The sequence below is a fragment of the Drosophila obscura genome, unplaced genomic scaffold (assembly GCF_018151105.1).
Source record: "Drosophila obscura isolate BZ-5 IFL unplaced genomic scaffold, ASM1815110v1 contig_200, whole genome shotgun sequence".
Taxonomy (NCBI): domain Eukaryota; kingdom Metazoa; phylum Arthropoda; class Insecta; order Diptera; family Drosophilidae; genus Drosophila; species Drosophila obscura.
Genome location: NW_024542791.1, coordinates 4,554,177 through 4,696,719, shown reverse-complemented (window position 1 = coordinate 4,696,719; position 142,543 = coordinate 4,554,177). Strand labels below are relative to the sequence as shown.

Below are 142,543 nucleotides of genomic sequence, written 5' to 3'. Positions count from 1 at the left end.
GACATAGATCAGAGAACGATAGTTGAGTGCGTGGAAGATGAACAGAGAACACGCCTAGGATTGTCATTTATTACTTTATATACACATTACCCAACACTTTAAAGGATAATCCACCTATACACCTATACTTATACCTAATTATATGATCCAGCTAGTCCACAAATCCATTCCATTAACCTGATTATCCTACATCATGATTAGCCGATTTCCATTTCCGCTCACGCACCCATCTCTATGACAAATGTATACACAGTCGATGCTTTCCATTTCCCCACACCAATATTGACACACGCTAGCAAAACACCAAGAGGAACAACAACTAAGCCGCATTGAATTATGTGCCTCAGGCAGAGGGACTAAAGGCAGACATAGTAAGCGTAGGCAGAGGGAAGTGGGAAGCCCCACCGGGAGATAGGGACCGAGACCGAGAGTATCCCAACACTTTCACGCGCATTTTCGTTAATCATTTGGGATTAGTCCAAAACAAACTTCCGCCTCGGCAACAGCATTGTTATTGGATTCGAATTGACTTTTGTGTTGGGCATTTCAATTAAATCAGCCGAAGCGAGGGTCTTTACTGAGGGTCTGCCGTAAGGGTCTGGTCTGGTCTAGCAGACTGTGTCTAGCTGTCAGACACCGTCTGGTTAATCTTTTATAATTAAACTGATTTAGCTGCATTAGATACTCCGTATTGTACGGGTACATGGCCCAGGGGGGCCGGGGCCCTTTGACTTGTTAGCATAATTACGCATTAATATCGTACATTCTCATTCACGCACTAATGGAAACAGATTGCCCACGTGGACACTTGCCACAATTTACTGTGCTCACATTTAAACCTTAATTGAAATTTAGTTGCCCTTTTGCCCGAGGAGCTCATTTCCTTGGATTTAAATGAACCCGCAAATGCAGATGCAAATGGAAATGCACTTGCCATGTCATTGAATATACAATCAGGCTCATTGCGGACAAGTTTCGGGTCAATCAAAATAGGTATTCGATTGATTAGTTACATTGCGTGTGAGTGTGAGCCATCATGATCCTTTTGAGGCAGATCTTTATAGAATCCTCACACTATAAATGGTTATCTTTGTCCCACAATAAAATACAAATAAAATCTATATTTATTCTTTTTGGGTCCTTTCATCAAGCTCCTGCTGCAAATTAAAAGCAAATATTAATAAATGAAATGACATCCAACATCAATTTCACCTCACTTACAATCTGACAGAAAATCTCTGTTGATGCGTTGGCCAGTTTGCAAATTAAATTTATTAAAAGCTTACCCAAAAATGTCTCTTCAAATTGCCATAATTTTTGTGTCTCGCACAAAACAATTCTTCTTTCGAAAACCACAATGCAAATTTCAATTACTTTTCTGGGGAACGGGACCGAAAACAAAAGAGCGGAGATATATGTGCAAATAAAAGACCAGTAGACGATGAATTTTATGTGCTTTAAATTTATGGAACATTTAGTTGCCAAATGCAAAACAATCTCCAAGTTCAATGACATGCAAAAGCCAAGTCAACAATACAAGTGACAGAGACAAATGCAATAACTCCTGTAAAGTGCAAGTCTACATACATACATATGTATATATGTATATATAGTTGAGTATTTTCATGGGAAAAAGCTCTCGAATTGGCATCAAAATTACCCAGACTAATTCTAGGGTCTTACCCAGACAAGAGAACGACCACGAGGAAATGATAAAATTGCCAAAATGTAAGCAAAATACATACATACATACGTACATCTACATATATGTATATTCTATATGTAAAATTTAATCTACTTGGGAACCCAAAATGTTCGAATGCAGAAAGGGAATGGCACGCTTCGACTGAGCTTTCACTTGAGCATCGACAGCATTTTCAGTTTGCTGGGAAATTTATTATCATATCGATATGCGTAATAACTTGGCAATAAAAATAAATCTCGGCCCAATGCCATAAATATAAAAACATCAGCACAAATGCCTTATAAATAATATCGTTTACGAGTACTTGCATGATAGAAATGTTTGGATTTCAAATTCATTTTCCCGAATCGAAGCAAAAGTTAAAATAAACAAAAAAAAAAGAAACGAATCACAAATGAATGATGGGAAGGGAGGGGAGACAGTGACTTTGAATGGAAGCCCAGGAATGGTCATAGGAATGGGAATTGGGGTAGCAATCATCATGGACCAATGCCCTGGCATGTTTATTGAGAGAGAATCTCACAATTGAAGGCACAGAAAATTTGCCGCTAATATGAATATTGTCGTGAAACGGAAATGAACAAATGTTTTGACTGCTCTTCCTTCACTGAGCATTCTAAGGCCCCACTCGATGGAGCCACTTTTTGGCACCACCCATCGCCATCGCCATAGCCATTCCCACCCCCAACCCCGAACCCCACCAAAACCATCAGCAATGAACCATGCGAGATTTCATAAGGAAAAAAATGGAAAAGAAAAGACGCACAACGATGAGGAAAATCGCGCAGCGAGCGCCAGGGTAAATGTATTTCTTGTTGATTGCCTTGGCCCTCGCCCCGTCACGATATTGATAGCATTGAAAGGCGGGGAATGCGGAAAATGCGGGGATCTGGCAGGACTCAGGGCAGCGGAACTTCAATTTCATTTGATGCAGAAAAATTTCTAGCAATACGTAAGTGCTCAATGGTAAATGAAATAAATAAACGCTCAGATACGTATTTTTTTTTTGGATTCCATGCTTTAACAGAGGATATTTCGCAGCTTCTACCATATTCCCCAATTTAATTTTGTCTTAATTTTGATCTAAAAAAATTATTGATGAATTGATTTTACTTTGGCATAAGCAAATTATTATTAAGTGCCAATGAGCAGAAAGTTTAGCTTCGTATTACCCAAGGATATATGTATAAAGTTCACAAAAGTTCAAGTTTACTTACTCTATCCTTTACAAATTAGATAACCAAACACATTTATTTCCATGGTTAACTAACCGAAAGTAAACCATTTTAATGGCAACATTCTCACATCAACAGCCTTCTGGGCCTCCGGTTGAATTATCATGTGAGTTATTAATATGCGAATGCAGAATTTTTGGCTATAACTAAGCTGTCAGTGAAGCTACAGCCCCAGACACAAAACACATGTCATCGCACGCACAGATTGAACAGATTTAACAAGCGACGACATAATGCATGACTCTCACTCCCAGAACACAAAATATACAAAATATACATATGTATGTATATGCATAGATTGTACGAGTAAATATGTGTACAAGCCAAATATTGTTTGCTTAGATAGTGTTTGGAAAAGGGAATCCTGTCCTAGACATACGCGTGCACATATGTTGTCGGAGTACCAGTGTTTGTGTTCTCGTCACATGTGCACTTGAGCTCTTGAGAAATTAATTTCAAGTGGAAACATTATAAGCCAAAGGGAGACCGAGGACGCTATGGAAAGGCAAACAAATATTCAAAATACGGGCACAGCAGCCTTAAGACCTGCCACGACAGCTGTAGAGTTTGATAAGCCCCCTTCCAACTGAAGTATGATGTGACGACTGGCGCTAGCTCGATATAACCTAAATGCAAACACTCGGAGGTAACTGAGAGTAGCCCCAAATGAGGAGCTATATTCCTAATAATGGGTAGCAACCAAAATGACATTTAATTGAAATATATTTGTACCTGGCTTTGTTTTACTACAGAATACATAGGAATATACTTAAAGACAGATGATAGATGGATTGGAATTTACAGCACATTGGCACAAACAATATGAAGGCCAGAGAACTAGAATTAATTGGATTATATTCGCATAACTTTTATTTCATTATATTTCAAGAGCAGTCCCTTTTGGAATCCCATTAATTATGCCTCTTGTTTAAGTGCAAAAAACATCTTCAACTTAATAGTTAGGGAACTCCTAAACACAAATAATATATCACTGGAATATACAACCCCTACGGGTGTGGGGACACACCACAACATTTTGAATCATCCTTGATATGCCCCCAAAGGTGTTTATTATTGGCAGCACGGGAATTATGTGCGTATAAGTAATATCGAGCATCACTTCCCCGCGCATTACTCATATGCGGCGTGGGCTGCCAAACACTTTGAGCCTCTTAAGAGGCCACTAAAAGGCAAAAGTCATAAAGCCAGCCCCAGTAGCGGCAACAGCAGAAAATCAAGGAAAGAAAATGCGAGTCAAAGAAAAGTGAAAATGAAAACGCTGAGGCCGAGTGCTACCAGACGAAATGAAATGAACTACAGGCAAAAAGCTGAAAAGGTGCAGCCGGAAAACACGAAAACAGGGGAAACCAAGTGGCGCAGGCAGCAGTTCCTGCTCCTGGTCTTGTGGGTGGGCTAAGTAAAGCAACAATTATGCCTAAGAGGAAGACAGTCGTCGTCAGTCGTCAGTCTTTGGCCTTACGTATAATAACACTCAGCCAGAGGACGTCGAGCATCCAGCCTGAAGAGGCACTGAAGCCGGTGTCGAATTGCTGCTTATTTATATGTACGTATTTTTTCATTGCCACTGTATATGGCTCCGCCTTTGTGTGGCAGCCACATTTTTAATACTTTGTCACACTTTTTGAGGCGTGAAAAATCGCACAAAGCCTGCAAAGGAAAATTAACTAAAACCACAGAGAGATTGCATTTAAAAATAAAATAATTGTGGAGAGTTCGTAATGGGTAAAGTTCAACTAAAGTAAATTTTAACATAGATTTGGGGTACAATTATTTTCTATTCAATTATTGCAGCACAGATATTGAATATAATCAATTTTAATTCATAAAGACATTATTACTCAATTTGGAATAGTTCCCTTTAGTTCCCATTAAATCATGTTGTCACAAAATGTCAGTTCTCACAATTGAAAGGAACATGAAATTAACTCTGCATTGAGACAGAACAAATATTTAAATTGCTAAATTATAGTTGCTTCAGTAATATGATTTATATAGTTTTGTGCTTTAGAGAATATCGTTGTCGAGTAAATAAAACATATATAAAAAATCCTTCGATTAAGTATTATAGTGCAGCAAGGGAGCAAAGACTATTAAAAACTATTGCCCGGAACTTTATCTTTTTCACCTTCGCCGTCTTCTTGGTACTGCGGTCCTGCATGTGGGTCTGGTTGGTGGTGACTTTCAGCTTAAAATCTTCGATATCTTTTGTAGTAGATGGATTACTAGATCCAACAGAGTATCTTCCATATCAAGCTCGGCATGGAACCAAAAGACGACTCTGCCGAATAAGCGAAAGACCTTCTATCTATGAGGACGACTTGTAATCCTTGGTTTTTGCGCGCTAATTAGCACCCCATCGGATGCCAGATTCCAGATTGCATACGTGCAACAGAAACGCAGAGCGAAGAAAACCATAATAAAAACTCCATGATGATCAGATTTTAATTTAAACCCATGCTTCTTTAGGTATTTTTAAGCCAGCGTCTAAAGAGTTCAACTACTTCAATACCTTTGCTGATATTTCGCAATTTTTGCGATTGACTATACCCTTATAAAACATTCTACTTATACTACTTATTTGTCCAACTAAATAAAAAGGAAAGAAATTATGTTTATCCATTTCAATATCCTACGTTCTCCCCAATATAAACACGCCCCATTAGATCCCCCATATACATATGTACATATGTATATGTATATACGAAAACCTCGCTAATCCTGTCTGCTCAAATGAGTTGGTGGTGTTTGCTCTGCCCGAGGGCCGGGTGCCTCCCATTTCTGTTGGTTGTTATTCTTCCAACGCGCCTTGGGGAAATTAGTTTTGTGTGGTTTGCTTTGCCCGGCCACGCCTCATTTCTATTAGGGATTTTACTACTTCCTGGCAGGTCCCACAGCATAGACATAAACTTCGTTTCCGCTTCCTGCGTGAGTGTGTGTGTGTGCGCGCTTTTTTACGTTTACTTTTATTTTATGGAAATTTCTCACCATTTATTAGCGGCAAGTGCGAAGCGGAAACGTTTCACTTTTCCATCTTTTTTTTTTTGTTATTTTTTGTGTAAGAGAGAGGGTTTTATTTTAATTTTTGCGCACTATTGTGTGGTTTTTTGTGCAGCATATATTTTCATAAGAGAGTAGATTCTACAAGAGCTAGTTGGCTTTCAGTTAAGAGTGACACTACTTAATGTGAGTGAAAATGGGTATGAGAATCATACTATCAAGGAGAGGCATTGGTTCTGGGCACAGGAGCTTAGAAAAAACAAGTGAAGACAATAAATCCTATTTTTTAGTTATTTCTAATGATTTTGTTTTTATGAAACCCCTATACATATATTTATCACTCTATGCAATATCTAGTCCACACTTATTTCTAAAACTCTTCCCACATTGATTTAAATTCCCATATATTCCCAAATATTGATAGAGAGAAAACGGAAGTAAACAGAAAATATATTTTATTGCAAGATTATTTTTAAAGTTTTATCCAACGACAGTTTATTATTAGGCAAACAGGCCACCCACACATGAAACATAAAATATTTGCAGACACCATAGAATGCTCATTTATTTTCCACACACAAACAGAAGTTTTTTTTTCGTAGAAGTTTAAGGAGTTTTCTATGAAATATTTTTCCGCATTTGTTGCTGCAGTTTGGCCACCAACTGTCGCCTGGCTTGGCCAAACAAAAAAAAACAACAGCATAGACGACGACGACGACGACAGCAAATAGGATAAAACTGAGGAAAATATTTGAAAACACGTAGCAAACATCAAACAAATTGCGGCGGAATCCTTTTAGCCAAGCTCTTTTCACGCGACGACGACAGGAGCTTTTGCTGTTGCTATTGCTACTGCTGCTGCTGCTTCCGGTTTGCCTTTGCGTTATGGCAGGACTTCCGTTTCTGCTTTTGCTGTTTGGTCTGCTTCTCTTCAGAAATTAATTCAAGAAGCAAAAAGAGAGCGTTGATAACTTTTGAGCGAACTGCTCGCACGGCCACTTGCCAGTTGCGGGAGCAAATAGCTTTTTATTTACTCAATTTTCAGAATGCCACATGCAGTGCAGCTCTTTTCGAGGCCATCAGCCCGCATCCAGCCCTCCATTCAGTAGCCAAGCAGTCTCCCAAAAAATTTGTATCCCTCATGTGCACTGAATAGGTCACACGCTGTGAGAGACGGGGTCGGGGACGGGGTCTGTGTCTGTCTGGACCTTAGACACACTCATGTGACTGTGTGACTGTTGAAGGACCAAGGTCTGGTGGCAGATTCTAGCAAAGTTCAATGTCTTACAAGTTTGGGGTGATTATGACATGCTCGTATGAGAATAGTTTTTTATGGATACATCATTAAAAAAACATTACTTTTTTATGGTTCTTAATCTAAATACAAATATTAGAGGGACAAAATTTGGGTAACATTTTAAGCACGTAGTTTAACATTCATTATTCATCAGCATGATAACTAGGAGTAGTAAAAAGTTATTTGTGGCTATAAAGAGTTAGTATATGTGTACTTATGTAGTTACCCTAGACTTTAAATATACAAAACTGGAACAACTATCTCTACGATATTACTGACTGAGCGTTCCAGTGGTTTTAAGACCGCGCTTGTCATTTTCCGATACCTGCAAAAATTTTAGCATTCCACATATGTATTTATATTAATCCTCATAGCCATCTGCATGCATAAAAGTTCACGCCACTTATAAAATTTTTTAGCATAGCTATAGAATACACAAAAATGCATAATTTTACAGAAATTTCCAACAGCACCGCAAATTATCCCACAGAGATTTAATTAATGAAGCGATTCAGCAGAGGCCAGAAAAAAGTTTTCCCCGTAATGAAAACATAACCACACACGAATAGAACCATTTCGGTGTGCCACAGAAAAAAGAGAGGGAGCCCGAGAGATAGCTATAAAGAAGAAAACTTTTCCGCCTGGTCAATATGTGTGGGGGTGTGGGAGTGTATTATCCTGGGAGATGTCCGAATGCCAAGCACTTTTGTATGCTTGCCAATAACTCAAAGTGCCAGGAAAAGAACAGCAGCGGAAGCACACACAAAAAAATTAAAATGTTTTATCTGCCGTTGAGCGTCATTTACATAAAACCGATTTCTGGCAAGGTTCTTCGTACCCACAAAAAAAAAAAGTGAAACTCAAACTAAACCAAATGGAAAACTTCCAAGAGAACCCAGAGAGAGAAAGAGGGGAAAAATGAGGAAAATTTTAAATTAACTTTATGATGGCTGAGGCACTCAACTGAACAAGCACATATGACAAGCAGCTTAAGCGCTTACTCCTTCTCTATGTTTCCCCACAATATCCCCAAGACCTCGATTCTTTTTCCTCCCTTCAGTGCTCTCCATGTTCCCACTTAATTAAGGCCATTGCTCCCTTGGCCCCGAGGCATGCAAATGAAGAGTGTGACCAAGCGGAGAGTGGAAAAAAAATCATTTTCTATTAGCAGGCAAACAATTTTAACGCCACAGTGTAATAAAATTGCCTCCATCCAAGGCATAGAACGGTGCCGGGTATAGCGACAGTCGCCGTACTTATCAAGACTGATAAAAAGCAATAACGGAAAAATACTTTTCCCACCCACAGGAGCGGCAGGAATAAAGAGTAAGTAAAATCAGGCAAAAATGGGCAAAGCAAAGTGAATTTTTCGTAGCATCCCCATACACATCCACATCCTCGACCCACTCACACACACAAAACGTTTAGTATGGAAATTAAATTTGCATAAATAAACGTCGACATGGGGGAAGGCGAGAACGACAGTACCAGAAGCTGGCTAGAAGCTTCCCCCCAGTTCTGGAAGCCGCCAGGACAATGACAGGACAAGAGCCAGGATAGTGTCTGAGAATGGGGCAACTCTCCGAACCAAAGAAATCTCAAATATGTGTTCGAGTTCTGCATAAACAAAATTAAATATATAAAAAAAGACCAAGAGCCAACAGACTCCTGCAACCGCACACAAAATAAATATCAACAAAATAAAATAAAATAAAATTGTGTTTTATAACCGAAGTAAAACAAAAGGGAAAATAAAATGAAGCAAGCTACAAAAATGGTTGTTTGAGGGAAAAACAAAGTGCATTTACAATTTGAGTGCAAGACGAGTGTGAATGGGAGATCAGGCAGGGATTTCGACCATGGAAATATTTTAGAATGCTTTTCAATAGGTTTTTATTCTCTCTGCTTATTCTCTATAAACTCTAGCATCAGAATGTGTGGCTTTGCCTGAACTATTTACTACTAAAAGCGAATTGCCAAAAAAATATGAAGCAAAAGGAATCAACAATTTTATTTTATTTGGGGTAACCTTTGTGGCTGGGCTATAAAATAGCTTATAACATTCATTAATAGCTGCTAAACTATCTAAGCATTACAAGCATTATTAAATAAAGAGGTGGAAAACTACAGCATGGTGACTGAATATTATTTACGAATACTCGTATCATCATCAATTAGGATCTAGCAAGAAATACGAGTATACACATACAAAACAACAATTAAAATATATTTCAATATAATTTTCGCTCATTAAAATCCATCGCTGAAACGTGATCGTTCAGCTAGAAAATATATTCAAAATCCAACGGCCTCAACTTCCTAGAACTTTTCTCCTTTTAATTTCAAATAATTTCTAAGAATCAACAAGCTAAGACTCATAAATTTTAATGAAAGGCCCGCATAATATTCCATTACAATCAACCACCGAAAGACTGAAAATTTTCCCAATTACGCAAAACAAATCGAAATGCATAATTTTCCGCAATTAATATGCCATAAACAAAAAACCATTTTGTTTTATGTACGAGTATATCCCCTTTGACAAGTCCTGCACATGTGTGTTGGAAACATGTTCATTATGTAATGAAAGAAGTGAATTGTGGTAGGGGGCGGGAGTGAGTACTTATGCGGGTCCGGTGTCTGTGGCAGGCATTAAGCCGCAGCATTAAGTTCATTATGACATACAAACAACGGCATGAGAAACAGTGCGAGTATAGCCTCAATATAGCGCTAATTTCCCAGAGCTTAAAGTCTTCATTATTTACAATGTCGCCAAAAAATTGAGCCGACGCCTGCCACAAGGCCACAGCAAACATTACTCAAGCTTAATAATGGCCTGGTGTGGCAGGAAGGGGGCTCCCTGTGGCACACCTTGACATATTTTTGCCTCCTTATGGGGTGGGTGTTTAGAGGAAGAGTGGGTACAATAAATAAACTAAGCAAGCGCCAAAGAAGCCACACAATCTACACAAAAATCTGCAAACAAATGACAAACAAGAGCAGCCAGAGACAACTAAACAACCAGCCAAACAAAACCACTGGGCGACAACCGAAAGGACCAACACTGTGTCCTGTGTCCGGGGACCTATGCCCTTTCTCCTGCTCCTCGCGGGAAAACTCTGCTCAGAGAGTGTGTGGATGAGAGAGAGAGAAAAAGAGAGAGTAAGTGAGAGAATGAGACAATTTTTGGCAATTTCCACAGGCCAAAAACATAGCATGAGCACAACGTAGCCAACTTTTCCAGTAATAAAGGATGTTCTGGTACTCAATTTCTACTGAATCGAAATAACATCGAACTTGCATGAGTAGCAAAAGGAATCCAGGAAATAGTACTTCAAGTAAGCGCCATGAAGTCACTTTACAGCATTGAGCAAGCTCGAAATCAGTCAAAACTTTCGCTGAATACGATTTGTGGAATGCTAATAAAATGTTTCTGTTTTAGTTCCGCCCAAATGATATTCATGTAAATGACTTTCGGTTGGGGAGCGACTCACGCCCATCCCAGCGGCAATACAACCTCCAGCACCATCTCTCTGACCATCTGTAATTGCCTCATGTTGCGGCGTTCATTTCCCCATGCATTCGTGTGTATACGTACTCGTGCTCGTGGGTTTGTAGTAAGCGTTTAGCAAATATAACAAACAGCCTGGGCATATAGATACTACCTATACCTATATGTGCTCGTATGGCTGCGTGCAGGTGTGTGTCCATATGTGAGGCATGCAAATAGTAGAGAAACACAATTGCTTAGATTAGTGTCCACAGCCATGAAGTTGTTGCTGCTGCTACTTGACTTGGCAATAATGCGCTGCCAGTGTGTTGCCTCCGGGATTAGCCAAAGCCCGGGACAGGTGTAATTTGAAGTAGCCTTGATTCGTATCGATTCATGCGAGCCCAGGCACTTACGTTTCGAATCCAATTTTGCAACCGAAAGACTCGAACCGTCCTCAATGCCCAGGACTCATACATTATTCAGCAGATAAAACGCTTTGAAAGTCCCTCTCCCAAAACATATCAAAATTTCATGTGTATACAACACTTTGGCGATCCCCTCCGATCCACTGCCACCTCATCCGAACACTTGATTCCATCGATTAAATATTACCAATACCAGAATTTCTGATGAGTGGCAAATTTGCAGAGTCATTTATGTGTTCAATTAATAATCGACATCGTCTGCTATTTGCATAGTTTTTTCAGTATTATATTTTCAATTGTTTCCCTGCCAATTAGTGATAAAAATGTTGAGCATTATGTTCGCTACGAGGGTGAATTATTTTCCCACATGCAAGATTAATTGCAAATAATTACTACATTCCTTGCTTAATACGTTTAATGAGGTGTGAACTGCCACGGCTAACTTTTGTTTTATTTGCGTTGATAGGGAAACAATTGGGGAAATACTCATAAAATAATACTTGGAATTGTTTATTGGTAGGGTGTTTTTTTGGGTGCATGAAATTGTCCGCCCTACTTAATGCTTACAAAATCTTCCACTTTCCTGAACTTTAAGACGTTTCAAAGAAATCAAATTTAGCACTTGATTAAAAAGAATACCCAATCCTTCTAAGAATACAATTCTTATTTTATTGATTGCACTTATTGGAATTCATGAAAAATAAGTGTTTTCCTAGCAACTATCGCAAGCAAGCTTGAGATGTCAATTTCGGTAAAAAAAATTTATTGGGATTATATTTAGGAATATTTAATATATGTATGTCTGATGTGTAAATATAAATTTAAAAAGCATATTAAAAGTTCCTAGAGTTAATGAACGGACTGAAAAACTAAGCAGATGTCCATCAAAAATGCTGATGGGCCACATGTTGCCTCTGTAGAGCCACAACCCAAGATTAACATAGTGATTGAGATAACATTTCCGCATCACTTCAGTGGGGAAAACTCTGTTTAACAACAGAAGGGGCATTGAACGAATCTTTACAGTACTCGAATTTCGTGCTAAAGCAATCCACATACCATGCAGTCTATTTCCACACAACATCTACAGCTCTGTGGTGTTGGGGCATGCACGAATACCATCCACACTTCTGTAAGAACTCGTCAGGACAAACCAACGTTAAACATCCATTCGCTTACCACTAATGTCTCTCGGCGGTGACATGTTAATTTCAAAAGAAATTCCAGTGAGTCGCTGGCACTAGGGTATGGGGTGGGGAGATGGTTGTGGGGAAAACCATCTAGTTCTGCTCTGATTTTTGGAGAGAAATTCTCGTTAATTTTGAGCAAAAGGCTAATTTTCCTGAAATTGGATTTTTCAGCCAACAGAGACCCTCAGACAATTTTATTAGTACGGAAATGATTCAGAAAAATTAAAGAGAAGCAAACCAGACCCTTTTAAAGCATTGAGGGAAAATGCAGACTAGAATTCAGAGGAAAAGAACAATAAATTTCAAATTATCAGAGAAAGAGAAGGACCCAACCAGGACGGCACCGTCTGAATCTTGGTCACAAGGTGCACAAAATCATTTTTACCATAAAATTTATTGCTTTTGGGTCTGGGTTACTTTTTCCTCAAATATTGCCACACACACACCCGGGCTCTCAAGTCCCAGAAGTGAGGAAAAAAAAGTGTTTTATAAACCTTCAATTGCTGTCAATTTATTGACAACATGTCGCCGCAGCTTCCTCTCCACTCAAAACCCTGGGGCGACAAACAAAAAAATGAAGAAAAGCAGCTGACTTCAAGCTCATGTGAGGGGGAAGACAAAAGGGCTATGACCGAAATTTGTTTGCCAGCCTTGGGGCGAAAAATATGAAGAAGACGATTCTGGGATCCTTTTATTCTTTATTTTTGCGTTATATTCTGTTTGAGCTTGTGTGAGAAATGTGAACAATTTACAATAGAAATTGCTGTGTGTGTATTTGGATGACTCGTCGTATACGCAATCAGCGCGCGATTGCTAAAAGCATCGACAACAGCAGCAAAAGCAGAGAAATCTTCTGCTACCAGGTGATACAAAGCAACAACAGGAAAGGAACAAAATGTGACCAAAAATTGATAGAAGTTTGAATTCTCTGCCTATACTCACAGCGATGGATAGATGTCGAAAAATTGGTCGAAGGTTGCTGGACTTTTGAATGCGCTTTTTGGAGAGGACACACTATATGCGACAAGGTAAAAGTTTAAGCTATCTATCCAATCCAAATACAATCCTTTCTAAGCTTGGAGCCACATATTTTTATATTTTTTTATGAGTAGGCTATTTATTCCCGGAGGTGTGATTCTTGCATGACGTACTGCCATGAAATTCCCCAAAAAGTATTAACGAGGCTTTTTATTTTTCAATCATAGCCTAAGGCTTTATTGAATATTTATAGATATTTGATATATTATCCTGTGATATCCAGAAATTAATTACATGATTGTTTTTATTCAATTTAAATTGTCTCGAAATTAATAAATTGTAAGTGATACCTAAACATATTCGCAGATCAAACCCAAATACCCTCTCTTGTAGTGCACAAGAAAAAAGCAAAAACAAATGTTATATTTTACATTTCAATTGTTTTTTATGATTGCGAGCAAAGTGCACACGTACGCCGGTTGACAATTCTCGATGGTTGTCGTTGTTGTCGATGTTCCTCTGGTTATCGTTTGGTTGTTGCTTTCGCCGCTGCTCTTCCTCTGGCTGTCAATTTGGGTGCCGTGCGTGTAAATTGCCGAGCAGCTGCTCGATTGACAATCTCTACTCATGTGTTCGGGCTTGCCTGTCTGTGTGCTATCAGCATTTTTGCTTGATTTTATGGGGCATTGCGTTGAAATTGAAAGTGAAAAATGCCTTTCAGGTGCTTAAGTGATGAAGTGCCAATTGGTGATACTTTCTCTCCCTCTCTCACTCCATTTTTGGCCCTCGTCTTTGCCATTTGCTTTGGCTTTTCCCTTTTTCGCTTTGGGTTTCCCCTTGATTGCTCTGATTTCAGTATTTTCCTTTTGTTTCAATATTGATTTCCTGTAAATTATTATTTTTATATGTTTTTTCGTCGGCTCCTGTTTGTTTCGATGGTGAAATTTGCGTGCACGCTCCGAAAAGTAGGCAACAACGTTTTATGTCCTCGCGGATATGTGGGTTAAACATGACATGCATGTGAATGGGAACCAAGGATATAACCAAGGGTTGGTGGTGGGGGTCAGATTGGAATGAGAGTTGCCGGGAACACTTAAAGATTCTCTAATTATGCTAGAAACGCCGCTGGATAGGATAGATTCATGGAATGTCCTAGCGAAAAGGGAAGAATAAAGTAATAATACACCCCATAATAAGAACGACTAAATAAAGGAGCAGTACTGCAGCTAAGGTCCTTCAAGTATCCCTCGAACTTCCAAAGCAATTTGTCAGCCACTTCCATTGCGAACATAACTCCCTTATGCTACTTCAAATCAACAGCATAAAAATGCAAATTAAACTCCAAAGGTTGAGAAGAGCAGCAACAAAAAGCTGAAGTGAAATACAGACATTATCCACCCAGCAATAATAAGGGACTGCAGTGGGCCAACTCCCAAAAGTACAGTTACGTCTTCTGAGCCAACTACTAAATTAAGGATCCTGGCCATAAAGAAGCGCCAGAAGACTGAAGATGAAGATGGTACCACATAGAACCAGTGGCTGGAGAAGGCAGCCGGAAAACAAACAATTTTACAACTTTAGGCTCGCGCTAACATAAAAATAAATTTCTTATTTACATAAAGAAACTTTTAGGTTGCCATCGAGCAAACAAGAAAATAAAATAAAATACAAATTGTGTATGAAAATTGTAACAAACAAAAAAACTGAAATCAAAATAAAAACCGCAAAACGAAAATTCTGCAAGCTACAAGGCATTGAAGTGGCAGCTAACATTAAGAGCAACAACTAGATTTGCATATGCCGTATATTCGGCTTTTTGACTTAATTTGTTTGCTCGGAAAACACACACACCTACGCACATTTTACTCCATACGAGTATAAGGAGCCTCAAAGAGAAAAGCGACTCGTAAGTGCGAGTATTCAGCAGCAACAAAGGACTTTATTTGCTTAACAGCTTAGCAGACACAGATCTAACAAAGTATAGCTTCACTGGAGATCAAATGTTTGCTTAAATATAAAAATGTAATAAATAAGAACAATTGGGTACATCTTTTGGCAATGGTACCTATAATTTATACTGCTCTGCAGAAAAAATCCTCCTTGTAGATCAAATATGTGGTTTAATTCTACTATAAATTCTGCTATAAATTATATCCTTTACATTTTTAAGCAAAAATTGATTCATTATCTACCAACCTTTCAGCAAAATAATATATTTATCCCCAGATATGTAAATAAATATCAAACCAAATATTGTACACAAAGAAGGAAGGAAGATCCAGAGATGGACATTGACGTTAATTTCTCTCCAGCACGAAAATCACGAAAACAGAAGTATATTTGTAAAACAGTTGATTGAAAAACAAAACCTTAGTGGAACACTATTAATTGCAAATCGTGTCTGATATTAAGTTGCATATTTCCGTAATTATTTGTTGCATATTTGATAATCAGGTTGACTCAGCTTTAAGTTTGAATCAGCTATACCTTGCCTATTTATAATTTTTCCGAATGAAACAAATTTAATGGCCACTCTGCCCCTTTATAGGCTTTGCGCTGTTAAATTATCCTCGTGGATGGTTCTTGCTTGTTTAAACATGCCCATTTTGTAGCCCTGAAGGTCCATGCTGCCAAAGCCTGGTACCGCGTCCATCTCTATTCTGGCCCCAACAGTTGTTGCCAGTAACCAGGCATTAGCGCTAACGATGCGTGTGCATGTGTGAGTGGCTTCTGTAGGGGTGTACGAGCAGCTGTGTGTGAGTGCTTGCTGTATCTGCCAGTCTGTTTGTATCTGTGTGTTTGCGTTGATGCCTATTCCCAGTGCTGCATTTGGCTGGTCCGTTGATTTGCTTACTGTGCCAGACGCAGACAAAAGTATATTTAGAAAGTCAGAGCGGGGGCGAATGTTGCTTTTTTTCACAGTCATTTGGGCACATAACAATCTTTCTCGTTTTTTTTCCCTACCGCTTTGTTTTTTGTTTGGGGCTCGTAGTGCCCATAAATATTCTGGCATTGTTTTGCTTTATTATTTTTATTGTTATTGTTTTCCTTCCTCCTCAGATCCACAGCAATCCCCCCCGCCATCAGGCGATGTCCTCTTCAGAATTTATGTTGATTATTTTTATGGCGCGGTCGCTTGGCGGCCAGTCGTCGTATCAAAAACAGGAAACTAAAGCCCGGCAATATGTCAATATACCCATACGGGTATACACGGCTCTTGTTCTCTGGCTGTGTTTAACGTTTAACATGACAAATGGCCACGCCCTCCGGCTTAGCGCTGGTGTTGTTCCAATGAATAGCAATTTATTCGCATACATATTTAAAATGGCCAACAAAAGCGGCCACCATAAAAGTGGCCAAAAAGTTTTCCAAAATGTTTAGCAAAATACGGGCAGAAGTTGCGTAAATGTTGCATAAAAGAAGAGTTGGAAGCGGGATGCAATAAAACTTTGAGTTTTAGTAGAAATAATCAAAAGAGATACATATGATTTTTAGCATAGAGTATTATTGGATATCTATTGGATGTATTGTATACCCATTTTATTTGTATGTTCATTGAACATCCATCATCAGTACATCATACATCATAAATGCATCACACTTTAGAGAGGCTGATGCATACTGATTTTTTATTAGTATAATATATTATCCTAGAAATTAAGTTCTCTTTGGAAAAACAGCATTCAATTCAAGTTCACATAATCTCAGATAACCTTGGCTGAGTTGTAAATCATTTAGTACCTCAAAATACTTCCAACATAACCTTTAGTTCAAATTTGATCCACTTTGACCCAAAACCACCACCCAATACTCTCTATTAAACTTAGACATTTCACTCGGTTCCCGACAAACGTTCTGGTTAACTCCCGGTGACGCATAAATTGCGTGAATAGAACCTACATACATACTCGTATTCGTACTCGTATAGCGCATAGACACGCAGCCATGAAGATGACACATTAACAGGCATCCGCACACAATTTTGAGGTTAAGCTCCACACACAGATACTCATACTCATACTCCCACCCCACACACACACACACAAACACTCATATATTGAGAAAGTATGGGTTTGTGGGGTGGATGGCATCATGGTTGGGTGCATACCAAGTTCTGTCTAAGCCAGGACCCCAGCCAGTGGCTTACCCAGCTCTCCTGCTCTTATTCCTGTTCCTCCTTGTGCTCCTTAGCGGTCCTTCCTTCAAGGCAGTGAAAAATCCTTCGTTTGTGGCCCTCTCCCGACCCCGATGCTGAATGCTGATTCTTTGTGCTTGGATCTTTGCGTTTGCTATTTTAGTAGCTGGCTATTAATATTTTACTTTTCCTTTTTTTCGTTTTGTTAACTTGGCTTGTTTGTTTGTTTGCCTCACTTGCCCTGACGCCCTTTTATTGTTGTTTTCCTTTGGAGCCCGAAGATCAACATCCAGAGATGTGGCACATAGTCATTCGTGTCCTTGTCCCAGTCCTTCTTGTCCTATTCGTTGTTGTCGTCATCGCTCCCATTAATACGCTTAACATGGGTAACATGATAAGGCAACAAGTGTGTTTGTCTAGGTTTTGACTTGATTTTCATGTGGTTTGCCATCTCTCTGTCTCTGAAGCCAACCCAGGGCTTAGCCTTGACTTGGTTTCTCAGAAAGATTACCTTCAATCCTATCGTTTTCCGTTTACCCTTTCATTTTTTTGTGTTGAATTCGTTTTGGTGGCATGTTAATGTTGCCAGATTTTCAATCACTGAGCTGAAACTAATTGCAGTTCATTAAAAGCATTACAAACCCCTTCGACCGCACATGGAAAATCAATTAAAAGCGGCGTCAGATAACAAAACATTTGCACAGCCACCGCAAATCGTGGCCGCAAAAATATAGCACAAAAACATTTCCAAATTCTATTGCCATTTGCCATTCCTCAAACCCTCCAAAATAGCAGCCACACAATAACCAAATGGGAAAACTCAGTGCTGATCGTGCCAATATTAGCACTGTTTTGTGGGTGTAATGGTAAACTCGACTAGTGGATACTTAGCTTCTAAATTGAATCAATTGTGCAAGGGAAATTAAGTTTAATAAGATAAAAACTTTTATTTTAAGCGTGGACGGTTCTAAGAAGTTAGTTAGCTGGGAGCTCAAAAAATCATTTTGGGTTTATCCATATGTTGTAAGCACTTAAGCCATATACGGGGTATACCCATAATACTTTCTACAACGAACCAAGGGCAGTAATAAAATATAAATTTACAAGCTGCATTTATGTCCCCAGCAGATAGTGGAGCAAACCATTTGCACTTGTTTGGCTTTGGGGTAATATACATATTAAAAATATATATACAAGTGCTAGTATATAAATATATGTATAATCTGTACGTATACACAGGTACAGCGGTTCCATGGAGGGATATATGTATGTAGAGATTATCCCCAGACCCAGACAGACACATGGTAAACAAACGACAGAGCCAACACAGCATCCGTGCAACAAAAAACTACGAACAAAGAATGGGACAAATTTGCATTTGATGCGCGTTTTCCTCAGCACACAGACACTGCACACTCGTCCACACAGACAGAAGGGAAAATACAGACCTTTGCAGGGCTTTGCAGGAAGACAAAACAATCAAAAAAAAACACCAGCAATATACATAAAATATCGAGTTCAGCATGCAGAATTTTCTGAACTCTTTGTGGAGTACACGTTCACGTGCATCTGAAGTGCATAAAAATTGCATTCGACTAAGTTAAACAACATATATGAAATGGGAACACGTGTTAAATCTTTAAAAAGTCAGCGGGAGATTAAAATAAAATATATCCCAAAACTGGGAATTTACGGCGTCTGAAATAAGTGAAAACATTTTACATTAATAACTTCTAACAACCGGAAAAGCACTGCCTCGACTTTAACTAAACAGGAATAACTTTGGAAAAATATGGAAGGGAACGCGAATGATTTCCGTATCTCTCCCCTGCCAAGCAGACGACTGTGACCGGCATTCATCAGCAGATGCAAGGACACCTGAGTTTGACACACTTTCATTTTAAGCCAGTTGTAAAAGCGAGAAATTCACAGGATTAAGAGCCGTAATCCGACGCCCCCTCCCCCTATCCATGCACCACCGCCCATAACCACCATTCCGGGTGGAGCGAACACAGTCCACTTGTGCATCGGAGCGTTTTGCCAGCGACTTAACAACATTTTGCATTCTGCCCCACTGTCATCAGCCGTTGTTGCAGAGGATGCCTTTTCCTCTGCTTCCGATGCATCTGCAACGGCTGTCGTTGTTTCCGTTCCCATCGCTGGGGAGGACCATTCTGCGTAATCTTGTTAGATAATTACCGTGTAGGGGCTCTGTGGTTTCTCTATCTGTGTGGTGCTCTCTGTCTGTATGTGTTTGGCGGTTCAGGTCGGTAGGCCATTTCAATTGCCTTGCCATCCACCCAGCCAGTCATCCAGTCATCCAAACAGCTGCCAATCTGCTTCAGAATCTGTGGCATCGCCCCAGTATTTGGGGCCAACTCGACTGGCTCTGGCAGTTGAGTGATTAAGAGAGCTAGTAGCTCACTTTAATGCTAAGTGAAAAATGAGAGAAAAAAAACTTTTCAGTTCAGAAATTTCTCGAAATAAATAATACCAATAATTTAAAAAATACTAACCAAGTCTGGCACTCGTAAAATTAAAGCTGAAATTAAAAACTCGCAAAAAATAAAAATAATTTTATTATCTAAAATAACGGAAATGATTTTCCATCCGGATATCCATTCCGTAATCAATTTTTAAGCTCACATATACTACGTATACGTGAAACGTAAATACGTATGTACAAATGTTTGTATACGTATACGTAATGAAGCGTCATGAATAACACTGAAATTTTTGTTACTCTTCAATCTAAATTCAAATGGTTTGCAATCAAACATACAAAAACCAATTATGAGCCAATGTCAGATGTTCAAAACAGACAGACAATAATCACCATTTTAATGCATGAATTTAGCTAAAAACTAATTTATTTATTGACCGATTGAGTTGCAATTTCCTTTTAAAAAACCATTTCCATTATGAAGTGCACATGGGTGTTTATTTTCATTTGAAGACCAAGTCCAGCTGGAGCTTTTCAAATGGCCATCAACAGTTGCCGTTTTGTATAAATTTATTTATGCGAAATGAGCAAAAGAAACATCAGAGCTAGTGACTGCTGATGATTGGGTGGGAAAGAGGAAATTGCACGACTTTCTGATTGAATGGCATACATTGCGTTTCTGCTCCATCGGTTGGAAAACAATTATCACAATTATGAGTGGAAAAAAACTGTAGAAATACGAAATATTCTGTGAGGGTCACGTGCTTAATTTGTTTATTGTTTATATTTTTTCTCTGGGAAACAGTTTTTGCTCCCTCTAGGCTCATTTACCATTTACTTTTACTTTTCGTGCTGCTGCCAATTTACATAATATAAATTGCAATTATCTTTAATGCGCTTAACTGCGGACTATGGCTCTCTACAATAACGAGTGTGTTCTAATTAAAAATTTCTATACGATTTTTTGCATACAATTTAACCGAGTGTCTCATAGTCACATTTTAATTATTATTTATCGTCTCCATTTTCTTGGTCCTATTTTCTATATCCTCTATTCATTCTCTTCTCAATCGTTTTCTTACAGGTTTTTTACAGCTTTTTTGGCACACATATGCCAGATATATGAAATGGAAGATATTCTGGTGGATCTAATTAGCCATCTTTTTCAAAGGCAGTCAATGGCTACTCCCACCACGGAAACCCATGTATTATATGTGACAATCCGACAGTCCGATATCGAAGGTTTTTCTGCTGAAAACATACCAATACCATACTCATACTTACATCCCAATATACATACTTACATCCCAATTCTTGACCTACTTGATCTGCCAGATATGTCACATATGAAATATATAAAATCAAAACACAAAACATTTAATTTCCCAGAAACCCAAAAATGTTAGTGTCAATTTAATAAACTATTCAACACGCATATAAAATAGACTTATGAAGTCGACTCTGTGCCTTCCACATCGACGGAATTTCCATAGTTTAAGCGATGTACATACTAGTTCTTATATCACGTTCTTTTACTCCTTATAGATAAAGTCTGACGACCAAACACCGATGAAGGCCTTCTCATTTTAATCCGTTTGCTCATTGTTTTCCTGTCTTTCATAAGTAACCCTCCTGCATTGGAAAGAGCAGGTAAATAAAATTTTGTAATACATAGAAGCTATTATTTTATATACCATCAGATCGATGACATTAACTGCTTCGACTTCGTCACTCCAGTTAAACATTTCGATCATATAAACGTAACATGAAAGGCATAAATAGCAATATATGATAAACCCCAAAATTATCATATTTTAGACTTTAAATTTTGATGAACTGTACGGATCTGTAAACTAGATAGATGTAACGTATGAGCAATAAGAATTTTGAATAGAAATGAAAATTATTATGAAAGGAACACACACAAATCGGTCTAGTTTCGCGGCAGATATGGGCTGTTCCAAATGCCTATGTAATATGGTTGGTTCCAAGGGTTTTCGGTTTTAATAAAAAAATTGCATGTTATTTTGGTGTATTCTTTTAAATTTCACTAGTTTTGCGACATTGAATAAATAGGGGCAACCAAATAGGGCAACCTTTTTAAAAACAATTATTTCTCTACAAATTTAATTTCAATTCAAGCATTTCATTCATTTACAATTACATACATTTCTCAAATTAATAAATAAATACATTTTAAAGTGCTGCCCAGTTGAAGTCCCCAGTGTTTATTTCATTTGCAATTTCAAAAAGTCGGCTAAAACTTTTGATTTGCTTACATTTACAATTTTAATAGTTTTTCAATTTTTCATTGAATTTGTATGACTTTCCCGCAGCCACCCTCACACCCGTAAAACTTTTGACGAGCAGCAGGAAGCGATGGCAGGGAGATATGTATATGCCAGCCGTTGTTGGTTGTTGCCAGAGCCTGGCCGCATAAATATTTTAGATATTGCACGCCAGACTTTGCTGTCACAATGGCAAACCCTTTTATAAACAGTGGCTGAAGGGAACCGAATCCCCGCCATACCCACTACCGGGAGGATGGGCACTGGGACAATAGTAGCAGCTGCATATTTCGAAAGCCTAAGCGGCCAGCTGTTCATCCGGCTGGTGCTTGATTGTTAGCAGCTTCATGGCGTCCGTGTCGCCTTATGCCTAGTTGGCCAAGTTGGCAGCCTGAAACTGCAATGTTGACGCTGCTGTTGCATGGCAGAATAAAGGAGGAGAGGTCTTGAAAAAAATTATATCTTTGATGCGGGCTGTGGAGTGCAGCTTGGCTGCTACTCCTGTATCCTCAACATTGTTTTATAAATTGTTGCTGGTGCTGCTGGCCTCCTGTTTGCCTCTCTGGCGTCCCATAAACGTACTACGTATATGCCGCATGCTGCAAGCTACAGCATGATTGGGGCCTTTGGTATTAATTTGTTGCCTGCACCAAAAGTGCTTAATAAATATTTTAATTAAGAAGAAGCACAGAGAGCCATTGGGTCAAAGCAGGAGCTGCAGCAAGCTTCGATGCGGTTGGATCAAATTTGAGTGTCATGCAGGTCTTGAGGCTGAGGCTGAGCATGAGATGGTGATGGAGTGGCAATATACATATGCAATATGTGGGCTGACTAATGACACAGACGCACCCAAGGGTTACGAGTGGGTCATAAATGCCTTTGATGGATATATGAAATTAAAAATAGAAAAATGAAACTGAAGCAGGACGTTAGTAGTTGAACAATTTAAAGGAATTTTCAAAGTAGAAAATTTGTATATAGTCAAAATTTCAATTTATTCTTCAAAGCTGGAAACTATCGTCTTGTAAATGGCTTTAATGTTTTTATTTTAATTATTATTTATAAAAGAAAAATAATTAAAGAATATTTGATGAGTGTCTGAAGTTGATCTAAATCGAATACATCTTTAACATAATCCAACTTTCATCTTCAAAGACTGTCTTCCGAAATTGATTGAATAACTTTTCAGAGATTATTAATTTTGATTTAATGAATCAAAATTTGAATTTTAGTTTTGCCAAACGCTTAAGTCCGAAGCGAAAGTTTCCGCATGAAGTTGGACACAAATTTTCCAAAGTTCAAGTTTAGTCGAAAATTGCATAAACTCATTTGTATAATGCACACGCTTCCCTCTTTCATCCAATGTCTGGTCTAGACTCAGACGCATAACCAGAACCTGCCCCATAACCATACCCAGATCCAGCTCCAGCGACAACTCCTTCATCCCTCTCATTTTGAGGTCTCCCGCTCATCTGCATATGCAGCGGATGGCAGCGCTGAAAACTACGAGTCGAAAATGTGACCTGCCCCACCTCCAGGTCGGTGCTGGATGCGTAGGGGTACGGTTCGGCTGGAATGGGTTACTGGGAGATGCTGAAAGCAGTGGCATGGCCTGGCCTTGGGCGACATTTAGCACTCGCCACGTAGTGCGGCCACGCCTTTTCTCTCCGGGTCGGGGCACGAACATGGCGGAGCTTAACTGTGACACATTTTACACATAATTTTCAACACCTAAATCCGCAAGTTAGTGCCAACCATCAGATTTTGCACACGTTAACGCAAGCATAAAGCGTTGGATTTTGTATTTCGGGATTGCGGCTGTAGCCAGCTCAGGAGTGTGGCGGGAACAGGACCATAAAGGAGTAGCAGCTGGACGACGAATACCCAGTTCTGTGCATTTTAAAGTAACCAAGAAGCAATGCAAGCCGGGATGAGCTAGCCAGCCACGGGATAGAACCGAAATGCAAAATTTCCTGTGCATTTGACAACAAAGACTGGCAAAAGATTCAAGGGAAAATGGTACTTACTGGAAAATTACGTGTCCTGTCTGGTGCGGTTACTTTACATCCAAAGTATGACGAGACAATACAGGTAGTAAAGACAGGGAGTTGAAGCGCATAAATGCTCAAAATATTATTGTATTTTAGATTCTATAGAAACTGAAGAAGATAGCAGTTCCAGAGTATATCTATAAAGAGAAAATTTCAAGCGATTGCCTGTCATGCCATGGAAGGAAAGACAAGGTAGTACGTTACCGCTAAGGAGGAGTTGCTGTTCCGAACATATGTCTGAAAGATTAAAGAATAAAGGGCGCGTTCACCAGGAAAACTTGATCAGCGCTCAGTGATGGATTTCATTCATCATGTTTTGAGATCTGGTAAACGCGTATGAAGCATTAGAGGTGTCAAACCAACTATCGATGGTTTTGCGACTATCGTGATAGTATGGAGCTACCAATTGTCGCGTGCCCATCTCTACATTGTTCTTGATTTGATTGATAAAGCCTAGTACTCAGACGCGCTAAATTTTCAGTCGACCGAAAGTGCTATATATTCCGCTCGGTGCCCAATGGACAATGCTTGTCGCCTGGATATCAGAGACTATAAGAGCTAGGGCAACCAAATTTGGTTTTCAGACTCATGTGATATCACACTGCTACAAGTGTATTTCAAAATTTTGCCCACACACTTCCGCCCCCACAAAAGACCAAAATCTGTGGCAGGCACAATTTTAAAGATATGATAAAACGCAGCCTCGTAGAGAATGTCCATATCCACTAGATTACCGAATCTGATACAGATCGCATCATAATTATAGCCAGAAAGAAAAAAGTCCTCCAGCGCTGCTGACGCTACTCATTCTCTTTCTCGCTCGCACACACTTCCCTGTGCAGTGCGTGACCTTTGCGGAGAAGATATAGAATCTACATTTGGTATGTATAATTTACTTTTTATACGTGGAATCGACTGACTGAGTACGGGTATAAAAGACGAGTCGCGTCCAAAGAAACGACTCACACGTTCCTTCTCGTTTTTCTTTTGTTTGGCTCAAAACATCTTAGTTTGTGGCTTAAAGTTGCTGGAGCCGACAATGCAGCCAAATGCAGCATGCTAAACTAAGTTTGGCTGGTCAATTTTAAAATGCAAGTTTAACGGTCTTTTCTTGTGTGTGGACAGCAAAGCAAAGCGTTCGTGTGCGTAAAAACAAAATTTTCTTAAGAGAAACAAAAAGAATTTCTTTAGAAAAAAAAAGATTTGTTGAAGAAAACAAAAAAAAGTAATCCAGCCGAGAGGGACCCCGGATAGGAAGACTTGACTTATCCCACCAGACCACATTGCGATCTGATTACTGTAAGCATAATTTAGCCTTTTTTCTCTTGCTTCGTGCCTTTGAGTCTTGCCTTTACCCTCTACCCTCTTCTTCTTCGTTAGCGAAAATCATTGGCCGAAAAGGAACAATCTAAAAAAAAATCAGGTCGCTGGAGCCAACAGTATAGGCTGTGTGTTGTTGATTCCAAGAACAGCCCTACGCAAATTATTTATATAGATTAAAACATAATTTTCGTATATCCTAATACATTTATTAAACTTATTTCTAATCACACCTCAAATTCTAGCTCAGGCACATATATCAAAACAACAACAAATTTTCAGTAAGCTTTTGCAAAAAAAAATTGGGAAGGAATCACTATCGATATCAAAAAGTTACGAAAACCGGAGCACACAAATTTTAATTCGTACGAATTATTCCAAAATCGTAATCGCAAAAATGTTCGAAAACCGGAGCATGGCTGTATGTTTTTCAGTTTCTCAAATCATTAAATAATTTGCTTAAAAACTAATCGTGTTACTTTTCTGATACGTGGAAGTTGTTCCAAATAAATTTTGAATTTGTTTTGCCATATTTCCTTGCATTTGCCCGCTTCCTTCCCCCGTTGCATATGATGATTTATCAGGATGTGAGGGCTCCACCCCGAAAATGTTGAACACATCTGGCTATATGATTTACATATCAAGCCGACCGACCGTCAACTGAGTTGTTGTTTCTACTGGAGTTTCTGGACCGTCCATCACGTGACGTTCCCTGTTTGTTTTAAGCAAAAGTTTTCATGGGCCAGAGAAGATGGGGAGGGATGGGACCCAGAGCGGAGATGGAACCCCAGCAACTTGAAGCGGAAATTAATAAAAACAAAAAATGTTGCCTGCACCAGGGAAGGGAAAAGAAAAACAGAAAAGCATACAAAATCATAAAAAACAAAGGGGGAAAATTAATATGCAACATTCTGATGCATGTACGTGTGGCATATGCTGCATGTATGTATATGTAAATGTCACAGGGGGCCTGCAAAAAGAGAATCCGTAATGTTGTTTTATTTAAATTTGCGGCATATCCTTGGGCTCGTCTTTTGTTCCCCAAACACAACTTTATATAAATAAGGTTTTAATAATCAAATGAATCCGTGATTTGGCATAAGTTGGCATTTATTATTCGCTGAAGAAAAGTTCACTCCTTCGAGACCACGACCCCTGGCACAATATTTTGCCAATCAATGGCGACCCGGAAGGGAATCGTCCATACAACGATGAGTGGCAATAAGAGCACTTTTCCACCAACTACAAAACTGCTTACATATAACAAGTGTTTGTACACAATCCTGAACAGACTGCCAGATCGAAGCGAATAGTGAACAGCCTTCCACTTCGAAGCCCATCCACAACAGGCACCCATTTCGCAGCCAGCCTCAGCAGAACGCCTTCTCAGAGCCAGTCCAGAACAGCCACCCACGACGAAGCCATTGCTGAACAGTCTGCCACGTCGAACCGAATCCAGTTCAACCCAACCCCTGACCTTAGTCGGTCTGGATCTGGTTGGGTCTGTTCTGGCATAAAGATAGCATGGCCCCAAGGACTCGGGGCAGGCAACAGTTTGTACAAGTTTTCAATAAGCTTCGGTGTATCGGAGGAGCAGTTTGTGGATGCGCAACGGAAATGCATAAACATTCATAAGAATTTCCTTTGAAAACATGTTAAGCATAATTTTATGCCCAGGGACGGAAACGGAAGGCAGCGACAGAGTAACAAGAGAAGTCAATTGAAGTTATTTGTAAATGAATTTCAAGTAAATGAAGAAATCTTTGGGGAAAAGTTGCGCATGCACATTTACAAGATCTTGGATTCAATAGACCATAAAGATATAGATATGTATGTACGCATGTACATACATATGTATGTATAATGAACTTTGTCTTAAGGATGACATATTAAAAGCTATAAAGCTACCACTGAAAATTATTTTCAACCATTTAAAGTTAATTTGTTTTATTCAACCGCTGAGAATGTCCTTTTCTCTACACACATAGTCACCAAATGAATGCTTATCCCCGATGGATTTCCCCTGCCTAATGTCACCATAACTCAATGGGAACCTATTGAATCAGAGCAAATTAACATGCATATATCTGTGCGAGGGCAATGGCGATGGCGTTGGCGTTGGCGATGCTCGTGTTGGGCCCACAAGGACACATGTCGCCGGTTGGCGTTGTTTTAGCCCCCAAGAACCCAGACCTCCTACGGCAGGACAGACAGACAGACAGACAGACAGTAGTCCGTTTGTGCCGTTTGGCATACAAAATAAGCAGAAACAAATTCGATAACAAATGGTTTGGAATCGAAGCAACAACAACGCCCACGATATACATATACATAATATATTTATATAGAAAGCAGGAGAGCCGGAGAGGAGAGAAAAAAAATTGAAGGACTCTGGTGAATTTAGGAACAAATGACATATTGTCATGGGCAGCGCAAAAGAGAGCAAAAGATACACATAAAGAAAAGCAGGAATACTATTTTAGCATACTTTAACTGTTTTCCGTTTGAAAAACAAATTTCCAACTTGAAGAACTAATTTTAAAAATATCCATTTTATTTTATTGAAAATTTTGAGTTATTGAAACTATTTTTTCTCGGTGTAAAGTCAACATATGGATCGGAGTCTGATGTGACTTTTTGTTTGCATTTCTATTTGTTTAACGTACATATATAAAATTTATTATCTAGCGATGCGCATAAATTAGCCAAACAAGGAATCAGAACCAGAAGCAAATTGAGACCAGAAAACCACGTCCCTCCCCGATCAAGTTGATGATGATAACAAATGAAATCAAATGAGTGGAATGCTGGATATATGGCAGGCAAAACACGAATAAGTGATGTGGGTGGAGCAGGCAAATCTCTGGACAAGAATCATCAATTGTGGATAGTTCAATTTGTGACTTTTCAACTAGATTAATGAACGCACAAGGATATGAGGGTCTAATTATGTTCTGAAAATTCATTTTAGAATGACAGAGAAAACTAAATGAATCCACATATGTATAGCTAACTGTGCAAAGAAATATTTTACTTGCAGTGTTAATTAAATGAATAAAGGAATAGGAAATAATTGAGGAGCATGGGGTACATGTTTTCTTATTCGGATAACATTTTGTAGCCAAAATATTTGACAGGAACTACAGGAACTAAATATGTGGAATAAAATATATATCTCAATTATGGAATAACTCTTGAAGTTTATTTAGACAGAACAGAACCCCTTCAGCTTGAAACCCCTTAAGTTTTGCATCAATCATCGCTTTAGATAAATATTAAATTTCGAAGCACTCATCGAAATCAAAACGGGCCCTCGGGTGCTATTATTACATTGTGTTCACACTTAACCGAGAGCGGGCTAATTAGTTGTCTTGTGTTTGACAGAGACAAGTGTTGATTTTCCCAAACTCACACACACACACATAGACACCCGGACACGCGGTTAATTAACACATTTTCAGCGTATTCCTCGACCCTAAGTAGACCTGGCTTTACTCTTAGTGAGTATTTTCCTTCCTGTTTCATTTTTTGTGCCTAGCCACACCGCAAATAAGGGGCAAACAGCATGCAACCTGCAGGCAACATGGCTTTCGCCGTGTTTTCGCCATAACTTTTCTGAGCCAAGGCTAAGGACTAGTGTATGCAAAGCCCCGGAAGCACCAAAAAAATAAAAAGAAACTTGCAAAAAAAAAAACGTGGTAAATTCTGCCACAAAATCCATGGCAACATGACCAGTAGGCAAAAGGCAGGCAAGAGTAACGAAAAGTTTGGCCAAACCGCCCGAAACTTTCAAGATTGCCAACTGCAACACTTCAAATGTGTGTTGAAAGACACACACACACACACACACACGTTTATATATACATATGCATCCAAGTACCATCTAAGCCATTGTGCACATCCTGCATATCCTGCCTGTTTACCAAATGAGTTTTGTCCCAGTTTGTTTAATGCCTTGGGCCGCAAAATTTATGATGACAGAAGTACGAGAACGGGGAGAGATGTGCATCTATCCGGAGACTTTCATGGTGTAATGGACAGATAACTGCTGCCTAATTGTTGTGACATTTAAATGAAACGATTGGAGCGGTTAGAAGGGGGCAGGGCAGGGGCCACTTCATCAGGCGGCAGCAGAAGTTGATCTGAGGGCGACCATGAAAGTTACTTGAGCATTTAATCTGTTCTCGATTCATGGAGTTTTATTTTAGTTTGTGGCTTGTGCATAAATTTCGATGGCCGAACGGATTTCCAAAGTTTAATTGCCAGTTGACCTCTTAATTGTGAAATTGTGTGGAAAGTTGGAGCAGAAAATAGCGATTGATGGGGAAGGGTAGAGCATACAAATTAAGCATATTAAATTAGGCACCCTTAAAGATATTTGTTGCAACAGTATTACAATTAAGTGAATTCTGTTAGCATTAATAATATTATAATATAATTGCATATGTACTTTGATTTATAATTACAACCGACTGCAAAGGAATAAGACCATTATAAGAGTTCAGAAAGCTTTTCAAATGGTGATTGCAGAGGCTTTTGTATTCTATCTGCCCAGCTTTAAGTAAAATTCAATTGGAAATAATTCAATTTGAGCGTAAAATGAAATGGTTAATAGCCAAACATATTGCGGTCATTGTATGATGCTCGTATTAAACATTTGAAGTGACAATTTCCGTGTGAGTGGCACTGCCGGTGCACCTGTTGCCCAGGACGACAAGGATATATTTTGTGCACATGCGGTGCATAAATTTCATTTCATTTAGCTGTTAATTTAATTTTGTTTCACACATTATACGAGTGCCAGCCGTGTGCCGTGGACCGTCCTCCCCTTTCTGCAAATATATTGAATGGCGCACGTAAATTAACCCAGAAACGTTTTCGTGCATAAAATGCCAAAAATTTAACTAAAATTATGCACCTTTTGTGGGAGTCACCCGTCCCGGGGAGCAAATAAGTGCAGGACTCGGAAAAAAAGAGGCACACTGAACCCGAAATGAGGAGGGAAAGTGCTCTATCTGCTCTGCCTTTCTGGTGCGCAGGAATGCATAAAGCGCTGATTGCAGCATGTCCTCCCCATCCTGCCTCTGCGAACGTGCCCGGGTTTACACGCAAATAAATACACGAACAGCAACAACAAAATCCAGGCACTATGGGGCTAAGCAGCTGATAAAAAAGAAAAAATAAAAAGTTGAAAAACTAAAAGAAAGAAGATGCTGGCAAAAAAAAAAAATATGAAACGCGGCTGCCAAAACGAAAATGCAATTTATTTGCAAACCCAACCAAAAAAAAATTAGAATAAAAAAAAAACACCATAGGAAAGTATTATACAAAAAGGCTTTTTATACATAACACATAACTTTATCACGTGACTGAAGAGCGACAACAGCGGCCGCCAGGTGGCGTTAGGCAGAGCGGCAAAACGGAAACAGGAAACGCGGCTGACAGCAAACTCTGCCTGACAGCGAAAGGCATGGGGCGTGTGGTGGGTGTTGGGTGTTGGTTGGTGCGGGGCCAGGCACAGCTGCCATCGCATTATCTGCGTTTTGTGGATTCTACCAGCTCATCCGCATTATGCATGAGATATTCCACAAGTTCTCATTGTTGCTTTCCTTGAACTGGAGGCAAAAAGGTGCGATAAGTCAGGCTTTCCTTTTAGAGAAAAGCTGTACCCTGGTATACCCTTGCAGATACCATAACATAAAAATTATATGAAACTACAGTCTGTTCGTTATCGACTCATCTAATCTACATTGCCACAGACAGACGAACAGATAGACGCAACTGTATCGATCCGATACGAAGATTAGATAGAGTGAAGAAATGTGGTAAAGCTGATTCCAAGCCAGAAATCAAAATATGATGAGATTAATGTACTTAGAAACAAATTGAAAGGGATTAAAATGCAATTAATAATCCCATCAACTATACCGACAACTCACTCTGCCTGGATGAATGTGGATCGGACGATTCAAGGCTCTTTATATTTTAATGGCGTTCGTGCAATATCCAGGGGATATCCAAATGCTTTCCTGTACTATCCGGTGACTGAGAGAAGGAATTTGGGGAACCAAGGGCAAAAGTAGATCATGGAATGGAGAATGAATATTACTAGAAGAAGAGCTCTTTAAATGTACATCCTAGGAGATGAAAAAGGTGTTTTTTGAGAATGAATTTAATAAATATATAAAATCAATGAAAACAAAGTTCAATTGGCCAAGAATTGAATGTGGAAATGTGTAAATAAAATGTGTAAATGTTTGTTTGTAATTAGTAGCAGAAGTAAAGGTTTAACCACTAACCATACAGTACGAATATTGGTTTAATTTAAAAGAATCCACAAGTGCCACAGAAAGAATAAATGCAAGCCATTGAAAATCATTGGGGCGAATGTCATAACCCTTTTGCTGCCAATCGAGTGGAATGGAATCTAAGGACATTGAATTGCTGTGAAGTCAAAGGCAACGACAAAGGCCAAAGCCCGGCCACTAAGTCAGAAGTCATGCATTAGCTAAAGCTGATTAATCACATTTGAAGGGCCTACAATTATGGCAAATTTGTGGAGGGAGAGCCTCTGCGCAGAGTCCTGGAAGTGTGGGTTGGGTCCGGTCCTGAAAATACACATGCAAATGTCAGCCTTATACTTTAATTAATTTCTAATCCTTGCTCATTGAAGGCGACTGCAATTAGATGCTCGATGCCCCGATGTCAGGATGCCTGATGGCCGACAGGGATTACAAGGATAACCATTTGCCCCATACATCTGCCAAGCATTGAAACACACACACACATATACATACATACGAGTATATTGTATGTATGAAGATATGTTCGTGTGAATAAGGGAATTATCCGACCATCAACTACAAATTAGACATTTGAAATTTAATCGTCAATTGGAGTTTAAGGGTCGGACTGAGGGCGGTCCCAAAGTCCTGCGTTTGTTAATTAAGCCCGAAAGGAGTGAGGGATATACCCATGGGTATTCCATTTAGCCATTTTCCCAGCCACAAGCATTTAAAATTAAATGTGGAATATTTGGCCACGCTGGTAATCAAACTTTGCGGTGGGGAAAATCGTTCGTGGAATTGATGGAATCGCTCATTAATGTGCCATGGCTTGGCAAGAACTACTTTGAAGTATGTCGGCGGAAGAAGTACTTAAAGATTATATTTACAGGCAGATTTCATGAGAAAAATAATTAATGATATGAATGTTATTCTGCCGATCAGATTGTCATGCTCATGTAAAGTTAATGGAATCAAATCGGAGTGAGAAATGGGAGTAAATTCTAGTCCAATTTTTGGCCATTTTCTGCTGCCTTTTTCAGAAAACAATCTATTATATTATATATTATATTTTTTCAAAGAAAACTTTCTGTAAAGTCAAAGGATCCTCAAACACTAGAGAGTATTTTCTACATATGAATTCAAATCCCATTTGGATCAATTAGCCAAAAGCCAAAAGGGACAACATTTTCCTCAAATTCTGCTCAAACTGTACCTCTATCCCTTTTGACTATCCATCCAAACGCACCCACCTTATTCACCCACCCTGTACCTACCCGCACTACCCTGTAATTTCTGGCAAAACTCAATTGCCATTTGAGACATAATAAATTATGTATTGCCAACAGCTAAATGCCACAATCTTGGGAAACAGAAAGAGATATCTGTTTGAAAATGTGGAAATATGCTAAATGTATTAACAAACTGCCACGCCCACCTCTATTAGAGCAGCCCGCCCTGATTTGTGTGTCTGTGTGGTGGAAATTTATCTGCCTCAGAAGTAGACATTGCCCCCGCCCCCATTCGGCAGGGCGCTCCCCTCAGCGGGAGCAGGCACTTTACACACAAATTGTGTTAATTTGCATATTGGAAACTTTTGCCTAATTGAACATAATGCCACTTAATTAAAGTTAAGACAAGTTTTTGACGGTAAGATGTTCTGGAGGTGTGGGGCTTGGGGTCTTGCGCTGGTTTCTTGGCAACTAAAAGTATGGCCAACATTTATGGCAGTTTGTTGTTGAAATTTACGGCAATTAGTTTAATATGAGCAGATTATGAGGGACGGACGCAAGCGCAATCCTTTAGGCAAAAGCAAATTAATTTTTTGGGCATCCCCGAAACAGCCACCCACCCCAACCCACACAAACACACAGACAGACACTTATGTGGACTTGAATATTTAATGGCTCTGCTGCCGTTCGCCTTTTGGATGGCTAATTGTTTGTGTTTGAAATATTTATTAACAATTAGGCGGAACAACTAATTGAAAGGAATAGTTATACGGGTATGCTTCACCGCACTTAGGCACTTTTCAAAGATTTACAAACAAAAAACTAACTTGGATCATATTTAGGATCCTTTGGCCTGTTTCCAGCACTGCGGAAAATTCCTGACAGGAATTTGCTAGTTATTCCGTGAGTGTGTGGAACATAACTAAAATAGGGGTGATGAAACAGCTTTGTTTTGTAATCAGTAAACAACTGTAAAATTCAACTAAAATTAAAATAAGAAAAAAAATGCACTCTGACAAAGAAGTGATTGTGTTAGTATCGGCATAATATAATATAAAAAAATAATTTTCATCTTTCTTTTTGGTTTTGCGCACAGTTTTTGCCTCCATCTTGCACCATTCACTTCAGGAATAATTGTTGAACATATATTCCTGCAGGTTCTTTGTTATAACCCTGCATTCTGCATGCCTTGAAAAATCTTTATTGAAGTTTATTAATCGTATTCCGGCTCTTCCTTTTTATACTCATCGCTGACCCGCAAACGACTGCAAAGTGGAGTTGGTACTGTCTATTCCCTAACACCCCAAAAGCTCTACTAGAAATATGTAGGATTTCCAGAGTTTTTTTCAGCGGCTGCCTTTCATTTTTGATTTCTGGTTTTAATTTCCTATTAGCAATTAGCATCCAAAACTTATTGAAGAAAATTATTTTATTTTCCGAGGGATCTAGAAAGGTTTAATGACAGAACCAGCAGTCCCTCTATTATTTTCGGCTCATCATCTCTTAAATCTAATAATCATCGACGATTAGGGCGGTGCCTGCGAGCAGAATCTGTTCAGGTGTTCCATCCACATTGTCCACATGGAGGTGGCAGATTAGTTTGTCGCGACTTCCACGCGAATACAAGGGTAATTTCGGAGCCGATTCATTGATTTTCGAGGGATACAGGGTATTCCTGCTGCCACTGCCATATCTTGAGGGCTGTGCCGCTGACTGGCCAGTCTCCTCCTTCACTTTGTAGGTGATAAAGAAGGGATTTGATTTCTCCATTGAGCCCTTGGCGCCATCAATCTGGAACAGGTCAAGAAAATTTAAGGAAAATTTAAAAATATTTTAAATGTCAAATCAAATTTCAGTTATTGCGTGGCTCCCCTAGCGTAATTATAGAAAAGTTTACCCCACACAGCTGCAAGCGCCATCTGGCGTATTTTTGTTGCAAAGCAGAAACCTGCTTGACAGGCAACAATGACGTCACACTTAGTCAACATTTACGTTTTATGCGTTGGCCGTTTTTGTTTGAACCTTAATATGTAAACAATCCAATGAAAAAGAGTTCTAAAAACTAGCAAATTCTGAACAAAATTTATGTATCTATCGGATAAAATTATTTGTTTGGGGCTGAGAGGGCCAACTATCTAGTAATATTAAACTGAATATGAAAATTGACGAATTTCATATCACAAAATATCATGGTATGGCAGCCCGCAGCAATTACGAATTGCACGAGTCTGGCAACGCCACAAAACGACTTCACATTCGTTTTATGTTGTTTTTGTTTAAACCTTAATATGTAAATAATCCAATAAAAATGACTTCTGAAAACTTGCCAATCTTGTAGAAAATTTATGTATCTATCGGATATAATTATTTGTTTAGGGCTGCGAGTCCCAGCTAGCTAGTAATATTAAACGGAATATCAAGATCGAGGAATATCAACGTTGAATGTTTTGAAAAAACAATCGATACTATCGTGATATTATCGGGCTCAAATAATTATTAAAAAACCATTGAAACCTTTTAGGAACTTGTCCATTGTAAAAATTATATGCCATCTGTCGATTTGTTTACAAATGTGTCTTCGTATTTTAAAGCAGCCAATCCAAACATAGCAGAAGCGCAACGACTGTAGCTCGATACTATCATGATAGTCGCAAAACCATCGATAGTAGCGGCTAGCAACAAAACATCGATACTATCGATAGTGCCCTCGATGGTTTGACACCTCTACTGGTCACACTGTGCCGGAATGTCAATCAAATGAAAACAAAAAAAGAAGCGGCGTGAAAAAAACCCAAAAACTGCAACAAAATCAATTTTGCAGACAATTTAAATGCTGTGAAAAGGCGCAGCAGCAGCACCATAGCAAACCAAGTGTCGCCAAAAGCGGAAACGGCAAGCTGGAGACGCACTTTATGGCCAAAATGGGGAAGGTAAGAGAAACAAACACATGAGAAAAGGGAAGGAGGAGAAAAGACGAAGAGCTGCGGCAGCAAGGCAATGGTTGGAAGCGGGGTGGCGTCGCCAAGGCGCCACAGAAATATTGGGTGGTAAAAAGTGCCTACCTTGAGCGGCAACAGCTGCAGGACGATGGTGGAATCCTCACCAGACCTTCGGACGTTCTCCAGCGCCAGTCGCTCCACGGAGACGCCCAAGGTGCGGGCCTGCAGCAGCTTCAGGCACGCCAGCAGATTCTCGCAGTTGTAGACATGCAGCAGGTCGATCTGCTCGGCAAACGGCAGATGCAGCTGCTCCTGGTAGCGCTTCTCCGCCGCCTGGGCGCGCACCATCAGGGCGCGGAGGTAGTCCACGGCGCTGTTGCTGCTGGGCCCGGGCCACAGCTTCAGCCAAGCGGAGGGAATCTATCAAGGAAGGGAATCCATTATTTGTCGGAGGGAAAACCCTTTCGAGGGGAGTGCACCTGCTCACCTGCTGTTCTGCCAGAGAGCGAAGGCTACTGTGATCCACTTCATGGGCATCCTTCAGCCAGGCGTGCATCTGCGACAGCGTCTGGTGCACCGTGCGATACAGCTGCGCGCCCAGCTGCAGTTCCGCCAGCACGAACAGCGACCAGGGCGAGTCCTCTGCCGCCGCTTTGGCCGTCTTTGATGTCTGGGCAATGGTGCAGGCGCCTGCCAGCTTGCGCCAGAGACTCAGCAGGGGTTTGATTTGATGCTCCAACTTCTGACGCTCACTCGAGTGCCCCTCCCCGGGAGCAGAGGCTTCTCCTGCCCCGCCGTAGTGCAAGCCCCTCAGCTCCTTGATCACCCTGCGGGCCTGTTCGATTTCCCGTTGCTGTTGCGCCTGATTCGCCAGGCCGTACATGCTCGGCTCATCCACATCCGGCAGTTTGTCCAGCGCTGTGTAGTAGTCCTGCAGCTGTCCACTGGTGGGCAGCGACATGGCCAGGCCCAGCGGTGACCAGCGATTGCTCAGCACATCCGCACAGCAGAATTGGGTGAGGTAACTGCGGAGTATCTCCAGGTCCCTGAGGTTGTTCACGCGCCCGCCATAGGCCAGGGCCTCGCTCAGGCGCTGCAGCAGTGTCCAGTCGCATCTGCCGGAGTTTAGCTGAGTGTCCAGCCAGCCGAGCACACCCATGGCGGCCTTTAGATCCGCCTCGCCGAACTCGTAGTACTTCGACCAGCCCTGGGGGATGTACTGGCGACGCTGCTGGAGGGCGGCCGTCAGGATGAAGAACACCAGTCGCATCTTCAGGCTCTTGGGCTGCTGCTGCTGCTGCTGCTTGGCGGATGTCCCCTGCGGATGCTCCGCTGCATAGTTCTGGAGCATGCGGAGCACGATCTGCTTGAGTCCGCGCGGCTGTTCGTAGCGCACTTTAAGGCACTTGTAGACGGCCGACTCGCTGAATCCCTGGGTGGACTCGCAGAGCAGCCACAGCCGGAACTCCTTCGCCTTGGGCATCTCGCTGAGCTCGCGCTCCATCTGGCCGAGCCAGTCGGGCACCAGGTGCACATTCTTCACGCACAGCCACTGACCCTGGGCCGCTGCCTCGCGCATTGCGGCGAGCACCCTCCTCTCACTGCCCCTCCCAATGGCCATCTCCTGGTACTTTTGGCTGCCCCACTTCTTGAGCTCTGTCGTGGGATCGCTCTCCGCCTGGCTGATCATCAGGATGGGGCGATCGCAGCTGCTCTGCTGCAGCAGCTGCTCCACCGAGGGCTGGGTGGCCGCCTCGGGCGAGATCCCTAGCAGCTCGCTGCTGACCTTACGCAGCTGCTGGAGCATCAGGTCGGGCCTGAAGATCTGGGCGATGAGCACGCGATGGAAACTGGACCCAATGGCAGCTGTAAGTTTGAGAAACATTCAAGAGAAATTCACCGACTAATCCCTGGTTTTACTCACGCAGCACATCGTCCGTTTGTCGCTCGATGAAGCCCCGCCAGATGTAGTCCTTGTCCAGCTGCAGTCTCTGCCGCAGATCGGGCAGCAGCTGCACGAGCAGGGCCAGCTTCAGCTGCGCCTCTCGGGCCATGCAGTCGGGCAGCCGGCCCAGATTCCCCAGCAGCACACTCCCGTCCGCGCTGCCCATGAAGTTGTTCACGAACAGATCCCACTCCTTGGCGCCGAGTCGCTCGGGATAGGCCCGATGGCAGACCCACAGCGAGAGGGACAGCTGGCTGTCGCGCGGCGTGGCTCGCGCCAGATTCAGATAGACACTCCTCACGAGCAAGCCGTACGACTGCGACTCGTCGCGCTGGTCCCTCGACAGGGCGCCCAGAAAGAGCTCTATGTAGACCATGGCAGACAGCTCGTATCCCTGGATCAGGCCCGCATAGAACGTGGCAGCTCGGGCGCACAGCTCCTTCAGGGCACCAAACTGGGCCAGCAGTGTGGCCTTCACCACGCCACTCTGCTGCAGTGCCTCGTCGATCTGGGCGCTGCTCTGCTTCACCTCGTTGAGGCTGGCCAGCAGCTGCTCATTGCGCAGAATGTCGCCCTCCGATTTGGAGAGCTGCTCCAACAGCTTGTCCTGCATCTCCATGCGCTGCTTGAGCAGATCCCCCTCGCGCTGCAACAGCTCGATCCTCTGCTGCTCCAGCTGCGCATTCTTCAGCACAATGGCCTTGGACATCAGTTGATCGGCGAGGCCGGCTGCCGTCACGGTGAAGCGCAGCAGACTCAGTTGGCTCCGCTGCTCCTGCGGCAGCTCCAATCGATGCGACTTGCTTATCAGCACCAGCTGAAAGTTCTCGTGCAGATCCACCAGCTTCGAGCCCACTGCCACCTGTCGCTTGTTGAACCTCACATAGACGTGGCCCTGCAGCATTTGCAGCAGGGGCGGCCGCAGCTGCTCGCAGTCCGTGACCAGAAAGGTCTTGCCGAAGCGCACCGCCAGCTCCAGCTGATAGCAGAGCCGCTCGTTGCCATGGGTGACCGACTCGCAGGCTCGCCCGCTGCCCCTTAGGTAGGCCATCAGCCACACGGCCGCCGTCTGGGTGGGATCCAGCAGCAGTGGCACCGGACAGCTGCCAAACGGCAGCGACAGCATCTCCCCCAGCAGTGCGGCACTCTCAATGATCTGGGCATCCCGTGCCAGTCCCTGGCTCTCCCAAATGATCTGCTGCTGTTCGGTGAGCAGCGTCTGGCGCAGATTGAAGTCGCCAGGCAGATGAAAGTCCACAGCCAGCCGTTTCAGGGAGGAGCTGTGAAAAGATCGACGTTATCTTAAGGCCTGCCCCGACTCCTCTACTCCACTTACCGCCTCTGATCCAAGCCCATTCCCGCATAGTAATTGATGGCCAAAGCCAGCAGCAGCGTCTTGCCATCCAGTGTCTTGTGGGCCCGCTTCAGCTCCGCCAGCTGATCGCTCCAGGTGGCATATTCCGCGCTCAGTTTGCCCACCAGCAGCTCGGCCGCCTGCAGAGTGTCACTGGCCTCCTGTAGCTTCAGCTCGAGCACTGCTGCCTCCTGGGTGTAGGTCTGCAGCTTGGCCGACAACTGTTTGACCCGCTTGTCCACATCGTCCAGGCCACTGGCCAGCTCCTGCATCTCGTTCTCGGCGGCACTGAGATTGCGCTGCAGTTCGTTCTGCTCCCGTTCCAGGGGCTTGATGCTCTGAATGACGCGGGCATAGCGGACGCTGGCCTGCACCCAGGCGGCCAGAGGAGCAGCCGCTGCCGAGGCCCGCTTCGCATTCTTCGATTCGTAGGAGTCGCCCTTGGCAGCCAGCAGCTTCTCGACGGCCTGACAGTTCTCGGGACTGATGCGAGCCGGATCCAGCGAGCGAATGTCCTCCTTGACGCCTCTCTTCGCGAGGAACGTCTTCATGCTGTTCCACGAGGTGTCGCGTATGCCCATCAGGCGCAGCACTCCCTCGAGGATGTCGCGCACTGCTTCGGGTGGGGCGCGCAGCGAACGGATCTCGGAGAGGGCCTCCGACTTGATCTGGCCCACCGCATTGCTGGCCTCCGCCAGGATGGGCTCCACCTCGGCCAGCTCCTGCTGGATCTCCCTCTGGCGCTGCTTCAGCTGCTCGCTGCTCTGCTGCGTCTGTTGCTTCAGCTCCAGCATGCTCGACTTCTGATCGTTGGCATTCCGCATCGTGGCCGAGATCATTTCGAGTGCGTCATTCGCCAGCTGCCGCTTCTCGCCCAACGCCTGCTCCTGGGCGGCCGCATTCGACTTCAGAGTGTCCACCAGTCCATGGGCGGCGGCCAGCTTGTCCACGCCCAGCTGCAGCTTGCCCAGCCGCTGGTCAATCTCCGCCGCCGCATTGCTGTACATGTGATAGTAGCTGGCGATGAGTTGGTAGTAGCGCTGAGGGGGCTGCTCCTGGGGCAGCTCCTCCGCCACGTCCGTGAAGTGGCTGCACACGGGCACCTTGCCACGGCCACTGCCCCCGGCAGCCGCATCGTTCAGCAGCTCAATGTACTGCTTGGGCAGCATGGTCAGCGTTTCCCTGCTCTCTGGACGCACATAAAGTAAATCCATTTGGCGGTGCAGCGCCGGGCAGCTGTTGAAGTAGTCCTGAACCCTGGCACTGCTGGGATCCAGCACCAAAATGAGATGCAGATTCTCTCTGGCACCTAAGAGGCAGAAATATCAGATAAATATGTATAATAGATTCCCCCCAGAGTCTGCTCCTTCGTACGCTTCATGAAATACGCTCCCAGCGACTCCTGATATCCCTCCAACTGTGCCGCCTGCTTGAGCGTGCTGGCCACCGCCTCCAGGTCGTCGCCAAAGAGCTCCAAGATCTCACTGCCCTCGAGCAGGGCCTCAATGGGCTTCAGTATCTCCGGCACAAACGAGAGCCAGCAGTGCTCGATCAGCAGGTAGCTCATCTGCTGCTCCATGGCAGCCGCTTGCATGGCAAGCTTCAGATCGTTGTAGAACTCGGCCAGGTCGTATGCGGGGCCTCCCTGCAGGGTCAGCACTTTGGCCTGCTGCATGCTGGCCGCCGCATAAATGGCATCCAAGTGGCGTCCGCCAGCCTGTGCCATAATCAGCATGTGGGCATCGTTCCGGGACAAAACACGCGCCACCTTGGCCGTGTGATGCAGCAGCTCCGCTGTTATGGGTGCAGCAATGCTGTAGCTTTCGGTGTCTGCAGGGGGGGAAAGGGAAAAGATTAGGGACCAGAGCTCCCTCCCACCCAGACAGCGTTGAACTGCGCCTCTGTCTGTCTGTCTCTCCCTCTCTTCTTGTGTTGCCTTCCAATTGATAGAACCGATTCTCAGTTCAAACTTTCTGTTTGTTTTTCTACCCGTTCTCTATGTACTTTCAGTGGATGACCCCCGAAGAGGAGGCACGCCAAAAGTTCATCATGCGGGAACGGGATCGCGAGCGGAAGCGCATCAAGCGCATGAATCCCGAGTACCGGCAGATGGAGCGAGAGCGGGACCGATTCCGCAAGCAGACGCCAAGGCCCAGTGTAGTTATCTCCCGATTTATATCAAATATTCAAAACTCTTCTTGTCTTGAAAACAGCCTTGACTTGACTTGATTCAAAGTCCACACAGAGGGACAGAGAGAGAGAGAGAGAGGGATAGGAATGGTTTTTACCAGACCAGACCAAACCAGACCAGACAGCTGACAGCTGGACAACTTCAACTGCGTGAGAACTCTGAATCAACTGTGATATCTGACATCTGACCATTAACCACCAGCACCCAGGGGTCCTACTCCTCATACTCACTGCATACTGTGACCTGTCGCTGCACCTCCTCCAGCCACTCATCGTGGGCCAGGCCATGCAGCACGCCCTTTGACTTGGCCGACTTGGGCACAAAGAACACTTTCTGCACGGGGTGGGGTGGGGTGTTGTTGGGGGGAGAAAAAGGGTTTCATTAGGCCCAACAGTCGGATAATTGTAATAGCCCACCTCCTTGCCATAATATTTGCGCATCGTTTGCTTGAGTATCGCCTCAAACTGCTGCACATGCTCCTCGCTGACCAATCGGTCCCTGAACATGCCCAAAAGCTCGCAGTAGAGGGCCTGCAATGGGAATGTAAGGGTTGTGGGGAGGGGGACGAATGTGATTAGCTTTGGAGTCAAAGAGACGGCAGACGGCAGACAGCAAACGCACCTCGTTGAAATCGCTGGGGGGATAGTAGACCAGTGCATCCAGCAGCTTCATGATGCATTTCGGACTGAATTGGTAGTGCGCCTGCCCCACTCCCATCGGAGTGAGCGTAGCCTGCAGCTGGAAAAGTGTGGTGGGGGGGGGGGGAGAAAGTCAATTAGCAGATGCGATGCCCATCCCAACTGGGCCCGATAGATACCTTCTCGAAGCACTCCATCAGACACTCGCTGACATGCTGCAAATTGACGTTGCCCCTCGGCCTGAAGTGCTCGTCCAGCAGCGGCTCCAGGCGGCACTGGACGATGGCCAGCATGTCCGTGGACGTGGGCCGGGCCACTCGCACGTATTGGTTGAGCGCCAGATAGCGCGGTGCAATTTTCAGCAAATTCTCACTAATGGAGGCGCAGATTTGCAATCCGCTCACGCTAATCCACTCGAGATTCTCGGCATAGAAGCCGCCGCGCTGTGCCAGCTGCAGCAGCAGCTCGACAATTTCGCACGCTCCCCACGCATCCAGCTGGCACAGATCCAGGTTCTTCATGAACAGCACCAGGCGCGCCTGCTTCGGCTTGTACTCCCGGCCCCGCACTCCGCTCACCGTCACGCAGTGGGTGCGCAGCGTGTGCAGCACATAGCCAGGTTTGAGCTGTGTGGAGCAGTTGATGGTGGCCAACTGATAGCCAGAATGCTCCAGCACAGCCTGCTGCAGGAGCAGCGTCTTGCCCGCACCGCTGGGACCCACCAGCATGAACGGCGGAGTCCTGTTGCCCGGCGCCTTGAGCAGGGTCTCCAGTATGCCCATGTAGGACTTTACATAGGCGTTTACTATGAGGTGGCTGCCGTTCTCCGGCCGCTCCATCGCGTCCACTGCATACTGTTCCAGGGCATGGCGCTGTCTGTCGTAGTAGCAGAGATCTGCGTGATTGGGCTGTGCCACATACAGGTTGGCGTGCTGCAGCATCAGCTGGGCAAACTCCGCCTGACGATCGTTGGGCATGTAACCGAACAGAGCGCGCAGCGTGGCGGCGCCGTACTCCTCCAACGACTGAGCGCCGTGCAGCTGCAGCAGCAGGGAACGCAGCAGATTGGCGCGACTGATGCCAGGAAGTTGACTGCACACAAAAAAAACAGAACTATTAATACGGGCAAGACATGGAAATGACACTTTTACCTTAGCAAATTTTGATTCTCCAGCCAATCCAGGGCATAGTTGAAGTTCCCATCGACGTAGCTCTGCAGCAGATCCCCGAAGGGTTCCTTGGACAGCTCGTGCCGCAGCAGCTCCTGGGCGGGATAGTAGTCGTAGCTGCAGCAGAGATTCCCCTTTGGATTATGTCCACTATATAGATTATATATAGGTATCCTCTCTTACCTCATATTGACAATGCCCATGCGTGAAATGGTCGCGGGGGAGGCATGCCGCACATCGTCCGTTTCGAAGATAAAATTCACATTATTCCCGAACTGTATACGCCAGCCGGATGGCAGGGTCAGGAGTCTGTCCAAGCAAGCAATTCAAGACAAGACAAGAGCCATCAGTCAACAAAAAATACATAAAATGTAGATGTAGAGTTTTCTTTCCCCCGTTTAGTTTTGCACCTCACTCTCACTGTCCACCCACACACACACACATACACCAAAAAGCAACCACACACACATAGACATACACACTTCAACCAACGATCGATCGACACGAATTTGTGCTGCCTTTCTATACAAACAAAAAACGATCTCCCATCTGTATAATTCCAGTTGATGACACCCGAGGAGGAGGCGCGCCACAAGTTCATCATGCGCGAAAGGGATCGCGAAAGAAAGCGAATTAAGCGCCTCAATCCCGAGTATCGGCGAATGGAGCGCGAACGCGACCGATTTCGCAAGAAGGCACGACGCTCGAACGTAGCATTTTTCCAATAAATATATATATCTATCTTTATCAATATAAATCCCCAACACTCATTCACACACACACACACACACACACTCAGACACGCACCCACACCCGCACCAGACACACGCTTAGAAATAGGCTTAAGTAGGGACTGGGACTGGGGAATAGGACAGGGAAAGGGAAAGGGAAAGGACATGGCGACTGGGGGAACCCTTTTGTTTTTTTGCATAGTGTAAACCCATTCCAAACCCATCCACCACCACCCCTCCCCATACAAAACCCCCAAACCCCGATGCTGAAGGCTCCAGAACGTGTTGCTTTAATATGTGTTCCCCCTCTCCTTTGATTTGCAGCTAACCCCCGAGGAGGAGCTGCGACTGAAGATGATACAGCGGGAGAGGGATCGCGAGAGGAAGCGCATTAAGCGCATGAATCCCGAGTACCGGCGGCTGGAGCAGGAGCGCGACCGAGACAGGAAGAAGGCGCGCAGGGCAAACGAGGCGTTTCGGCAGCTGGAGAAGCTGCGCGACAAGATACGCAAGGACCGCAAGAAGGGACTGCTGGTGACCGATCCCTCGCAGCTGCCGCCCGAATTTGCGGCCATACTACCGCCAGTGCCTGTTGTCAAGCCCGAGGTGGGTCTGCCACCCACCTCCCAGGGCCAGCAACAACAACAACAACAGCAGCAGCAGCAGCTGCAGCAGCAACAGCAGCAGCAGCCGCCACCCACGCATCTCCAGGAGCAGCAGCAGCAGCAGCACCACCAGCTGCCACATCAGCGGGGCCGCAACATGTCGCATGCGACGTCCGTGGCGAGCACACTCACCCAGCTGACGCCGCCGGCCCATGCCACGCCCACGCACCTGCAGCAGCTGAACAAGTTGCAGCAACTGTATCCGCCTCGCTCGTTCGCGCACCCCGCCTTGCCCATCGCCAGCGTCACGCTGATGCCGCAACTGTGCCACCCCATTCTGCACCAGAATCTGAGTGCCACGCTGTATGCGGGTCCGCCGAACGGCATCAAGCAGGAGTACGGCCAGGATGTGTCCGCCTCGGCCATGGCCGCTGCCCAGGCGGCTGCTCTGGCCTCGCTGCGGGGCGTTCCGCAGCACACGCAGGACGATCAGGATATGGCTCTCAATCTGGAGCCAGAGATCATACTGCAGACAGCGCCCGACGTGAATCCCGCCCAGCCACAGCAGCACCACTTCAGTGCCCACCAGCAGCAGCAGCAACAGCAACAGCAGCAGCAGCTCCATCTGCAGCAGCAACAGCAGCAGCAGCACTGCAACATGTTCCAGCACATGGCACCGCAGGCGCACATGCAGCACATGCGATCGGCGGCGCTGCCACCGCCGCCACCGTCTGTGGCACTGCCGCCACCGCCACCACCAGCCACACATCAGCAGCCACCGCCTCAACAGTTGCAGCATGCGCAGCAGTGAAACGATTCTCGCCTTTAGTCCTTAAGCTCAACGCTAGCCAGCTAAATCACACTTATCACACGCCTACAGTGGGGTCTTTTCTGGTCTGGTCTGGTCTGGAGAGCCCACTGTACTTAGAGTTGTGATTGAATGATTTTTGTGATTCCTATTTCTGATTTTATGATGTGTAAAAAAGTGCGTTGCCCCCAGTTTATGGGCTGCCTGAACATCTGTGACTTGATCCGCATGTTAAAGTGAATGTAAACTGTGGCAGTGGCATGGGCACGTTTGTGTCCCCAGTATCCTGTATTGCTGTCAATGCTTTAACTGTTCTTCAGTATCCAATCTCCTTGCAATATTTAAACCCTTAGCTGTAGTCTTCCCCGCCTCCCTCCCTCCCTTCTTTCTGATAGAAGTCACAACTCTAGATTCATATTTCTGTTTGAGTATTACGTTAAGTTGCCATTTGTAAAATGCCGTTACGTTGCGCAACGTAACGTTGATTGCGTTGTGTGTGTGTGAGTGTGTGTGCGCAACGTAACATTTTGTGGGCTTCCCCGTAACTACCCCCCGCCCGGATTAGTTGTTGTCATCGCCTCAGCATTTCTCTCTGTTTTTTAGGTCTGTACGTATTTTGTTTAGTCGCTAAGTGATAGATGGATATGCATGCATACGCGCATTCCTACAATATTTGCAAGTTTAAGGTAATTGAGATTCGATATAACGATACGATATAACGATAATTGTACGATTAAACACACACACACACACCCTATGATATAATGATATAATGATAAATGGCCAGCCGTAAATAATTATAATTATTACGAATTTATGCGCAAATACGAGCAAAATATAAGTAGCAAAAAACAAACACTTGCTAAACAAATGAACAAAATTAAATCCAAACTGTGTGGCGTCCGTACTCACTTATTGTCATCCAGCACAGAGTTGAGGGCCTCTATCCATTCGGGGTCGATGCTGCCGTCGCACACAATCCACGAGTGCACTTGGGCCGGCTCCTGATTGACTGCCACCGCCGTGTGGGTGAGCACGCCGTCCTGCCACTGCCTCGTGTCTGCATCGAGGCGTCCGAGCAGCTGCACGCGACTCATGGACTTGGGACTGATGGTGAGCACGCGCAGCTGCATGCCCGAGGCGGTGAGGGCCTGCCGCAGCAGGGCCATGATGGTGGACTTGCCGCAACCCGGCGGACCCACCAGCACCACGCCCATGCGCTTCTGAAGCTGCTCCTGCAGCTGCAGAGCCTTTTCAATTTGCCTCTCGCTGGGACAGAGGCCCAGCGTACCGGCGGCAGCGGCCAATGACTGCTGCAGTGGGGTCGCCGCCGTCTCCGAGGTGCCAATTTCGGGGAACACATTACGCAGCAGCATTTCGAAGCGCGAGACATCGTGTGGCGCCAGCTTGGACATGGTGGAGGAGCGCAGACACTGGACCACAACGGACAGCTGCTCATTAGCGCCCGCCGCCTGCTCATTAGAGCCGCTCGTTAGCTGTCCGCGCAGTCCCTCGCCGCAGACCAGGAGCACCGTCTTCAGCTCTCGCAGTCCCCAGTCGTAGTGTCGCTGGGCGGACAGCATCTTGCCGCACAAATCGAAGAGCTCCACGATGCGCGCTGCGATGTCTGCGGCCGCCGTAAATCCCTCAACGAACAGCATGACACGGGCAATCTCTCCTGGCTCCGGCTGCTGCATGACGATGGGCCGGAACAGCGCCTGAATGTTGCCGGGCAGCTTCTGACGTCCGCCATACTCGGCTCCCGCCGGATTCAGTGTCACAAAGATGCCGCAATGATGGTTCAGTTGAACCTGTCCAAGGAAAAATTATTACACACTAATTGAATCAAGGAATCAAGGCTCAAAAAGGGGGGGAATGAAGAGTATTGCAGAGTGGATGGAATGGCTGAGCATGCAAAACCACATTCATACTGGCAAGCGTAAGGGTGAACATTCCATTCAGTTCTGTTTAAAATATAAGCTTTAATTGAACGGAGTATTTCCCTTGGCTTTGGGAACACTTCCTACATTGACGTCTGGATATTTGGACACATTTATGCATATCCAAGGGAACACAACTGCTTAATTAGCATTACCTATATGTTAAGAGTATTTACAAATTAGCAAATATCTACATACGAGTATATCTACATAGCTACCCACAACATTAATTCTGTTCAGGGAAACACGCTGTTATCAAGCCAAGGGTTAACAGTCGGCCGCCGCTGTTGCTAACATCTGACTGTTAGCTCGCTCTCGCGCTGTCACTCGCGATCCACACTGCTCTCTGCTCTTATGAAGGCGCATTACCACTACTACTACTACTACTACTACTACTACTACTACTACTACTACTACTACTACTACTACTACTACTACTACTATTACTACTATAATTGCATCATGCTATAGCTTGTAAGCTAGCTAACCAGCCGCGATACCAATAAATTACCTAAATGCATAAGCATATACATAGATATATATACAAAAAGGGCACCCCACTTACTTTTTCTTATTTGTAGCCTTATCTTTGGAGCCTGCAGGAGCGCATCCACAGAGTTTCTATTCTAGGGTTATATCTTAGTAGTACATTTTTAGAAAGATAAGTATAACCCTCCCTCCTTTCCTATTGCCTCCACAAAGGTAAACTGTTCAAGCATCTGGCCTACCCCATTCAGCACATTCTTTTTTTGCACACACACACAAGGAAGATAAGTTCGAGCCGGAAACACACAGGCAACTCTCATAACTCATCGGACTCTCTCACCTGACGCTCGCCAATTCGAACGCTGTCGGACTTCTCCTTGAGGGCACTCTGGATGGGCTGTATCAGCATGGATATGGACGAGAGGGTGGCCTCCTGCAGCCTATTAAACTCGTCGAAGCAGCCCCAGGCACCGCAGCGGGCCAACCCGGTCAGGATTAGACTCATCGATTCGGTGTCCACATTCTGCAAACAATTCATGACATAATGACAAATCGCATTGGGGCAGGGACTTGGCTGCAGCACTCTCTCACCTCGTCGCAATTGAAAACCAACACAAGTCGTCCCAGCATCGCTCCGAGGGCTTTTACACACTCGGTTTTGCCAGTGCCCGCCGGGCCGAAGGGATTACCGCCCAGGCCCATGTGCATGGCCTGTGTGAGGATGAGATAACACTTGTGGGTCAGCCGGGTGTGGACCAGCTTGTTGGCCTGCCCGAGAAACTCGTAGGCGTATTCAAATTCCGCATAAACCATGCGGACGCAAACCTGCCGACTGCCACTGCCATTGCCGCTGCCACTGCCGCTGCCACTCGCTCCGGCGGACAGATAATATCGGAGTTGACACAGCCAGTGCCAGTCGCTGACCTGCATCACATTGTGCCGCTGCAGCTGCTCCACCACACCCGCATAGTGCACCAGATCCAGGAGCAGGGCACGCAGCTTAAGGCTCGTCAGGCTGCCGCTATCCGCACGCTGCTTCATTGCCGCCAGATGGGCAATTTCCGCCTTCAGCTGCTGCTGCAGCTTTGCCAGCGCCATGGCGCCAATCGCCTGCTCCGCCTGCCGTGTGAAGTGCAGGGCCCGTGCGGTGGCCAGCACCTGGCTGACATATTTCCCAAGGAGCTGCTCGCTCAGGCTGTCGCTGTTGGCGCTCGTGTTCGAGTAGCACTCATGGATCTGGCCACGCAGCGTCTCCTGGACGGCACTGACAAGTTGATTCAGCCAGCGCTTTGATGGAAATGGATTATAGATTGGGTACGGGTACGGGTACGGGTCCATAATGGTTCATATTCTGCGTGAGACTAACCTCTATGTCGCCCTTCATTTCCACGGGCTGGCTTAGCAGCAGCTCATCGCCCTCGGCACTGTGCACGGCCACAATGGAGAATTGATTGGCATCGCTGGCAGCCCGCCTGATGCTCAGGCTGTGACACCCGGGAAATAGCTTACGGATGTGCCGCTGTATGATGTCCGCATCCTTGCTGGCCTGCCCCAGCAGCTCCAGCAGATCATCGTCGCCCAGGAAGTAGAAGCGCGGGAAAGAGTTGCGTTTGTCCTGCGGAAAATGCGAGTTGATTGATTGCCTCTATGCCAATGCAGCCTAAGCTCTTACGGTTATGTAGCTCATCAGATTCTGCTGACATCTGGCCAGTTGGGTCTCCAAGGCATGGACTATGGTGCCTATGTTGTTTATCTTAATCAGCGATGTGACGCGGGCATCCATTTCGATTTCCCGCATCACGAAGCGAAAGTCCTTGTCAATGCGCTTGAACAGCGACTGCTCCTGCTGCAGAGTTCCCGATCCGAAAACGGGCTCCAAGTAAACCCAACTAGATGGCATTCAGATCAGTTTTTGTTACATATTCGAGCCCTTGGAGTGGTTTGCTTACCGTCTTTGCGAGTGGCTGAGACTCGTAAGCAGTGCGTCGAGCGTGTTGAGGCGACTCTCCCAGAGCTCGGCCTGATCGGAGAAGCTGTCGAAGGCAGCCGAGTTCTTGGCCGATTGCAGCAGGGACTGATTGTCGCCAATCTTGTTGAGCACCTCCTGGTAGTCCTTGATCAGGGACACAGTCTGCCCGGCGGCATCTGTGCGCGCGATGAGCTTCAGCTGCGCCGTCACCGCCCACTGGTCGAGCTCAATCAGCGCCTGGCGCACAATCTGCTCGCTGGCTGCCTGCCTCACAATGCTCCCAATCTCGGCGGCGGCCGCTTGAAGGGCCTCCATATCCTCGAGAATATCTTGCAGGAGCATCGAGTGCAGGGGCTTCGATTGACTGCGATGCAGCAGCTGAAAGATCCTCGCCCAATGGCGTTCGCTCAGCGCGTCCGATTGAAGCTGCTGCAGGACGGGCAGGGCCGACTGTAGGCGCTCCACCTGCTGACGGATGCGCTTCGAGGGCAGGTCTATGGAGGCGTGCACAGAGCCCTCCCACTTGGCAATGAACTCGTTGAGGACATAGGGACGACGGCGATAAATGGTCCACTCCTCCAGCAGGATGGGCTGCAGCTCACTGAGGAAGGAGTCGTACACCTGCCACTGCTTTGACTGCTGCTCCATTTGGGTGTCGATCTCGGCGAAGGGCCGCAGCATGTCCGCGGGGAACTCCATGTTGAATTTGGAGCACTCGTCCAGGAGCTGCTGCTTCTTCGTCTGCAGCTGCTGCCAGTGCTGGCGGCGCTCCTTGAACACCTCCAGAGTGGACTGCTCGTTGGACTCCAGTTCGGCGATGGTGGACTCCCAACGCAGCAGAAACTTTTCGGCCTCATTCCTGAGGTTCTGCAGCTGCGTCTGGGCCTGGTTCTTGATCATGTCCACTTGCCGTTGCAGGATCACCGCATGATTCTCCAGCAGTGGCTGGAGCTGCTCCCACTGCTGCAGGATGCCAGTGAGGGCTGTCACCCGCTCCTTGCACCAGCCCGCCAGGCAGGCATCTTTGGCCCTCACCAGCTCGAGGGTCTCGCCGATCTGCGGCAGCTCGCTCATGATCTTCTCGTACTTCATGCCCGACTGACTGATGCTGCCCTCGTCCATGGGCACGTTCTGCAGGAACTGCAGGGCGTTCTGCAGAAACTCCTGCACCACGCCCACATCCGCGAGGATGGAGGAGCGCAGGCTGTTGGACAGCGACTCCCAGTAGCGCCTGCTGATGAACTCGATGTCGGTGCGCAGGGGCAGCACATCGATGACCAAGCAATCGATGGACTCCTCTGCCTGCTGCAGCTTGGCCAACTGCTGGCTGAAGTGCTTGCACGCCCGGAAATTGCGATCCCAGTCATCCGCCTCGTTCAGGTGAATGCCGCACAGCTGCTCCACGTCCACACAGCCCAGCGCTATCCAGGGCAGCCAGATCGTCTTGAAATCCTCCAGCTTATCGAACAGCTCCGCTGCCCTCTTGTACAGCGGTCCAAAGTGATGCCGATTCACCGTCACCATGGACCTGAACAGCTCCGCGCTGTGCTCCGACAGCCCGTGGAAGTTGCACGGTCGCTCGATGAAGCGTCGCAGCTGGCTGAAGTACAGCTCCCGGATCTCTTCCTCCGGCGGACTGTAGCAGAGTTCGCGCTGGCGCAGCAGCAGCTTCACGTGGATATCCGGCAGCTTGTTGTTCATGTCCAGCAGTCCGAGAATGTACTGATACTCGAGCACCTTGTACAGCTGGTGGTCCCAGTGCAGCTTGAAGGCATCCAAGTGGGTGTAGCCCTGACGCTCCAGCGTGGCCAGCAGCTCCCGCAAATGCCGCAGTTCGTCCTTCCAGACTTGGTTCTGGGTGAGCAGATCGGTGCCCATGAGCTTCATTACCTTTAACAACAGACGGGCGGGGAGTCAAATTGAACGTAAGGAAATCTGGAATCACCGACTGCCCTACCGTTCGCTTGGCCTGCTCGTGGTAGCCCACAAGCAGAGTGTTGTCCGACGAGAGTTTGGACACAGCTGCCTGCAGGACATTCACATAGCGCTGCACTGAGCTCTCGTCCTGCCAGGCCACCGTCTCGCTCTGCACCAGGCGCTGCAGCTCCAGGGCATTCTTCAGCATAATGGGCCGCTGGCAGGGAATCATGCGATCCCCAATGGTGTTGTGGAACGTGGCAATCTGCTGCAGTCGCCGCGCATAGCACATGTACTTGGCCGCATGCGTGGCAGCGGCACGCAGCTCCAGGGGCACATTGTAGCCGAGGTTCTCGAACTCGCGCACATCCTGGCAGAAGGTAACCAGCTTCGGGTTGAACGTAACTCGCATCAGTTGGCGTCCCTCCTTCTCGAACTTCACGACAGCCTGATCATCGCGGAGTCTGTCAAGGGGAGCTAGAGATTAAATGGAAATGCAAGAATGGAGAGAACTCTCCTACCTGAGTTCGCCACTTTTCACGGCTGTGGAGCACTGACCCGACCATATCTCAAAGTTGGTGCGCAGCAGCGACTCTGTCTCCTCCTTGATCTCCTGCACCGCCTTGTTGATCTTGTCGAAGCCCTCGCGGCCGCTGATCAGATGGCTAACCTTCTCGATCTCCTGGATCTGATACTGCACCACCTTCAGCCAGCGGCACTCGTTGCAGATCACCGACAGATGGCCCGTGTCCGGTTCCATGTTGGTGTCCGTCATGGCCTTGCGCAGATCCTGCAACAGAATTTGCAACGATTGCAGGAACTGCTCGCGCTCGATGGACAGCAGCTCTAGGACCGCCGGCCGCTGTATCAGAGTTTCGTATTTCGAGAAGATGAAGATGACCTGTCGCGGATTGCTCAAATGGTGATGCAGCTGGGCCTTCAGGGCGGCCGCAATCCGCTCATCGATGGGCTGCAAAACCTGCTCAAAGTGATGCAAAGCCTTGTGCCACTTGGCCTGTCCGTTCGACGAGGTGTCGAAAATGTTAAAGTCTGCAAAGGGAACGTATCGATGACACATGTCACAATCAACCCACATGTTACCATGAGTTACCAACTCACCAGTGAATGGGGCCTGCTCCTGGAACATCTCCTGCAGCTCGGCATCGTCCAGGAGCGTGGCTATTTGCTTGTACAACTGCTTGATATTGCGAATCTCGCTGAGGCGCTCCTTGAACTGCTGTCCGCGCCTGGGCACATGCGGCTCCCCCAGCCACGGATGCTTCACGTAATTCGGCCAGAAGAGGCGCGTCAGCGAGTCGCACAGCTGGATCCAAGCGTCCACTGTGTCAATGCTCTGGCTCATCAGGCTGTTCACATGGTACGAATTGAGGCTCCAGATGTCCTCCGCCAGCAGCTGAGCCAAGCAAACCTCCAGCAGCCGCTTGCCAATGATGTCCAGCAGATCGGCCATTCGCTGCTGTGAGTAGTTGTAGGGCAGCCGCCACAGTTCGTCCAGATTGTTGTGGGCATGGTCGAGGAACTCCTCAATGGTGCTGCTGGGATTTCCGCCATCGATTGTGCTGCTTTGTACATTAATTATTGGGTTTGGTTTGTGCAATTTTTTTTGATTTTTCTTACCTGATTTGCTTTTCTATATTTTCCAGCACTCCAATAAAAACTTGCGCCGCTTCACGATCCAAGCGGGAACTGGATTTCTGGCCCAGTTTTTGTTTCCAATATTTAATCTCATCCTTAAGACTGGCAATGCCTGTGAAATATTGGAATATTGTTGTAAAATAGAACCAAAACGTGATCGGGGAAAGACGTTGAAAAGTGGAATGTCTTTTGGAATTTATAAGAGAGACAGGGATGCACTTTTTATCCCATTGGTTATCGAGATATCTATCGCTGCAGTGCTGCCAACTTGTGCAAATAAGCCAGAACACGCTGCCTATAATCTGTTCTGCATCTGTTCTGTTCTGTTCTGGGAATATCTTACTGGAATAACTTTGTACATAATAACATTCCAATTGTGCAACTCAATCCTCGCTATATGTAGTTACCGCTCTGTGGTAGTCCCAAACTGGAGCCCAACGACACGTGCAAATTCTCCAGAAGGCCACTCAGCTCGGGCCCGTATTCGTTGCGCTGCAAATGGAGGAATGAAAAGAATGAAGGATAAGGCGAATGAGGCTATTGGTAAAACAAATTGCATTGCACGGAGCAGCAAATATAATTGACAAAATGCAATTGCAGGCCGGATTGAATTATGCGCAAATGCGATTAAAAGTTCTTCCAGCTACTACTGGAAGCATCCAAAGAGAGCAAAGTAATTTGAGACGAGCCATGGCACTACTCTTACACTACACTGCACGGCACGGTATGGCATGGCACACTACTCGGGGATCTGATCTGTATTACACATCACATGGAACTTACACGGGCGACGGCGGGTGAGTAGACACGGGAAACGGAATTGTAAATGGATTTAACCAGGCCACCCTCCAGTGTTAATATGCCCAGCAGGGGCTCAGTGGCTGAGGCGGCTCCTTGGCCACCGCTGGCGACCTGCGGCACCTTGTAGAAAAGCAAACAGACCTCGTCGTTGGGTATACGATGGTGAAATTTGATTTTGCCATCGGATTTATTATGCACGGCCGAGATAACCGTGTGCTCCTCCTGCTCCAGAAACTCCAGTATAGTGGCTGTTTGCTCATCCAGTTCCGTGCTCGGCATGCGAGCTGCAAAGTACTCAACTACAGCAGCAGCAGCAGCAGAAGAGGAGAGTCAGGTGTCGAGAGTGTTTTAGTTTGCCGTCTCCACGGGCAGAAAGAGTGCTCCATCTCGGTACTGATGGCTTACCCGATGTATTTATTATAAATTTAGTGCGCTGACTCATCTTGAGGGGTTTTTTTCTGTACACTGAATAAATATATATCCAATTCGATTGCTGATTTAACTTTCGGTTTTCACGGCAAACTCTTTCACTTTTGTCCAAACACACAACTATTTGTTGTACCCTTCGGTTGCTAGGGGCAACGTGGCAGGCAGGGTTGCCACGAGCACGGCTTGGTCCCGTTGCTAAGCAAGGATTGCCGTTGTGTCCTTTTTCTTTGCACCTGTTGTTTTCCTTTGGGTACACGACACGTGTTCGCCTCAGTAGGGTGGGAGGGTTTGGTCAAGTTGTCCAGTTTTCATGCATCCCTTGGCCTGCCATAAGCCGCCAATCCCCCCCGCTCTCAGAGTGCTTGCTAATGAAACGGAGCACCACTCGACGATGTGGCTGCACTAAAAATGCCTCAGCAGGTTTATATCATTTGAATGTCCATTAATTGAATTGTACGGGCGTGCTCAAATGCTCTTTGCCAGGCAGGACGCACACGACAAGAGACGCAACAGGACGGGACGGGACAAGACAAGACAAGACACGGTGGAGAGCAAGTTTATGACTTGGCCAAAGCTGTACCATCTCAATACTGAGAGACAGCTGCTGCTTTGGGGCTTACGCTGAACGTGAGGAGATTCAATTGATGCAAAAGACAAGAGCAAGTGGTACGGTACTTATGGGCACTACAATATATCACAAATCCATTGATTCAATACAAGTTCTTCTACATTCAAATATTCTCTGGTTCCCATTGCAGGCTTTAAATACTTTTACACCCTCCTTGCCTCTGTTATGCTGCGCATAAAGTTTGCCTGATTCTAATCGCATTTTGGGGTAGCACGGGGATTCCAAGTTGAGCCTTAACTTTGCCCAAACTTAGTTAGGCCAACTAACTCCGTAAGGTGTTTGAGGATACCACATATCCCAGGAGCTGCAACGAGAGAGCGACGAGAACTTACAAAAGGGCCCAAATTTAATAACCGCTGCATGTTGAAGGAGATGCACGAGAATGAGCCAGAGGCAGAGTGGCAGAGGGTGGCAGCGCGCGCCCGGGCATCAAGCGCTTAACCTGTCTGCATGTGTTTGATGCAGAGAGCAGCGCTATCATCGTCCTCCTCCACTTCGTTTCCTTCATTCTTGTTTGGAATCAAACAAAGTTTTTTTGGTCGAAAAGAAGAGGGGGAGGGATTCCCTTTTTGCGCCACAAACTCTGATGCAATATTCCTCTTTTTATTTCATCTGGCAATTCGCACTGTCAACACTTGAATTGCTGTGCCAGCCGTCAACCATTTAAGCAAATTAACTGTATAATTAAATTGTGCAGCATTGCCTCTCCCATTCATTCCACCCTCTTCATCTCTTTTCAGCACTTGCCAGGCAAAAGAAAGCGGAACAAAATCGTACTGAAATGTCTTTAAATTAAATTTCGAATTGAACGCAATGAACAATGTGACTTAAAGCTTAAGGTAAGAATTACGAATTAATTTAAAAGTAAATTTGGTGCCATTATTAAATTTGTTTGGCCCAAAAATCAGTCGAAATTGTTTTCCAGAATAGTCCCCTCCCCAAAAAGCAAACGTATTTTCCCCGTGTGCTCTACTACATAAATGCACACACAGTCAACCGAAAAAGAAGAACTCACAACTATTTTAGCCATGTAGACAATATGTTGCTGGTGCTTTGTGGCCCACAGTTTGCAAATATTTATATTATTTGGAACGCCGATTTAATGCGTTATTTTGTGCAACATTTTGTGCCCTGAATTGAGAAGCCGGCTCATTTAAGCTCTGGCATAATCACTCTAATTGGGCGTCTAATACAGTGGAACATGGCATGATAAATGCCTGAAAGTGAGCACTAAATATATTTCATGTTGATTTCGGTTTTTGTGTCTTTGGGTTGATTTAACCTAATAGTCGTGATTGTTGCGGTCTGATGACGATTTATGGGTTTATGTGATTTTTATGTGTACAGGCGGACAGGCCAATGTTGGCAACTACTCGGATGAGACGTACTGACTTTGATATTATTTTATGGGCCTGCTTCTGGGCTGCTTTTTATTGCCAACGATTACGAGACAGTTTTCTTTCGGCCGAAAGACAATCTCTCCGACTGTGAGGAGAAGGCGGCGGCTCTTTTAGTGCTGGCTTTGCCAAGAATTTATGGTTTATGGATTTTGTCAAATTATGTGATACGTATTCGTGCTGAAACCTTTTGTCTATTGAGACAGCAGTCAATGCATATGGGTATGGGTATGACAAAAATATGAAATGAAATGGTTAGCATGTGTGTGTGTGTGTCCTGCTGGTGTCTTGATAATTTTACATTGGAATTGCTCTTTGATGTCACTGCTCATTGTTTATGTGTTTACTTCTTGTGTTTTTTGCATCCATAAAAACATATCAATGTGTATATTTTTATTGTGTTACCACAAGGCAACCATAAAGTGGAAATTATATCGAAGATTATGATTGTTATGCGGCGACATCGAATTTATGCTTCTCCAGGCAAATAAATAAATATAAATTGAAAACAAAAGTTGGGTGGGTGGGTTACAGGTTGTGTGCGGATCCGAAGTGTTCATCTGGATATGCAAATGTCTTTCCATCTGGTAATTGGCAATAAAAGTAGGTAATCCAACAGATACTTATGTGCCAACAAAGAGCTGATAAACATTTAAAATAGCAATTGCCATGGGGCCAGAGGGGGCAAAGCTAAATTCACAGATGTGTCTTTGACTTTATTTAGGGGCTGATACTCCCACTAGCTAGCCCTATTTTTTGCTTGTTTCCTTATGCACCTGCCATATATAATTCAATTATGGTTAAGAGTTTTAGCATAAAAAGAAAAAAATTGCATGCTTAAATTTAACAAATTCTTGTGCAAATTTACACTGGTTACTGGTTACATTTCTGCCACAAAATACTCTTTGGTTAATTGCCACAAATTACATAAATGCCAAGCTTATGACGAGTGAGTTGCTCGTTAAAATAGAATGGACTCCTAATGGTCATTGCATTTCAAAAATTCAAAGCAGCTTGGTTACATACTCCCACATACATAGGTATATATGTAGGTATAAGGGGTAGCAAACAAATGTCTAATTGTGGCAGAGAAGGAGATGGGAGAAGGGAGGAATGTGGTTTCAAAAGAAATCAGGTACTGCTTTTGAGAGATTGTTGTCTGGTCGTGTGGCAGTGTGCTGCTTGTAAACAATGAATATGCATGAGTTGCCATGAAGCATGCCACATCCAACTGCAACAGCAGAAGCAACCTCCGTCTGTGTGTGCAGGAGAATGACAGAAAAAAGCAACTTCAATTTGCGAAAGTGATATTCTCCAAGGCAGGAAATCAAATGCCATCGAACGACAGGAACTGTGGGAAAGAGACACGGCTAGCACAGTCCTCGATTGACAGGCATAACGTTGATTAATTAATCCCGTCGATGACAGCCTCGGCAAGCTTTATCTGCACGGAAATCGAAGTTAGTCGAGCTCTCCCCCTTAAGAGCAAAGTACAGCTTAACCCATTTTGTTTGAATGTGCCCCGTAATGAACATACCCAGGGCATATAGTATGAATATGAGAGAGATTCTTTGGCAGAAAACTTTCACAACGAAGTTCTAGTCCTCAGGGGCTGATGATTCCAGGCATTTAATCCCACTGCTCTTGTGGATTTTCTTGCGTCCCTGGCATAATCTGGCAATTAGTAAATGTCAAATTCCCCTTCTGCACAGCATAGTCACAGCATTGAAAGTCAAAATTTACAGCTTGCGAATCGCAGTATATCATCGGAGCTGCCTGGCGACAGTTCTGTGCTTGTAAATATGCAGCGGAAATTGCAGCAACGCATGTGATTATGTTATTTCTATCTCGGTGGAGCAACGACGAGGCATGGAGGCATCCTAGATATGCAGATATGCGTGCATGTCTTGGTGCTTGTGATTAAACCCCCCCTCCCACTTCAAGGTTGAATTGTTGCCACGTTGTCTGGGGTTGTCTTGAGAAGCAAAAGCTTATTTAGGTTTAGGTTTATCTTTATTAAGAGTTTAGTATGAATGGAGAATGTAATGATTAACAATTGCCTCTCTTGTTGCAGAATATTCAGACTCTAGTGTCATATCAAAGAGATACGATTTTTTCATATCTATGCAGATATTCACAAACTAATTTATAAATATTTTTTCAGGTTGTCTCAGGTGTCAGTCTCGCCTAGCCGAGGAATCAAGACTCCCCAGGGATATTCTCTAAAAACTCGAAACTAGAAAAAGTTTCGTTTTGAATGAAGCTAAGCGATGGATAAGAGAAGGTATCAAATCGGAAATGATACAAATAATTATTGAATAATACGAAAGTGCTGTGATCCTGTATCTTGGATGATTATTTGGAGGTGCTTGGATATGGCTTAAATAAATAAGTTTGAAATTAAAGAAAGCTATTCAAATGAAAGCAAACCATATGCTGTCGGAATCCTTGCAGATGTAGGAAGATGCGTGCCTGGAGGGCAAGTCTGGCCCATTCAAAATCACAAATGAATAATTAAACATAATTAGCAACTATTAGGGAGAACACATTGCCCAGAGGGAACCCGAAACCGAATGTAAAGCGCAACTGTGACACACAGTTGGCTAGCTCTGGGGCATCCCGGCCAAATCAAAGCGAATCAACAGCACAAATAGCAGAGGCTCCAGAGAGGGAGATACATGTAGAGGAACAGGGCAAGGGCGGGAGGCAGTCCCTAATAAGTCAACAGCAATGCATAAATTTTGGCCATATTGCGGACCAAGGTGGTGATGGTGAAGGGGCTCTGTCCAGGTGGTAAACCCCCAAACGCAAACCCAAACCCGAACGCAAAGACCAAACAGGGACGTGCTGTCCAAGTGTTTGCCATTCCGACTTTGCCAAATAGCCCAAGGACAGAGGGGAAGGAATTTGCTGATTGACAATGTGGTTCTCTGCGTACCCAAACCCCCTTCAGCGCTGGTCAGCAGCAAATTTGGCAATACAACAAAACGCTTTAACCTCTGGCAGGCCGCACACATTTCAATGGTTCCAAATGTATATAGAAAGTTGGGTCGAGGGCGCATTAAAATTGATTACCCCAACATTTTGGCCCATAAGTAAAGGCCAGGATACTCGGTGTTTAAGGGTTTCTCGCCCATCTGGGGCTCAAATGGTTTATCTTTTGCGGTGCGGCAGCTACTAATATTTCTAAGGAGTTCTCTTATTGCCGAATTAATTTAAATGATAATAATTTCCGCCCTTCCATAAACGCTTATCAATTACCGCAGTCGGATGCTTATCGCGTAATCCTTTTTAAATGATTGCACAAACAAACGGATATTAATATCATAAACAATTTACATATACTCGTACCTCATCCCACATTACACATTACACATTGTAATTCTGTTTATTGCTCGAGGTTATTTAATATTCAATTTTCGGTACCCGCTTCTCGTTTCTTGGCGAGTACCTCATAAACTGGCAAAAACTCATAAAACCCATGGCAAACATATTCTAATCCGGCACATGCCAAAAAAAGGCAGACAAATATGAAAATGTACATATATGCATGAAATTGAAAATGTAAACACCGAATGTAACACCAGCCACGAGTATATTGTAAATGCAAAATTGCTTGCATATATTAGATTATTAGATTCAGCTCAGGTGAATGTGAAAATATGTTGCAGTTGAGCTTGCTCTTTGGGCATTAAAATAAGTGCAATATATATATATTTTTTTTTTTTGAATATTCGCACATTTATATGGAAATATTTGGATTTATAAGTCTTAAAAATAATTCATGAAATTCCAAGCGAATTTTTATAATTGGATTAAGGTAAATTCACTTTATTAAGTATTTCTTTGAGCAAAATTTAGTTAGACTTAAATGGAATTTAGTTTATTTATAATTTCGTAATAAAATTACAATTCCAAACACTCGAATTGTGTATAAAAAATTCACATTGCTTCACATTTCAAAAATTCTTTTAAACTATTAAAACAAATGTATCCATTATAAACATTAAATACGAAAATACGAGTATTATTAAATGAACAAAAAATGTCATTGGAGGAGCTGTGCGGCCTCAATTCTGTACTTAAAAATACAAACTGCTTAAATTTCCTGAATCCGATGGACGAGAATTTTCAGGAGTGCACCAGCAATTTCAGCAACCCATACCGACTGATGGCTCCAATCCCTGGCACACCAGATTTGACGAATGCGAGCATTAAGATTGATCACGGCACCACCACTCTCGGGTTTGTGTACCAGGGTGGGATTGTCCTATGCGCGGACTCACGCTCATCCATTGGCATAAACGTGAGCTCCCAAAAAATCAACAAGATCGTGCCGATCAGCAATCACATTGTGGGCACTCTGGCTGGCGGTGCGGCTGACTGCAAATACTGGTATCGGGTGCTGGCGCGCGAGTGCCGCCTACACGAGCTGCGCTACAAGAGGCCGATGTCCGTCAACGCTGCCGCCAAGATGATCTGCAACGTGTCTGACATGCACCGCGGAACGGGCCTGAATATGGGCATGCTGCTGGCTGGCTATTCGCCAAAGGGTCCGTCCCTTGTCTACGTGGACTCTGACGGCATGAACATCAATGGGAAGAAGTTTTCCGTGGGCAGTGGAGCGAGTAACGCACTGGGCATCCTCGACCCGATGTATCGCTTTGACCTGACTGACGAGGAAGCCTTCGATCTGGCCCTGCAGTCGCTTTACCAGGCCACCGTCTGTGACGTCTACACGGGAGGACTGGTGGTGCTGTATCACGTCGGGCCAGTGGCCCATAGAATTGTCCGCGAAGTGGACTGTATGGAGCTGCATAAGAAGTACAGTCTGGATGCTCTGAGCCACATTGATCCATAGTAATTTCAGTCGAGATGTTACCTTTTTGTTTGTTTAATTTTTTACCTACAACAAATAATTAAAAAAGAATTTCGAATGCGCTGACTATCAGAAATGTGTGTGTCTAATTGCCTCTGATTCTGTTTGCTTCCAATTTTCACTCAATTTTAGCAGGCTCTTCAAAGTTCTACTTCCGTGAACCCGTTTTGGGAAGCCCAATGGTGAGTGGGGTTGGTTTTTTTTTTCCTCCAAATTCGAGTCGCTAATCATTTTGCGCCAAATTAACTGCTCCAAGGGAATGCAGAGATTTCTTTTGCTTTTTGTTTCGAAGACACTTTTAGGGGCAACAGCACATAAAATAAGTGAACAGCCATTTTTTGGACACGGGCAGAACAATTAAGTTAGCATTTAAGTCGAATAAGGGACAAGGGCAGACACAGCAAAGGGTCTGCGAGTGAATCTTTCCATGCATAAATCAATGGCAACAACATTATTTGAGGATGGGGGAGAACACGGGACGCAGGGCACGACCAATGCTAGGGAAAAAGGTCAAATACTTAAATTTGTTCTCGTTCTGTGTGCTTTGGGTCGGGAGCCCCAGCAATAATAAACAAGAAAGTGTGAAATAAAGCCAAGTGGACATAAAAATTTGTATGTCCAGCAAGAGGAAGAGGCACCAGACCCAGAGAAAAAGGAGAAAAATTGCAGGCACAGCAATAAAACACGGCGAATTCTTTTAATTTGAAATGCTGCGCCTTGGCCCATGGACGAGAACAGGACCAAAAGTCTCCCGAACTCTTTGTTTCTTCTCTCGTTCTATTTTTTAAGTGATTTCTCAGCGAATGGGATTGGAATCGGGGATCGGGCAAAGGTGTGTGGGCGCACTTATAACTCTTGTATGGATTATAAATCCCACTGGGCACAATAAACTGCTTTATTTGCAGAAGTTTTGCGCTTGAAAAGGCAACGAGAATGGGGGCGAGCGATGCGATATAATAATACATATTCAAATCATTTATATGGATGTATTATGCGGCCTGCTGAAAACTGAAATATAAAGTTTCAAATCAACATTTGCATGGCAAATAAGAGCGGAATATAATTATGGTAGTGGTTGTTGAACAATCGTTTAATGTTGAATTAGTTCGACCGACATGTACGTTTTTGTGTGCATATTTCTATTGGATATTTGGTATGTATTACATGGATTTTGATATTTGTTCGTCTGTGGCTATATGTAATTGTGTGCTCTACTGCGTTCGATTAATATGTATGTATGGATCTATATGTATTTATGTATTCTAAATAATATTGGCAGGCTGGGCGTACAGAGCGGTCCACTCACGTGCCAGGCGGTCGTGCTCCTCTGGATTGATTATTAACATTGTGCTAATGATACTATCGAACGATCTGTACGGCTTGGGATTCTCCAGCAGCAATTGGATGGCCACAAAAACATGCTCAATGCGCGTGACCGGTGACCAATGTTCACCCAGGATTTCCAGAGTTATACTTCCAAATTCGTCCACGTTGCAATGATAAATCTTCGTGGTGAAGATCACACGTGGTGGTAGAAAAGGGTATTCCTCTGAAAAGCGTATATCCAAGTGGAACTGACCACCCGCGTAGGGAGTGTCAGAGGGTCCGAGAATGGTGGCCACCCAGTGCCGGATATCGCCCCTAACGATATCCGCATGGCAGCCTACCAGCGGATTGCGCGTAATAGCGATGAACTCGCGAATGATGCGACGAGTGTACTTTGCAATGTCTATGATGGGTCTGGGAACAGGAATGGGCCCAAGATCGGCCTCAAGCTCGGGCTCAAGCTCGAACTCGGACACAGCACAATCAATTTCACGAACTTTCTCTCGGGGTGGCATTATCTGCAAGTGCAAGAATAAAAAATAATAATGAGACTGCAGTTAGTCTTCCTAGCTTACCAGTTTTTTTTTTTGCACAGACCGAATATACACAATTTAATTTAATTTTAGAACTTTTCCATTTGCTTTCGCCTCGGTTGATTTTCCAGCACTGTCCCTCCAACACTATTTGTAAAATGGCACTTTGTTCAAGAAAATTGGGAATATATTGGATAAATGCACTTTGTTTCAGGTATTTTAATGTGTAATTACCTAGCAGGGGCAGCAGGGGAAATCCGTAGAAATAGTTTGCTTTAGTAAATCGCTTTTTCCTAATCGAACAACAGCCGTCAGTCAGTCCTACACCAGCCTACTGCGACTCATTCGATAGGGTTGCTGAACTGTAATGGCGTATTGACATTAGACTTGGCTAGCTTGGGTGTGAAGAGAGAGATTGCATGAGAGGCAAAATGCCAAATTAGTAGGCCATCAAAATTGGATCTGAAAAGTGTAACAATCGATCATCTCTGCCGCTCAAGCTGAAGCGTATATTTTTCTTGCTCTCACTGCAGGCATTTCCCATAAGGCTATCTCTATTTTTGCAGCTAGTCTGTCTAAAATCAAAGCACCATTATATTATCTCTTTGGTTTAATATGCTGTTATAGCTTACAAAATATCAATTAGGAAATTCTAAACTAACTTTAGCAATCATAATCTAAGGAAATAAAATTCAGCTTCCGCCAGGCTATGCAATCTACATACATATATGCCAACCCTATTTTTTTTAGCCTATTTACAATAGACTATGGCTGCGCTGCATAATTGAGTTTATTCCATTTTTTACAACAGCAGACATATTTCCCTACCATTCTTCATAAAATAGCCGCCCCTCTCGTTCCAGAAGTGCATTTAAATTATGCACAAATTGGCTGATCTTACTTCTATAGCCACTGGCGTACATAAATATTTTACGATATGCGAAAGTTGAAGTTTAGTTTTAATTTAGTCCTTTATTTCAGTTTGACATTAATTTGATGTTCGAGTAGCCCCTGTGTAGCCCATGTTCTGTATTTGATTTGTATGGTGGCCGCTGTTAATGAAGGTGTTTGCATAGTTTTAGACATGCTGTGTATCTATGTATAGGATTGTGCAGATGGTGAAGCGCCAGCCTTGGCGTAGCGAGCGGTCCACTCGCGTGCCAGGAGGTCATGTTGCTGGCGGTTTTTCTTGTACATATCGGCAACAACGCAATTCATGGGGCTGTCCGGATTGGGATCGGCCAGCAGCGATCGAATGGACAGAAGCAACTTTTCCACGGTCAGGGCCGGCGACCAATTCGAGCCCAGTATATCCATGCAGACGAAGCCGTGATGTATGTTGCAGTGGTAAATCTTGGTGCGGAATTGTAAAGACGGTGGCTGAGACGGGTACAATGTTGGAAATCGTATGTGCAGCTCAAAGTGACCGCCCTCATAGGGCGTCCCCGAGGGCCCGAGAATGACGGCCCGCCAGTTGTAGATGGAGTCGCCAAGTAGCTCCACTTCGCACCCATCGGTCGGTTCGCTCTTCATTTTCGCCAGCTCGCTGTGGAGGCGGCGAAAGCCAATGTTAGTTCGCATTGGGTTCGCTTGCGCCGCAGCTACGCGGTTAGCGTTCTCCGGCGCTCCGACGGCTTCCAAAGGAAGAATCTCGTAGCCGAAATGGAAGACATTTTCAAGGTCGCTTATCATCGGGAAAAGGTCGGGAAAAGCGTCGCCTGTGCTGCGGTAGACAACTGTCTGGCCCTCGGCGGACGGCTGGTTGGCAATGCGACGTCTTGCAGCGTGAGGCCGGTTCCAAACGATGGCGGCTGGGCGATCACTATCACGGCGGTAGGTGGCAGCGCGCTCGTTTGCGGTGATGTTGGCCGCGCGGCGGTAAGCATTGCGGCTGAGCACAGTGAGGCGGATGGCGGTCCGGGTGGCAGTGGACGCCCGGCTGGCAGCGCGGCGGCGCAGTCCAGTGCGCTGGCGGCTTGCAGTGGTGTTGGTGGTCCCACGACGGGACATAATGCGGCGACTGGCAGCAGGCTGGACGGCAGCGGACGCAGCTTCCTGGTTGGAAGCTGCATTTTTGGCCAATATACGAGCACTGCGACGGGGTGACATTATCTGCAAGACGTTAAAGATACTTAGAGACACTTTGACACGTGATGTGATGCTTTTATTTTTTGCTTACGTTAAGTTATATGTTAATAAATGAGTTAAAATGAATTTTTCAATTAAATTTGTTTCCCCCGAACGCTCTGTACAACGCGGCACATGAAATGAAAGTGAGATATTCCACTTTTAATGACAGGAATTAAAACAGCTTGCTTTGACTCGCTTTGACTCGCTTTGCAACACTTTAAATTTGGAACAGCTGTTTCAACTTTTCCCTGCTTGTGAATATTATTCTATGGACAAGAAGAACATCGCCATGATCTCCAACCAGCTGCCGTATCTTCGCAGCTACCTTTACTGACAAGCAGACATATTACCACCCCGCCATTTATATGGCTAACAACTATAAACTGCTTGTGCTTTTGTTTTATGTGTCCCCGCTCGTAATAAATGCTGTTTCTGTGCCATTTTCTGCTCGTCCCTTTCTAGTCCGCCTTAAAACAAGCAATAAATGTCAGCGACTCTGACTAGGCTGGGCATAAACTACAATGGCCAGGAGATACTTTATTTAACACTTGCATGAACGGACATAGCCACGGAGGCAGCATAGCACCCGGTGAGATGGCCGTAAAAAGTGCAGCTCCATATGAATGAATGGACGAATGGAATGGAATGGAATGGTCTGTGGATGAGGGCACGTGCACACCTCGTTATTTCTATGGGATGCAATCAAAACGAGTCCACGAAGGGGAAGCCCAGCACTTGAGACTGAAAAAAAAATGCCTGAGACAATAGAAATGTCTGCCCCATTAGGAATGGTTGAGTGCTAAGCATAACTAAAACAGCCGAGCCATCCTCTTTTTATACCAGGTAATCGTGGAGTGCAAAGGTATATTGCACTCGTTTAGATGTGTTTATTTGTAGAATTTGTTAAGCAACAGTAAGATCTAAACTCAACAGCGACGAACATTTAATAAAGTCATGTGCAGTCCTATGGAGTCCTGCTTCCAGATAGATAAACTTCGAGAAACTCCAGACAACGAAACGGACAGGGGCTTTGGTGGTCCACACACTCTGCAGTTTTTAGGACCACATCCGAACGGTATGGTTCATCGATCAGTTCGGCAGTCGTCGGAAAAATCACCACAGTCGAAGCTTTCCTGCGATTAATGAGATCTCGGATCCGGTATAGCCCAGGGCCAGTATGGTGAGTTCGTTGAGCTTATCGAAAAATGTAGACGATGTTGAAGCAACCCTGTAAACCCTCACGGTTGATGCTGCCATAAATTCAAAATGCAGTTGACTTAGATTCTCTTCCTTTATATCTTCGCCTTTTTGCTATATCAGGGATTTATTGTATGCGTTTTTCACAAAAATTAATTTCAAATCAGGGATGCAAGCTTACATTTTCACCAGTGTGCAGACACCACACACTGCTTTGAAATTGACGATGTCGTGATTTTACTGTACTGATATATTTCTTTAAAATATTTTATAAATAAAAACTTAAATTGTCTTTATTATATTTTTCCTGAATTATTGTAGTTTATTTACCGAGCTTAATCATTGAAATCGCACAATTATTGGGTGTTCTTTTGCAATCTTCCCACATAGTACCTCGCCTGTCATTTCGAATGATTAATTATAAGCCTACTTTCGGCGTTCCTTTCGATATTTCCATAATAAAGAGTTTTCCTATTTTCATTTCCCCTTTTCTTACCATGATAACTATGGCAAAAGTTTTTCGTTTGCCCTTTTGTTTCCCAGCTACTATCTGCTACCGACAATTCAATAAACATATTGTGCCCTAATACTCCTCGCGACCCACAAATATGCAAGGGAGTCCGGGGGCAACACAGACAGACGGCATTGTGCCGGGTGTGTCCCAAGTCAATGCCAATTTCCCTTTTATGCACAACTTAACAGAGCTTATTGCTTTTCACTCTTCATTGCGCATAAAAACCCACCATCCGCCATACGCATGATATGTAGGTTTGTTTGGGGCCGGCCTGAGGCAAAGCCCCAATCCAGATCCAAGTCCATATCAGCACGAGTTAACCTCTCTTTCATGCGCTTTTTTCTGTGCCCTTCTGTGCAGCCAGTCTGGGGAAGGGGCGGGCTCACGACTATGACTCAAGTCTCATTAGAGACCTCAGGCCACAGCCCGAAATGCAGGTAATCTGCATACAAAGCGCCGCCTCAGCAGAGGACTGCATATTCTCACCGTGCACGTATCCTCTCTCCCAGACGGTGATATGGCCATAATGGAGAGGAATAGAACGGAAATGGACGGAAAGGTATGGCAGCGTTTAAGGAGCGCAGCAACGGGCACGAAATTATGCATATGTGTGCGGTGGGTACAGCCCCGCCAGGGCTCTGTTCGGCAGGCACCACCACGAAAAAGAAAAAATACTGCAAACGGAAATAATTCAAGTGCAATGCAAATCATGGCCCAACCACGCGCAGGCAGGTAATTGTGTGTGTTTGCCAAATGAGGAACGGGAAGCTCCTGGCCTTGGCTTTGGCATTGCCTGGCAGAGGGGATTTCACCGAAAAGAGCAAACATTTCCGAGCAGAAAAGAATTGTATGCTCAACGGGGGGGTTCCTTGTTTTGTTGGTTCGCCTCAACCGAGTCTTATTAAGTCACAAATTTTACGCATTTTGGTGCAGGATTCTTTAAACGAAGGCATGGGGAAAGTTCAGCTCCAGGGAAAATGCACAGCAATCATGTGTCAGCTGCGCACAGAAATATGCATATATTATACATAGTTTAGTGTTTAATATATATATTGTATATATTATATCGTATGTGTCTTATCTTAAAAGTCACGACATCGATAAACATTTTAGGCCAAGCGGCGTTTCTTTGTGTGGGCACACTGGTCGAGTGGCGAGCTTTCATCCCTGGTATTTGCAATTGTAAAGTTGAGTGCGCTTAGAGTTAATTTTGATTTAATAATCGTACAAATAATTCAATACAATGCCAGCGAATGCGTCGGATCAGGAGAAGGGCAAAAAGCCGACGGAAGAAAATGTAAGTAGAGTGAATTGCAAGCAGGAAAATATCACAAGTTCATATATTATATTCAATCAAAGTCCGCTAGAAACAATTTTAACTTCGCTGATGCTGCCAAAAGCAGCGCTAACATTCACAACGAACTGAATATCGCTCCTCAGCCTGTGGAGATGTCCGAGGGCACCAGAGCACGCGAACCGGACGAGCCTCTGGCGGAGAAACCGCTGCAGTCGACCTTCGTGGCCACGACCGAGCACCACGTGGAAGGAGAGGTGCTCTGTGTAAACGTATCGGAGAACACCAGTCTGCTGGCCGTGGGCAAGCCCGACTGCTTGGTCTACATATATGGGCTAAAGCTCCATGTGACCGGAGGGTACGCTGATTGGATCAGTGACGGTGATTTCCAACTCATCGGCCACAAAGTGCCGGTCACCCGCGGCGCCTTTTCGCCAGACCGACAGTCGATAGTAACCTGGTCGCCGGATCTGGTGCTGCGTCTGTGGAATCTGGAATCACGGAACTGTGTGGGCATCTACTCGAACACCCATAGCGATGTCACCCATATTTTGTTTGAGCCCGAAAGCTTCTTCTTTGCCACCATCGATGAACTGGGCTATGCATTCATTTGGATGAAGAACGACACGAACACGAACTCGAACAATAGGTTGCGTTACGTGGACAAAAATTACTACACGCATGCGTTGTCGGCCTGTGTGTTTCACCCGGAGAGAGCCTACCTGGCCACTGGCTCCATTAACGCCACGGTCCGCATGTGGAACATGTCCATGGGATCTTCAACGGTGCGCAACTTTTTGGGTCACAGCGAACCCATCACCGCCCTGGCCTTCTCAAGGTGCGCTGGCTACTTGGTCGCGGGTGCCTACGATGGTCTCCTCATTGTCTGGAACGTGATGGATCAGGGGATTTTACGCCGCATTTATCACCATACGGGAGGCATTACCTCGATTGCCTTCGCCCTGGATAGCAAGCGCTTCGCGGTGGGTAGCAATGACACCCGGATGAGCGTATGGGACTTTGAGCTCATGGTGCGGACCAAGGGTCAGGAGATTACCGCTGATGAGCTGCTAGTGGGCTCGCGATTCAGCGAGTGTGGAATCATCTACGAGGTTCGCTTCGTCAGTGACACTCACCTGATGGCCATCTGCGTGGACAAACCCGAGGAGAGTGAGGAAGTCGGTGAGGAGGAGGAAGAATCTTCTTTCAGCTTCGATGCCGATGAAGCTGAGGAGTCAGGGTCAGAAGAATTTTAGGAGAAATAGATTGATTTTCGAGCTCACGAGAATTTATTAGCAGATGAACAAGAAAATTGTTTGATATTTTTTTTTTATTACTTTGGTTTAATTTTGAAATAATGAATCTTCTAGTCAGAACGAACATTTTATATATTTCCGATGGATTTTCGATGGTTCTGATCAGCATATTAGTTATGGGACATAGAATTCAAAAGCTTGTAACTCTGAGACAACCACAAGAAAGTCTTCAATTAATTATGTTGCATCAAAATCACTCGTGTTTATATACTCCTAATTAAAAATCAGTTGAGTACATTAATAAAGCGTTTTATAATCCGCTTAATTCTTCACAATTTATAGCCACTTCTACAGCTTTCCAAAACTAAACCGCACCACAATCATAAATTATTAAGCAAAAAATATTATTTTGCCTGCTTCGCTTCATTGGTCTCGTAATAAATGGCGTAAAAAATCGAGGATGCGGCACTCAAATACTGAAACATTTATATGCAGTGGTTGGCTTTTGGGTGAGACAGAACCCCACCCCACCTTATCGGGACGCTGCAGCAGCTCGCAAACTTTGTTCAATTCAATTCCTTAAGAGTTCACCAGCGGAGAAACAAGATGGAGTACAGAAAAAGTGAGGAGTAGAGCCAGCATTTATTTGAAAAATAAATAAATGGACAGACACGGAGAGATAGTGAAATTTAAACAAACCGACAGGCGGACAAACAAACTTTTCTGGGTGCATAAAAATGGTGCTAAAAGAAAATCGAAAATGCGTCACATTCGCCCAGTGAGAACATCTATCAAACGCTGCGTTTATACTCTACCCATAGAGTGAAATGAAATGAAATGTGGAATCAAATGAGATAACACACAGCTGTAAAGACCATGAAAAATGCTGGTTAAATATATAGAAATGTAGTGAAAATCTTATTACCATGTGGCTGCTGTTCAGTGTCTGCCATTTGAATCTTTGGATGCGACACCCAATGCACGGGTCAGTAGCAGGTCCTTTTGTTAAGTGGATTTGAATGGCAGCTTTTTGGACGCTTGGTGATTTGCCAAAAGATTTTACGTGATCATATAACTGAGCTCCTGGGCATTCCATTTGATTTATTTGAAAGGAAAAAAGGTGCTTGGACTTTTGTCAGTGGATAACAAAAACACCAGGGAGCAAAGAAATTTACTTAAATCATTTTCAGAATTTTCTTTGTGAAGTTTCACATTTTATTTTATTTCATTTAATTTTCTTTCTGTTCTCATCATTTACAATAAAATTAACATAAATTTGCGATTTTCCAAGCAGCTTAGACGCGTCTCCAACAATAAGAGTCAAATAGAATCAAATACAAGAGGGAAAAGAAGGAAAAAAAAAACTGGAATTCGCGTCTCCAAATATGCTAAAGTTGACAGCTTAAGGCTTGTCGAGTCTCGCCGGAGTCTGAAAAAAGAATCAAAATTAAAGTTGTTTAGAGTTATGACCCGAGCAGGCAATGACCTTAAATGCCTTTACATTGACTGTGATATTAACACAATTCTAATTAAAGAAACAGTACAAAGAAACATACAATTTGAAAGCCTTTCGGCGACAATTGAAATTCAATTTGTCAAGGCCTAAAAGCAAGCTCAACATAAGTCCCTCAAGCTGATTTTCAACGAATGCAAATTCAATTTGAGTCATTTGAAGCTGATTTCTTACAGAAAGTGACAAATACTCGTATCTCGTGTAGGTTTAAGTGTGTGGAAAATGGATAGTTAGATTTAATGCTTAGACTTAATGCTCATAGCTCCCAACTTTAAGGGATACGTTCTATAAATTCTACCATCTACGCCGCAAAGAAGCTTGAAAACTTTTCATAACGAAAGGAAAATAATTTCAAGTGTCTGCTGGAAACAAAATTACCAAATTTGTTTTACCAACAAACAAGCGAAAAACGTGAGAATTTCGAATCTCTCTGTAGTGCACACAGTATGGGTGCACATCTACATATATACATATTTATATGCATATGTACGTACATATGTACCAACAATGTAGCGGCAGTTTGCTGCTCGGAAAATCCCCCAACGTACCATAATCTTCATGTCTGTTTGCAACTGTTCGCGCTGACAGCTGGGAGGAATACGGGTCCGTGTCCACACACACAGTGTGGGAACGGGCATTGTTGGATGCCCGTCTCTCGCAGTTCCTTTGCAGTGTGAAAATTGCAGAAGATTGCATATGAGGGTTCTGGAAATATTTTTATTATTATTTTTTGTAGCTGTCATTTGGGTGTGTTTCTGGTTTTCTGTTTTTTGGGGTTACACAAATGATTGTTTGCGGAGTGCTGCTGAGTGGCCAGTTGTGGCATCGCCTGTGCTTGGCAGTGGCTAATAAATCAAATCAAAATGATATCAAATTTTAGGTAAACACTTGAGCTGACCCGAGGGCACCACACATTAAATGCTCTCGTTACAGAGGACTTCAATATTACCTTGATTTGAATTGACTAACACGAGGTTAATGCTAGCCCTACGATACGTTCAAATGTTATTGCCCTATTGCTGTCCAATCCGCAAAAAAATATCTGCAGTGAAATATTCTGCCCATTCTATTCTTAAAAATTCCCATCTCGAAATGTATTCCCCGATAAATGTTTCGCATTCAGCAGAATCTATCCCTAATGCCTTCCACCCTCAAAACTTGACTGGGATCACGGAACACAACTTTCAATTTACCAATAGCCGTTCAATCATCGACGCTAATCAAGTGTTCGGAAGAGCGAGCGCCAAATGAAATTCGTATACGACAGAGTGGCAGGCCCTGGTGCCTAGCTCTGACCCTGCTCCTCCTCGTTGATGCATAAAGTCCCATAAATCACTTGAAAATTACGGTGCTGCAAGCCACCCAAATGGGTGAAGAAGAGAAGAGGGAGACCGAAATCATCCAGGCCACAGCCATTCGACAGTGCCCCATAATAAGCATGGGGGGCTATGACTGTGAATGTGAATGCACAATTATGGCCGCTTCGATGGTCGTAAAACAAGGAAGCAGCAGCCAACATTTGTACCCGCTAGCCCCGCTGATGACTTAGCCGCGGCTGCCTCGAGTTGCAGGAGGCAGGGACATCAATAAAATAAACACTGTCAGCGGGAGAAGGGGAATAGGAGGCAGCCATAGGACCAGCATCAGCATCAGTGCCTGAGGATGGTATGCGAACGAGTGCTACGAGGAGGAGGCGTCTGCACAATTGAACACGCGACATTTGTCCAATGTTTGTTGTCTCATTGACACAACAATTTTTGTGTGCCTCCGCTGGAGGCACTTCTTTTGTGGGGGCGTGTCATGGCTTGGGTTTGCTAGTGCGGCTCTCGGTTCGCAATCATTCAAAAAGTCACTCCTGAGGGAGTTCTGTGTATTCCATGCCTTGCAGTGCAAAGAAAAACAAAAGAAATTCGATTTGCGCGTTCGATAACAGTTTCAGTGCAGCCCTGTTTTGTACTAGCAAATGTGAGCTTGCATCCCTCGTTTTTTTTGTGTATTTTCCAGTTGCAGAACGGAACACGTGTCAAATTTCATAATTATAAAAGTATTTCACTGCAATGCCAATAGAAAATAGGAACAATTCGAGCACTGAGACGATGGACTCAAAGACGACGCTAGAAAATGTAAGTTAAGCGAAAAACAGCCAAAAAAATACCTCAAATTCTAATTTTGTGTGAGACTTTTCTATCCAAGCCGATTAAATCGACCTTCGTGGCCATACGCGCACACCATGTCGAGGGGGTGGCACTGTGTGCAAGAGTCACGGAGGAAATCAGCCTGATGGCCGTGGCCAAGGCCAACTTCTCGATCCACATCTTTGGGCTAAGACTCCATGAGATCGGTGAAGACGCGTACTGGACCAGCGGCGAGACAATCACGCTGCAAGGTCACAATAGCACAGTCTACATTGGATCCTTTTCATCCGACGGCTATCACCTAATAACGTGCTCGGACGATTTTGACATGCGCATGTGGAACATACAATCCAAGAGCTGTGTGGGCTTCTGTCCGCGAACCAACAGCTACATTCGCGACATCGCGTTTGACTCAAATCACACTCCATTTGCCACTGTCGAGGACGTTGGCTACGCATCCATATGGGAGGCGGACGGCCGGAATATATATTACCTGAAAAGAGTTTACCAGGAGTCGCCATTGACGGTCTGCATATTTCATCCTTCCAAAAAATACATCGTCTCTGGCTCGGCCTCGTGCGTGGTCCGTATGTGGGATCACGCTTCAGACGACTTTGCCATCAACATCGATTTGGGTCACAAGAGTGCGATCACTGCCCTGGCCTTTTCCTTGCTCGGTAAATACCTGGTCGCAGGTGCTGAAGACGGTATTATCCTTGTCTGGGACGTACAGCGCAAGGTGTTGATGCGCCGCCTCAGCCAACACAAGGCAGCCATTACCTCGATTGACTTCTCGTTGGACAACACTAGGTTCGCCGTGGGGAGCCAGGACACCCAGATGAGTGTCTGGGACTCTATAAAGCTCGTACTGGCCAGCGAGAGGTGGATGTCTCACAATATTAGCGATAAGGATCTACTGATGGACTCGCGCAGTAGCGAGTGTGGAAACGTGCTGAAAGTTCGCTTCGTCAGCGACCGTCACCTGATGGGCATCTGCGTGGAAACATCAGGGGACGACAAGTAGTTGCCCTAGATGCCAGAGCCAGTATATGTAGCTGAACATTTTTGGAAATTTTTATTTAAATTAGTTTCGTTTTATTTGAACAGAGAACTGAGAATTGTAACCAAAAACCAAACGATGATTAAATTGTAATTGTAATCAGCTATAAAGTAGCTGTACATATCTCCTGCATAGGCCGCCACTGCATTAGTCCCCCCACCCAGCTGAGCGCAGCATGCTAATTGGCCAACACCTGCACTGGCCATGGCCGAAACCTCATCGCCAACAAAGTTTCCTTTTTATAATCAACGCGAACGCTTCATTAGCTGTGAGTCCAGACCCCACGTGTGTACTCGAGAAGTGCGTGCGGTTTTTAATTAGTTTTGATTTGGATATCCCGCCACCAATCAGGCCAATAAGCATCAGACTCGCAAACGCCGTGTGCATGGCAATGAGCCGCGAATCGGCCACTTGACCAACAATTTGATTGCGGTCCGTTTGGGCATTTGACAGCATTTCCCTGTTTATTTGCAGAGGCAATCATTGCAGCATACCCACTCTTCGCCAACACGAATAGTTTCTTTTTAATTGAAATTATTAAAACAAACACAAAAGTTTGCTGCGCGAGTGGCGGAGTGGCGAGTCTTTTAATTAAACTTAAACCGCGAAAGCTATTTGCCTGGCGACCCAAGAAGCCCCCAAACTATGCAGCTCTGGATTACCTTCAATGGGAATGGGAGTCCAATAGCTTTCCCCTCGTCAAACAAAGGCATTCCTTTAGATGTTTGTCGGCATTTCCACACATCAAGATTGGACAATAAATAATAATGGCCACCCCACTGAGCGCTGAGCATTGAGCGGCCACTGAAGCATGAGGCAAACAATTTTTAATAAATATATTATTTTTGTTTGCCTTCCATCCGACATTTATTTGGCAATTTTCTAATGGTCGCATGGCCTCGTGGTCCGGTTCCAACTTTGCCCGCTCTGGGCATAGTTTTATTCTCTGTTTTTTTTTTTGGCAGTCTCAAAGGGAAAAGCTGAGGTTCGGCCTGTTGTCTGCGCGCGGCCTTGACCTGGATACACTCTGTTTTCGTATGAACCCTTTCCATAAATAGCCCCTGATTAGTGGCCTTGGTACGAGCGCTTTAATGGGATTTAAAAGATGCATGGCGGAACAGGAAAAAGTCTTTGCAGAGTGCCAAGTCGTGTCCTGGTTGTCAGCGGGGGAAACTTCTCTGATTCCTTCGAAAGATTTCCCAACATTTTCACACTCTGAAGCTCTTGTCCTTAATTCTGTTCTGGTGAGGAGGAAATTCGCATGTTGTGGTAATTAATATGCGAGTCTGCAGAATATTTATATGCTCGTACACGCAACTCCGAGCCACTCCGCCAGTCAGTCAGAGTCAGTCAGCCAATCCTTTGGGTCATTCGCTGGATTCCAGTCCAGAAGCTGTAGGAAAACAGAAACAATTACTTCGTTTCTGCAGCACCCAGGAGTTGGGATGTATGTATGTATGTATGTATGTGAGTGGTAATTATAAGTTGTTCGTGTCTGTTAATTAAATGTGTCCAGCGAAGGCATTTAATAAGCTTCAGTCATTTACAAAGGCGCAACATGGCATATACGCAGCAACGGAGTCGTCCAGATGAGTGTAAATGAAGGCCCGGAATAAGCCCATTCATCCGCATACAGCAGCAGCGATTGTATATATCTGGATGTATTCTTTTTAAAGGTTAATAAAATATATAAACGCACACAAGAAGCGCGTGGATGAATTCGTTCCTTTCCTTTGACACGATACGTTTTTCCACGGATCGATCTGAAGGAAATCCATCAATGGAATTGTTAGTTTTGCTCTTGAGAAACTTTCTTTGTCGTATAATGAAAGTGGCTTGAATATTCCGTGAGTTCATCGGTGGAAAAAGTATCGTTGAGCATCGCCTTTAATTATGTTTACTTTTCTTTTGCAGTGGGCAGGGGTTTAATAAATGCCTCATATTGTTAACACTTCCTGTGGGGTAGCGCCCCCTCCTCTTCTGGCTATTATTGAAGTGTGAAATCTCTCGCCCGATAATAAAATGCAATGTGAAAGGCCGTCTTCAGCTTGATCGGCCAGCAAACAAACATTAATTAGGCATTAAACCAAAGCTGATAATTAATCATCTCAAAATTGTCCATGAAAGCAAAGTGTTTCAGTGTGGCCCAAAGCGTCAGACACCTGAAAGGATACACAACCAGCAGGGATACAGCCACCCAACCAGACACGCGGTTTTGCGGCTTCCCCCGTCAGAGGTGAGGGTAGAACGTGCCGCAAGGAAACTCGCATGGCAAGTGGCTAAAAACTAAACAAAAAGCTTTAATGGCAGTCGTTTGCTAGACATCCCTATTTACACTTGCTGCCACAACCCCCCTACCCAACCGCGCCAGAGGGGTATGTTCCTAAAGTTCTGTTTAGCGTGGGATATGTACAGAGCATCTGGAAGCGAGTAGGAGTATTCCCCAAATAACCCTCGCTCATTATGCAGCTGTTGCACTGTAAATATTTGCATACATGTTGCAAAATTAGTTAAATAAGCATTTATTGTTGTCCTACACAAAGTCGGTTGCTGCTGTTGTCGCAAAGCATTTGAATTACTTTTAATGTTTGCCTCCGCGAGCGCCACTATTAACACCAAAGGTAATTTTCCCAGCAAATTGACATAAAAGACAACAGCGAGGTAAAAGTTTTCTAGCCAAAAACTTGTGTTGTTTAATTTTTTTTGGGGTGGTGCGACACACACACCGTGAGACCCACCCATTTCCAGAGACAACATCAAAATTTATGTAAATGAAAATTGCATTGCATAAGCTACATTCACGGCTCCCGGCACCCGGCTCCAGCAGACTCCCCTCTCCATACCGCCATGGTACGTATACGCAATGTGCAGCAGCAGCAGCAGGCAGCAGGGGCGGCAGCCTAAAACCATTTTGCACGTAGTATTAGCGCGCTACTTCCATTATTTGTGCCATCCTTTAGGATCCGAACACACCTACACACCCAAAGAGGACTCCAGCATCGAGCCATTAAGGCCATATTGCCGCTAGGTAGGTCTATGGCTTGGCAGCTACCCGGTTTTCGTGCTACTTTTCCTTTAGTTTTCCGCATTTTCTTTATTGGTTTCTTGCGCTTCGCTGCCAAAGTTTCAACAAGTTTTTGGGCCTCGAATGGCTTCGGTTCATGTATGAGAGTGTGGTGGATGCTGGAAGGGTTTCTGGCAGTGACAAAATAATTTCTGAGCAGCCGTCAACTTTAATAGTCACTAAATGGTGAGGGACCAGCATGGTAGGCGCCTGAACTTTGGATATGCCGAGGTGGAAAATCACTTTATGTTACATTCTCTGGGAATTGTTTTCCTTTGTTTTAGCTAACACATTTTATTCTATTCATATGAATTTCTGAAGCATATTGTATGTAGGTGCTAAATATTGAAATATATGACGATATATATATTACACAGAGGTTTCCACAGATATCTGTAATAAATGTACACATCTCTGTAGTTGCTTTCATCAGACAATCGTTTAACAAACGATTTGTAATTGAAGTCTCTTTGCAGCTAATTAAAGCTGCACGTAAACGCGAGGAATTCGGGCAATGCCACAAATATGCTCTGCCAATTATCGAAGCCATGAGAGCAACCACTTAATAACCACACCACATCAGCATGGTGCACTCCGCGATATTCCCTGTTCCCATTTGCAGATCGTTGACAACTGCCCATGGCCGCCGGATAGTATCAAATGAAGTGAATTGCTTCATTTTCGAATTTCTGTCATACTCGACGTGCCTTGTACATCTCTCTCTCTCTCTGTCGCTCTGTCTCTTCCCCTTTTTTTATTTGTCGTCTGACCATGTGTCCGCTTCCTCTTTTGCTCTTCATATATGTTTTGGAAATCTATTCGTGCCACGAATTTCATTTTTAGCTTGGCAGCAGCAGCATTGGGTTTGTTGTTGCCGAACAGAGACGTGCAACGGCTGCCAGGCAACTTATTAAAAATGTCTGCAGTGGCAGCAAAAAGGAGCTCGAAAAAAAAACACCAGATTGCAAGCAAAAAGAAAATTATTTGCCGCAAAGTAGCCCGAAGAAAAGCGGCAGCAACTGGGATGAGTGTGCACTGTCGTGCCATGTAATTGTCGGGTAGAGAGTGCCTAAGTAAAAGTGCTTTGATTTCCGACATTAAATTAACTGCACGCCTCTTTAATTGTCTCTGGGAGACACAGACATATACGCACACACATCCTTTCCCACTCTCCATTCCAGTCCAGTCCATCCTGCATTTACTCAGAAAAGTGAGAATTGCATTCGGCATGAGCTTTGCCAAATTGAATCTTATGTAATGCCATATAAATCGAGTCAGGGCAGAGTCACCTTCATATGAAATTCACTTAACACTGCAGCAGTGGCAATGAAAGAATTGCAATCGAAATTACTTTCAGCCCCATACGCCCCCCCATAGCTATGGGATGGGAAATTCGATTTACATTCAAGCATTCCGTTTGAGGGTGGATGGATGAATGATATCGATGGTGCATTGAAGGAGGAGGCTCTCGAGTATCTCTGTAGGGGCTCCTACTCTGAAGCCCTCTCCACCCCTTCCTCGGGCATCAATTATGCTACGTATTTCTTTATTACAATTATCTCGTTGTGCTCTTGGGCCTCGTTCGCATTGTTTCAGCCCATGACTCGCCCATCATGTGTGTGTGTGTGTGTGGGGGGGGGGCACTCACTCCTCACTCCACACTCCTCACTCCTCTCTCTGTTTCTCTGTTGATGAGGAAGTGATACGGCAGCCCGCAGTTGGAAGTCCGCAATGCGAGGGAAATTGGTTTTAATTTTGCAACTTGACGGGCCACTTGTCGTGCCATTGACTCATCGCAGAACCCAAAGCTAAGAATACAGCACCAAAGAACCAGCCAACAGGCACCCCGGACTGGACTGGACTCAATGTCAGGGACACTCGAGTGGGACTCGTCTGGTCCACAGATCAGGTGTGCCTGATTTAATGAATGAAGATTATAAGCCATGCGTTGGCTCAGATTTATGCACCCTGATATTCAAACAGGTTATTTATTGACTTAAGCCCCGGCTCGGGCCTTAGCCTTAGCTCTATTTGCTTTCCAGTGAAGCAAAGCAAAGCAAAGGTGCTCCGTAATTAATGCATCAAATGCAGAAGAGCCAGTTTCGTATGGGATAGAGATCTCTTGTTTCTAAGAAGACTCTGAGAGCACTCCATTATTATTGAGAAATGGTTAAAGTTTCTAGCTGCAGTTCAGGGAAAATCAATCGGCTCTTTCTGAATCTTTCAATTAAATGAAAACGAAATTAACGCCGCTTGCTAAAAAAGTCTAGAATTTAATTTAAATTGAATTTCCATAATTATAGAAACCATAAAAACAGGCATATAGCAACACAATGGATTCTAAATCTGTAACTTCCTTCATTTATCAAAATCTTAGCTAAAAGTGCGGTAGAGGGTAAACCCCATGTCCAATTAAAATCCATTGGCTCTCCCTACATACCCTCAAAATAAAACAGCAGGGTCCAGGGTCCAGCACACCCCGCTGCTACTGCTTACAGGGTATTAACAATGGTTCCACATGATGCAGAGATAGAACACATATGCGACGTCACACTTGAGCAGTTTAAGCAGAGTTTGCAGAGGGAGCAGACACCACAACGAAAGACAGACAGAAGAAGAGATCTCAACAAGAGACGAGCGACGAACAGGTGTTCCAACTTATTCATTAAAAACAAAAAGGAAACAGACAGGAACCGAGACGAGATGGGCCAACACCCCTTACCAGTCCCAGTGACAGTGCCAGTGCCAGTACCAGTCCCTATTCCCATTCAAGTCACTGCCGGTTGGAAGTTCCCGCTGCTTAAGATTGTGGTCGACACGCAATTGCGGCAATTTCAAGTTGGATGCGCTCTCTCTCTCTCTCCTTTTCTGTCTCTCCCCACTTTGGGCCAACGAAGCGAAGTGGCAAAAGGCAATGCCAAAGCGAAGGGGACGGCCAAAACGCTTAGATGCTGCGCTCTTGTCTTTCACACACATCCGCCGCAGTCCATCCTGGCAAGTTTCTTGAGGCTGAGGCTGAGGCAACGACAACTACCAACTTCCAGCTGGAACTTCAACTGGCTGAAACCGAAGCCGGTTTCGGGGTGTGTTAACTTTCTATGCCCGGTAGCGCTGATTGCCAAGACAACGACAGCCCAATTCATTCAGCGGTCTGGTGCCTTTCAACGGCAGCAGCTGCCTTAAAGTTCTATAGTTTGGCCGGGGTCCTCAGCCTCAGCGCATCATTCCCTCATCCTCTCAGCGCTCTGAATGTTCGTTCTAAATGCTCTTGCCAAGAAAAGATGTTTTGCATGGGCTGTTGGACGCTATCTCTGGAGGCGTTTCCAGTTCGATTTATCATGGACAAAGTTATGATCGCTTAAGTGCCGCCGTTTAGTGTTCCTGTTTTAGCATCTCCCATTGCTCATCATAAATTGTTAGCATGACAACTCTAATTATGGGGGTAGGGGTTTCGAAATGAAGGGGTTCGCTTTGATTGTCGCTACTTATTTCGCGATAAATCGCATTTGCTTAAGGAGACTCTACCTTAGGGCTAGGCAAGATAATCTGGGACTTAATTTGAAATTTATTACAAGCTTTAAAGTTGCATATTTATGGAATAGTCATTAACAGCTAGCAAAAGAAACGGAACTGCAGCTATCATAGCAATCCAATCATAAAAATTCTGCACACATTCCTGCCCATCAATAAAATGCCACCAAAAATATACCACTAATTGTTCTTCTCTTCACACTTTTAGCAACCACAAAAATGATCATGGGATAAGCATAATTGGTGTTCCATAATTGTTTGCAAATCAGCATTATTTGTTGAACAAACCTATTTACGATTACAATGCCCCCCCACCACAACAAAATCAGTTTTGATTATGCCAAACACATAAACCAGAAATAAAACCACAAAATTATGTAGACAAATATACAGTACTCGTACGAGTACTCGTATGAAGAGATCGTTTCTATGCCATGGCTGTGACGGAAGTTGGGGGCCCCCCCACCGACCAGCGACTCCCACAAAAACCTCTTTCAAAAAGAGGCCATAAATATTGTTCATTTGTAAATAAATGGCCAACGAAAAAAAGAGTGTGTGTGGGGGTGGGCAAAAAAAAGAGTGGAGAAAAAACAACAACTCATAGAGCATATAAAACATTGTTCATGTTCATTTCCAGTACTTGGTTTTCCATTTCCTATAGGCAAACATCAAGTGGTGCCACAGTGCTGTCCATATGGCTATGTCTGTGTCTATGTCGCTGTTCTGCGGTTGGCTCTGGCTGCGTGCCTTCTCTTTTATTACAGTATCATCTTCCGGTCACTTTGTCATTTCTCCACAACATTTCTCAAACAGTTACGACTGGGACAAGTGTGGCCTCAGCGCGTGTCCAGACCCTCAGACCAGGAACAGCTCGAACTTGAATTATTAAAAAATAGAAACGAAGTCCAAGAAGAAATAAATACTGGCCGGGGCACTAAGCGGAAGTTGAATAGACAAAGTCGATTCGTTATAAGCTCGATAGACGAAGTCGCAGTTCTGTTGCCTTCTGGGACCATACACTGAAAGCAATGGGGAGTGGGTTAGACTCAGAGTTACTTGTGGTTCAAACGGATTATATAGTCAGTGATTAAGGATTACGCTTCTTACATGATTTTTATTATTTTTAATGGCAACTCCTCACAGTACCGCTTGGGGAATTTGGAGATTCTCCACTGTTCTATGAATTCTAGACTTTAAGAGAAATCTTAAATCAAGAGCTTCTCTTTCTCAAAGATTCCCCAGAACAATTTCTCTCACTGGGCTCAGTCACATATTCAAATCGTTGCAAAGAGCTGGTCACAAATTTGCATCGTCAGCAGCACACTGCAGCAGCAGCACACTGCAGCTTAAATGGTTACTCCTCTCGGGTAACCCGCACCATACACCCTGACCAGCGTTGACCATCACCGTCGACGCCACTTAAAAGCAGTTCGCGCGAGTGCCACGGCCTGAAGCACAGCACAGAACCAGAGCCAGAACAACAGACCAGACCCTCCTCCATGCCCACCTTCATAGTGCGCGATGGGGCACACACGCACTCGTCGCAACGCGCTGCACTTTGAATATAAATTACACAAATAGTGCACACGACTTTGATGGCTCGCAGCGGGGGGACATTGAAGAGACGTTGCACAGTGGTGCCCAGATCTAAGATGATACAAAATGAGGGATAATTATTCATAATATGAGCCACAGTCACAAGCACAGACCTGTAAACACATTAGCTGGCTACGAACCAAAATTGCGTGTTGATTTTCAGCAAATCTTCACGTCACAAGCTCCACTGTGCTGCTGGCAGAACCGCTGCCGTGTCCACGTTACGTTACCCTTTGAAGCTAATGACACTGCCATCGCCTTAGTCTCGGAGATCGACATCGATGATGAGCGCCCAAAGCGTTTTGAACTCTGCGGCCAATCAAAAATCATGAGTGACACACGCGTTTATATGTGTGTGTATGTGGAAGGGGCATGGGTCGTGTTCTAGTGTTTGGATTGGAGTGGGTTCGCGCTTGGATTGAAGGCGTTGCCTTGCCGGCTAACCGGGCAGATGGACAAGTTATTTCCGCAACGCTTTCTGGAGCTGAGTTCTGCCGCCGACGCCGCCGCCGCTGCTGATTGATTGATTAATTGACAAAGGCAGTGCCGTTAGTTTGCACTGCACATTTGCATAACCAATTTATGAACGGGGCCCGATCCGATGCATCCATGTGCCATGGAAATAGAAATGTCTTGCTTGTCTGGCGCGTATGTAGTTCATTGTGTTAGTTATGCAAATGTTGCATTTCCGCCTCAATCGTCTGCCCTAATGCGGTTTAATTATTCATTAATTTAAGCTTCAATGTTCCAAACCATTTTTGGCCCACTTTCAGCAACGCAACGCAACGGCTGCCCTGCCCTGCCCTGCCCGGCCCAGCACGATTGAATTTCCTGCAGGGGCTTTGTTCATCTGCAGGCTTTTGTCACCACAAATATGAAGTGTTGCCCGATTATGAAATAATTATGGGCATTGTCCACATTGTCGCGCCGAAGGGAGCTTTGTTTTGTGTGGGGTCAATGCAATGCACGGCAATGTCTGCTCTTCGATAATTAAAAGCCGACTTTGTCCATAACAGGAATTTAGCCGGGCTCTGTTTGTTTGTTCTACGATAAATGTGTGTACATAGGTCGGGCATCTAGTTGGCCTGTTCTATTGTGTGTTCTAAGCTCCCCAGAAATGGGAACGCATTCTATGTATTTCCCAAAACACCTTGGCCTCTATGTAAATTTTCAAAATCTGTAAAATATAACCCACCTGCTGCCGTAATCCTGTTTGGAGTATCTCAGGCGGAGCTGCAACATGCCTTGCATATTTAATCCCGGCTACATCGGACCCAATCCGCCCTGCTGTGACCCCGATTGTGTTGTGGAGGGGCAATGCAATAATTGGGAGTGCGGTCCGTGCGATCCGCCATGCGGCTGTTCACCAGGCCCGCAACCAGCGCCAGCGCCGCCGTCGACACAGCCGCAGCAAAGCCAGAAAAAGTGTTGATACTCCAGAAACATGGAGGGGAGCTTGTAGCAATAGATAAACCAATCCAATCCGACAAAATATAACAAGAATTAAAGTTTCACAAATGAAATAGATCGGTACATACACAAATATATTTTCTTTTGCGTATTTTTTTGGCGACTTGGCATTACTTGACTTGATTTGTGGATATATATTGCAACAGCGATTAGCATATCGATACAAACTTATCAGGTCAGTGTTGCCAAATTAAATAAATACTTTATTTGTATTTTATTGTGGAGTGAAGTGGACTGGGCTGGACCGTATTTACCAATTAACAATTCGAGCGGCAGAATTTCTTTATATAATTCTTAATATTCTTCTTCATATCATATGACAGTAGACTTTGCTAACTGGCTAGCTGCAAAAATAGAGACAGCCGTATGGGAAAAGCCTGCAGTGAGAGCGAGAGAAATATATGCGTTAGCTTCAGCTGGATGAAGCGCTTATTTGTCGATTAACGAAACATTATCGACACTGATTTCGGTGTGCAGTATTTAGGTCAAAGATGCGAGCTTGCAGCCCTGGCATATTTAGTTGTGAAATTAAAGAACCAACCACGTGGAAAATCGTCTCAAACTAATAGAAACTAACAAATTGCATCGATATAAATATGAGTACTGAAAGCAAAAATAATGAACCAAATTATTATGATGTAAGTGTGATCAAAGTTAACCGAAAGTTTCCTTGTTTGAAATCAATTTTGTCAATTCAGCGACTAGTACTGTACTATGAACTAGAATATGAAGACAAATATGTCATTAAGGATTTCATTTCAATGTGTGCTCGATCTGGTAATGGAATTCACACATCGGCGAATAAGAATAAACCAGGAACCTTGGATGTGCACAGCGGCGAGGTGACCGAGCACACATCATCAGATGCAAAGAGTAGCGACTCCAACGGCTCGGAGAGTGACGACTCCTACGAGGAGGACAGTGACAGTGAAGACGACCCCAATGAAGTAAAGGTTCCGTACAAAGGGAGGACCAAACCATATAAGGACTTCTTCGAAGGCAATGCCTTGTACTTTCCCAAAAAGCTCGTTAAGCATCCAGTTTTCACGCCTTTTGATGTGTACCTGGACTACAAGCAGATCTTTGTGGAGATGCAGAAGATAGTTGAGGAGGCTCCCAACCATTTCAAATACGACATTTCCGCGGTGCTGTACCCAGTGCTGGTGTTGGGATATCTGAGAATGGTTATCGGCGGCAACTTCAAGATGGCCAAACAATTTTTGTTGGAGCACGAGGATTACTTGGAGGATATCTACGATCGGAGCATCGCTAAGCTCAAGCGTATACGCAGGCCAAAGCAGGTGTCAGGCAGAGCCCAAGAGCTTCTCTTTGGCGACGACTTGGTACTCATTGAGATGCCAAAGGCAGCATTGATGAAGCTATTGGAATACATGGCAAAATGGACGCTAGCCCATCAGGAGTTGTTCGTGGCCCACATTGTCATCGACGGCTTCGATAAGAACACCCCGAAACGGCTGCGTCTGCCACTGGGTCGTCCCCCCATAGAGGAAATCAGTTGGGCCAACTTGACGCACACAACCAACAGCAATCCGCAAGCGGAGCCGCGCAACAACAAAATGAGCTCCAGCTTTTTGAGCCCACCTCAGCTCCATCCAAAGGATGAAGTTATTTGTGCGTTCTTCTTGAAGGACGGATGCTGGTTGGGAATGGCATCTACAGATTACACCGTCCGGCTCGTCTCGGTGAAGCTGAACAAAACCGTGAAACTACTGAACGTTCTCGTCGGGCATTTGGGCAAAGTCTACACCGGCGACATATCCCCTGACAGGCGCTTCCTGATCAGCTGCTCGCTGGACGGCACCATGCGACTGTGGTGCTTGGTATTTGGTGCATGTATGGGGATCTATAATCAAATTAGCCCCGTCCGCAGCGTCGTATTTGCGCCAGTGGGCAACTACTTTGCCACTGCCTCGGTGGATGGCCTTGCACGCGTCTGGATAAACAACTGTGACGAGCCCATCTTGCTGATCTCCGGCCACCTGGCAGAGTTGGAGGTTTGCATCTTCCATCCGAATGGACGGTATCTGGCCACCGGCTCGGCTGACCTCACGGTCCGGATGTGGGACGTCGTCAGTAGGGGCGAACAGGTGCGCCTCTTCTACGGCCACTATCAGGCAGTCACCGCATTGGCCTTCTCGAGGAGCGGCCGCTACTTGGTCTCCGGCGGCCGCGACTCTATATTCGTCGTCTGGGACACAACCGATGAGAGGCCGATCCGGAGCCTGCTCAACCACAAGGCACCGATCAGCACGATAGACTTCGCCATGGACGACAGTCGCCTGGCGTTGGGCTGCCAGGGCACCTATCTGAGCATCTGGAACTTTGACAACATCCTCAAGTCGGAGAAGTCACGCGATACACCCATACTGATCCTCTCGCATCCAAACCGAGGTGGACCCATATTTAAAACTCGCTTCGTTAAATGCGGCGTCCTCATCTCCATCTGCAGTCAGCCGCCAAAAGAACACCAAAACAGTTTTGGACGAGCTCTCCAACCGAAAAAAAAGACAGGAAAAGGAACAAAACAAAAATCATAGAAAGGTAAGCTTTTATTTTACATTCAAACAAATTGAAATCAAGAGCCGTTTAAATTTACAGGCGACACATTTGGATACCTCTTTCCTCCCTTCCCTTTCACCTAAGTAATTGGTAAGTCTGAAGTTCTGTTTGGTGGCTAAACATTATTATATTAAGCTGACTTGCAGACCCTTGACGAGTGTTCAAAATGTGCAATTCCTGCTGCAACCCCAACGCGTTCAATCCGTTCTACATCGGACCCTTTCCCCAGTGCGCCTGCGGACCGTGCCCCTATGGCTGCTACTCGGGATTTACACCATGTGGATGGCGGCGCTGCTGCTGGTGAGAAGCCATCACCATCACCATCACATTTTGAGCACTCAACAAACGTCAAAGAGTGGGAAGAGAAGTTTATCTATCCAAATTTGTTTTCTGTCCCAATAAAATACACACAAATCAGGATCAAAATTTGTGCTCTTGCTTTGCTTGTCTCTCATTACTCTGGAAGACATTCGGCTATGGCTGCAGCCATAGATCTCCACGAGGCAATTAGCCATATTCTGCGGGAGGTACAACACGTAATGACTGTGGGCTCTCCAATACACCAGGGATCACATAGTGCTGCCCATACGGAATTGGGTGATTATTCTGCATCAGTCCTTTGTCATCAACCATCGGGAAGTGGAGCCTGGAGTTCTGGATATGGGTCTGGATCCTTTGGTGCTACCCATGCGAGGCGTCGTCACCATTATGAACGATTCCTACTCACAACTGGACGGGCAGTCGCTTAGCATCAATCATCGGGAAGTGGAGGAACTAATCGAAATGGATTCCCTTCTGCTGTCCATGCAAAGCGTTGGGAATATAATGGAAGACTCCCCTACGGAACTGCACATGCAGCAGGAGACAGTTATCGATCTGAATGTGGCCATACGAGTTACTCAGCGCATTTATCGGCTGGCCAGATCCGCATATGATATTATGTCGGTGCTTACCGGATAACAGAGTATCGTATGCTTTCGCCGTCACCGCTGGGGATTGGTGATTTGCTGCTCCACCATGGATATGATTCACTTGGGCATTGGTGTGGTGGGTACTCTGGCCCTGCTCTTGTTTGTTACCAACTCGGCCGCCACGGTCGCCATCTACTCGAGCGATCTTCTATCCGAGATGGTGGCATCCAGCGCCCCATTCATAGACCGCTTTACGCCCGTCGAAGGTGCGCCTGTGGTACTAGACTGTGAGAACATGGGTCCCACATGCTCCATTGTTCGTAGCGTTGGCAATGGTGTGTGCCATGTGGTGGAGATAATGGCTGACCTTGGCAATAGCTCGGCGGAGCCACAGCCCCCCAATCCCAATGCTAACAACGAATCTGAACGAACAGTAACGAGTCCAAGTGTGGAGACTGGCAAGAAAAAAAATACGTCATCGATCCTTCAAGAGAACCCCAACAACAGAGAAAAGAGAAGCACCAAGCAAGCGTCACATACTGGTGAAAATTTTAGGCTACAATAGTAGTCCTTTCTTTGGAACTGTCCAAATTTGTTCGTTTCCCCTGCCCGAATATCCATACCGGAGCTCATTCATTTTGTACAACTGTTTCGGTAAACATCTATTTTTTAAAAGTTCCGAAAAATGAAACAATAGAAAAAAATCCCTAAATTTTCAACCAAGGAAAAACTTCAACATATTTCTTCGGCACAAAAAAAAATAGACAAAGTGAGCCAAACAAAAAAAGTTTCTAAAATTCAAACTCAAAGATCAATTCTGTAAATTCCGTACAGCTGAAGCTTTGATCCACCTGCTGCAGTTGAAGGAAGCTTCTTTTGTCTTTGAGTTCGCGACATTTACTATCCATCATGGTTATGATCGTTTGCAAGTTCGACCCCTTCTATGTGGGACCCTGCCCACCGGGCTGTTGCGCAGGACCTTGTGGTCCTTGTGGGCCTTGCTGTGGACCATGCGGTGGCTGTGGGCCGTGCGGTGGCTGTGGGCCTTGCTGTGGTCCATGCGGCAGTTGCTGCAGCTCTTGTCCCTGTGGCTGGTGACGAGCTTGCTAGGATCATTGGTAAGTCAGTAAACTTAGAATTAATTGCATATATTTTAAGGGTTGTCTTTACTCTCCAGCACGCCCATGCTAGCCGGAAGATTACTGCCGAAGAAATATGTTGCTGTTCGAAAATATTAACCTTGGAAAGGTGCTACCATCTGACACCTTCAGTAACAGCTCAAACGTAATAAAATGAATCTTCAACAAAAATTGGCTTGGAGGTAGATGTGGTTGGGGTTCGCGGCTCTAACCTTCAGTCCTAGTCCGTGGAGGTTTGGCCGCTGCTGGGATGCTAGCACGGCGAAAGTAGGCACATGTTGTCGTAGGTAAGGACTGGCCTTAAACAGCTGTTCGATGGCCAGGCGACGCCGCAGTGCGCAGTCGCGCTTCCAACGCGAACCCGAAACGCTATCAAATCGGAACAAAATCCTAAACATAGAATGTAGAGCATTGTGTCAGGTCAAAGGTTTTGGGGCCCCTCCCCACCCAACTGCTTACTGCCGGCTTGCTGTTCCACCTGAATCTGATATGCCTGATGCTGAGTTTTGTTCGGCATGCTATGTTTTGTTTCGGCTTAGCGCGATTTATGGCGCCGTATAGGAGGTGTCCTTGTGTGCGTTATGCTTCCTTGAGGCGTTTTTTGGGGGGCGGGTCGGTCTGCTTATGCTTTGCTCCATGTGCGCGTGTGTTGGCCATTTCACTCTCATTTTTGGCAGTGTTTGCGTTGTTTTTCCCGCGGAATTTATTGCGGTAGGTCGGAATTTTCATTGCTTTCCCGGCCACCACCTCTCTTTTTGTTCCCTTATGATTCTGCCGACTGGGTGGCGTATCTGTGCCTGTGTGTGGCTTTGTTTCATGTTTTATGGGCAAAGTTGTGCGGCTTCTTATATTTGAGTTTTAGTTTTTAAGCAGAAACTTTTCCGGCTGCATTGTCATCCTCATAAGGTGGCTGCACTTGAGATAAGTTTTTCCTCTGGCCCAGCAACAGTTTCCCCTGCATTTTTGTGTCACTTTGGGAATTTTGGAGTCAAGGTGAGGCCCCATTTCTCATTCAACTCCCAAAACTCCAAACGTCCGGATCTGCCTAAATTTCAGTTTCTAAATTTTTTCCGTTCCGTGTAAACTTTGTAGGTTTTTCCATAAAATAATCCTCAAAATTTGTTAACTTTATTTATTTTATTTTTTTGTAGGTCCGTACGCAAAATGGGTTGCTTTTTCAATCCTGGATACGTTGGACCGTGTCCTCCCTGCTGGGGTACTTCTTGTGGGCCTTGCGGTGGCTGTGGTTCCTGTTGCTCTTGTGGCCCTTGCTGCGGACCCTGCGGCTCCTGTGGTCCTTGCTGCGGACCGTGTGGGCCCCTGCTTCCGCCATTCCTGCTGGTTAGATCACAGGACTTACTGCGCTAAGATGACAAAAATTTCAAACTTGTAACAATAGAACAATAGAAACCGGTCAGCTATAACCAAAGATCAGAGAGAGTCTTTCAATCTGAAAACATGGAATCCCCGAAGTTTCGTCTCGTGTCCGTACCCCGTGCAACATGTTGCAAGCTCTGCATGCAACCTGTTCGACAGCCACTGTTCTCGGCTTGGCGCTTCGTATTTAACAGCCAGCGCTCGACTCGAGGCGCCTTCAAAGTTCGTTTGTATCTCGGGTAGCGCGGTTCGTGAGGCAATCCGGTCGCGAGACTCTGTTGGCGTATCTGTTGGATGTTTGAGCGTGTTTTTGAAGATTGTGATCCGGCAGTTAGGCTTTGACAACTGAACGAAACTCAGCCACAAATCAGGGCCTAATCCTGCTCTGTATACTCGCTGTAATTAAATTCGTTGGAGTTAATTAGCTGATACAAAACTGGTCTATAATGAACCTGCCATTCTTCCGGCACGGCACTTAACTCAATTTTGTTTCTGCCGATCTATCGCCTAATGTGTGGATATTCAGCGTCCGTAAAGTTTGATTAGTGCCAAAAAAAAAATAATAAAGGAAAAACTGCTGAGCGAAAGCTCTTTGCAACAAAATCAACAAAAATTACGGTTCATTTGCTAAATAAACGGGACCAGTCAAATTTAGTCTTACTCAATTTTGCCGTGTGTGTGTGTGTGCCGTGGACCCCCCCGTGTGTCGGTGCGTGAAGCCTGTAACAAATCTCATTTATTGGCAGCCAGAAACTGATTTGAATATTCAGATCTCTATCCCCCCGCACACCTCAGACCAGACAACACCCCGACTATATACATATTATCTGTGTTTGTGTAATCTGTGTACCCCCATGATTTATATAGGCTCTGCAGCAGCCGTGATGTAAAGTGACAATTTTGATAATTTTCGATTTGCATGCCGCTGTGCATAAGGTAAGTGCGTTAGAAGACATCAAATTCGTTACACATTTTATAGATTGGTTTGTCTGAAATTGATTTGATAGATGGACAGAGTTGGACGTAGATTGGACTTATTTCAATCGGGAGCTGACGCTAAACTACTGAATATTATTTGAAATAGTTGGCGTTTGAGTGATAATGTTAGTTTTGGAATTTACATTTGGCGCTCGGATTTGTAGGACACGAAAAATGTATGCATTTCGTTTAAAACTTGAACGGGAAATAATTTTTTTTTTCAACAATGATTAAAATGTATTCGGAACATTAAAATGTATTAAATAATTTATTTAAGTTAATATGCGTTTTGATAAAATAGAAAAGTTTTAACAGAATTATCCATTTGGTCATTAACCATAACGCGGAACATTGCGTAAACAATAACAAGGTTAATCGATGGACTTCGGACTTATCAAAATTCGCTAAAAATAAGGGCAAATATTGAGTCCATTCGCACAATCGGAAGTCAAAGCTGTTAGGGGAAGTACAGATTTATGCATTCGTTAAAACAGTTATCAGTTTGTTGGTTTTATACGGCCCATGGATTCATTATGATTCATGATTTTTAAAGAATTATAAACTTGGAAAAACATAGAACTTTAAAGTACAGTTTCTACCAACTAGAAATTTCTCTCATAAATAAGGAAGTAAGATATAATTTACCCAAACAAGACATCCGTCTTTCGTTGCTAGTTTGGCTTTGTTTATTTTCCAATGGAGACAAAAACACGTTCATTCTCCCTATAACGCCCCGCCGCTTGGCTTGGTGATTCAGTTACACCTGCTCCTATAACTTGTCGATCGGAAACCGCAAAATTCGTATTAACTGCAACCACACAACGGGTGCGGAGCATTGGATCGCGAATACTTCCGCCCTTAGGGGGTTTCTGTTCATAGAACTTTTCGCCAGCGAAAGTGTATCACTTTCACAGAGTTAACCATACATTAATACGATCGTATAAATCAAGGAATAATTACAAGTTATTCTAATATCGATTTCAAGGCTAGAACATAAATTAGCGCCATCGAATAATGTTGCCATAAATATCGCGACATTAGGGAAATTTTATTGGCTTCGGACGGCCGAAGATGATATTAATGGGTGCCATAAATATTTAATCTTCAACAACAGGTTCTGTCGACATTAAAACGGAAAGTTCGGGGAAGTTTCCCAAAAGAAATAAAACATTCAATTCCGAAAATTAGTTGACGAAAAATATGGAAAACTTCGACCAGGTGCACCTGTGTCTGCGGAATTTTTAATAAAATCATCCATAGAAGTGGTAAACTTGACAAAGCCATTCGTCATGCTCAAATAACTTGGGTTCCATTTGGTGGGAGAGGGCCTCTGGGGTTCTTTTTTCTTCCCCTTTTCTTTCCTCATTTCAGTTTTTTATTTGTTTTTTGCTGGTCAGCCAGCCAACCAGTTTGGCAACATAATTACGCAGCCAGGCATGCAGCTGAGGACGACATCGGTGGCCGCCAAAAGGGTAAAAAGAACCCTTTCTTTCCTATATACGAGCATAATATATATGTACATATAAATTTGGGTCACTGGCGTTCAAAGCAAATTGTAATTAAAATATGAAATTTCAATGCAGGCATACAAAATTTCACTTTCCATCTTAATCATTATAATCGCATACAAAAAATTGCATTTATAATTGAACAAAGGGGAAACCTATTTCGGATTTAACCTTGACTCGAGCGCAGCTCTGGTAGTTCTTGCAAATTATCATCAGAATCCAAAGCAATACTAACCATCGTCATTATTCCCATCATAACCATCGTCATCTGCTCTTCTGTTTTGCATAATTTCATACATAAACTCTCGTTTTTGTGCGCATAATCCGCAGCTTTGATGACAACAAAATAGAAAAAAAAACATGAAAAAATGAGCGAAAAACCGAAATGGAAAGTGTGGCAAAAGGTGCCACACACACACTCAAAGGAGTGTGGGTGTTAAATGTTCGAAAAATGAAGCGTTGAAACTTTGGTCGCATTACGCATACGTCCTGCGGTGCGGAGACCGGAGAGGATTATGCCTCAGAGTTCCATATAGTTAATGACATGCAGCTGCTGTTCTACTTGCGGCTTCTGTCGCGACACCGACACCTCCAGAGTTTTAAGTCGCTCTCTCTCTGTCTCTCAGAGCGAATTTCCCCTAAGAAACTTATGAATTTTAAGGTGCTTTTCATGCTCAAGTCCATGAAAGTTTGGGGGAGGCAACCTGAAGGGCTCCGGCACATCGGGGACTTGTCAGCAAGGGTTGAGCTGATCATAAATCAAGCAAACAGTTGGCCTGGGGTCGCAATCAAAATCATTCTGTGGTCCTCAACATTTGTTCTACTGGTAATTAATCATCGAAAGTAATTGGTTTTGTGTTTTGATTTGACATTTGAAAAATTGCAGCTGCGACAATTCAGTCCCAATGGCTTTTATTTGCATCGCATCTCATTCGTCTCATTCCGCTTGTTTGCTTTTCCACAGCACAAAATGTTGCAATACAAATGGAAAATGATATTTTTTTACTGCCGACAAAGGAACAGAAAAAAAGTGAAATGGATTTCAATAAAAGCTGAAAAGAAACATCCGCATCGACCTATGCAAATGGATGAATGCAAATTAAATATAAACGAACGCATAAATGCGGCTTAAAAAACACGGCCGAACAATATTGGCGAACAAAAGGGATTAACTTGAAAAAGTATTTATATAAGCGCCCTAGAAGTTAATGTTTGTTTGCTGTTTGGCCATCGATTGACAATAAAATCCATGCTCTAACGGAGTTTTAATTTAATTCAACGGCGACCTTTGCTGGTTAAACAAATTCATTCACAAATCAACACATAATTTGCGTTAATATTTTTGGAATTAATATCTTTCATAGCTCTGTCACGGACACACTTTCATTAATTAATACTCATATAATTCAAAAAGCGGCAAATTATTAAACTTTCATATTTCAATTTATTTTTTCTGCCATTCGCAGCGCTTATTTAACTTTTCCTGGAAATGCCCAGACAGTCCAAATAAATTACCAAATTAAACTAAGACGCAAACAAAGTTGAAATCCATGTTGAAACGATGATGGCATTCTGGGGAATATTTTCTTCCCAAATGCAAATAATACCAAAATGAAATTTTTGACAATAAAAATTATTAAAAAAGCGTTAAAGTCTTTAAGAAGAATTATGCGGCAGACATAAACTCAACTTTGTTTGTGCGTGGGTTCCGTTTTTCCGTTATTTTCTGTAGGGGGGTTGCTGGTCGTGCCACTTCAAAAGGAATAAAATCGGAGGCAGAGGTCTGAACAGAAATACTCAAATCCCACCAAAAATACACACAAATTCGCAGTCGCGCAGTGACTTTGTTTTGTTTTGAAAAGTCTGGATGTGGCTCTTATTTTTGGTGGTGCTCTCTTTTTTTTTTGTTTTGCTTCGGGTGGCTGCCGTTAACTCAATAATAAAATTTATGTTTTATTTTTTTCAAGTGGCATCATCGCGAGCTGAAGCATCGCATGTGTTTGGTTTCATATTGAAGTTTATGTTTGGTATTTTATGCTCAAGTGAGCAGAAGAGTATACCTACTAAAATGGGGACGCCGTGTGCAACAGTTAACTACTGGGGAGCTCGCATTAGTTTCGCGTAGGGAATTATGCTCTTTACTATATTTACTGACATTTTCCGAAGAGCAGTGAAAGTTAATTTTGCCATCATACATTCCAGGATTGCTACGTAATATTCGCACTGGGTATTTTTCATTCGTTCCTGGAAGTCGAACCCACTTCTTGATATACATATCTACTGCCACGTGCATCATATAATATGGTCGTATTTTACTTCTCAATTAAATACCACTTTGCCGGTCATGAATGTCCATATTTGCTGCTGCTGCTGCTACTTCGACTGCACATAAATATTTATGCGGGAATTAATCAAAGAGGCCCAGCCATGAGGAAGGATGACGATGACGGAGGAGGATCCCGGACTTAAGCCAGCTTTGGTCTTTTCCAGCTCTCATCTCTTTTAATTTCGTCTATTTGTGTTGGAACAACTCATCGCTGTTTATTTAAACATTAAATGTGCTTACATTTGATTAGCAGAAGCCCGACTTTATTTCCATATCCAATGTGCCCGCCCAAATCTCGTTAAAATTATATAAAATTTATGTTTGCATTGCTTTCAAGTAATTTCTGCTTTATTTTCATTTTCCCGTACTCTGGCTTTTTTCGGTTTTGAACTCATTACAATTTCTTTTGGTTGGGTCTGTCTTTTATGTGGGCAGTCGCATTTAAATACATGAAATGCGCAATTAAAAACGAGGGCACAGTCCCTTTGTGAATTGAAACAGGATACAATTTTCTTTTAATTAAATATGTAAGGGCGTATTCATATTTAAACGCATATCGATGTTTAATTAAAAGCACTTTAAAAGTAAAAGCGAACTCATATATATACATATATTGTACGGCTTATTGTGCACAAAAAGCCTTACCCCATCCATGAGGGGTAGACTTTTTCAGAAGCTTTACTCGTTTGACTTTTTAAAGCAAACAATCTGTTTTGAAAATCACTGCACTCAAGCTGCTGTTGTGGCAGTTTTCGGTTTTTGGGAATCAGCAATCTGATGGCTGACAACTGCCACCGAATGCTACTGATGCCGGCACTGCCACAGCGCTCGCCAAATGTCAGCTCGTTGTCTCGATGACAAATGGGCGCATTTGCCTTTTGTCTGACAAGCACCCCATCGATATGGCAGAGTAGCGCCGTTTGGCAATAAAAATAAACTGTTTCAGCTATAGAACCAAACCAAAACAATACAAGAACGAAGCTTGGGTTCAGTGACCGAAACGTTGGATACCCTTGAATATAAGGTCACAAAAACGTTAGCTTTAATGAGTAGTTTTTCTAACGCTAGTCCCAAAATAATGATTTAATCTTTGCGATTCCATCTAGAATATATAATCTAGAATATATAAAAACTATTTTCATATAAAATTAACAGATTAACTAGCTATATTTACACTGATCAAGAATATATTTGACTAGGAGACTTACCTGATCTGAAAAAGTCTCAAATTAACAATAACCTCTTTTAGGGCATTCGAAATCTTTTCACAAGCCTCTCGACGGTGCCACACACGAAGACCGTGGAGCAATGAGCAGTGGAGTGTAAAAGTGTAGGAATATCTTGGCATATTTATTTATTTGTGCGACCCGCCAAAAATTGTCAACATGGATCAATGCTGATGGGCGGCCGACTGCCTGCCAACTGCCGCCAAAAGGCGCTGTTTGTCATATCCTCGCTGTGGCTGCTTATATAACCATTGCCATATCAACATAAAAGACAACGTATTGTAGCTTAAAGTATCATATTCCCCCCTCATATTCATAATATTATGGCTTGTTTTTGTTGGTTTTACTGGTATCGTTTGCCGATATTATCATTCGCAATCGGGTGACAAAAAACGGGGTGACAAATCCAGCGATGAGCAATTGTGTTTCCAGTTGATTTGGCATTTTGTGGCCCTTGTTCGGGTGCCAAGACGGTTAAATGTTTTGGGAGAATAACAATTGCAGAGATGATTAACCCATTAGTGAAGGTTAGGGGAGTTTTATGAGGAAGAATTTGTTGCTATATCATTAATTCGGAACATTTTTTTGGCCATGATTTTTAATTTAAAATCATATGAATATGTTTAAGTTTACAATTTCTATTTCCCTGTCCAGACTTGGAAATTTATCTTATTTTTTGGGTTATTTGATATTAAAGTATACTTAAATGTATAGATTTCCCCAAACCTTTTTTTAACTGCCTTAACTTTCCCTAACAAATCCCTAAAAGGAGACCCCGCTGTTTCGTTTACGAATGTGTTGGCCTTCCCTCAAGCTGTTTGCATTGTCAGCGAATCCGTGTTGAATCAGCTGCCGCTGGGAGTTTGCGAAAAAGAAACCTTTGACAAAATGTTGACTGTCCGTCCGTTTTATTGGACTGTGCAGAATTAATTACATTGCGAAGTGTTCGCTCATGAAGAGAGTCGTCCGCAGAGAAGCCAAGCGAGTGCATCAAGCATACGCGGTGTGGGTCCACACATAAGAGAAGAACCAGTCGTGCTGCACTAATTGCATGACAACATTCAAACAGACTGGCCATAAAATTTAAAATGTTACAGAACGCACAACAAAAATATTACACAACTCAATTTGCTAATTGCTATCAAAATAATGAAGTCTGTGCGGGTCTGGGGGTCTAGGGTCTTCGCTCTTCGGTCTGATTGCAACCATCAAGTATCATTCGAGTAATTTAAAGTGCACTCGCCCGAGTCCGAAGAGCACTTCTTGGGGGGTGCTGGCAGTGCAGCTGTGGCAGCGGCAGCAGCGGATGCCCCTGTGACGTTTCTGCAGCAATAAAATCGAGCGAACAACAACCGGGTGAGGATTGCGGACCCACAGACATCCAGTACATCCAGTACATCTAGTACATGGAGCAGTGCAAAGTTTCCTGCTCACGAGTCAAACAAATAAAAGTTCGGCTTCAGTTCAGTGGAAAGTTCTACCCACCCACCCCGTACTCGTAGTATCCTTGAGGTGTTTGCCCAGCCCCAACTTTGTTTTTCTGAGATGTGTGAGTGTGTGGCCCGGCCCCTTCCTACCAAAGTTTGCAGTTATCCTTGCTTATTCTTCTCCGACTGCAGCGTCCTCCATTTATGTCTTGTTAAGAGTTTTATATGCTTCACTCTATATTTACTTATTTTTTCTGGCAAGTTTTATAAACTGCTTGCTAACTAAGGTTTATTTCGTTCGCACAGAATCGAGTTGGGGCAAGCCTTTAAGCGTTTCAACGGCCAAGCAGTTAACCCCTTGCATCGCCTGATTAATTTCCACCACTAGTCTGGAATCTGTTTGCCGGAAGTTTTCACTTGTAATGGAAGATACTTTGTTGGCACGTGCTGGAATGTGTAGTGGGGACTGCAGACTGGAGGGAGGTGTGCATGTGATGTGGTTCAGATTCATTAGTTCGGCATTTGCTTAACAGGAGGAAAGGAGTTTGACTTTATTAGTCATAAAAAAATGGAATGCTTGGCTTTTATTTTAAATAGATATGAATACCAAGAGGCACACATAAATGGTATCCCTAAGGACTTTGCAAATGTAAACTCTGATTTTATTCCTGGTACTCATTGCGAAGAGGGTTATGTTTTATTCGATGAGAAAATGTAAAAGGCAGAATAAAGTGCCACGATCTATACGAAAATGCAGATAGTTCTCTCTTATTATGAGAATTTTGTACTAAAATTGTGAAGACAAATTATATAGCTGGTAGGTATCCCATAGTCGAAACATCATTCGCAGCTATTTGGCTCGACTTATTCTTGAGGGGTTATAAAAACCGTCTCAAGCCAAAATCGGCATGTAAATTGAATGTCAGGCTGGCTGCTGGCTGCCTGCTGCCGTTGATGCTGCCTGCTAATTTGATCTGAATTCACGCACTCATTTACTTAAAATATGCGTAATGACAATTTGATTAGGGTAATTTGATGTTGATCTTCAGCGGCGCGTTGCTAAATCCGCAACATCGTCAGCGCCGACGACAAGGACGACACGAACCTGCAATGGAGGCCAAGGCGAAAACGTGGAAGGATGTGTATGTCTTCCAGCTGCGGGACATGTAATCATTTTGGGTGGTAATTCGGTGATGCCAGTGTGTTCGTAGCCATTTATGTTAAATTAATATGCAGCAACAATAACAGCAGGGCTAGGCCAAATTACTGCAATAAATTAGAGGCTGACTGGAATGAAAATGTTGCCTTGCGTCGCGTTCGAGCGACAAAAAGTTAAGCAAAACTTTTCTTTAACTTATGAACAATTTGCTTGGATCCAGTTCTCTCCCACCCGAAACGTGCAAAGTTGCACGTTTAATGGCAAAAACTCTTTTTGCACTTTGAATAATTGCACGTTCGGTCTGCCTATTTGGTGGCCAGAATTCAACTGGGATAAATGTCCTGCGGCTACGTGTCCTGGCGACTTGAGGAGCCAAATCGGTTTGTCAGGCCCACGCTCGGCCGCAGTCTGGCAGCCTAATTTTCATTACGGCCACCACATATTTTATTCCAGCCATCCAACAAGTTATTCAATTTCAGCTTTCGTCTCGGCTTAAAATTGGCAACAATGATTTTTCTTCGGGTTTTTGGCAGGGACTTGTCCTTAATTTGGCTTAAGCAAATGTTGTATTTGTATTTGGGGTAGAAGCGTTACAGGAATAATGAAAGTCAAGACATCGACTGAGTTGGTGCTTAGTAATAACTTGAATTGGCACTCAAGAAAAACTTTCTCATGATTAATGCTTCCCTTAAACAAAAAAAAACGCTTTCAAGTCCATTTCCAAAAACTCATATACCGTTATTTCCTTTCGGCCTCGGTCAAAATCACACTCTGGCTACCGTGTAATCAAACAAACACGTACACGGATCCCGACGAGAGCCAGGGAATGGTGACAGGGAACGTAAAGCAGCAGCCGCAAACAGAACGAGAAGGAGAACTCAACTCAGACGGAAACTCAAAATATACAATGGTAATACATATGTATGTACAAACATACTTTATTAACATACTGTGTATGTGTGTTTTGTAACAAATGGCGAACTGAAAATACAGTTTGAGGCAAGTGTAGCGAAAATATTGTGGTAAATACTTTAAATTTAATGTAGGTGCCAGTGCAAAGTGCGCCTCTGGTTCTGTTTGTGGGTATATGGGTGGGAAAATGAGAAAGAGAAAGAAAGTCTGAGAAAATGAGACAGAAATATATATAGAGTGAGAAAGGGAAAGAGAAAGAAATGCACAGAGCGAATTCCTTTAGACCAAACGAACAATTGTTTGAGCAATATTTTCATAATTAATGGAACGTGCACTGAGTGGCCGAGAGAGTCCGAGTCCATCAAGGAAATAATTACAATTTGAGGTGCCGCGTGCCAACATTGTGGTAAATACAATTAAATATAAGTAAAGGTCGGGTGAGGCGACTTAAGACCCGGCTTTCGGAGCATGTGTGAAACGGATTGTGGTTTATCGAACATCAGGGTATGGATATCCTCAACCATACAACAATTTCTTTGCGGTTAGCCACAAAGGATGCAATCAGCATTGACGTGCAATTGTCTAGAAAAAGATTTATATCTAAAATAAATGGAACGTTTGTTGGGTAATTTATTAGAAAGCATAAAATAAAATGTAACATTTTAAATCAATTTTAAAGAGAAAGATTTGTCTGTGTTTTTTTGTTACTTAACGTTTTATTTTTAAAGGCTCATCATATCTATTTGTTCTTTTAAGTTGCTATATTTTTCCATGCTTCACTACAAAATTTTATGAATTGTGGATCCCCTTTTAACCTATTACCTGCCTTCCTCCAATGAACCTCCACCTTTTCTCATTATGGAAGTTGGCCCTCAAATTTAAGACAATCTTTAAGCAATTACAATACTCGTGCAAAACGAAAATTTCATAATTACGCTAAATGGCCAGCGGCATTAAAAAAGGAAGCCCAACCACAAAGCAGGCTCCGCACCAGCATCCCCCCAAGAACAGCGACCAACGGAAAGTTGAAACACACAAGAATCTGCACTGAAACCGCACGGATGAGGCTGCTTATCTATGTGCATAAGTTATGAGGGCTGGGACCAAAAGCTGCTCATCGTTAAAACGTGTTCAGTGTCACGTTGGACACGGCTCCTCTTGCTCTTTGCTGGGCTTAAAGCAGCACTCGGTAGATTTAAAATGCCTGAATAAAATGTTAACATGCTAAAGGGAATCCATTAACACATATTCACAATTAAGGACAGTGAGAAGGAAGCCCAAACGAAAGTCCCTCATGCACTTACCGACTGACAGAGGGATAGACACTTCCAGGCCTCACTTCACTTCACTCGAAGCCATGGCCAAGGCCCAGGAGCATATAAAATTAAACAACAGAGAGAATTGGACTCTGTGTTCCGGCTTACTTAATGCAGAGTCGAACCAAGAACCAAGAACCAAGAACCGAGTGACCGCAAAACGAGCCGACGGGCTCCCCTGCAGGGATCTACGGATGAGAAGAGACTGCCTGACTGTACCGCAAAACCTTTATGGCCACACACACACACACACTAGTACGGTTATACGGGTGTGCTATTTGTAACAGTGTGAGTGTGTGGGGGTGTTGCAAATGCAGCAGTGACATCCTTGGCAAACCCTCTCAGATATCGTGGCTTATGCTAGAAATTTCCCAGCAGCCTGCGAGCTGCGGCCTCCAGCTCTTGGCTCGCAATTCCAGCCAACCTCTTTACGCATTGTTAATTTTTTATGGCCAAAACGAAAATTTGCACTCAAGATTTATGTGGCGGTGGACAAAGTGCTCCAATTCCATACACCAAAGCAACAAAATTGGAGCTGGAACAGGAATAAGAGACCAAAAGGTAGAGGACTAAGTTCACTGAATTTGCTTCCTAGCTCTTGCTTTTGAAAAATCAGAGAAATATATTTCTGTTTTCGAAAAATATGTAAATATATATGTACATATCTATCCAATTTCTTATATGCCAACTATTTTCGGTAGCTAAATCATTCCTGATTTGTTACAGAGCGCCATTTAGAGTCCTAAAGCCTTTGGCACCGAATTTGAATTTAATTTTTTAGAAATGTTTGGACCGTGTTGTTTGCCTCTCGCTTGTCGCCCCACAATCACCGCAAAAGTGCTAAATTACCAAGGAAAAATATAGGGAAAGAGCATTTGCCAGAGCTTGCCAGCAACCAAATTCAATTAATACAGAATTCGTTGGCACTGAAGAAACCAGAAAATCAAAGATTTCCTCCGCCATATATTTGATCAAACTAACAGTTTGGTGACCACATGCCGGAGACTGACTGCTGGTTGGGGTTTCTTCCAACTCCGGTCAGCCCTGCAGCTCTATATCCCATCGATTAGCCCGAGCAGTGGACCACAAAAGTTTGTTTACCGGCAAGGATGGGAAATCCGTGGCAGTGGGAAAACTTTGCAACAATATTTATGTCGTCTATCGCATCGCATCGGACGCATTCATTTCATTTAGTTAGCATTTCCTAATGCATTTCTGACCCAAATAGTTGCAAACAATTTTTGGCTCCTGACGATTTTCGTTGGCCAAAACCTTGAGAAAGAATTGCTGGCCAGAATCAGCATAAAGTGACAATAATTTCCGTTCAAATATATGTACAATGCATGTGGTTGAATTCTCTTTAAAGCTTTATCAGGCTTTGGTCCGTATGATGCTGGATCCGCTCATCCAATCAATTTCTGTTTAAGGCTTCAGCTGTCAGAATGTGCAAAGTAATCCACAAAACGCATCGCTCAACTGGCTACCCTGCTAAATATTAGCCCGCTTCAACTTTATGCTCTGCAAAATTGAATTTACAGCGAATATTGATGGATTGCCAGAAGGATGTTGAGCCCTTGGTTAGTGGGTGACGTTGCTGGTTACGTTGGCTGCTGATTCAGTGTCCTGTCGTGTTTCTGACAGACCTTTTCAATTAGTAATTTTAATTATGTTGGCCATGGGCAAGGTTGTACTACAATTTATACCATTCGGGCAGAAGCAGCAGTAGCAAAACCTGGCACAAATGTGCAAAGTGCACAAAATTTTGTGCTCACAATGTTGCCTTTTGTTTGATTGTTTGTTTGCGGAAATTGAGCGCAGTATTCTGGCTCGGATGTGAGATGTTGGCCAACTTCTATTTGGGTCACACAAACAAACAAGCAAGCAAACAAATTGGTTGTGGCGATCCGATTGTAATGCTTACTTCTGCTCGTATATCAAAAACGAATTCAATTGAATGTCGCCTATTAGCATTTGATTTGCATATTGGCATGGCGTGGTATCAAATACAATATTTAATTTACACTATGCAGCCATTTAGCTTTAAATTGCCAATTTAATTTGTCATTCATCGATTAAACTGTGACACAAATGACAAGTGTTTAACAATATTGCTTTAAAATAATGGATTTTTGTTGTTTTTGTTTTTTTTATAAAGAAAATATACCACTTTCAATTTGCTTTAGACGAAAAATTCCAAAATAACACCCACAAAGTTCTGGTAAAATATTCTGTGGTCCATTTCCTAATGGGTTTCCTGTCTCTTAAGAGCAGCTTAAGTGGTTGCTCACATTTCGGATTTGTTTGCGACTTCTCCAATCGATTGCACATTTCAGCTAATAACGCATATGATGCTTTCTGAAAACTCTCAGTTTTATTCTTGTTTGCGCCAAGAGTTTTCCCAGCTCGGTTCGCAACATATTTGCACAAAATCCATTTCAATTCCCAGCCATTAGTGTCGCCGTTTAAAAGTGCCAGAAAAAAAGTTTTGTTTTCACGCTTTGGCATTAAAAGAAAACAGTTGGCCCAGAAATTCAAAGAAAAAATAACTGAAAAAAGTGGCAGCAAAGTTTTGCAGTTTTGTCTGCAGTGCCCCGAATGGCCCCTCTGCTCCTGGCTCCTGGCTCCGGCTTTTCTTTCTTTTTTTTTTGCGTAGCCATTTTTCAACTTTTGCTGTTTTTTGGTTTTCCTTTGTTTGTTTATTTGTTTGTTTGGTTGGCGGAGAAAAATTAAATGAAAATAACAGCAGTAATGAAATAGAAATAAGCGTACACTGACTCTGCCAATCGAACTGGTGTTCCATTCATGGCTATATGTATATACCAGTGTTGACAAACTTTTGCCATCAACTCGGGGCACATGTGACTCTGTGGCTGTGGTGATATATAATAAAAAATATATTCTTGATCAACTGAAAGTGAAACTTTATGCAGCGCTGACAAACTTTTTAACTGCTTGACAATTAGTCATAAAAGTATACTCTCATAGAATATCTTTTTGCAATGGCAAGGATAAGAGGCAAGGATTTTCAATTTGTTGATGTAATCCCAGAGATGGTTTTCTGCTACACTTTCGCTTTTTGTCTGTCTGCTAAAACATCCTGTGGGGCATTTGCTTTTAAGATTCTGAAACAAGAATCCTAATCTGTTCAAAGTTTTTGCCACATAAGTATGCAGCAGTTTTTGACTTTTGCATTCCGCCTAATCCCTCTGCGGACTCCGGAGTCCGGACTACGCAATGCTCTTTAATTTAATTAAAAATATCTCTTTTTCGTTTGGCTTCGTGTTTGCCAAAAAGTTTGCACTGCTCACTAAAAAAAAATATGACTAACGATGTGCAGGAGTGGTTGTGCCCGCCCACTAACCAGACCAGGCACGCCTACACTTCTAAGCCCTCTAAGCCAACTAGCCAGGAGACTGGGAGGAGCTATCCACGTGCCCGGCAGTGCCTTTTGTTGCTGCTGTTACCACTGTGGGTCATATGGGTCAAGTGGTTGGTCAAGTGAGTGGGTAAGGACTGGGAGCCATAGCTGGGAATAGAACTCAAGCAGAGGATGGTCATGAAGCTGTGACTGGGCCTGAAGCTGGGAGCTGTACAACAGTAGCTGGGGGTTGCGGTCTCTCTTGTCGTGGCATGGGTTAAGTGGTTTTTAATGAAAGTTAGCATCCGGTTTAATGCAACTTGTTGTTGCTAATAGGGTTATGGGTGAAGAGAAACCACGTGACTGGAGCCCGGAACTCAAATCGGAACCCAGACCCATCAAACAGCCGCAAAATGAAAGCTTCAGTCGCGAACTTTCACCCAGACAAAATTAAAAGTTAAGTTAAAGCTTGGCGCAAAATTAAAGGGGATTAGTCGGAGCTTAAAGGACACTTCTCATTAATTGTTTTTGGCTTTCGAGGTTGCCCGAGCTGCCATTGGATGAGCGCATAAATTTATTAAATTTATTGTACTCAATTTATGATCAAAGGGAAGGTCGCGTATTCTTTCCACGTCCTTTGCTTTCTGCATTTTAATATTTGTTTCATATTCTGTTTATTTTATTTGGTCTTTTTTTTTTTGTGGCATGGCACAGCCACAGTTTGTGTATCTTTTTCTTTTGTTACTTTCTGTAAGCTTTCATTTTGGCAGTGCGCACTTTTTTGCGGCACTTTTTCAGTTGATTTCCTGACCCCCATGCTTCCTGATCGGAATTCTGTATTTCCTGTACGTCCATTACGAATTTTAAATGCAGGTCTGCTTTGTTGTGGCACTGCCTTTTCTACCTTTTTGTATACAAATATTATGGTAACAGGCAGGGAAAAACAGGGAAAGGGCACAAAAATGCAACTTTGAAGTTTGGCATAAATGTTGCAAAATGTTTTCCATGATATTTGCTTAGGGGCTTTTTTATTTTTTAAATATTTATTTCTATGCAAAAATTGTTTGTAAAAGAAAATTGTTTTCTATGATTTCCAAGGTAATCCTATCAAACATACATAGATCGTTTACGGTACTATTATTGTTCTTATTTTAAACTAATTTGTCTGCATTTGGCATATAAAAACCTGTAAAGTGGTATAAAAGTATGGGAATTTTGCATATTGAACCGCAATCAACTTTGAGGCACAATCTGGCCATTAACACTCATAGCTCATAGCTCATAGATTATTATCTACGCTAGCAGTTTCTTAAGTGAAAAGGTACACCCTCTAATCCCAATGACCCTGAAACTTCTCTTTCTTACATCTCGTAGTCTAAATTAATTTATTTACATTTGGAACTTTCCCGAACATTTAATAAACCTAAACAGATTTTCATCTGTAACATTTGTCTTCCTTAGCCAGCCTTAGCCTCCCACTCCGCTGTGGCCAGGTGATTTCTGGTTATCCATTTCCCCGGATAGTAGGGAATTCCCAAATGATTTTGGGCCTGCTTAGCATGCCTGTCGCCTGGGCTCGACTCCCAGTGATTTTAATTAACATTTCTGATTCTGCGGCTTACCTCTGCCCCACCTCTGTCCGTGGCTTGTCTTTATTAGCACACCTGTGCAGAAGTTATACGCAGCTGGTATTCCTGTATTCCATGTCCCATTGGCATTTACTTTGTCTGTCTCTGGGCTGGAACTAATTGAATTGCTACTTGCTTAATTAAGTAGAGAGATAAGTTTGCTGCTGATTAAGATTTTGTCAACATTTAATTCATTAAATAAAACTTGATTAATGCACTTTAATCTCCATATATTGTATCTCTCCATTGCAGACAGACAGAGACAATTCGCATTCAGAGTTCAATCAGTTGAAGGTTCAATAAACGCAATACGAGAGGGTAAGCTCTGAAGCAAAATATTTGCATTATCAAAGATTGTTTTGACAGCATTCCCGGAGTTCTCTGACAGTTGCCGTTCCTTTGACAGCAGCATCCATTCATGCTATCTTTCTATTGCATTTGTCAACCATGGAGAATAATTCTCTCTCTCTCTCTGTATATCTCTGCAAATTTATTTAAGCATTTGCATTGGTATTTCTCATTCCGGTATTGAAACTTTTTCTGTACATATTTAAAGAAAATATTTTCTATATATTTCCAAATGTATTGACCCACAAAATGTTGCTGGCACTTGAAGGCCAGAGCTGCTCCTGGCAACTATTTCCTCCTGGCAGCAGCCGAATCAACGGCCAATCTAAACTTGTTTAACAATATGCTGACCATGGCCCAAAGGCGAAACTCGATATGCGAAAGAATGGGAGCAATGTGAAATGAAATCCAATATCAAAGCGCCAAATGACTGCCAGCTACGAGTACAACTCGGATACGGAAACGTATTTCGTTTGTGTGAGTGTGGAATGGATGGGATTATATAGTGTGTGTGTGTGTGTGTGTGTGTGTGTGTGCGTATCTATGTGTTCGACATCCTTAATCAAACACACGAGAAATCAAATTATGAGTACACACACACACACATAAAATGTAACGACATATATGCACATAAGGGTGCTGCAAAAGTATGGAACAGAATAGAGTTTTACTCCCTTTTTGTGTAACCCTGACATCATTACTGAAAATATTTTCGTTTGCTTGAAGAACTGTACATAAGCATAAGTACATAAGCATCAGAATTTCTTCATCGATGATTTATAATATTTTGAATAAAAAAAATTGATATTAATTTGTCAAAAGGTGATGAACATCATTCCACCTCTACATTTTTGAACTCGTCTGCGTCTCAAACTGATATACCCCCCAGCCGTCTTGGGTATCAATCAGCAGCCATAGTGCAGCAGCCCACACAGGCTTGGCAGACTGCCTGCTTGGCCTGGTAGCCGGCTGCCTAACTGATGAAGTTGATAATGATAAAGAGGTCAGATAAGAGACGCCTGAGAAATGCCTCGAAATGAATGGCTGAGTCTGAGGAAAAGGCGAAGGCGAAGGCGTAGCCGAAGACATGGCACAAAAACGCGAAGAAGGAGAAGGAAGAAGCAACATAAATTATGAAAAGAAAATTTCATGCATGTGCATAAGGAAACGGTGAATCGTATCCTTGGCACTGCTATCAGCTCGTCCTCGTCTTTCGTAATTAATTTGATTTCATTCATTCAAGTCGGGAAAATGCGAAAAGGACCAAAACAGGAAAAATTAAATAAATTGAAATGGCACACTACTTAAAGGAATTCCATGACTTCCTACTGCACAATCATAATTTTGCAGCCAGTAGCTGAAAAGCTTAAAGTAGCGGCTCTTGTGGCCTTCTGTGTGTCGCCAGAATTCTGGATGTTCTCACCCATTGAACCAACAGCTACCAACAGCTACAGCTTAACAGAAACAAAAGTCCTGCCGGCTCCGTTGTCCATTGTCCTCTGTGCTCCTCTCTACAAACCCGGGCGTGTCGACATTGGTAATAAAGCGCTCACTTGCATTTAGCCATGACGGTGTGAGTGGAAGTGGGAGAAAGAGGGGGAGTGTGAGTGCGAGTGCGAGTGTATGTCTGAGAGCCAGTTTATGTATGCATATGTGTGTGTGAGTGTATGCTCGAATGAGGTTAAGAGCTTAATGAGTGCTGACAAGGCAACCTGTAGTTGACATATGACATTTTTATGTGCCTCGAAGCCTTCCCAACAAGGGTTTCCTATTAATACACAACTCTGGGCCCTGAGCAGCAGCCCCTGCCGCCCTGCACAGCATCCTTCTTCCCAAGAAACAGACCCCAAGGTAAATGCTAAGGTTTCAACTTAATTAGTGCCATGAGTTAGCCTCGTTTTTATGATAGTTGTTCGGCGTGTTCTTTGGAGAGGTAAATGCGTAGAAAATGTGGCACAATTTTCGGTCATTTAACTTTGGTATTTTGGGTCTACTACTGAGAATGTGTAGGAGACAATAATTTGGCACAGTTATTTATATGCTAGTGTGTGTCAGGGATACCCCTTTGTTTGTGTGCACGGAGAAGGCTGAGAGAGGTGTTGATTAGGTGAAAATCAAATTGAAAGAAACTTTTGGGTATTTTATTGCTGTCAATCCACAAATGTGTATGCCAATGGACAAGGGTTGTAGGAAGAGAGGCATCAATGCCAACAATTTTCCTTTGCTGAATAAAATATGAATGCCATGCCACCACCACCACTCGTATCTTCGATTATATACTCGTACAGATACACGGGGGAAAAGCAAATATCAAAACTGAAGCACATTTATCTGTGGATATTTTAGTCTGCATGGATATTGCATTATATTTCACTCACTGATTGCAGGTACATATTTGTTTGTTTTAATAGATTTTATTTGCCCTTGATACCCGCCCACTCCCGCTTGACAATTAGTCGCAACAAGTCAACAAGTTATGTAGTTGACGTTGCAACGGGGACTAGCGGCATGTTGGCATAGTGGCTGGTGGCATGGCCAGAACAACATGTAAATACACCTACCAGCAGCTGCCTTCAATGCTCCTGCAGCTCCCTCCAGCTATGGCCACGATGAGTGACCACTGGACCATTTTGTAGTCAGCCACGTTGTTTGGCATTGTTGACCACTCGTGGCGATTGTTTATCTGACTCTGATGCTGCTGTCGCTTTAGTTGTAGTTGTCGTTGTCGTTGTAGTTGTCGCTGCTGTTGATATTGCAAGCTGATGACATTAATTGTTACGTTTTCCCTTTTGTTACCATTGTAGTTAATATCTGGTTGTTGTACTTTTAGTTGTGCTGCTCTTACTGTGACGATTATTTACTCAGTTGTGCTTTTAACGCCTGGCTGAATACAAGTTTTAGCTTACAATTTGGTGGACACAGTGGATTCGGTGGATGATGATCGTCATGTAGTAAATTTTCCGTTCCCTGACTCTCGTCAGCTCTTTGGCCATATCAATTTCTTTAGCACGCTCTTGATTTACTATTAGCCCGAGTTGGCAGCCCGCAGGCCACATTATTTTTAACGACTGAGAGGGGAGAGCCCTGCTCTCTTAGACAGTTTTAATTAAATTTTAATTAATTATTCATTCTGCAGTCGTTGGCCTCTGTGCGCTGGGTGGCCTCACTTCTGAGGCTTCATGTTCCGCTGCCAAAAATTTATAACCAAAAGTGTGTTGCATATTTTACAACTGGCTGTGCCACAAGGCTGATGAGACCTGAGTGGGTGTCGGTGGAAATATTTTTGGGGCCAAGGCTTACGCTAGTGTAGTGGATAAAGAAAGAGCAGAAACTTTTTACATCTTGAGGAGGTAGAAAAGGGTGTTCCTCAAGCAGTATAAGTCTTGAAGGCATTTGGTAAAGTAAAAAAAACTAAACTAAAATACATCTGTAAGAGTTTCTACACAAACATAAACCTGAAAGGTAAAATCTACGTAACTTTAAAATTTGGGACACGTATGAAAATCCATCACGCATAATTTTCTACCTGAAAACGAATGAAACTCGAAATTCGCTCGAAATTTTCATAAAATTAAATTTAGCAGAGATGTATATCTATTAAACTGAAAACATATTCTGAAAATTATAAAAAAAAACATTTATTCTTCAGTTAGGCAATTTCCGAACTTCTTTTATTCTTAATTTTCACTTGAATGGTTCTTTTGGACTAAATTAATTAACTTTAACAATTACATGGCATGCAGTGTCCACTAATTGAGTGCCAAATGTTCGGGTTCACAAGTCAATTACACGCACTGCACATCTCGCTGAACTTGAGCAAATCATTTGACAGACAAGCAGCAGAAGCACCAGCAACTACAACTACAGAAACAACGTGCGTGCAACATCAACAAGTTCATTATAAAAGTTAGCACAAAAGCAACGGCAGCAAAAAGCGCTCGACTGGAGCGAACTGGAGGGACTGAGGCTCAAGCGAACAGAACCCACAAATGTGACGCTTCACTAGAACTTTGCAAAATTGTTTTTTTTATTCCTTATGCATACACCCCACCCGCTATACTTTGCTGTCTGTTGTTCCTGGCATTTTACACACCTACGTGTGAGGGGAGGAACTTGGAAATAGAATAAACGGAAATGATGCTCATTTGTGTGCGACCGCAAAATGGAATGAAAACGGAGGTACAGGTCAAAGGAAGAATAAATGCTGTGATTAGCCAAGAGACAGCAAGGGGAATAACGAATAAACTAATAAATTAAAAGCCTTTGGATACGCTGGAAAAGTAATCACATGTGATTATATAAACGAGCATCTTTAAAACCAAGAGGCTGACAAAGCGAGATGCTTGCAAACACCTGAGAAAGGGTGCACAAATTAAGAAAAAGTAGGCGAATGTGAAACAATTTTTTGAACAGATAAATATCTATGAATGTAGATATTAAATGATAACCTGATAACTGTCTCACATCCTTTGAATCCTTTCTGACTAACGCATCAACATAAAGTAGCTATACTGTAGCGATACGAATATATATAAGAAATAAACTAAACTAAGGGTGTACACCAAACCCGACTGACTAAGGTTTGACTTCCCTTGACTAAATCATGAATTCACTCGCGTAAAAAGGAAATCATCCTCCAGTACGCCAACCCCCGAACGAAATCAGCTTCAATGGCCTTCTGTGAGGGTGTCAGTCGAAACCGGAAATGACGTTGCAATTGAATTGTGAGAAGTACAAGGGTCCAAATGCGAAGTAACACAGTGGAAACATTTCCCTTGCACATGCCATACGGATGTACGATATGTATATAAGCACTTGCATATATTCGTATTCCTTCATTCACATTTTGTTGCAGGTTAATGGCGCCAGCGAAGTGTGTCGATGTCCGAGGGGAAAGTGAATCCGTCAAAGGTTTGGGCTACATTTGCTCTTTGTTATGCACATGCATTGTTAACCAGGAACCAAGAGGGCCAGTGCTACCAGAAGCAGCAGTACCACTGGCTACCGCCAACCACAATCCACTCGCCCTTTTATTTCCCGGAAGTTTGTGGTGGGAAATTTCATTTATGCTGACACTTGACTTGCCCATTGCTCCTGCCCATATCTTTTCCTTTTATTTGGCCCTTTCCCTTGAGAGCAGTGTTTTTTCAGCTCTCTTTTTGGCCGGGCTTAATTTGCTGCAAATAAATAATGGAAACAGACGTTGAACCGTTGCCGGTTCGATTTGGCCTTGGCGGAAGGGGCCCTGGTGTCCAATGAAGTTTGTATTATGTTCGAGTTGTGCACTTTTTCCATTTCCTCTTTTGGGGCCGAGAACATTAGAGCGGAAACGTGTTGACTGAGCAGCGCACAGAAGGAGCAGCAGAAGTCACAGGATGTTGCCGGGGCACGGATCTGAGGGCCAACAGACATGGATGGCTTTTGTTGCCCGGCTGGATGGCTAGCTGCCCTACTCTACTCCTCCACTGATATGGACAGTGACTTGGTTCGGTTTGCTCTCCCCTTGTAAAAGTGACAATTTAATTGTTTTGTAATTGCCAAGACTTTGCAGCGAGCCCTGATTCATGGCGAAAATTGAATGTGATATATTCTGCTCTGCTGTGGCTTTGGGGTCAAATAGGGTTGAGTGACAGGCGGGAGGCGGTGACCCAAATAGTCAAATGTAACCCCCAAAGGTCAGCCTAACAATTGTTAGCCAAAGGCCACAGCAACTCATAAAAGTTGCAAGCGATTCTGCAATATTGATTTTGAATTTGCAATTGACTGCAGAACAGAGCGATACACAGATTAAATGTGACTGCACTGAATATGTATATCCCCATCCCCACACATGCGAATCCGTATGTTAATCGGAAGCTGAAATATTAAATATTTAAAAGGTGTCTATTTCGCTCAGTTCCGAACAAAATTAGCATCTGGAACGTGTCTCTGCACTTTAATTTACGTCGAAACGTATGCAACAGGCCATAAATCCGAATCGGAATATAGGTTAATGTGTTCTCCGGAGCCCTACTCTGCCTCCATCCTCCAGGGAGGCTGCACTCCCGGCTCCTGGCTGGCCATAAATCTCCTCCTGCGGGTATGCAAGTGCAACATTTATCTAGCCAACTTTTAGGCCCAACACGAACAGCCATTCGAGTGGATGTAGGCACACGCCTAAGTAGTACGTGGATCTGCAGTCGGGGCATCGAGGAGCAAACTTCTCTAAAGGATTGCACTGCGTGTAATTGCCTGGGAAGCTGGAACTTAGACTGAAATAATCCTACAGCAGCAGCATTAGGGGATATAGAGCCCCCATCCCCCGCGTCACACCTCTGGCACAAAAGTTTCCACAAATGAAGTTAGTAAAACTGATTAACTCTCGGGAGCTTAGCTTGATTCTCAGAAGCTGCCAGTCCCTGAATTCCGGCTGGTTGTTGCGGCATAATTGAATTTCCCCTGACGATGAGAAATATCTATAAAAATTATACTAAACCCGTCCCCCTCCACCCACTTAATGATAGTTTGTGTAACGGCGGCATTCGCTGCATAATATAATTTTAATGGAATATTTGCCGCTTTATGCAGCTGCATTAAAATCCAATTGCATTTTGTCAGACAACCTGACCTTGGCCAAGAGGGTGGGGCCGTTGCGTCGACATAAATCTTTCCAGCCAGCGACCAGCCACACCCCATGTTTACCTTCACTTTGGCTCTTGAAATATTTTCCCCGGCATCAGGGCTCACCCTCAACGCGTCAGTGTCGCGCTCCCGTCGCTTGTCACTTAGACGGTGTTTTAGTGCAAGCCATTTATTTAGACATACCAACGGGTGCACACACACCCATGGCATTCAGTATACGCCCACTTTTGGATAAGCAGACAGACTGCCTAGACAGACAGACAGACAGTCTGAGGGTCTGGCATTGTTGGTCGCTGGGCTAATTCTGCCATTGTCCATGATGAATGGCTGGCGGATTGCATTTATTTAGCTGCGAGTACATAGTTGAATGTTTGTCTGGGTTTATCTTCACAGAAGTTGTTGGCTGCAACGATCGATCTTCGTCATAAAATATCATCTAAGTTCTTACGCCTTCGGCACTTAGAATGGTCCTAGCCATGGTCTGTCCCAAAGAGCGTCAAGCACAAGCAGTTATGATGGTATCTGCTAGTATATTTTATTCATCTCTTCATATACTCATACGATTACATACTCACTCAACTAGTTATCCTTATACCCCACTTAAGCAAACATATTCATTCGCCATCTCATCTCGCACTGGAAAATACTTTCCTTTCATACATTTCTAACATTCTCAATGTCAATTGCCCTCTGGCACTTTAAACGCTAATGCTTACAAAAGGTTATTTTTATGTTAAGAGAAAGCGATGGAGTGGTTGAAAAGGTTAACATTTGCCATTGAATTTGACGTGTAGTCAAGGCGAGGCCACTCCTGGAGAGCGTGGCCTTTGCTTTTGCATATTAATTCCTAAGATCCTCTCAAACAGCACTTGAGTTGTGGCAAGTGCTGTACTCTACCACAAACTAATATGAATACTCACCCGCATGTGAATTAATATGAATTATGTATTATGAAGTGTTCTTTGACTAATTAAACTTAGGCTAACATTTGCGTAAAAACTTTATTAATTATGTTTCACTTAATTTCGTTACAGGAGCGAGTTACGAAAGCCAAGGTGAGTCTTGAGAAATAATTATGAATATAAAAGTTCTGTCTAGGGTCAATATATTTAGCAGATCATCAGATAAAAATACGGAACTAACTAATTAATTTCCATAGCCATAGTGGATAAAGATACATACAAATTTGTATTGCTTATTTAAATAATAATCCGGAACATATTTTACGGATTTTCTTTTTTGGAAATTCGTTTAATTAGTCATCAGATTGAATTTCTTGTTTATTCAGCCCAAAGAGCAATTAGTGCAAATAACCATAAGCTGCAAAGACTTTATTGCCCGCCCCACTTTCGGTGCAATTATTATCCAATTTATGAAATTGAACACACTTTTTGACGAGGCAATAAAATGGAACGTAAAATTCCATAAATGCCTGCTGCTCAGCATGGCTTCCATTTCTGGCAATAGGTAAAGTAAGATGGAGTCAATACGAAAGAAAAATTTCTAAAATCCATTTCTCTTTTTCTCTCCATATTTTATGCTTGATTAATCCTGTGGCTGTAAAAGGAAATAACGAAATTACTTTTGGGAAATAAACAGAAAACAAAAAGGTAGCACTTTCCGTTGGTTACTGGTACCTGGAAAAGAAGGGAAAATCAAATTAGAAAAATTTGCATTTAGTGGGTGAGTGAGTATGCAGAAAAGTAGGCAGAAAAAAGTTTTTCCTAAACGAATCCGCCTGGGAAAAACCTGATGTCGATTGAATGCCGGTGTGGATGTCGATGATGACGATGTTTTTTTATTTTTAGCATATTATTTTCTTTGGCTCACTAAATTAAAAAAGTTTCTTCGGCCTGACGACATGCGCTTATAATGAGCTTGTCATTCCGTCGATATGGATCAGATTGTCTCAAAAATGTCTATAATAAATGCCAATGACTTCTGGTATTTAGGAACCAGCAAATGCGAGTGCCATATCTGCGCAACAGTTTTTAATTGGCAATATTCCAGCAGCAGAAAGTTTCATACAACATTTTCTGTACTTGTCTGTAAAGTTTTCCAGCTCCATGTTTGATTAATGCGAAACTGCGTGGCAAATAATGAAAAATTACACTCTCCCACAAAACACACACACAGAAAAATACACTCCGTACTGTTTCAGACATAAAGCACTATAAACCGTTATACACACCCATACCAAACAACTAAACAACTCACACAGATACGATACACGCTGATGCGAATGCACACACTACACACCACCATAAAGAGTGCGGTGCATACTTTTGGGCGTTGTTAAATATAAAATTCTATGAATTTGTACGTACATCATTTCAAAATCGTAAAACTTGCCTGTGTTTCTGTCTGCTGCTGCGTATACGTAATGTTTTGTGAGTGTGTGCCGAGTGAGAGCTGTCATAAACAGGCTGAGAAAAGGAAAAAGGTACGCTCTGTGCGCCTTTTTTTTTATTATATTTTTATTTTTGTGTAAAGAGCACACTCCGGACTCTCTTAGAGACAGAGAGAGAGAGAGAGCCACCTCTTTTCGTAATTATAATGCCCTGGCAAAATGCTGATGATCATGAAAGTGCTGTTCATGGTTATTTGCCCAAGTTTATGACTGTGCAGAATGCACAAGATTTTATACGTGTATGCCATGTGCACAAATTAATAATCTTCACTCAGGCAAATTAAATTTAAAACGAAATTGCCTCTGGGCGGACCGAAACAAATTTGCTTAGCTTAAGCTGAAAATCCCTGAAGAAGCTGCAAATGAACACAACGTTGGCAAATAAAACTATTCTTCAATTGTATGCAATTTAGTTTACTCGTTTAGTGATTGAATAAATTCCCCGTAATCGTATAATTTGGGGCCATACTAAAAACAGAAAAAAAAAACACAGCCCTTGTGTCAAAGACTTTAGATACTCTTGGAATCTATTATATTCTATATCTGTATTTATCTGATATAATTGGTTCATTTTTTAATGTTTAGTGTAATTCCAGCATAAAGTTTTGACTGCTTGTAGAATTTGGAACCTTTTCTTCTCTCCGTAGCATACTCCACAGCGAAATCACAATACCCACCTGCAGGTGTATAAATAGAGTCGGAAACTACCAGGCAGTCGAATGGGATAATCAATATAGAGGTTAAACTGCACGTTGACATGTGACGACAACGTGCCAGCGACTAATGAATGCCAGAAACTACCCATACTTTCACTCCCTTACGTATTCACATTCACATCGCCCTCGGCCCCGACCGTTCTATCTGCCAGTGAACGATAGAGCTGGATCTGTGTGCCATGCAAAGTCATGCAAACGAATAAAAACGCTTTTATTGTAATCCGCAATGTCAAAATGCTGCAGCGGATGTTTAGTTTAATGCCATGTGGATGTGCGGACATGGAAAATACTCTTTGGGTCTGTGTATCCTTCTCTATTAGCCTACGATGGGATGATACGTATGAGTGTGTTTGTGGGAATCCCACCTGAGCGAATTTATCGCATGCCACGCAGTTGTTTTGGATATGACTCAACTTTGGTTGTATATTTTTGCCCCCCGGAACGCCCACAACTATAAAATGTCTCTACCACACACAAAGAAAAAAAGGTCCAAGGTTTAAGGTCTATTGATTATCCATTGATAAATGGTTGACATTTTTGCTCCCTTTTTGCTGGTTGAGCGTGACGCGCCACTCTCCAGGTTAAATAGTTTAAGAATGTCTGCCACATTAAAAAACAATTTCCGCTAAATCACTTCTAGAGAAGGAAGCTGTGGGAAGGAAGTAGGACGACGCAGACATGACTCGGAGGGAAATTCTTGTGGAGAAATTTCAGCACAAAAGAAAGTATGACAGTGAAAGTAAGCAACACGCCTTATGTAACAAATCAAGTGCCGGAGGGTTCATATTCTTATGCTGTGCGAATGCTTTATGTCAGGGAAAGGAGGAGAAAGGCAGAGCCTATTGATTTTCAGTGAGACTTGGAGGAACTTAAAGGAACTTATCTGGGAGTATCAGCTTAAATTAAAAAAAAATTATTCAAAATTTTGTGTAATTTATTATCAGAATAATTGTATATCAAAGGATTAGCAGCATATTTAGCAGCATCAGCTTAAATTGAGATACTTTTTCACAGGCTATTCAGCAAAGCCTGAATTTCTAGGATTTCAAGAGAGCAAAAAATAAGGAAAAGTATTTATAAAAATATATAAAAGCATAGTTTTTATCAATTTGATAATCAAAGGATTTACTTTCTATTTTAATACTACAGCAGGTCATTCAACTGTCTGCCAGTGCCGAAAACTAAAGCTTATCCCATAGATTATACGCGCCCTGCGGCAAGAACACAGCAGCATAAAAATCTCAAAGAAATATTAATAAAAGATGAGCGACATTAGTGTCTTGGTTTTGTTGCTTTGCAGCTTCCCTGCTTCTTTCTACCCATTACTGTGTTTTTTTTTTGACTGCTTTTTTTATTTTTTGTGAATGTCCAACCCAAAACCGTAAAAGTAAAGAACAAGAAAGACGAAAACATTTTTACTACTTCCTTTTGCTGTTGGCCAGCATCAGCGTCTAACCTCGAGCATTCTGTTGACCTTTTTTGAAGCTGCTCTGCTCTGGATTTTGGCCATTGGTTAGCTATGCTTTAAAGGGTCGACGAATGCAAAAAGAAAATGTCATAAATTTGTAACACTTTTGCTGCGGGGGGACATTGAGCCCCAGACGAGATGACGAGATGCTGAGACAGACGCCATGCTCGAGCTGCCTCGTCCCTGGGATGTGGCACAAAGGGATGTGGCGAACAACAAGAGGCAAAACTTGGCCTCTGGCAAACAATTTGTCACACATACATGGCACATAAATTATATATATACACACAAGTCCGTAGAAGACGGGACTTGGTCGGTTTTTGGGTTTCGGTTTTTGGTCTCAGCATCGGTTTCGGCTTAGGTTTCGCTTTCTCTGACTGTTTTTTGGTTTAGTTTGTTTTTTGAGCGAAAGCTTAGTTTGATTAATATATTTTTGAGAGCACAAACTTACTGACTTGTGTCTAATAAAATATGAATGCTAAAATATTGTGGGCCGGCAGGACAGCATCAAAGGCCAGACACAGGAGTACAGCCCTTTCCGATCTCTCTGGCCAAATTAGTCATGCGTATGGTATATGACCCAGTAATTTATGTCTGCGTTGATGTATGTGCCTCAAAGGCAGTGCCAGAACATAAACACATTTAACCTCAGCTGGCATTAGTAAGTTGGCCCATATGCTTCCTTCCCTACAAAATTTCCATAACGCTGGGGCATGGCATTCTCTTTGGTCTGCAGTGCGTATGCGTAATTTGATTTTTCGGAAGGAGCTCGCCCGCTGCTTCCTTCCTCTCGTTCGGGCTATGATTTTTATGCGTTTACACATTTGTCGCTGTTGGGCAAAGTTCTGGGACTCTTTTGGGTCGCCTTTTTGATTACATCTCAATCAATTGGTGGCAGTTTTATGTGTGCACATTTCGACATCTTTCGGCTTTTCAAATGTTCATTTTTACGAGGCCTGCGGTGATTCCCTCAGCCTCTCATGAAAATTTGTCAGCATTTCAATTTTTTCCTTCATTCCCTGACTCTTTTCTCCCTTTATATCTTTGTTTTGTTAGAAATATGAGCTCAGGGTTTACTTAAAAGTTTGTTTATATCGAGTTACAATTTTATTGTATTGTTCGAAGTTGACAAAAAATATTTAAAATTAAATTTGTAGTTTTTATCGTACTCCAAATACAACAAAAACTGTTTCCAGAAAATTGAATTTAAATCTCTTAAGACCAAATTAATACATATTGTCTGGCTTTAAAGATTGTGTTCAAGTTTTTCTGCTCTTCATCGTGAAAAACTTTTGTGGGATCTCTTTAAAAATTCCGTTTGAAATGCCGCCGTCATTTGGTTGCCAAAAAAATAAAAAGCAGAATAAACAAAACGGGGGCCCTGGGGCCAAGCGTCAGTCAGAATACAATTCAATTTTGTTTAGTAAAAAATATTCTTGCTCTGCTTGGGCCTGGCCTCGGCTTTGGCGCTGGCTATTTGCTTTTGGCTGTTGTCGGCGGCAGGGAAAAAGCTCACTGATCTGAAAAAAAGGGCCAAGTTATTTTATGAAATTATTTTTCATCTAGCAGAAGGTACGGCAAAGCCGGGGTCAGTCAGGTCCCGGTCCAGTAACAGGAGCAGGAGCATGGGGCAGGACGAGGCCCAGTCAGTCGAGTGGCAGCATAATTTTCATTCAATTTCGTTCATTCGTTTAGCGTTTGGCCAGGACTGCCTGCTCCGGCTAGATGCATTCATGGCTATTTGCCATCATTTGTGTGTTTATCCACTTAGAAATGAAGCGATTTGATTTCCCGGTAAATGAGGCATTTTCTGCAATCAGTTTGCATTGGCCCAATCCCTAATTCCTCTGGGCAAAACGCAAATTAGAAAATTTCCCGTAATACGTATATTTGCAGCTTCATTAAGTTGTGCTGTGGTCGCCGCTGTATTTTCGGCCCTATTATCCGCTTCTCACTTTGACTGGAAGTGCACTTTTAGCTCAAATTTCCTTTTCTTGTTGGCAGGCTCTTTCTTTGTTCCGACGCCTTTTAACAAGAGCCAAGGATGTGGATGATGATGATGATGATGACGACGACGACGACAACAACGACGATGCCAGAGGCCCCCCCGGTTGTCGGTTGTGGGCTGTCGGTCGTTCCACTTTGCCAACACTAAAGTGTTAAATCGCATAATTATGTCTCTCATGGTGCGCACTTCACTAAACTGAAAAGTTTCGCACAGGCAGCCTTTGGCATCGTTTGTTCTTCGCACTTCTTAGGCACGAGGAATAGGAAGATCTGATGAAATGAAGATAAAAATGGGACAGGTGCTCTCAAAGCAGACATCGCAGCACTTTCGATCGAACTCAGTCAAGTTTTCCATGCCCAGATTCTCCTATTAACTGCCAGGATATTTAATATTTCTAGCTTATATTTTTTCCTCCATTTTCAGCTCATCACTCGGTATTAAAAAGTCGACCCTCTGAATTGAGTTATTCCTCCTTCTCCACACTCATATGTCGCCCGTTTCTTTGTGCTTTTCTTTCTCGTATTTTCCTCTGCGAATTTTTTCCTACACTGTGCGGCATTTCCTTTCGGCCATGTGTTTGCTTTGTCATCTCAAGCTCGACTTAATTATATTTTAAGTTGACTGCTTGCATTAATGGCACAAAAAAAAGAAACTTGAAATAAAAATTGTTTTCCCTCACCAAGGACATTCCTTTCCATTCCCCTGCCCGAAACACAAATACGAAATGAAAGAAAAAGCAAAAGTTTGGCTTGAAGCTTAATGACTAAATTGAGAGCAAGTTTGTGCAACTTCTCAACACACATTAAAGGCAAATAATTTGCATACCCAGCCTGTGAGAAAACAACTCGAAAAGTATTTCACTAACTATTCGAGTGAAAGGGAGAAAAATATAGGGCGAGAGCTGTGGGTGAAATCTGGTAAAAGCAGCTTTAATTGTGGGACCTGCGTAAGAAAAATGGCTTGTAATAAATCTCGGCGCTGGCATATACACACGGACCCGTGGACTCCTGGACCCCGGGACGGAACACACGGACATGGACACGGAAATGAGGGCAGGCCTGGAAATGCGAGTATCCTTAAGGATAAGACCCACTACAGGCGCTTATCTGGGCGTGAATGCCATGATGCCAAATCCCTTGTTGGCAATTTGAAACATTTAAACACTGAGACCAACTCGGAGCTGAAACTCAGTTATTTGCCCTGGCAACGGGCAAGTAAAATGGCCACGTTTATTGGGCTCCTTGTTATGACCATCATGGCCAGACTCTTAATCTATAAAAAACCGACTCCCACTTATGTATGTACATATGTATGTGTGTGTGTGTGTGTAGGCAGGCGTTAGGGCGCAGCTCAAATCCTAACATCCTCCACAGGATTTGGGCAAAACTGTTGCGTTGGTTGCTGCTCGTTTTCGGTTTCTCAGAACAGTGCATTAGAGGTATTAACTTGAAAGACACACCAATTGCCTTTACATGTACACATGTATAGATTTTCAGACGATATTTTGCGACATGTGTCAGCCACAAAGGTGAGGCAATTACCTAAGACTGACATTTAGGCTGTCTTTTGGTGCCTTAGAGCCTGCATCACAGCCTTCGGGAACTGCTCGTAATGCCATTTGTATTACCATTTAAATTGTTTACACCACACTTATCCAATTTTTCGCTCTATCAGCCCCCAAATATTAACTTTCAATTACAAAATGACAAAATCATGTTGCCCAAGCAAGAACGACATCTCCGCCGGATACGTTCACTCGTGCGTGTGGGCGCAGACATCGTCGAATATAAACGATTTGGCGGGGGCAAAAGATCCACTAGCTACAATAAGCACATCAAAGGGAAACTTAATAAAGAAATCCAATATTTTACGGAATAAAAATATTAAGTGTCCTTGAAGCTAGTTGATTTAAGTCCTTACTAAACCTCAGCCTTAACATACGAATCAGAAACACTGTCATATATGTTTATTTAGCCTAACTAACTCAGTCTGCTCTCTGATTGGGAAGTCACTCATAATTAGCGCAGCAAAATCATGTATTTATTTATACTTAATGGAGTACAATGATATATCGATATAGAAAACACTCTTATTAGGGTTCAATAAAGATGTTCACCTAAGATGGAAGTTGGTGACATAAATATAAAGATATGTCATCAGGCCAAAGAAATAGTTTAAGTATTAAATAAGTGTCCAAGGCTGAAAAAAAAGATAATTTAATCCATTGGCTTATTTTGTATAACAATATTATGTACTGGACCGAAATTAAATCTCAGTTTAAGCAAGCTACCACTCATGAACGTATTCCACAAAGCGAGCTTTCACTGTATTCAGCAGCCCACCCACAGCCGCTTGGCAAACAGTTTGACAAGTGCCTCTAAATGTCTAATCAAATATGAGAACGCAATGCGTGGAAGTGTCATCTGTTTTCCGTATTTTCGTGCGTCAAGTGCCTGAACAAACAGAATTTAAGACGACAGACTCCAAACCGGGCCCACGCATCGTATGCGCATTGCATAAGCGTCAAAGTAAATTTTGTAGAATTCCGCTTGAATTGCGCTCTGATGATGACAACGAACGGGAATAGTAACGAAAGACAGAGACTGGGAAAACAACCAAAATTGCCTACATTAGAACGAAGATTTTAATACCCTTGCAGAGATAGTTTTAGTTTTTAAAAACATTAGGTTTAAGTAATAGTTTGCTTACAATCAGACAGGCAAATGGCGTAACAGACGGTTATTTTTTGTAGGATGTTTTATTGATCCTTTATTGCCCGCACTTAAGGCTTTTGGAAAAACTTTTGCTTAGAGTTACGAAAATCTACACAAAATCATAAAACTTTCCGAAAGTGTATAAAGTGGGTTTGCTTTACAGAAGTTACAGTGCGGAACAGGGCAGAAAAAGTCCTGTCTGAGTCGGTTACAGCGCAAATCGGTAAATTGCAAAAACATGTTGCCACTCCTGGAGGAGGGGACAACCGGGTGAGAGCGTTGATTGTATTTTGGTTGTCAGAGACGTTGCCGTTGCCGTCGCTGTTCCCATTGCCTTTGAATGACTGATGAATGAGTGGAAGTGCAGTACCCCAGAGTGTAAGACTTTGAGTATATGAGGTTTACGTCGACGTGGAAGTAAGAAAGGCATGCAAACAATGCCGCTAAAGTGAAGAAAGATAGAGACAGACACCAAACGACTGAGAGTGAGAAGGTGAGTCGCTAAATGGACAAATGGAGAGAGGGACAGAGTGTCCCTGGTGCCCCTGGGGAGCGTGGGCGAGTCTAAATTCAGGGATTTCTCACGTGTTTCTTGCTCTTAATCTTTGGAATGCCTTTTTTGCTAATTGGAAAATATTTACCAGCATGAGAATGATAAATTAGTCTGCAGAAAAGGCTCATAAAACTGATTGAAGAAAGCGTTTAGCACATAACGTGCGGCAAAGTATGTACAACCATCGACTACCTCATCTATTAAGTGCCTGCTACTAATTTTAAACAAATAACGCATATAACAGTGCTCTTCCCATACAATGCACTCACACATTGAAAATGCACCCATTACCCCGGCCCGGCCATGTGCCTGGCACTGAGCGGCCAAAGCATCCCATAAATAATTTCGTTTTGAGCGTCGACTAAATTGAATTTTTAATCATTATGCGAACAGCAACCCCATACCCCCACCCCACACCATTCCTCGTAAAAGTCGCCCCCCTGTGTATTTGTGTGTGTGAGTGAGCGAGGAAAAGAGTCATAAAATGAAATTATACGCATATATCAGGACATTTCGCTCAAGAAATCTGCAGTGCAAAAGGAACAGAAAAAGAAGAGACTAGAAATGTAGTTTTTAATTAAAACGAGAAGCTAGTTAAGGGCAAAGTTCATAGCCAGCCAACGGGAAACTGTTAACACTTTCCCCAAGTTTCCATCAGTTTCAAGAAAACTAACTTATTTGGCTGAGATGGTCTTTAAAGAGGTGTTCTTTGGATCTTTGGGTGTTTAGTCGTTAGTCTGGCGCCTGGGGCGCTATGCTCCCTCTGTTACAGCGTCTGTCTGAGATTGCAACAGCCAAACGCAGAATGAACAATGGCGGTGGAGGATTTTTGTTTAAGCCCTTAAGCTTTAAATGCGCGCTTTGACACACACACACACACACACAAACCCATTCACTCATAGGAAAACGTAGAAGCACGCAGACACCAGCATTATTGGCATACCGCAGACACCACATGGCGTATGAGCAACGTACTGCCATCTACCATTTACCAGGCCGCGTCAGCCTTTAGCCTCAGCATCAGCTTATCTGTCCAGCTGCACAACGACTAATAAATGTCTGTAAATTAGTTATCAAAGTTCCAGGGGTATGGTGGGTATGTGAATGCGGAAGAACCATCTCCGCTTAATCATAAACCCATCTTAATTAATACGATGCCAGCGAAGCCCGCATTATGTCTGGCCACATTCAAAATGGCAGCTTAGACTTGATTAATTTTTGCAGCACTGCGGCAAAAAGATTACTTTCTATGAGCTAATCATGAGGTGCAAGAGGGGAAATCCTTACAGATTTTCGCTACAATTCAATAAATTGAACAGAAAATATCTAATACTTAAATTGAAATTAATTGCTCCATATTTTGCACTCATCGAACAGTTTCAGAAATTAGGCCCGCATTGAATGTTTTATTATCGCCTGTCAGTGAAAAAAGACAGTGAAACGTCAATTTTGTGCCATTAATCATTTGCGCTGCGATAATTTATGCAGAGCTCAAACCATAAATGGCCCTGGTTTTTGGAATGCCAGAGAATGATAGGACCGCAGCTTCATTGCTGTTCCATTATCCCCAACAATTTGGTTGAATTGAATTGGACATTTCCCTCCTTTTGCCTGTCAAAATGCTCATTAATTTATTCAATTTTCCTCGCACTTCCATGATGGATATTTTGGTCAAAAAACTAAATAAAGTTTTTGTGGAGCTCATGGCATTTTGCCATAAATTTGCATTCATCAATTTGTTACCTCACTCTAGCTTTTTCCGCTCATTAGCATCACTGAAGCGACGTCTTCCCCATTACACTTTTTACTCAAACTGCTGCGAAAGGAACACATTGTTCCATGTCTTCTATGCTCTTCCAGCTCCTGTGAATGGCATCGCTAATTTATCAATGACAGCGACTGTGTAAATATTCTGTTAGGCTAAGCAATAATTTGCTCCTTCTGTGGCCCCAGGGCCAAAGAGTTGAAAAGAGGCCAAGGCTTGTGGCTGGCAACATTGTGTCATAGTTTAATATTTATAACAAAGCTGCCAGAAGGCCACTGGGACGTATTTGGCTTTGACCGACAGCCTGTCGTTGAATTCGGAGGCTTTTTAATTACATTTCCAACTGCATGAATCTGAAACGAGTGGAGCCGTTCTGGCCGTTCAAATATTTGACGCATAACATTTTTACGAGGCATTTTTCCATTAAGATCTCTTCTCTTTCCTTTTGCAAGTATGTGCGTGTGTCCCCCACGTATTGACTTTTAAACACATCAACCGCAAATACCGCATCTGATATGTAGGAAAACTCAATCAAACTGTTAATCGACTTGTGGGCCCTGACAAACAGACTCCAGTTCCAAGCCCATCGTCAACTTCAGCCTCAAACCTCCATCCTCCCTATCCCCATCCACATCCAACCCTATACCCTGGCAGTCGTGCGTGGATGGATGCCTCTTACCCTTTTGATTGTTTTTTTTCATGAATTTCCAACCATAAAATGTCAATAATATGTTTGCCATTGGCACTGGGACCCCCGCTCTGAAAAATTCTCGTGTGAAATGTATTTGCAGTGCATTCGAGGGTTGCCCTCCTCTCAATTTCATCGAGCAGCCATCCGACCTCCATCCTCATAGCACTCGACCTGTTCAATATCAATAGGCAATAATAAATATTGAAACGTGTGGCGATGGAATTGAACAGTTCAATTCGTTTCGGAGTATTGCCCAAAAGAGTGTCCTGATGATAGCCCCTGATTTGATGAAGTTTAAACAAGCCAATTCCATTAGCAACCCAATACAAAAATCCTGTTTTGATTCATTCCGACCTTGACACAAAAATATTTCGCCAGATCTGTTGTCTCAACTTCAATTGTTGGGATTCGGAGAGAGAGAGAGAGCTCTGCAATCGATACTCTCAGCAACTGTCGCCATATCGTGTTCACATCTTTCAGTTGTCCTCAATGCATCCACAAAGGGATATTTATTTTATAATGCTCTTTAAGGAGGGTATTATTGTTCGCCCTGGTATCTTTTCAATCCAGTGAAAGGAGAATTTCTGACAACAAAGTTTTACGAAATCTTGTGCTATGCTCCACTTCATATGTCAAACAAAACACATATAAACATACATATCTTGCCATAGTAATAACATCTACTAAAGTGTATTTAAATCTTCGGTTGTCAGGGCTATTCTTACTTCTTTGTTTTCCCATTCAGATGAAAGCTCAGATGTCTCCTCAAAGCTCTTCAGGCACAATCCCAATGGAGTCAACTTAAAGTCTGTGATTTAATTGGAATGACTTGGCGTCTCGAATAAGTTAAATTAAACGAATATAATGAAGAGGCTGGTCTGTGGGTGCAAGAGGGTAAATGTGTGCTGGTGCTCGAGGAGACTTGCGGTGAAAAGATAGACGACCAACCAGACCAGGCTTCGCACGTGCTACAAGGGAAGGTACTGGGCTACACCACCTTCTTTCACAAAAATATATAATGCTATATAGCCACAGCCTCTGTCTCTGTCTCTGCCACTGCTTTTGCCCTTGTGTCTCCTTGAGATGATGCCAGAAGTGGCAGCAACAATGTGGCATTTTTGTGGCCCCTCCTTCTGTGTGTGTGTGTTGGCCAAATGAACAAGCGGAAACAATTAGCGTTGTAGCATTATTTGTAACATGCTGTTTGGCTGGGAGAATTTCTGTATCTCTGTGTCCCTCCTCGCTGTCCATCAGTCTGTAATTAAGAGTCTCATTAAAAAATGATAAATTTAAATGGAAACATCTTCCACAATGCCCCGCTCGTCGGGCAGACCAGACAGTCTCAAGTGCACTTTGAGACACTCGGGGGAGCAGCTTAATTGAAAAATTTGCCTTTGTAAATTTAAAGCCAGCGCAAAGTTTACGCCAACAAAACTCAAACAGAGTTTGAACAAAATCAAAGCGAAAATAAAAGTAAAAACCAATAGGAAATCAAAAAGGGAAAACTATATGGGGGAGATTCTTTGTAATCGACAAATTGCCGCCTTTAACCCTTGCCAAGCCGGACTTTGTCTGACTGAAAAATCTAAAAGTTTTGTAAAGAGTTTTTCCCGACAGTGTTTAGCTTCTACTGGAAATTGTTGTATTGGGAAAGTTTTCCGGATTTTGGTCAGAAAATGGTTCGGACAAAAATCTGCTGTCGTCAGATAATCCCTGAGTACACTTTAAACTCGGACTCTCTGTCTTCGATGGGAAGCCAAGCAACGTAAGGTTTAAGTCCATTTTCGAAATTACCTGGTTAATGCAATCCAATAAAAATAAATTCCGCATTGTGTCCGCTGTCAGATCGAGTGGCATTAAACTGCATTTAAAATTAAAGCCCTCACACACAAAGTGTATTAAAATAAATCACTGAAATGTGAATGGAAATTGTTCGGCCAGACATGGCCAGGTGGTGGTGGTCGAGAATAATTGAAAGTTAAGCCTGTAAAAGAGTACTTTAACTCGATCATCGTCCTGTTAGTTTCCTTAAGCTTGGATCTCCAGCTTAATCCACCTCCTTTCGTTAGTATTTCTTCATTTCTTTGGCATTTGCAATTCAATTAAGAAGATACTAAAAAAAGAGAGAGACGGATCCAAAGACAATGGCCACTCGGGCTGCTCGGACCAAGCGGGCGTGAAGCGTTAAAAATGCAATCAAAAGGCAGACAAAAGGAGCTGTAACTGTGACCATGACCAGACACAGGTATTTTGCGACGAACCCAAAGCCGGACAGGTGCTGTCTCTGGCCTGACAGCCAAAGAAAACCGCGACCAAGGCGATGACGATGTCGTTTCTGGGACGGCGGTCAGTTGAAAGTTAATATCTGGTTGCCAGTTGGGTTGGGGGGCAACTGAAACTCAAGACTCAAGAGTGGAAGTTGAAGTGAAGGGTTCTTGGAATCTGGCGTTTTTTTTTTTGCTGTCTGTATAGTAGCTGGCCACACGCACAGTTTTGGAGGCTGGTGAAAGGTAAGTCCACGAATAAATTGGAATCAATACTGCCTTCGGAAACAGAGGGACCTCTCCCCATGTTGATAGTGGTCTAGGTGTATGTGTATGTGTGAGACACTAATCCCTGTTTTGGGCATCATTGCCTCAAAAGATTGCTGCTCATTTGCCGTGCCTAATTGGCCAATGTCAGCTTAATGTCCTCCCCTCAGCCTCAGCTACTGTTTCTGCTCCTTCTTCCGCTTCGCCACACTTCCGCCTGGGACGAGCACACACACACACACAAACACACACGCACGCATACACAGGAGGAGAGACAAGCCCTCTGTGGGCTTTGTGGGTGTGGCCAAAACTAATCGCATTGACCAAATGACCCAAAAAACAAGCGACAAAATCTGCAGCTGATTGCACACACCACACCCACACTCAGCCAGAGGTTATACTGGCAATTTTATATAAATTTCCCCTTGTCCAACACGAGCAAAATTACATGAAAATTCTCACATTTGAGTGTGAAAATAAGTCAAGAAAAATAGAAGGACGTGCCAGTTGTTTGTAGACAACAATTACAGCAACAGCAATTGGACACGTGTGCGGGGGATACAGATGTATTTATAAACGACAATTTTGTTTTCTCATGTAAATCCTCCCCCAAGGAAAGTCATCGTGGCTTAAAGCTCTTTGGTGCCCTGTAAGTTGTGGCTTGCTGGAGCTTAGCCTTATGGGGAACTGCCATGCAATGGCCAGCACGTGGCATTTTCGGACTCGACCTGCGCCTGATCCCAGGCTATTTCTGTATGGCCTCCTCTTGATAGCGGACCATTTTTGCTCTGCCTGCTTCTGATCCCTGTTCATCGTTGCTTCTCCCAATCGCATGCACTGCACGTTCTGCAACTAATCGCTCAAGTCTTTTTTATGCCTTGGGTGTTCGAGGCCCAAGGAGCAGTTTCGTGACCATGCTGCATTGTTTACATCTTCCCGACTCCGATTCCTTCCATAGCCAGGCATAACCACGCGTCGCCGCCACTTTCCTCAATCCGAGCAGCTTACAGATAGCCTCAGGACTTGCATTTTTGCCTCACTGGAAATTGATAAAAATGTTTGTCCAGAGCTGAGCGGCATGTAAGGATTCCAAATTGCTTAATTTAGGACAAGAGGAAAAGCAAAAACAGAGGAAGCAAATGGTTTATGATTATTAAGTGCTGAATATTCAAGAGAAATACATACATATATTGAGGGGGGAATGTCTTTGGCTCTTTTTACCCTTTCTTTTCCGTTAACGTTTATTTTGTTTTACTATTCATGCATTATTTTCTTCGAAAATATATACGAGCCAATCTGTTTTGATAAATTGCCTTAATATTAAACTTTTACACAACTTTTGGTGTGAGTTCAACAGTTGTCGGCTTTGTGAGTACCTAGACATGGCCCTGTCTGATGAATGCCATAATTTGACAGCTATGTATATCGAAACACTATCCGACACGCCTGAGAACCATAAATAAACCCTCTGGTCAAAAAATATACCATCGGTTAACCCTCTGGTAAAAATATCAAAAAATTGTTACATGAAATATTCGCAGGCTTTAAAATAATTTGGTGGCACATTAAACACCGACCGACAGCAAAATAAAATAACAAAAAAAAACAAATCTGCAGTCAGAAAAAAAAACGCATGTATTATATTGTAATATAACTTCTCGAGCGTAAATCTAATTTATCAATTTGTGCGAACCAAAAAAAAATAAAAATATGGCATGCCGTCCGAAATATTTTTTTGTTACGAACATTTTCGGGGCAAAAATTCGGTTGGCCAATAAATTGTATGTATATGACCTGCGATTCTTGCCGTTCATTGCCAGCTATATATACAGTATATATGTATGTGTGTTTGTGTATACATACGTGTGGTACATATAAAACGTGCCCCGGGCCTTGCAGTAATTGGCAATAAATGTGTTCATGAATTTTAATGCTGCCCCACGTCGGTCAGCGTCGAAAGGCGCAAATCGACCACGCCCACACCGCCACCAACCAGCATAATTCATAATATTATGCCAGATGTTGCGCCCACTCCGTTTTATTCAGTTTTGTTTTATTCTTTTCGGGGGGCTTAGCCTTTTGGCAGGAATTTAACGTAATTTGATTTTGCTGCTCCCTTGGCAAATATTGAGATTTATTTGGTTTTGAATCGAGACTCGCGTCCATTGTTTCCAGAGAAAAGGCATTAAATTTAACACAATTCGGAGTGACCAGCAAATGAATACCGCAACAAATCAGAGTTTAGGCGTGAGTGTAACTGGAGACGGAGTAGTCAGGGCTTCCAACCACTTCCGCTTTGGCTTAGGCCAAAGGATGAGGATGAGTGGCAATGGGGGGTCTTGGTTCTGAGCAACTTTCGTTTGATTTATCATATTCAATTACAAAAGTAGCGAACGTATTAAATGCCACATCCGTTGAGTGTCCCAGGAGGCGTATGAGTAATTTTGTACTCATTCTACTCGGTATCTTTTCTCGGATTGCTTCCGCTGCTGTTCTGTTCTTCTCTGTTCTGTTCTGTTCTGTTTATCTTCGGAGTGGGCAACGGGCCAAACAAATTTGCCAATGTTTAAATAGGGAAAGGCATGGCATGGCATGGCATGGCATACGCTGAAAGCTGATATCAACAACTACTTTAGATCCCTATGTTGGTTCCGCTCTTCTCGCTCCCACCGCCAGAACTTTCAGTAGCTTCGCGTGCGCCATGTGCAGGCCCGGCAAAAGTTTACCAAAGTCCAAATGGAGCGTGTAGGACGGCAGCTGGTGGCCGGAGGAGAGTGCTGTTGGTAGAGTGCTCTCTTGGTCTTTGGCTAACGACTCTGACAGATGCTGATTTCTGGGCTATCCATCTTTGGCAGACTAAATTGCTCAGATTTGATAGAGGTTTGAGTATTGGTAGTTTGTAGTATTGGTTTAAAGGATGATAACAAATCACAAGTTAAGCCTTTTTCCGCATGTACATTTATGCATATTCTTAAATAACTCTTTTTTTATATTTTTTCACATTTGCTCTTAGTTTCCCTTTTTAAATGCACTTTTTGGAAGTTTCTTCTGAGTTATGTGCCATGTTAAATTGAGTGTGAGTGTGAGAGAATAAAGAGTTGGAAATGTGCAGCAGGAACTTTTTCACCCGGAAGCCGCTTTGAGTGGAAGGAAAACTGTCCTCCAAGCGGCAGCGGCTGTCGCAATTTTTCACTTTTACCGCAGCAACTTTGCAGAAATATTACTCAACTGCGCCCAACGGCAATATCCTGACAACAAATCCGGGGAAGCACAATGCATAAGGTGCCGACGATGAGCCGGCAACTTGACAGTTGCTGCCAGCCAGACAACTCTTTTTCTTCCGGGCACTCTTGTTTCCCTTCGGGCCCCGGGTTGTTCCTGCGTTATGCCCAAATATGTGAGATGAAAAATATGCTGCACATAAATCCTGCGGCTTTCGCATGTAACCGAGAAACGTCTGCAAGAAATCCAACGGCTCCAAGCCTGAGAATATTCTTGCCGAAATTTAATTTTCGAATGCACTCGCAGGTCGTGGCTTTTAGGCAAATTGAAAACTGGTTAACTCTGGTGCCAGTTACGTGGCTTTCTTTTATAATTTTGGATTTTTTGTTGGTGTTTTTTTTTTCATCTCGCCCTCTTGCTCTCTCGCCTTTGCTGTTTTCTAAACCACAATGTGCTGCGGCTAATTTATGCAGCACGTTGGACTGCATCAGGACCACAGGACCCAACCAGACCCGACCAGCGCCACAGTTTATCGTTGGCCGCGGTGCGCACAAGTGTCCTAGTGCCGAGCACCGACCACAAATCACCGAGGTCAACATGGCGTATACGCAATGCACACATGCAAACAAAGCGAAACTATGTAACAAAACCACAGAACTTACTGTTTTCAAATAGAAACCAAAAAAAAAAATATAATGGAAGAAGAACTACAGCAACAAAAGCAGCTGAGACCATGTCAACATGTGACACACCACGTTGATTTCAATTTGAATGGCTCTTTTGGATTGGTGTGAGGTGAAAGCGGAGTACGCACAAACACACCTACATACATATATGTATTTATATATATATATAAATATTTATGTTGATTTGCTGTTCCAACGGATTCAGAAATGCGCAGCCTTCACATAAATCTCTCAATTTTTTACCACATTTTTTTCTGGGAGAGGTGTCCTTTATCTTAATAAATAGAGCTACGTTTTTCAAAGGATTTATCACAGTACGTAGTTCAAAGAGATTTCAGAGCTATCTAAAATGTACATATGTACATACATACATATACGCTTATATATTTAATTGTAACAAGATTACCACTTGCCGTAATTGGAAGCAAGAACGAAAGAGGTGAAAAGTTAAATTAGTTCTGCGAGACTTTCAATCACCTGGCAAAGCAATTAAAATGGGTTCGATTTGTGAACGCTTCGTTAAAGTTTCAGGAATGGCAACTCTTGCCCCATCAGGGCAGCTTAAAATATTCATTGCATAGGTATAGGTATAGGCTATGGGTATGGGCTAGAAAGGCTGCCACAAAAGGCAAACGCCACTAATTGCATTCACTAACCACAGAAATGAAATAACTTTTTCAGTTTTTTTTCTCAAACCATCTCCATCTCCACTTTTCTCTTTCCCTCTTTCTCGATGGCGTGTCTCCTGCAGATGCTTTTGAAGTGGCTGCTGTTCAGCCTGTGCATAATGCCGGCCATGTTCAGCAATACGAGAAGGAAGTGCCCCGTTGAATGCCAATGCAGCATGGATGACTTGGATCGTTATCAGGCCATCTGCACAAAAGGTAAGTGGCGCAATAAATGCAAAACCCAGAACGCAGAACCCAGAACCGATAAGGGGAAATGCTTGCAAATTATGCACAAAGAATGAGGTGAGCCAAAGCAACGTCGGCTACAGTCTGGCTTTGCAGAGTGTGTCCCAGTTGGGTACCATCATAATTACACATCCACTTCGATTTGTGTAAATGCTGTGCACACACGCAACTCCTAGAGCGCCACTCCCGCCGACACTCCCGCCGATGTCCAGGACATTACTTTTAAAGCTAACCCATTCATTTCCTTAAATGTCTGACAATTTCAATTTGTTCAACTGTCATTTGCCGTCGTCGCTGTGGCTGGTGCGAGTTTCCAGCCAAAGTGTTCGTATTTTTTCCCCTCCTACTGGCCATCTTCTATGCTTTGGCTCCCCTCTTCCTTTGGCAAACACACATTCAGAAAAATACCATCTACGAAAATCTATAATTTCAATTTAACGCTTGTTTGGTTAGCACACATATTGTAAGTCCTTGAGTCGCTTTGAATGGGGAATATCTTACTTCGTTTTAATTTTATTTCCGTAGTTTTTTACATTGGTTTTTGTATTAAAGATGTGTAAAATAATAAATTCAAAATGCAAAAGAGTTTTAAAACTAAGTTTTTCTATAGCTATACTAGACTAATGAGCAACCCAATATTGTACTATAACAAAAAACTTACCAAAAAAAAAATATAAATAAAAATAGTAATACAACGCGAAAAATGAAATAAAACTGAGAGCGCGTTAAAATATGTTACAATCAGCGTTAATGTTTTTGCATTTTTATGAAAATTCCCGCTGCGTGCTCCGCCATTATAAAACAGATCCAACAACAAGTACAGTACAATGAGCGCATTATAATGCAACTTCACCCTTAGACGTACACATACATATGCATACATATATATATAAATATATATGTAGGTACACACAGCCATACATTCATCCATGGAAAATGCATAAAGCCCAGATCTGAAGCACTATTCTGTGGCACACAATGGAAAGTAAGCGAAAACTAAAAAATTGTGCTGCATACAAATGTTTGGGGGGGAGAGGACTACGACCACGACCAGGACCAGAGCAGGCCAGTAGGAATCGCTAATGGTAACTGGGATCCGTTTAGTTGGCAGTACGAGTATTTGTTGTATGTATATACTCGGAAAATTGTAAATAGATTCCGACTGGCTGTTGCTGGCTGGCTGGCTGGCTGGCTGACATTCTGCCAGGGCATGCTCGACATTGTTGGGATTTTCATACAAAAGAACTGTGGCTGGACTATAGGTAGTACATGCAATTAATGATCTTGTTGGCATTGTCAGGAGCCACTATTGTAGCCAAGCCACGTAGAAGGTCCCCCATTTTATAGCCGTGGGCACAATGGAATTAGTTCAAGTATCATTGTCCAAACCACTCGACCTCGACCACCACTAACTTTTAATGCTATTCTGTTTTACAGGTGGCCTCAACTCTCTGCTGTCCTCCAATGAGCTGGACATTGACGTGAAAGTCATTATCATACGAGGGCCGAGGAACTCTATTACGATTGGACCCGCTTTGCGTCAGTTCATGAAGCTGGAGATCCTGCGCATCACGGACTCCAATCTACCGGCCATTGGGGCCGAGTCGTTCTGGGGCCTCAAATATCTGCGGATATTAGGTGAGTAATCAATCGCTTTACGATGCTGAGCTCTTAAAAGCGCCTTAATAAACATAAATCAAAAGGCGGCAGCGATTTCAATTTAAGCAGCTGCGCGTAGTTAAAACCCAACCCACTGATATGCAAATAATATGGTAACAATCAAAAGGCGAGGGCAGGCCAGCCATCCAGAACAGAGATCGGGATGCGGTTGTCCTGCAGCCTCGTAAAACGTGAACGCAAACGCAAACGCAAATAAAGGAGCGAAAACGTTAAATGAGCATACCAGCGGCAGGCCAGGACATTGCAGGATAGCGCTGAATTGTACCTTATTTAGGAGTCTGTGGAATTTTATAACAACTTTATGCAAGATTACTAATTATTATCAGTAATATAACCAGATGGCAATCAATTAAACCCACAAATGTTGAAAAATATGTATAAACAATTTATTTTATAGTTTTCTTGAAATTTTTATAAGTCAACTTTACTTACAATCAATTCCCATTCCGTAAGGGCATCCAAACTTCTCCATTTGACAACCAGAACGTTGTTGTCTTGTCAATAAAATTGAAATTGATGCGCCAAACAGCAAAAAGCGCCCCAAAAATAAAATAAGATTGGGCAAACGAACGAAGGGAGCAAAAATAAAAAAAAAATCAAGTGTAAAGCCAACGAAAGCATTGGCCCGATATCGGTCGGGGCTTTAAACTTGTTTATTTGTGCTTTATGTGCGGGCCCCCCGCGGACGGTTTACAACTCCAGTTCCGTTCCAGTGGCAGTTGGCCCCTCTCCATTCGGGCCAGAAACAGATACCCGGTCCCCAATTATTTACATGCTCTGATCTTATTTTTTTCCCTGTTCGCATTGGCGTTTCATTCGCTTGTCAGAAGTTACACATGCCACAAAAAGCAAATTTCAACTGCAGTTGGGACTTGTGTGTTTTTTTTTTTTTGGAAGCAAGCTAAAAGCAGCAAGACAATTGGCATATTCTTTTTCCTTTCGCTTTTGCTTTGGCTCTCCGCTTTCCCCTATTTATATTTAAATTAATTTTGCCAAATGTTTAGGCGAGGCGTGGCAGCCAGCTCTTTCCCTTTGAGACAGTCATGGCCATGTTGCCTAGACAATGGGGCGTATGTACAATGTGTTTTATGTGCGGCATTAGCGAGCGGAAATACTTTTGGCGGTTCCAGCTTTAGTCTTTAATCTCTGTCTGCACACACGTAGACATAAATATTTGTGGAATATGGTTTCTGTTACATAATTTACATATTTTAAAAAATTTTTTTTTGCATATTTTTCATGTGGAATATTGTTATATTGCCGTGCGCCCCTACGAACGAATAAAAACAACAATTACCATCATCATCATTCGCTGTCACGTGCAGATCTGTCCAAGAACAATATTACCAACATCACGGAGAACAACTTTCGGGGCCAGGATAATCTCATTGAATTGGATTTATCGAAGAATAAAATTTTACGCATGGCCAGTTCAACGTTTCGTCATTTGACGGTGAGTACAAGGGAGGGGAAAATGTATGGATGACATGACCGATAGCTTTTTGTTTGTTTGTTTTCAACTTAATTATGGGTCTACTGGATGAGTTTGTCGCCTGGTATAATCAGCATTTAAAATTGGCCGTCCTGAGTGCTTAAAGCTATCTGGAATGAACAGAGTAGAACTCTGTAGTGCTTCAGAGTGAAGATCATTGTGAAGTATATGTGGAGTATATTAGCTCCTTACCTTGCATCTATTCTGTATGCAAATATTATCCGATCGAGACGATGTCTGAGTATAGTCGAATAGTCCCCTTACAGCTTTTTCCTTGCACTTGAATTCTGGCTACATATTTGTCCATTCCATGTTATCCCAGAAAAAGCAACTTGCAGTCTTAGGACCAAGTTTAATCTCAAAGATGATTGCAATTTTTGCACGAGTACATTTTGTGCTTCACTTTTCCATTTCTGGCAGCCTTGTAATAAATTTTATGGAATTTTTAATAGCAAACCGAAATGGGTTACCTACTTTTTGGTGCAAAAAAATGAACAGTTCTTACGTGCTTGAATTTAAGTTCTCCTTGCGGCCCCAGCATCCAGCGGAAGTGCCAGTGCACCAAAAGTTAGTTTCGTTGTCTTCAATTTGCTTTCGATTTTGTTTTCCACTGCACTCTAGCGACTTCCTGCTCCTCCTACTACATCCTCCACCCGCCATCCTCTGTCCTCCTACTGCTGTTGTTGTTGTTGCTGTTGCTGCTGCTGCAGTTTCAACTTTTTTGGCAGTTTCCGGAGCCCGCACGGAGACCCTGACCGGGGAATGTTTGCCTGATTTATGAATTATTAGCTACAGTCCTGTACTTGATCATAAAGTATTATTAATTTAGTGCGTGCCATAATAAACTTTATGAATTTGCCAAACTCTTTGCTTTGCTTTGCTTTTCGCCCAGGATCTGCGCCGTCTTAATTTGGCCGATAACTCAATCGTGGAGCTCGTGCAGCGCAATTTCTTCATGCTGAGCAGACTCAAGTACCTGGACCTGAGCGGAAATCCGCTCCAGGATTTACAGCCGGATGTATTCCGCGATGTGTCGGTGAGTGTTTTCATACAGCAGCAACACCATTCCGTCCTTCTCATTGTATTCTGTATCTCCTCTACAGGATCTGAAAGTACTCAAATGCCGAAATTGTCAGTTGAAAAAAATCAATCCACAGCTGTACAATTTATTGCCGCTTTTAAGCGAATTGGATTTGGGACGCAACGAGGTTTGTCGCCAGCTTAAGAGTCTCGCCTTCACCCAAGTATTTTTTCCAATTATTTTTATTTTTTGCTTGCAGTTCAAGTTCCTCGAGAAGGATGAATTCCGAGATGTGAAACGTCTCAACAAAGTTCTGCTCGACGGCAATCAATTGTCTGTGGTCGTGGACCAACTCTTTCGCATGCAGAAAAGTCTTAATCATTTGGGTAAGCCATAGAAATTATACATACACTCTTAAAAACTCTCAATTGACCGCAATTTTCCTTTGCCCCTTTTTTCTATGTTCTTTTGCGAACCCTTTTTAGATTTATCGTACAATCGCTTGGCCAAAGTGCCCAATGATTCGTTTTTGCAGCTGACCAATTTAACATTTCTGGACTTATCCTACAACAAATTGGTGCGTCTGGAGCCGCAATCTGTGAGGGGTCTGAGCAATCTATTGACGCTGAATATTAGTGGAAATGTTCTGATGGATCTAATGGAAATGCGCGATACTTTTGAAGTGGGTTCCCAAATAGCTTCGCAAATTTTTCCCTCTCTTAAATGTGCTCTTCTTTCCAGCTCATTCCCCAACTTACACATTTGGCCATTGCGGATATGGGTGCATTGCCTGTTGGCCTTCTTACGCCCTTCAGGCAGCTGCGCTATCTGAATATCTCTGGAAATTCTTTGGACAACATGGCACTGCAAGTCATCGATCCTTGTCGAGACCTGGAGGTAAGTCCTGGTGCACACACCAACATCTCCTCTCTCTCTCTACACAAAGATCTATTGTTATTTCTGGCCAATTTGTAGAATATTTCACCGCTTGCCATAGCCAATGTAAAGCATTGTGACAGCAGGATAGCACGGGACCCTTCAGCCATTACTATTTGCAGTTTTCGTTAGCGTTTGCCATTTCTGTTTATACATTTCTGACAACAAGCCAAACCCGTGGCTTTATTTCGTTGCAGAGATACGACCATCCCTCCGTCAGTCGGATGTGATGTCCTTGCACGTGCCCCACGTCACTCCGGCTGCCTCTCACTGGCTCCTCTATCTCACTGTTGCAAGAAGCACTCATCTTGTGGATTGTTTTCGTTTCAGCGCTGGAGGTGGCGTGGGGTCTCTGCCACCATTGAATTTTCTGTTATTGTTGCCGTGGACTATGGCAAATTTATTGTCCTGCAACAACAATCATTTTATAGCCATTAAGCCTTTCATTTTAATTGAATTTAATTGTGTATACACTTCACTTCGGCAAATTTTGTGCCCCTACAAAAATACCCAAATTGTTTTTGCCCAATTCCAAGGACTCCTGTGTTTCCGTCCGTCTGTATCCAGCTCCATAGCTAATTGTCATTTCAGAAGCTGGCTCTTACCATAAAGATTAAACTCTACTTTTGCAACCAACTGTCTGTATATCTCTCTTTGTCTCTCTGCTTGCCTTCTTGTAATGCACTTTTAATTGAACTTTTGTGGCCATTTTCCATACCCTTATCCGTATCCGTATCTTCCACAGTATTTGGATTTATCCCGAAATCAATTATACGGCATAAATGAGGACACTGCGCTACGGATTCAAGGCATACGCAATGTGCGACTCGACAACAATCCTTTGATATGCGATGAATGTCACATGGGAAAATTAATAAATGTCGTTCGGCAAGTAAGTGAAATTCAAAATGGAAATAAAATAAACGCCGACTGCTGCATCGAGAGGCGTGCAGAAGTCCGTTTCACTGAAAATTTCAATTAGTTTTCAAAGCCGACGCTGATTGATGATGCCTTGCAGTGCTTCGTGCCACCATAAGGCGTGTGCTACCCGATACGTTTTCCACCGAAGGTTCCGTTAGTAAAACACATCCCATTTTTATGTACTTTAAACCAAGCGACTTTCCCTTGAGCAACAGAAACCCAATCCTATTGGATTTATCTGTGAATGCGACTGCCAAAATATACTGACAGTTAAGCTGCATCGGTAGAAAACGCATCGTGTAACAGAAGCTTTATTACAAGAACCAAAGCTGACTCTGACTGTGTTTTCGGTTCTCTGTTTTTCCTTACTTTTCCGTGTAGCTGCAGTGGAAATGGGACACATATCCAATTTGCTTCCTGCCCAAAAGTTTGCGAGGCGCTGAAATAAATAATTTGGACATTGGCGGGCTGCACACGTGCCTGGATTACATCAGCGATGAGGAACAGAATGCGGCCAGCACTTCGTATAATTTTCTTGAGCACGGTAAGCCACAGGGAAGAGATACCCAAAATAATATAGAAATAGTTAATGGGGTGACTGGGGATCAGTGGCAAGGACACTTGCAATTAAAATACGTGCCAGCACCTGAATTTCTCTTTAATCTTTATCGTTTTTTCAAACCAGGCGGCCTCAATACTCTGGCCATTTTGGGTGGCATCATCTTTGTGCTAATTGCCGTCATTATACTGTCGCTGGTGGCCTGCTTCTCCAAGAATCGAGCCCGCTACTACACCAGGGAGGATCATCTGAATGGCAGTAAGTAGACATAGACATAGACTGAGATTAGCAGCTTCCATTCCGTTTTAATTACAACTGAAGAGGGGTGAAAGTAACGGGCAATTTGCCAGGTCTAGGTGCAGGTCCAGGCGAGGCGTCGAAATAAAAACTGGCCAAAGACATCCGGCAATTTATGTGCCCTTGCAGGCAGCTACTTGCACGCGCATGATTCACCAAATTAAAAAAGGAAAAAGTCGCCGCACTTAATTAATTACAAGAACGTGCTTCATTATGCTGAGTCCTTAGAGCCAGTACCCGAACCCTTACCCACTCCCTGCGCGACCTAATTGAGGAATAAATAAATTTCACACTGACCAACCAGGACCCCCAGGTGGGAAGCTCACCTGAAACTGGCCCAGGGGCTCTGCCATTCAGCAGAGCGTACTCCTGGGTAAACGCTAGAGAGGGAGTCCAGAAAAAACAAAAGCAAACTTCTGAATTTACGCAATTGTAGCATTTCTGCACAAACAATAAAATGGCCTTAGAGGCTGTCGCCTCTCCAAACAGAAACTTTTTGCCACACACAAAAATTCGATTCCCACGATAAACGAACTCTGCCCGGCGAGAGCCAGTGAGAAAACGGACAAAAAAGAATACGAAAATTTTTTCAGCTGACAGAAGGAAAAAAATACGCTCGAACCCAACCACCCACAGGGTTGTTGTTCCTAGAGCTGAGCAAAAAGTGGGTGAAACTGTGACTTTATCCCATGGATACCAGCGGAAGGATACTCCTTTTAAAGCTAAGTAAATGTGGGTAAGAGCTGTGGCTTTAGCCAGTTAGATTGAGAACTCTCAATGCAAAACAAAAAATAGTCAAATAAAGTCTACACAATTGTGTTTTTAGAGTCAAGACTCTTTCTTAAGGCTGTCCAATGTCAATTGAGATATTTCTCTATGATATGTACCATGAGAGTAAACTGTGAATTAGGCAGTGATACGGAAACTTCTCACTCTCCTCTCTCTCGGAACTTTACTTTCTCGATTAAAAACCCGCCAGCAGATACTTCCACAGACTAAAGCTAAGGTCTTTGTTAGCTAGTTATGAAAGTGCAATTGAGAACGTATCTCCGTTGAAACTCACCCATAAATATGCCAGCGCCGGAGAGCTCGGAAATTTCAGCATAAAGAGTAAAAAACTGTGCCTTGGGGCGGCCTATGCTCCAAAACAAAGACATTCTGCATTATTCAGTGACTACTGCTATCGCTGATACTCATTTGTTTTTTCGCATTTCCTTTTTCCCTTTTGTATACTCCTCAGGCGAGAGCAAGTGCTTGGAAAAGAATTTGGAGGCGACCACAATTACAACGCTGGGCAATGGCAGTTCACCCACAACAACAACCACACTGACCCTGGCCACATCCCCATCCCCAGCCACTGGAACAGCAGCAACAGCAGTAGCAGCAGCAGCACCAGGAGGAGGAGGAACAGTATCTGGACCATTAGCAAAAACCAATGGACATGGAGTGAGTCCAAGTCCTGGCAATGGCAGCACGCCAGCCCATGTAGCTGCCTCAGGCTCCGGCGAAGACAAGGGCAAGGAAATCAACTTTACTTTTCCCATTGATGATCGCGTCTGTACCATCGACGAACTGATGCTGCCACCGGCGCCTCCACCACCAGCCGCGTATCAGCACCACCCGAGCATGGGCAGTCTGATGTACAGTGTGTCCCATTCACCGGGCAGCGGACCCGCTGGAACAGCCACCACCATGGCCGCTGTGGCAGCTGCAGCAACTGTCATTCCACCGGGTGCACCCTCCCCAATGCCAACATCCATGCCCACTCCAGCCGAGGCTGTGGTTGTGGTACTGCCTCCGCCGCCGCCGCCTCCACAGCTCCAACACCACCATCAGCTGGAAGGGAGCCTGGCCAGCCTACGTGAGGTGCAGCAGCAGCTGGTCCATTTAAGCAGCACTCTGGAGCCGCTGGTCAGCGTTAACTGACCCAGGGGCTTAGCCACGGCCGCCTCCGTCTCGACCGCAGCATCGGGGGCATCAGTAGCATCCGCGGGCAAGTTTGCCAAGCAAACAATAAGCACGACACCGACGTAAGCCGCATCCGAACATCCGAGCATCCGCACAGCTGAACAGTTGCACGGTGGCACTGCAGACGGGGCGTATAATTAATGACAGTGCGACAGCATTGTTTTTGGGGTCAAATTGAAGTGCAGTAATTAGGATTTGAGTTCGCAATTAAGTGCATTAATCATTCGGTAAGTTGCGACAGCTCTTCATCATCATCCGTTGGACTCTCCCCCACACACACCACACCACACCACACCACACACTCTACGATCATACTGCCATTTTCACAATTAACAACTTTAACAGGAGTTTCACTAAGATACTTGTAATTTAATTTTAAAAACATTTTTTATATGCTCGTCTGTATATAAAATTGGTCTAAATTTAAGCAAAAACCCCAAGATGAAACCCAGTTTAAAATTAATTTCACACATTTCAAATGTGATAAATCCAAGTATAATCTGTAAATAATTATTAAGCAAGATAAACCCGAAAAAAAACTGAATGTGTTATCCCTAAGACAGAAGACAGGAAGGAGTACAATTTGTATATTTGGCCAATGCGATTCAAAATTGAGCAGCCGCTGTTTGAGAATTTAAACGTAAAAAAAAAAAAACTAAAATCAGTATGATAAAATAGCACGTAGTTAGTGGCATAGATTTCCCAGACACATACTTACATATATAAATTTAGTATCTAAGAACAGGCCCGCATTAACGTTAAATCCCATACAAAATGTCTCCATTAAGCAGAAATTTAAAATCAGTTGAAGGTCCCCAGTAGAAAACCAAACGATTTTTGTGTTCCCTAAGAATTTTGGCATTTTTTATATAATCTTAAGTCAGAAAATTGTATTTATTTTACACAGCAATATCCGAATCCATAATAAAGTGTGACTGTTTATGAAAGCAAAAAAAAAATACGAAAAAAAAAACGCGAACTC

General features: G+C 43.4%; 11 protein-coding genes and 2 long non-coding RNA genes across 16 annotated transcripts in view; 9 read left to right on the top strand and 4 right to left on the bottom strand.

The window, feature by feature from the left end:
* Nucleotides 1–1,579, top strand: part of LOC111078136 — a 5,851-nt gene extending 4,272 nt beyond the window's left edge. Inside the window, exon 3 of the long non-coding RNA XR_002608227.2 lies at nt 1–1,579. This exon is cut by the window's left edge and continues 890 nt beyond it. This is a non-coding gene — a long non-coding RNA (uncharacterized LOC111078136).
* A 32,871-nt stretch (nt 1,580–34,450) lies between these two features.
* LOC111075668 (cytoplasmic dynein 2 heavy chain 1) lies at nt 34,451–54,746 on the bottom strand. The gene is made up of 25 exons (XM_022369112.2): nt 54,649–54,746; nt 54,226–54,542; nt 53,850–53,934; nt 53,425–53,554; nt 52,906–53,366; nt 52,308–52,836; nt 51,827–52,250; nt 49,850–51,759; nt 49,573–49,789; nt 49,267–49,515; nt 48,492–49,187; nt 48,241–48,423; nt 46,387–47,285; nt 43,514–43,639; nt 43,313–43,447; nt 42,341–43,253; nt 42,145–42,261; nt 41,940–42,053; nt 41,754–41,856; nt 40,707–41,162; nt 39,315–40,641; nt 37,958–39,258; nt 36,521–37,899; nt 36,157–36,453; nt 34,451–34,885 (listed from the first exon to the last, which is right to left on the bottom strand). Exons 1-25 carry the CDS (start codon nt 54,683–54,685, stop codon nt 34,604–34,606), a joined length of 12,687 nt encoding a protein of 4,228 aa, XP_022224804.2. The 5' UTR covers nt 54,686–54,746; the 3' UTR covers nt 34,451–34,603.
* A 6,059-nt stretch (nt 54,747–60,805) lies between these two features.
* LOC111075691 (proteasome subunit beta type-5) lies at nt 60,806–61,643 on the top strand. The gene has a single exon (XM_022369146.2). It carries the CDS (start codon nt 60,815–60,817, stop codon nt 61,556–61,558), a length of 744 nt encoding a protein of 247 aa, XP_022224838.2. The 5' UTR covers nt 60,806–60,814; the 3' UTR covers nt 61,559–61,643.
* A 1,005-nt stretch (nt 61,644–62,648) lies between these two features.
* LOC111078021 (ubiquitin-conjugating enzyme E2 D4-like) lies at nt 62,649–63,417 on the bottom strand. Its single transcript, XM_041593851.1, has one exon. It carries the CDS (start codon nt 63,415–63,417, stop codon nt 62,839–62,841), a length of 579 nt encoding a protein of 192 aa, XP_041449785.1. The 3' UTR covers nt 62,649–62,838.
* A 968-nt stretch (nt 63,418–64,385) lies between these two features.
* Nucleotides 64,386–65,721, bottom strand: LOC111078014. The gene is made up of 2 exons (XM_022372548.2): nt 65,615–65,721; nt 64,386–65,547 (listed from the first exon to the last, which is right to left on the bottom strand). The coding sequence occupies exon 2, from the start codon at nt 65,542–65,544 to the stop codon at nt 64,531–64,533; it is 1,014 nt and encodes a 337-aa protein (XP_022228240.2). The 5' UTR covers nt 65,545–65,547; nt 65,615–65,721; the 3' UTR covers nt 64,386–64,530.
* Nucleotides 65,722–66,399: 678 nt separating this feature from the next.
* On the bottom strand, nt 66,400–67,194 carry LOC121404404. The gene is made up of 3 exons (XR_005967959.1): nt 67,093–67,194; nt 66,944–67,018; nt 66,400–66,876 (listed from the first exon to the last, which is right to left on the bottom strand). It is a non-coding gene; the product is annotated as an uncharacterized LOC121404404 (long non-coding RNA).
* A 1,232-nt stretch (nt 67,195–68,426) lies between these two features.
* LOC111076611 (transcription initiation factor TFIID subunit 5-like) lies at nt 68,427–70,176 on the top strand. The gene is made up of 2 exons (XM_022370470.2): nt 68,427–68,573; nt 68,636–70,176. The coding sequence occupies exons 1-2, from the start codon at nt 68,520–68,522 to the stop codon at nt 69,824–69,826; spliced, it is 1,245 nt and encodes a 414-aa protein (XP_022226162.2). The 5' UTR covers nt 68,427–68,519; the 3' UTR covers nt 69,827–70,176.
* Nucleotides 70,177–73,327: 3,151 nt separating this feature from the next.
* LOC111076749 (transcription initiation factor TFIID subunit 5-like) lies at nt 73,328–74,663 on the top strand. Its single transcript, XM_022370676.2, has 2 exons — nt 73,328–73,462; nt 73,533–74,663. Exons 1-2 carry the CDS (start codon nt 73,397–73,399, stop codon nt 74,496–74,498), a joined length of 1,032 nt encoding a protein of 343 aa, XP_022226368.2. The 5' UTR covers nt 73,328–73,396; the 3' UTR covers nt 74,499–74,663.
* A 9,116-nt stretch (nt 74,664–83,779) lies between these two features.
* Nucleotides 83,780–86,963, top strand: LOC111077382 (pre-mRNA-processing factor 19 homolog 1-like). Of its 2 annotated transcripts, none has more exons than XM_022371640.2 (5): nt 83,780–84,370; nt 84,522–84,833; nt 84,894–86,757; nt 86,815–86,865; nt 86,922–86,963. In XM_022371640.2, exons 2-3 carry the CDS (start codon nt 84,792–84,794, stop codon nt 86,751–86,753), a joined length of 1,902 nt encoding a protein of 633 aa, XP_022227332.2. In that variant the 5' UTR covers nt 83,780–84,370; nt 84,522–84,791; the 3' UTR covers nt 86,754–86,757; nt 86,815–86,865; nt 86,922–86,963. The 2 variants fall into 2 exon arrangements, with proteins under 2 accessions (XP_022227332.2, XP_022227341.2); XM_022371649.2 differs by having other exon boundaries at nt 84,519–84,833.
* A 121-nt stretch (nt 86,964–87,084) lies between these two features.
* On the top strand, nt 87,085–87,735 carry LOC111077390. Its single transcript, XM_022371662.2, has one exon. It carries the CDS (start codon nt 87,436–87,438, stop codon nt 87,733–87,735), a length of 300 nt encoding a protein of 99 aa, XP_022227354.2. The 5' UTR covers nt 87,085–87,435.
* Nucleotides 87,736–87,792: 57 nt separating this feature from the next.
* On the top strand, nt 87,793–88,262 carry LOC111077398. Its single transcript, XM_022371673.2, has one exon. It carries the CDS (start codon nt 87,793–87,795, stop codon nt 88,249–88,251), a length of 459 nt encoding a protein of 152 aa, XP_022227365.2. The 3' UTR covers nt 88,252–88,262.
* A 57-nt stretch (nt 88,263–88,319) lies between these two features.
* Nucleotides 88,320–88,996, top strand: LOC111077409 (male-specific sperm protein Mst84Db). 2 transcript variants are annotated; one of them, XM_041593894.1, is made up of 3 exons: nt 88,320–88,518; nt 88,551–88,804; nt 88,864–88,996. In XM_041593894.1, exon 2 carries the CDS (start codon nt 88,596–88,598, stop codon nt 88,782–88,784), a length of 189 nt encoding a protein of 62 aa, XP_041449828.1. In that variant the 5' UTR covers nt 88,320–88,518; nt 88,551–88,595; the 3' UTR covers nt 88,785–88,804; nt 88,864–88,996. The 2 variants fall into 2 exon arrangements, with proteins under 2 accessions (XP_041449828.1, XP_022227375.1); XM_022371683.2 differs by having other exon boundaries at nt 88,322–88,455; nt 88,553–88,804.
* Nucleotides 88,997–90,880: 1,884 nt separating this feature from the next.
* LOC111076860 (insulin-like growth factor-binding protein complex acid labile subunit) lies at nt 90,881–141,604 on the top strand. 2 transcript variants are annotated; one of them, XM_022370890.2, is made up of 15 exons: nt 90,881–91,138; nt 106,293–106,358; nt 114,044–114,064; nt 132,525–132,657; nt 134,125–134,325; nt 135,693–135,820; nt 136,752–136,895; nt 136,963–137,067; nt 137,140–137,266; nt 137,366–137,562; nt 137,622–137,777; nt 138,562–138,708; nt 139,119–139,281; nt 139,423–139,554; nt 140,834–141,604. In XM_022370890.2, exons 4-15 carry the CDS (start codon nt 132,525–132,527, stop codon nt 141,517–141,519), a joined length of 2,319 nt encoding a protein of 772 aa, XP_022226582.2. In that variant the 5' UTR covers nt 90,881–91,138; nt 106,293–106,358; nt 114,044–114,064; the 3' UTR covers nt 141,520–141,604. The 2 variants fall into 2 exon arrangements, with proteins under 2 accessions (XP_022226582.2, XP_022226574.2); XM_022370882.2 differs by having other exon boundaries at nt 140,822–141,604.
* Nucleotides 141,605–142,543: the final 939 nt, after the last annotated feature.

Bases quoted from the DNA above. Each gene is read 5' to 3' on its own strand.
- LOC111075668 (XM_022369112.2), bottom strand. From the start codon at position 54,685: ATGAGTCAGCGCACTAAATTTATAATAAATACATCGG. The intron at 41,163-41,753 runs GTGAGTATGAGG...CCCCCCCTGCAG, and splicing joins GCGACAGGTCACAGTATGCA to ACACCGAAAGCTACAGCATT. The intron at 36,454-36,520 runs GTGAGCAGGTGC...CTTCCTTGATAG, and splicing joins GCTCTCTGGCAGAACAGCAG to ATTCCCTCCGCTTGGCTGAA.
- LOC111075691 (XM_022369146.2), top strand. From the start codon at position 60,815: ATGGACGAGAATTTTCAGGAGTGCACCAGCAATTTCAGCAACCCATAC.
- LOC111078021 (XM_041593851.1), bottom strand. From the start codon at position 63,417: ATGCCACCCCGAGAGAAAGTTCGTGAAATTGATTGTGCTGTGTCCGAG.
- LOC111078014 (XM_022372548.2), bottom strand. From the start codon at position 65,544: ATGTCACCCCGTCGCAGTGCTCGTATATTGGCCAAAAATGCAGCTTCC.
- LOC111076611 (XM_022370470.2), top strand. From the start codon at position 68,520: ATGCCAGCGAATGCGTCGGATCAGGAGAAGGGCAAAAAGCCGACGGAA. The intron at 68,574-68,635 runs GTAAGTAGAGTG...ATTCAATCAAAG, and splicing joins AAAAGCCGACGGAAGAAAAT to TCCGCTAGAAACAATTTTAA.
- LOC111076749 (XM_022370676.2), top strand. From the start codon at position 73,397: ATGCCAATAGAAAATAGGAACAATTCGAGCACTGAGACGATGGACTCA. The intron at 73,463-73,532 runs GTAAGTTAAGCG...TTTCTATCCAAG, and splicing joins CAAAGACGACGCTAGAAAAT to CCGATTAAATCGACCTTCGT.
- LOC111077382 (XM_022371640.2), top strand. From the start codon at position 84,792: ATGAGTACTGAAAGCAAAAATAATGAACCAAATTATTATGAT. The intron at 84,834-84,893 runs GTAAGTGTGATC...TTGTCAATTCAG, and splicing joins ATGAACCAAATTATTATGAT to CGACTAGTACTGTACTATGA.
- LOC111077390 (XM_022371662.2), top strand. From the start codon at position 87,436: ATGGGTCTGGATCCTTTGGTGCTACCCATGCGAGGCGTCGTCACCATT.
- LOC111077398 (XM_022371673.2), top strand. From the start codon at position 87,793: ATGGATATGATTCACTTGGGCATTGGTGTGGTGGGTACTCTGGCCCTG.
- LOC111077409 (XM_041593894.1), top strand. From the start codon at position 88,596: ATGGTTATGATCGTTTGCAAGTTCGACCCCTTCTATGTGGGACCCTGC.
- LOC111076860 (XM_022370882.2), top strand. From the start codon at position 132,525: ATGCTTTTGAAGTGGCTGCTGTTCAGCCTGTGCATAATGCCGGCCATG. The intron at 136,896-136,962 runs GTGAGTGTTTTC...TCTCCTCTACAG, and splicing joins ATGTATTCCGCGATGTGTCG to GATCTGAAAGTACTCAAATG. The intron at 137,563-137,621 runs GTGGGTTCCCAA...TCTTCTTTCCAG, and splicing joins AAATGCGCGATACTTTTGAA to CTCATTCCCCAACTTACACA.